At 43.7% G+C, this 143,508-nt stretch overlaps 1 protein-coding gene and 2 long non-coding RNA genes across 3 annotated transcripts; all 3 read left to right on the top strand.

Annotated features, from left to right (window-relative positions):
* Positions 1 to 63,706: 63,706 nt before the first annotated feature.
* LOC136372070 (uncharacterized) lies at positions 63,707 to 72,258 on the top strand. Its single transcript, XR_010745444.1, has 3 exons — positions 63,707 to 63,760; positions 64,658 to 64,711; positions 72,205 to 72,258. It is a non-coding gene; the product is annotated as an uncharacterized lncRNA (long non-coding RNA).
* Positions 72,259 to 80,712: 8,454 nt separating this feature from the next.
* LOC136372078 (uncharacterized) lies at positions 80,713 to 82,223 on the top strand. The gene is made up of 3 exons (XR_010745445.1): positions 80,713 to 80,769; positions 81,129 to 81,182; positions 82,169 to 82,223. It is a non-coding gene; the product is annotated as an uncharacterized lncRNA (long non-coding RNA).
* Positions 82,224 to 83,400: 1,177 nt separating this feature from the next.
* On the top strand, positions 83,401 to 138,162 carry COL22A1 (collagen type XXII alpha 1 chain). Its single transcript, XM_066317439.1, has 36 exons — positions 83,401 to 83,450; positions 83,854 to 83,889; positions 86,116 to 86,178; positions 87,256 to 87,309; positions 88,529 to 88,570; positions 90,451 to 90,483; positions 93,928 to 93,981; positions 94,461 to 94,514; positions 95,559 to 95,612; positions 97,657 to 97,710; positions 99,233 to 99,286; positions 100,947 to 101,051; positions 101,502 to 101,546; positions 103,723 to 103,800; positions 106,583 to 106,618; positions 107,526 to 107,596; positions 115,051 to 115,132; positions 116,293 to 116,337; positions 116,772 to 116,819; positions 118,686 to 118,799; positions 118,992 to 119,045; positions 121,169 to 121,222; positions 122,050 to 122,103; positions 123,604 to 123,657; positions 124,990 to 125,043; positions 126,148 to 126,201; positions 127,234 to 127,287; positions 127,884 to 127,928; positions 128,853 to 128,906; positions 129,914 to 129,967; positions 131,729 to 131,782; positions 134,227 to 134,298; positions 135,914 to 135,949; positions 136,872 to 136,916; positions 137,201 to 137,380; positions 138,136 to 138,162. The coding sequence occupies exons 4-36, from the start codon at positions 87,286 to 87,288 to the stop codon at positions 138,160 to 138,162; spliced, it is 1,938 nt and encodes a 645-aa protein (XP_066173536.1). The 5' UTR covers positions 83,401 to 83,450; positions 83,854 to 83,889; positions 86,116 to 86,178; positions 87,256 to 87,285.
* Positions 138,163 to 143,508: the final 5,346 nt, after the last annotated feature.

Here is a 143,508-nt window from a genome sequence, read left to right as displayed (position 1 = left end):
GCAAATTTTAAAGTATGTGAGAAGGTCACTATATATTGAAAATCAGCAATAGTTAAAAGAGTTTTCTGCCTTTTTACTAAATTTTTCCTTGTGACTCACCTGACCTTGTAGTTGAGTTAATTGACTCTTAGACTAACCTGCAGCACTGGGGGATTCTTTTGTTTTGGAATTTTATAAAGGCCTTTTCTGCAATCTGTCCTGTTGTCAGAATTATAGACCAAGGAGCTGGCAGAATGCTCCCTGTAGGTACCAGGCATCCAGCAAAGTTCCACAATATCGATCATCAGTTCAATTCAGCCTTGTGTGAAAGAAGAACATAAAACATTCTGGGGACAGCAACTCCTGCTCTTGGATCCCCAAGTAAAGCTGAACTTCTAGAAGGAGGTAATTTTTAAGTGAGGAAATGAGTTAAAACTGCTAAATAAAGTTTTTGTTATTTATGTAGCAATGCAGCTCTGTGAAAGATACAGGGACCAATGACTTCAGAAACAGCTTTTATCACATCTTCAAAGCAATGAGAATGTCTTCAAATTTGCTTTTGGTATGAAACCTTTCTCTGTTGGGAACTTGCAGCTGGTTCCTCAGCAGCTCTAAAAATCAGTTGAGGATGGCAGGTAATGGGTCTTTATGGCTTTCTGTCAGTTTAAATCTACCTGATGGGCTGTTTGTCAGCCTTGTGTGATGAGGTGTGGCCAGACTCACTGGGATGTTTAAGTACCTAACTCCCAGTTATTTCTGTGGGTATTAAACATCTGAAAACCCTTTTTGAAATTTAGCTTGCATAATGATATTCCTGTTCCCAGCTCAGAGCTGTCCAGAACCATAAAGTCATTAAGTCTGGAAAAGCCTGATAAGATCACTGAGTCCAACTGCTATGCTCCACTTCAAGGTTCACCACTAAACCATGTCCCCAAGTGCCACATCCACACTTTTTAACGAACATTTCCAGAGATGGTGAATCCACCACTTCCTTGGGTGGGTTGTTCCAATGCTTGACCACCTTTACAGTAAAGAATTTTTTTCTAATATCTAGTTTAAGGCACCCCTCCTTCCAGGTTCTGCTTCTGTTTACTTCCAGGTGCTCCTTCTGGCCCTTCTTGTAGATTTGCTAACTTGGAGGCAACTGGGGCCTCCCTGGTTAAAATAACTAGTACCAAGAAGTGATACAACCTTGTCTGCTCTCCTAAAGGAAGGATTGGAGCTAGTGGGAGCCTGGTTCAGTTTTCTTTTGTGTCAGAAGAATTCAGAGTCTCTTGTGTCCTCAGAGGGAAAACCAACTTTTAATGGTGCATACCCTGCAGGGGCACTTTATACAGCAAAAGCCACATTAATGGATGAAACCAGAGTGTTCTGAATTTATAACTTGGCTGAAAAGATAGGAGATTCAAAGCACAGATTAAAATATGATTGAATATTTTGGCATTAGGAAAGACTGTATCTCAACCTTTGCTGCAACTGCAAAACAGTATTCTGGAAATTTTGAGGACTTTTTGCTTTTAACACAATTAAAGACTTCTAGTTTTATGTGCCTTAGACTGTGCCAGTTTCTGCATAGTGATGGATGATGTTAACTATTCATTAGGACAATGTTTCACAGTTTGTTCTTCATTAATTGCTGCCATTATGTTTTGTTTTGTATCGAGTGCTTATGCCTGACTGCTCAGATGTCCTGAAGCAAAGACATGATATTTATGAAGGGTTTATTTGGGAATGATCATAGGAGCAGATTGGCTCAGGCATGAAGAACAATGTTAACTGTGACTCTTCAGGTGGGAAAAGAGATGGCTTAGAGGCATTACAAGCAAAGGCTGGAAAATCATGGATGACATAAAAGTTAAAAAAAGAATAGGTTTATTGTGATTTTTTGATAAGAACTGATAAGACCTCCTAAACAAAGAGGAGGCTCATTATGAAATGGGCAGCAGTGGGTGATTCTTTGTCAAGGGATGCTGTGAATGTCATGAATTTATCTGAGTTCAAGGGAAGGATGCAGAAGTCTATATGAGATAAATCCATAAAAAGCTATTGTTATAGAAATTGCATTTACCACTGAATTTAACTCCTGATTTCCAAAGATCCAGAGGTACAAGAGAGATGTTTTTTCTGTTCATTCTCATTCTTAGGCATCCAGTAATGGCTAGTAACAAAAAAAAAAAAAAAAATAGTGACACTGGATTAGTTATCCCTTCTGTCCCACCCTGCATCCCCATGTTATGACAGGTTTTTATGATGGAGTAGAGAAAAAACATTGTTGGATTTAATTACTTCATGTGTTCGGTTACGTGCAGGGGTCGTGGTGTCATGCTAAACCTGTTATGTTTGCAATGTTTGATTTGAGAAATTTCTGTTATCCAAGGTTGCCAGCTGAGAAACGTCTTCAAGGAAAGGCATGAGCTGTAGTGCCTGTTTTGGGGCAGATATTATAATATTTCTTGCTATAATTTGGTACATTTAGAGGGGTTGGGGTGTTCCTGGTAATTCTCAGAAGTCACAGCTCTGCATCTGGAGCAGAATAGAATTATTTACAGGTTTCATGAACAGAAGCATGAAGTAAAAAACAACCTTTTTAACACTGATGCCCACTCAACTACAGGTTTCCATTATATATTACCCAATTTGAGAGCTTCGCTATTAGAATTATGAAAGGACTCCATAAAGAAGAACTTGGGGAGCAAAATCTCATGCTCATCTCTCTTCAGGCTTCCAAATAAAGCAGATTTTTTAGGAACTATAATGATACTTTTAAAAAGCATTTCTGGGACAAGGAGAGAGTCTTAGAAGTTCTGCTCTTTGCTGCTAAGCCTGATACATTGCTTTCTTTCCCCTCCCCATGCCAGGGATGTATTTCCACAAGGCCTGCCTGATGAATATGCCTTTGTAACTACCTTCAAATTCCGGAAGGCTTCCAGGAAGGAAGACTGGTATATCTGGCAGATTATTGACAAGTACGGCATACCACAGGTAAGAGGCTCTTTTGCAGCCAGCAGGAACAGACTTTTTTTTTTTTTTTTTGACCATGAGCCAGTTTTCTTGCTTTAATCTCCCACTCCTTTTCCTTGTGAACAGCTAAAAATCCCATTACTTTTTCAGTGGATTTTGCCTCAAATATTTCACCTTTAATTCAAACCTTGAATAAATGTTTGTATATACATTGGTTGTTATTAGGATGCAGATAAAATTGTTGAAAAGGGGGGGCAAAAAAATACCATCCTTGCTCTTGAAACTACTGTTGAGTTTTCAGTTGTTTTGTTTAGATAGTTCTGGTTAGGGAAAATTTTTTGCCTTTTTGGAAAAAGGTTGTCACATAGATGTACTACAGAGCAGTGAGTTATGTCAGATTTTGCACAGCCTTCTAGGTAACTTGTAAATGTATTATGGGTTCCTGCTCTGGATGTGTGTGCTCCATAACCCTGAGTCCTGGCTGTTGCACAATTTGCTCTAATAAAATTTTTTTTCAAGTACTGTCAGGTTCTCAGAAAAAATACTATAAGCTTGTACTGAAGGGCTGTCTGTCCCTGCACAGCATGTTCTTAGAAGGTTGGTAGAGTTTAGGTTTTTGAGGGTGCTTGAGGAGTGAGTGGTTTGGATGTGCTGTACATTTTTGTGCTCAGCACCAAATATAGTGGTGATGGCATTACCCAGGACTTTAAAGTGGGCTGTCAGCATGGGCTCACAGAGCTGTGTAATTCAGTATTGCTGCTTTGGGACCGGTATTTGAAAGGACTTTGGGAACTCCCAGTGAAGAATAGGTGCCGCTTGATGAATTAGATAACTGGGTTTGAGACAGTGGTAAAATGTTTATATGAAAGTTATTATCGGCTGTAACTTTGTTAAATGAAAATGGGATTTACTGTGTCACAGGCATTCCTAGTTGCTGGAGAGTGAGAATATGTCTATCACTCAGTATTTCTTGCAGGAAGGTGAAAACTTGAACTACTTAGGTGTGAAGAGAGAAAAACACTCACTATTTCCAGTAATAATTTCAAAAGTGCCTTAAAGTTATGATGCCAGAAGTGCCTTAGAGCCCCATGAGCCTCGTTTCACGCGAAGTTGGTCATGGTTTGGCCACATCCTTGCAGACCTGCACAGCTCACAGATGCAGGCACTCCTGAGCCAACTCTGCTTCGAGCTGGCATTCCCAGCCAGCACAGTGCTCAGCTACACAGAGAAGTTGGGTCAGATGTGGAGTCAGCCTGCTCTGGGCTCCTCACATCACTCACAGCTCGGTGCCAAGGTGGCCCAAACTCCTCCCTGCTCCACAGCTTGTGGACCTGGTTCTGCCTGCCCCATTCCCTGCTTCCTGCTGGTACTGCCTGGCTTTGGTAAAAGATACGATTTGTAAATTAACTCAAAGTTGCATGTCCTCAAAAACCTATTTTTGCCTGCTGTGTAGCTTGCAGTACAGAGGATGGGGTGTAGCTTTCTGCTCAAAGCACCTGAAATAAAGTGTGGGCAGTGCTACAACTCAGCAGACTGGTTTCATATGAGACACTGAGGAATTTTTTCATATTCCATGGGACAATTGAGGACATGTGATAGGAGTAAAGAACTTGCTGGGAAGCAGTGGAGGAGTACATGGGGTAGAGGGATCCAAATCAGGTTCATTTTTGGGGAGGTGCCTCTGGGGAGGTGTCCATGACCTGTGCTACCACCCAGCCATGGTAGCAAGGTGGCCTGAGCTGAAACCATGCAAGGATAGTACTCACAGGAGGGAGGCTTTAGCTGTCTGCACCAAAGCCTGTGGAGCTCCATCTTATTTGCCAGCACAAGTGTCGGCTCCCTTTCCATATCTCTCATAAAATTCTGTCCTCTGCTCTTTGCTTGGGCTTCTCATCACAGCCCGTGCCATCTCTGGCTTTGGGGTGATGGTGGAATGCAGTCAGGAGGAAGGAGAATGTAGGAACTGACGTGGCCAGAACATGGATTCTTAGGCTCCAGGCAGTGGCTTGAAGCCTGTGGGAAAGCCAAGGACCAAACTCTCTCAGTCTGGCCTGGGAAATCGTGAGGAAGAACCCAAACCAATCCCTGTAAACAATCCCTGTAGATCGCCTCCTCCTGACACCTGGTGGTTTTCCAACTTGTTTACTGGTAGAGATGTTTACAAAAAGGTGGTGCCCTAAAGGACCAGTCCTATTCATTGTACTGAAACACTGTATAAAAAGAATCTGTCTTTCAACAAACTTTCCTATAAGCCCTCAGAAGAAGTTAGAGTTCTATGTGTCATTACATGAGCCCTCCTGAATCATAATGAGAGGAGAAGGCTTTGCTCCTCAGCAAAACCCCTTCTGTGTGTAGCAATATATCTGTATAACAGGCCATTCTGATGCACCAGCCAAACTGGTTGTGAGTAATATTATCAAACTACTTGCAGTTTTGTTGTTAGAGCTCTCAGGAATTCATCAAGGTTATTGAGAAAACAATAGGATCAAAAATAAGAAAAGAGCTTGAGATAATATCTGCAAAAAATGTAAACTCTAGACAGGGGAAGCACAGTGTGAGGATGGATTTGATGTCCTGAAGGATGCGTGCCTGCCTCACGAAGAAGCTGATTAGCCAACCCAGAGATGCATGCCCACATGGACAGTAGAGCTAGAATCTCTATCTGCTATGCAATGTCAGCAGTAGAAGGCTTCTGTTGGAACCCTGTTGGCTCTGTTACTCAGTGGCCGTCTCCCCGTGTCTGTGTGCTGGCAGGTGTCCATCCGGCTGGACGGGGAGAACAGAGCCCTGGAGTACAACGCGGTGGGGCTGGCCCGCGACGCCGTCAGGGCCGTGTTCCGGAACGCGCGCGTCAGCGACCTGTTCGACCGCAGCTGGCACAAGATCGCCCTCAGCATCCAGGCCAAGGCTGTCTCCCTCTACATAGACTGCAAGCTGGTGCAGGTGCTGCCCATTGAGGACAGGGAAAACATTGACATTCAGGGAAAGACTGTGATTGGCAAACGCTTGTATGACAGCGTCCCCATCGATGTGAGTACTGCGCTTGCTGATTAGAGCTGGGTGAAGGCTCAGCTTTGGGTTTGCAGCCTGTGAATGAGGGGGGGTTTGGGGGTTGTGTTGTAATTGACCCTTTTCCTGAGGCAGCATTGCTGAAATGTTACCAAAGACAGATTGGTACCTGATGATGTACAGGACTTGCTGTATTTTTATGTGAGACTGAATCTCCATAACAGGGTGTGGAGGCCCCCAAAGACTATGCAGAGGGAGCAACGCTCCCGGCTCTCCCATGGAGGGTGTCTAGCCCTTGAATTTCCCTAACCTAGTTGTCTAACCCCTTGTTATTTGAAGTTGGCAGTTAAAGTTACTTCCTGATTGGTTCTTTTTGATCCCTTCTCTGATTGGCTCAGTTCTGTATCCTGATTGGTTCTTTTTGATCCCTTCTCTGATTGGCTCAGTTCTGTATCCTGATTGGTTCTTTTTGGATCCCTTCTCCGATTGGCTAACTTTTCAATCCGCGCCACTATTGGTTGCTTTAGTAAACCCCACCCCCTGAGTTAAGAATAAAAATCCGGCTCCCGAGGCCTTTGGGGTCATTCCTCGGAGAGTCGTCGGAGAATAAAGAAGGCTCCTGAAGAAGACCCCCGGCTCCTGTGATTTCTCCTGCGCCAGCTGCGTAAGCCCATGCCTGGAAGGAAGCTGCTTTGGCAGCCACAGCCTGGTGAGAGCTGACAGGCTTGATCGCTTCTGCGATCTCACAGCAGAGCTGATCACTCTAGAGGAGTGCCTGTGCCGCCTGGGTTGAGGCCGTCTCTCATTGGGCGACTCACTTGGGAAGGTCGCGGCACCCAGAAGACCCCTGCCGGGGAACTGGGCAGTCGGCGACAACAGGGATTAAAATTTTTTTCATCATTCTGTCTAGTCACAGAATGTGCTACAGTTAGAAGCAAAGACAAAATCTACCCAAATATTATCAAACTAGGTACTGAACTACACAGAAAGGTCTTTCTCCGTCTGATCTTGGACTTAAGAATGTTTCCACGTGTGATAGAAAGAGATGAGGGGAAAAAAGGAAGCTTGTTAACTCAAGAGAGTTTTTATATATTCTCCATTCCTCAGATATTAAATGACCCGTAGTACAAATGAACCAAAGTCAGGACACACAGGCTGATTGTCCAGCAGAAGTGATACCCTGGTATAATTTATGTGTGATAGTTTGGTATTTCAGACTTGTATAATCATTCTAGCTGTGAAAAACGGATGAGATGTGCATATCAAATGTGTTCAGAACATTTCTCACACAAGAATGAATGGTCAGAAGATGCAAGGCACAACAGGAGAAAAACAGACCTTGTGTCTAGATGAAATTCTAGAAAAGATGGACGTGGCCAGGATATGTCTCCTCAGACAGAAATTTGGCCAGAACATGAGGATTAGCATGAAAACCTGCACCAGAATTTGAATAGGTATAGGGTCTTATTATCTCAGCTCTTGTAGCATGCTGAGATATTGGTCTATTATTGATAGGGAGAGCTGGAGATTGACTACAGAACCCATAGAACTGCTCTGAAATTAGCACCATCTGTTTTTTGTTTGTGTTTACCTGCTTGTGTCCAAGCAAAAGGACACAGAGTCTTTAATAATTCACTGTCTCTGAGGCTGTTGCCTCCCTTTGTCTCCCAGTTTGATCTTCAGCGGATGGTGATTTACTGCGACTCCCGGCACGCCGAGCTGGAGACCTGCTGCGACATTCCCTCTGGACCAGTAAGCTCCTCTTTGTCATTTATTCATTTTCACATGAACACTCTTCACTGAAATCTATTACATAAATCAGGGAATATGTGGCAGTACGGGATTATAATTTTGTTTAATAAGAGTGATTGAAACCTAACTGTGTAATTGGCAGTGTAGCAGCACCGGAGGAGGACCACTGCAGAGGGATGAGTATGAGGAATTTGAAGTTTCCAAGTTCCTCTTTCCTTGTCAAACTGTCAAGAGAAACAAAACCCTGAAGTGATGATAGAACAACAGAAATGCAGCATGAAATATTCAACATGTTTCCCACTGGTTTTATTTGGAAACAGCTAAAAACAGTGCCAGTTGCAGCTTATTTTCCTGTGCCCAACTCTCAGTAGAAACTTCCACCCTCCTTTCACTCTTCTCCCCTCAGTCTTGGTTATAGAAGTTCATTGTTCATTTGGCCACATTTTTTTCCCCTATTGCTTGGATGAATGGCTTTTGTGGGATTTCATTCCTCATGAGGATGCATTTGGCTGTGTGCTACACAGTAGTGCCTGTGGGATTTGTCTAAAGTGGGTGGAAGGTGAAACGTTCCAGAATCAAAGGCTTTGTCCTGACTTTGGGTGTTTGGGTGCAGTGCCAGGTCACGGTCCTGACGGAAGCACCTCCCTTGGAAGTGAGGCCCACTGTTGGCAGTGAGCAAGTTGGACATCTCAAGATTTTCAACTGCTCCTGTCCTCCTGGACAAAAGGTGAGCGTTGAGATGAGTGTTTTTCATTTGGGATGTCTATAGAGGTAAAGAAAGTTTCCCCAGGTGTTTTCTTTTTACTTAATTCAGTGATTGTGGTCATGCTGGTAGTCCTGGTAAAAACATTGAAAACAAAGTAATTATTCTTATCCAGCTCACTTATGAATATCCTTCTTCACATAAAACAAAACAGATTCTGAAGGTAAATGTGGCCACATTGAAAAAAAATCTCATGGCTTTTAAAAGCAATGTGCTTGCTTTTTCTGTCTCTGACTGGGACCTCTGAGAAACCAGCTTCGTTATCATTGTTCCTGAGGAAATGTCAGCTTTTTTATCTTCTCTGCTTAAACCTGAAAACATTTTTGTTGTCCTCAGTAGTTGTAGGATTGGGCCCCTAGCTTGAATATAAAATGAGAGAATAAATTTGATTAATCATGTCTTTTTTGTCTTAGGGGGAGAGGGGTCCGCTTGGCTTTGAAGGTCCCAAAGGTCAAAAGGTCAGTAATATGTGCTAGTTCATTTGTTTAATAGAAACAGCAACGTGAAACTATTTCAGAGTAAATTGAGGATTTGAAGATTTTGAGAAATGAGAGACAATTTAATATATGATTAAGTTCAGAGAGTTTTGGATGAGTCTGGGACTGTAGAAGTGTTTTTTGTGATCTTTTATCTTTATTTTACATTTGCATTTAGGCCTCTCTCTTGCTGCTTTATGTCATTCTTAGAGTAAATGTTTTACCAAATCCTTTCCTACTGCTTCTAAACTGGCCTTTTTGCAAGTTACTGTTATTCACTAGGTCATGCACAGCTTCCATGGTTGGTCACCTGGAAAACGAGGTGCTGCTGCCATACTGCGCCTTGCTCAGCAGTAATATATGTGCAAAGTTTAGGTAGCAGCCTTCCAGTCATACTCCAGAAAGTTTCTTGAGACTAGGGGTAAAGCACCAGTCACAATCTGTTATCCTTAGCAAGATTGTCTGAGTCATGATGTTAAATATAGGCCACTTCTCTCAGTACTCTTCTTCCTAGATAAAAGAGTAGGAGAGTGGTTGTGATATCTCCTTCAAGTTTCACAGTGCAGCCTTTATATTACCCTGCGTGTTCTGCAAGCCTCTTTGATACACAGGTGTGTGCATTCAGCATAAACACATTTTCCTTCTGTACCTGGTTACAGATAGAGCCATGGGGCAATAGACTCAAAGGGAGCACTTTGCAGGAAGAAAACAGAGAGTCACAACATTGCTGGAGAGGTGAAAGTTGGTGGTGTTGGTAGTTCCCAGTTTTGCTATCTGCGAAAAAATCTTTGGGAAAAAAGTTATATTCAAAGCTCTTCCCATCTGAATCACTTGTGCAAACTGAGTCACTGAATTTGTACCTGTTTGGTGAATAACTGACCTGCATCCCACCAAAAGTCACTCAGTTATTATGACAGACTGTGGGAGGGGATAGGAGAAATCTCTGGGTCTTGGAAAGTCAAACATCTTCAGAGATATGTTGTGTTTTGGCAAAGCCTGGTCTGCTGTCTGCAGGGAGTTTTGGAGATAAGACTATGCCTTTTGGAGGCTGGGATGGATGAACATGGGCTCATTTACTGCTGAAATGTGCCTGTGCAGAAAAAAGGTTCATTATGCTTCCAAGTATATATAAATGGGAGCTTTCTATTTTAATCCATGACAGCTTAAGTAGTGATGGGCTATTTTAAGGAATGGCAAAGCCATGACTGTTGTGAGGAGGTTGCAGGAAAGACAATGATGATAATGATAAAAAGGCTCTCCAGCAAGATCCCATTGTCTTCACCTGCTTTGCCAAGGTCTGTGTTCTGGTGAGGGTATCTCAGTGTGTCACATGGGCCAGCACTGGGGTGCAGGACATTGGTGGAATACAGAGGAGTGTGTCAAGCACATCAGCAGGTTTTCTGGAGCAGGCCCGAAAACAACTGCTCCATTCCTGCAGATTTGAGTGGCTTTTTCCTAGCTGCAGTGGTTTGAGACTTGTACACAGACAGGACTGTGTCATGGTCTCAAGGATCTGGTGGGGATGATGCCACTTTAACATGGGCTCTGACAACAATTTAGTATAAATGTGATGATTTTAGACAAATTATTTAGCTTCTCTATCTGCTAAATAATGTGAGTAGCAGATTTTTCTCCTGGCTTGCAAAGATGTTGTGATTCAATAACAAATACCACTCTGGATAGCAGTTCTGACATCACGATTGCCAAGGACCAGTTTGCCACAGTCCTTGCTCTACATTCAGGAATGAATTCTAGCTCTTCTCTCTTGCTGCATTGCTGCACTACTCAAGCTAAAATCCTGGCCTTGGAAAGGAATTCAATGTTTATTTGTGGCTTCCCCAACATTACCACCTGGTATTTATTAAAGAAAGATGAAGATGTTGGGATTCTGATCTTCCCTATGCTTTCAAAGGCGGGGAGAAACAGGTGAGCTTGCCTCTTTATCAAAAAAATGGAAAAAAATTCTGGGAGATAAACACCTCTGCCTCAATCACCCAGGCTGCCAAAGTGAGGGTAATGCATGGAGACACAGTTGATGTGTTTTGGAATGAGATACAGTAAAGGATCGTATTGGGAGACAGCTAGGCAGGAAATAGCTGTGGCAGAACTGGCTAATATGTCTGAAGCTGGGTCCTATTGACAAATTTTAGATGCTAATGACAACCCAGTCTGATTTATTTTCCTTCCACAGTCCCTCTGCAGGCTGTGTTGTTTGCAGGCAGCCAGGACGGCTGGTTGGGGCACTGGGCTGATGATCAACAGGCTCCTTCTCTCTTCCAGCACTGCTATTGATCCAAGTGCGGAGAAAATTCTTTCTCTGTGAGATATGTTTTTGTCCACAAAAAAATGACAGTTCTTACCTGTCATTGTGAGGTTTGTGAAGTCCAGTGTATTAGGCAAGCTCTAGCAGGATGTATTTTTTCCTCCAGATTAGAAAGGCTTTGTACTTCCAGTGACTTAAAAGAGATGGTCACAATTTTTATGAATTTTACCACAGGCTTCTTAATTGACCACAACATGATTTTTGCATATATGATACTTGCGCTGTGAGTTTTCTTTCAGCAAAAAACAAAGCAGAATAAGAATAAAGAAAGAAACTTTCATATTTCCTGTGCTTTCAAAATCATTTCATCATCTGGGGGAAAGAAAGCATGATCCTGGCAAATGTTTTCAGTTCTTGATGCTGCTAAACACATTTTTTGAGGGGGTAGAGATCAGGATAAATTGCACAGATACACAAAATTAAACGCTGCTGTAGTCCATGTGAGGAGGTTTGGGAAGAGCAGGGATCATCAGACTTACAGCTGCCGTGGTACTGGAGGGTCCTGCTCCAGGTCTGAGACTTTTTCAGGTTGATGTTAAGTCTTTACTGAAGTCCACAGTGCCTGATTTCCCACTAGCAAAATACAATGGAGGCACAAATAGGTGAGCACATTGTATTTGTAAGTGAGAGAGTGGGTGCTCAGCACAGCAGTTTCTGGTTTGTACATTTTGGGTGAGAATCAGGAAGGAGCTAGGCAGAGGTGTGTGGGTAGAGCTCTCTGCTCCCCAGCAGCTCCCAGTGCTAGGGAAATTGAAGGAACTGGTGGCAAGACAGCACAAAACCTTAAACTAGTCCAGGAAGTGGATATATCCTCAGTCGGTCCTTCCTCCTGTAGTTTTGAGACTGCAGAGCAGTGTGTGAAAATGATTTACAGGTATTTTTTCTGCACTTGGTAGATTTGGCACCACTTCTAGTTCTGTATCTGATAAATATTTATGAAATCTTGGATCTTTTGGTTCTTTATCCCTTTTACCCCTGTCCTTTTTAGGAGAAAAATGAAGAAAAAGTTTTGCTATGTTTTTCATCAACCATTTTTCTCTTTTCTTCCCTATGTATGTTCTGCTCCAGTTATAACTTTTCCAACCATCACAAATTATATCTTTCCAATTTTCTATTTTCTATATTACTTGCCCTCTCTCCCATTGGAACAAGCAGGAAGAATGTCTGTGTGTGCTGCACACTTGTGGGAGGGAAGAGGAAGGTTGGCTGATACTGAAAATTTAGTCTGACTGAAAACAAGGGGTTTGGATTCCAAAAACAAATAAACAAAACCCCTCTAAAATGTAACAATATTTTCAGATTATTTTTTGCACATTTTAGGCATGTACCCTCTAAGTCTTCTGCAAAGTACCTTTCCAAGTATTTCTTCTCTTAATAAAAAATAAAGGTTTTTGACGTACTTCACAAGAGAAAACTCTCTGCCTTGCCAGTGGACTCCAAAAGCTTCTACCTGTATTTTCATATGAAGAATAGAATGGAAAATCAATCTGAAAACTTGGATGTTCAAGACATGGAATTAGGTACACCCAGTCCTTAGGGCAGGAGCTGAAATCTTGGCTGTAGAGACTGGTGGAATGAAAAGTGTCCATAATTTTAGCCAAACCCTTGTTGCATCACTTTCCTTCTATGTCTAAGGAAGGAATGAATTAACTATGTGATATTAACACATTTTCTATTTCAAAGGGAGAAAGAGGCGTCCCAGGGCTTCCTGGACTCCGAGGAGAGAAAGGAGAATCAGTAAGTAAAAAAATACCCAATGATTTTGCTAAAGGAGGTGAAAATGTAAGCAGTTGTTTTCTCCTTTATGGTGAGAACCTGCTCACAGCGTTGTGTGCCCTGGTCAAAGCTGTTCCCTCTGCTGGCCCTGAATCCCAGGAGGAACCTGATTTTCCTGGCACTCATTGGCCTCTCTTGGAGCGGGGCAAATGGAGGTTTCATCCCTGGCTACAGCTGGTAACTGACTTAATACTGACCTTCTAATTAAATATGTTACTTGGATGCACTTGATTACCACAGCTGCAGGTCAGCTGGGGGACAATATGAGGCAACAACACCACGAAGATGCAAATGTCTCTTGATTTTTACATTCAGGTGACCAAGACACAGCCTTCCCCAGCTGTAGTTAATGCAAGTGCCAGGCCGAGTTTTTTATGCAAGAAAATCTTTAACCCTATGTAAAATTCATTCCAGTAAGCGTTGTTGGCAAGTTTGCTTTTGGAAATGTAATATCATGCTCTTCCATGAATAAAAAATAAGATGTTTTTCTGGCTGCAGTAGGAGAATTTGGGATAAGTTTTTAGTCTTAATTTGTCACTGAATTATTATCAAGGAATTATGCCCAAAGAAAATTGTTTTCCCCATAGTAGTTGTGAAGTGACTTGTATGTCTATATATAAAGAGAGATAGATTTTGGATGCATAACAAGGAAAACATGAAATATGCATTTGTAGTGTTGTTTGATATTTTTGTTTTCAAATGTACATTTCCCCCCCCCCTTTCTTTTTTTTTTTTTTTTTTTTCCATTTCTAGGGCAAAGCTTATGGCATAGGAGAAAAAGGAGAAAAGGTAAGATCTAATCCTTAACTGGTCCAACAAATGAGTTGTTTGCTGTTCTCTTTTGTAGTTCAGAGGTTGCTTCTGGAGTGCATAGGATACAAAAGATGTGACACTGTTGGATCTTTGTGGGGAACCTTTATGCCTCCTTGTGCAGACAAGCTTTTGAGTTTTCATTGCTTTTTCCCCTTCATATTCTGTGAGTTCTTTTGTGCATTGGCCATAGAAAATCTTATCAAATTGAAATCATAATCTTTGCTTTGTATAAGCAGCAGTGAGTTTGTGGAGGATAATGCACTAAAGATATTGGCTGGAAGGATGAAAAACATGAGGGAAAGCATAATTTTGAGTTTATTGAATTTTTCATCAGGATTAAATTTGGCTTATGAGAAGTCTGTCATAGTCTTTCTTCCAATTGGATTTTTTCATTAATAAATTGAATGAAAAATGCTGGAATATTTTTTTTTTTACTTCAAATCTTAGGCAGGGCAGAGTAATAAAAGGTTAAAACTGAGGATATGGAATAACCACTGAAAATCTGTGTTTTATCTGTCTTGGAAAACTCCTTCATTGGTGATCAACAGTGGGAAACAAGTAGCAGGACTGGATTAATTTGCATTTAAAAAGATGGTAATTTTGAGGCAATTCTGGCTACAAAATTTCTGTTCTGCACAAAAAAAAATGAGTCTTGATCCCTAGACTTCAGCAGAGAATTAGCTCTTTCTGTCTGTAGCTCCATATCACACCTGGTTGAAGGTGTTTTCCTTATGATCAAAATGAAATTTCAAGTTGCAAAGAACAATGGAAAAAGATTGATAGGCTAGCAGATGAACGTATTTAGGAAGAAGCCATGGTTCATATTGAAAATGAGATTAAGAATCAGTTGAGAAGTTTTTCAGGGATTCTGTGGCTACTCAATTGCTCAGAGAATTTCAAACAATATTGGATTGTGATTGGAAAGGAAGAATGCTACACTAGAGAGAACATGGCATTTATGCCCATTGCAGCTTCTCATTTGCTCTTTCTGTGGTTATGATATATTGATTGTATATAATGGTAATTCGTCATGTGAAATTACAATGGAAATGCCAGTTGCTCATGGCAGGAAATACTATTGAGCCAGGCTAGAGACATGGGGGCCATAAAGAACACATTTCTGCATTCATTTTCCTGCAGTCCTCCCACTGACAGACACTATTTAGCCTTTGAGATTCTGGATCCAGCCTTTGGAAACCAGCTCATGTTTGGCAGGGGGTGAGAGCCAGCAGTGTGGTGGGAAACAAGATGTTTACAGTATTGGTTGTCCTGTAGTTGAAGCAAGTTCTTGTTTTCTTATGTTTTGAACTCTGCAGAAAAATGTTGGAAAATATCATTCCCTCTGTATTATTTTCATGCCCAGACAAACAGGTTTGCAGGTCTGGAGGGGGAAGAGTAGAGAGATATCACAGGATGTTCAGAACTTTTTCAGCTGGAGTAGCCAAACAGCATTGAGTGCCCATACAGACGTGTAGGCTTGGAGGATGCTGAGTTATGGTTAGTTCGTGGTGTGTATTTGTCACCTCTGCCACCTGAGGCAGCTTGTTCTCATCTGTGGAGGGAGAGTTTATGGGACCCAGAGTGTTTGTGCCTCATGTGCACCCAATGGCTCAGTGTCAGTGCTGTTGCTGATGCAAAGATTTATCAGCTGTGTGTTGCTGGCTTGATTAAAAAGAGAGCCTCGGGTTCTAGAATCATAAAATCATAGACTATCTCTAGTTGGAAGGAATCCATATGGATCATCTAATTCAACTCCCTGCTCCTTCCAGGACTACTTAAACTAACCTGGTGACTAAGAGCACAATCCAAATGTTTCTTGAGCTCTGACAGGCTTGGTGCCATGACCATGTCCCTGCACAGTCTGTTCCACTGCCCAATATGTAGCCAGAACCACAGGGAGCAGGACTGCAAGTTCCTGCAATGTCAGTTGCCATCAAAGTAGAATAACCTATGAAATTTAAACCTTCCCAGAGAGGAGAACACCTGGAAAGAGAGGATTCACTCCTTTGTTTGCCTGCTGTACTGCAATGACTGCATGAGCAGGAATTCTTGTTTCTCCCTTTGGCTGTGACAGCTTTCTTTCCTTGATTTTTATGGGTGTGAGCCACTGCTGGAAAGCTGGATCCGAGAAGCTGGACTTTACTAACAGCTGCAGTCTGTGTAGCTGTTGTCATGCATGTGCTGTGAGATCCCTTAAAAGGATTAGGCTCACATCCTAAATGTTGACAGAACAAAGTGGTCTCACCTTTGAAAAGACTGAGATGACTAGATTAAAATCCCCCCCTTATTATACTCCTGCTCTCCAGCTCTGCCAGTGCCAAACACCTGTCAGACCACGCTGTTGCCAAGTACTGTTTGTAGGGCATTTATGTGAGGTCTGAGACACTTGTCAGAGGGAAAATCCTGTGCTTTTCCAGAAGGATAGGAGAGGTTCTGGCCTTGCTTCTCCAGGTCATCACCTTGGTTATATCACCAAGTTAAAGCCAAAAGGATGCTTGTATTAGCATATATAACATGTCAAGCACATCATTAGTGGTAAACCCCAAGATAATAACAGCTGTGGATAAAAATCTAATTCCTGTTGACATGAGGACTTGTGTGACTTTTAAACCCAGGAAACTCACTGTGATGGTTCAAGCAGCAGCCTGGAATGTTCTGCCAGGCTTAAGTAGCTCAGAGTGATGGAGGATGCTTTTTATGTACAGAAACATGCAAATCCAACCAAGTTATTGTGCACAGATATAAAAGAAGGAAAATACCATAATGATGCGTCTACAGGTGCCATTGTAAACCACTGTCAAGTGGATTTCCTGGAGAGATGGGATTCACCTATTGCTGCTCTGTATTGGAGCTTAAATTTCTGTTGTTGACTGTCATCTTTCAGCCACTGGAGTTGTTAATCCCTTTCACATTAGATGTAGTCTGTCCTATTTCTGCTTTTAAATCTGTCTCCCTTTACTATGTGTTCATTCACTTTAACAAGTGCTTGTTGTTGAACTGATTATTATATGTGGGTAAATATCCAATTCTGTAACATCATCACCATGAAAAGGAATCCTTTTGCTTTATTCTGGAGGTTATTCAAGTGGCTATCTGCTAAACCAGATTTCCTCATCCTGGAAGGGTTGTAACTCACATCTTCAAATCTCAATAGATGCAAGAGGAGCAGGGGCAGAAGAGCAGTGAGGGCAGCAGGAGCAGCTGGAGAGCATTTCTGAGGATGATTCAAGCAAAACAAGGTTTCATTAACTCGATCAAAGTCAGAGAATTCATGTCTGACAAGGGAGGTTCTGTAGAGCATGAGGTCTGCATTCCTGGGGCACAGCCATCCACATCACAAACCAGCCCTTCTAATGCCTCTGTGCAAAATTTAACTGGGAGGCTTTCAGAAACTTACGCCTTTGTCTTGCAAAGTACTGAGTACTATGCAATGGTGCTGAGACACCCTTCCAGCATCCCAAAAGCCAGGAGCAGGGAGAAGGCTCTGTAGGCAGGAAAATGCTTGGAAATGTGATGACTTTAGGGGGAATAAGATGCAAATCTGTCAAACTTTGAGTGACATGGAGATTTTAGTGAGAATTTTTTTCACTCTTTCTTCTGTTGTAAAACTGAAGGGGAAGCAACCCAAGCTACCTGATAGAAAGTTTAAAATCTACAAAATGAAGTTGCTTTTCATCCAGCAGGTATTAAAACACCTCTTTGTAGACTGTTCTGGAGGTTAAAATTTTGTGTGTTTGAAAGAGTGCATATGAGTTTATTAGAGAGCGACATCTGTAAACCTCTAGTGAGCACAAAGACATTCTCTGCTTCAGGATGTCAGTGGACCTTTGCAAACTGTAATTGATGACAGAAGGACAGAAGGTTTGACAGTCTCCCATGAGGAAAACTGAGGGAGATAGGCCAGGAGCTCACTGTACCTATGTCTTGACTGCTGGTAGCTGTTCTTAGACTTTTGTACAACTCTTGAATATTCCTAACACCTTCATTGCCCAGAAAGGGATAGAAATTTCAATAGTTTGTTCAGAGTTTAGGCCATCACTATTCACACCTGTTGAGGAAGAGTAGGAAGCATGAAAAATTGTCATGAAACAAGTGGATCAAGTGCTTACTACCATGATTTTTCCACAGGAAACCAAATAGTCAGAGGAAAAAACTCTGACCATGAGCACCCATCTTTTCCAGAGGTGGTGAATGAAGTTTTCAGTATGTTTTGCACTGGGACTTCCCTCACTAATGAGTTTCCAAGAGTATCCAAGCTTTCCTTTTGTGTTTTATCTGTTTCCTTTCATGCTAATAACCACACAGGCAGCAATGAATATGAGAAACTACTGTAGTAGATTAAGTCTGTATTCTCCTAGCATTTTTTTTTTTCATGGTAATGACTCTGATGAAAATGCAGAAGGATTATTATAGTATTTCTAAGGAGAATAACATCTCGGATGACCTTAAGCAAAGCAGCTAGTCTTTGTTCCCCTAAAGTTAAGCTGAAGAGCTCTTTTCCTCCTGGTCTATATATCTTGCCTGTTAGATCCTTCAAACAAAAGCTGTGCTTCCACTTCCCTTCTCTTCCAATTTGTGGTTATTGGCATGTTTAGGGCTTCTGGAAAAGCTGTGGAAATCTGCTGTGTTAGGTACAGTGTCTCCACACAGAGCCCTGTGCTCTGTTGCCTCGAGGCAGCTGAATAAACCAAAGGCCTGACCTGAAAGCCCTGTTGCTTTTTTGCCCCTGTGCTGTCAGCAGGACTTACTAAATTAGCACGAGCACTGTGCCTTTAGATCAGGGCTGGCCAGCATCCAGCAACTTGGGACACAAGAAAATGAGTGCAGTTCTGCCTGCAAAGAGTGCTGCAGGCATATCAGGAGTCTGGTGCTGCAGGCTGGTTCGATGGAGAAAGAGAGCTTTCATCTGTGTATTTTTAAGGGACCAGGAGGATGGTGTTTGTGATTTTTGTAAGGCTCAGGCTGGTAATGATATTTTAGACCCAAGGGCCAGAGGTGAATGCTTGAAAACAGTTTCAGTAGGAAGGAGAGGGAGCAACCAGCTTGAACTTCTAATAGCAGGATCTGTTCTCTGAGCTCTTCAGTGACGTGGGGCCTAAGCTTACGTGAGCCAAGAAATAGTCCTTATTCCTGCAGCTTCCAAATAAAATGAATTATCACCTCAAGAGATATGTGTGTCCTTTTCATTGCTGAAATGGTGAGCCCAGTGCAGGAAAGATGCTCCAGTGAGGTTACACACCTTGCCTGGGCTGCTGTGGTGTTCGGGTAGTGTCACCAAGTCCCCAAACTCACAAATGCCACCCAGTTTACCCAGTAGTGGTGATCTGAAGGGTTTCTCCAGAGCGACTAAGGCAGAAGCAGGCTGCAGGAGCCTTGGTGCATCAGCATCCCTGCTGGCTCCTTCAGTGAGTACATCTTGACAGTAACAAAATGGGAAAACATCTCCAAGTTTAGAGATAATATTGAGTTGAAATTTGAAGACAAAACAGAAACCCAATGCCCTGTCACTGATATTCCTTGGAGACAGTGGCTATGGAAACCCTTGCCTCCCCAGTGTTGTGTTCTCATGTTTTTAGTGCTCAGGTCTTCTTATTTTATTGCAGAATAAAAGATAATGTGAGTAAAAGTGACCTGGTAATGCAAAGTGAAAGCACAATCTGCAGGGCTTTTTTCATATGTGTATTTTGGGTTTGTTTTTCATTTGGAACTGTTTTTTGGCTCTGGAACTATTCTTAGCTACTGAATGCTGGTTAAGAGCACTTAACCTCTCAGTCCAGCACTTAAACATTTGTATAATAATAACTAATCTACCTCATAAGGCTGTTGTGCAGTACACTGGAATTGTTCATACCTGTGATTTTGTCTCAGAACACTCATATTAAAAGGTGAGTTCTAGTAATGTCACTATTTGCCTTGCTCAGTATGTTCTGAATCCTTCTGTGTGTGTGACCAATTTTGGTCTGCATGCTGAGTATTTTTGTGTCCCCTTAAATGTAGTTAAAGCACATTCTGCAGGGCTAAATAACCATGGTTTGATGGAGTTCTTTTTCTTAACCATAATTAGAGGGTTTTAGATAAATTCTGTGGGTTTCTGTGACCCAGAATAACAGCTGCAGATTGCAATAAACAACTTGAAGTCAGCTCACATATTTGTTGTGATTGTGGCAGTTTAATTCTCAGCAGTGTAAGAGTGCTAGTAACTTGGTTCCTGTTTTTAATTTTTTTCCCCTTACATAAACTTAGAAAACATGTATTTCTTTTCAGTATTGTCCCTTGGCTGGCAGGTACATTGCTGGTATGCAATGACATCTACTGGCAGCAAGAAGTTTGCAAAGTCTCCAGCACTTGTTTCTTAGGAGGAATTTCTCTGCCAAGATCCACTGGCAGTGAGGAAAGGAAGCATGTGAGAGAGATTTGCCAGCTCCATGTTTCTTCTGAAAATAAATTGGGAGGGGGGGCAGGAAAAAAACCCCCAGATTGTCTTGATTGTGCAATTGATAAATCTTGTTTGAGTGCAGAATGCTCTTGAGAGTGATATTGTAGTGGATAGGTATGGATTATCTGCCTTTTAGGTGGGAAATAAAACAGCTTTCCCAGCAGTCTGGAGCACACCCTCTGAATTGCAGCTTGTAGCCTAAGGAATCACAGAGCTGAAGCATTACACAAAGCTGCTATCACTGGTCCATCAAAGGTATCCTAAGCATTTCCTGGCCTTCTCCCTGCTGGTCAATCTCTCTAGTTAGGCAGATGGGTTTTCCCCTTGCCACTGATCAAAGCTGTTGCTGGGCTGTTCTTGCCTTTGTGATGGCTGAGAAGGTGCAGGTGCCTTGTTCATGGCTTCCCTGAAGGGGCAGGTAAGGGCAGCTGAGACAGGGCAGCACTTTATTTTATGCTGTTCTTATTTTGCCCAAGTGCAGTGCCTTTAATTTCCTTTTTTGGGTCTCTCGCCCTTTTTCTTAAGCACTGCCTTGAGATTTTGTGTTTCCCAAAGCCCACAAGGCCTTCTGTGTCTGGCATTGGCAGGAAGATTGTGTTTTGGGTCTCAGACCCTGCTGAGTAATAAATGTACACATAGTACTAAGTGCCAGATGAGGAAAATGTGAGTTTTTTTCATGACAAAAGTTTGTTTTCCTGCTGAAACAGAGTGTGGACCCTTAGTGGTTGTTATGTCAAGGGTATCTGAGACATTTGGTATTGGGAGTAAGTTTGGGTCTCTGGAGACCTTTTCCTTGTCACTGGCGCCAAAGAAGATCTTGACCAGAGCTTTTCCCCTTCCTGTACCTCAGTGTCCAAGTAAAATGGGAAGAAGGATCGTGACCTTTGTCGTGACCTCTGAGATGAAAAAGACCTAAGGAGCAGCACGACTTCATAAAGAAATAGCATAAAATCATAGAATAGTTTGGATTGGAAGAGACTTTAAAGATCATCTAGTTCCAGCCCCTGTGTCTGGCTGGATCAAAGAGATTTATAGCTTTGGCAAAGACTTGACTGAGCAGCCTCAGGTGTGTTTGGCAATGAACAGCACTGCATCACTGCAAGTTATAAGTAGGTGGTGATAAGACTTCAGGCAGATGTTCTCTTCAGTTTGGGTGTGACATTTAAGGAGAAGTGCGGAGAGATGTTGCTCTTGCAAAGAGCAATGGGAAGAATGATCCATGATTTGACAAATTAACCCATTAGGGAGAGATTTAAAGGAAGGAACTCTTTGAGGAAGAGAGGAATCAGGGACAAGATGATGCAGTTAATCCTGAGGAAAAGCTTTGTACACATTTCAGAGAGGTATCAGAAGATAGACTGAGAGGTGAATGTGGAATATCAGCAGTAGAAGATCGTTAAGAGCAGATCAACACCAGAGTTTGGAGTGCTCTGAATACATTATTCCTCTGCCCTAACAAGCTCTTCTTGGAGCTACTGAAATTGTTGAGGGGTATATGGAGATCTGAAGCATCAGAAACTTCCCAGAAGCAGATCAAATTGAATTTATAGATTATTTTTGCAAGAAAAAGTATCAACCAGTATGTATCAAATCAAGACCAGAACCATTTTCTTTTTATAGATGGAAGGACTTAAATTCATCAATGCCATGATACATGACTGGAATATTTTTCTTTTTCAATGATCACTTCCCTCTGGTACTTGGCAAGCTGTTTGTCTGGTCCTGAGTAATGTCAGGTGCTGGCAAGGAGCTTCAACTTGTACTCCAAGGCAAAGAAATTTCTGGAGCAGAGTTATGTTTTTCATATTTTAAGGTTTCTAAGAAATGTGTCTTTAATTGAAGACCCTCTTGCCCCAATCATGTAAACAAAAATCTATTGATCCTACTTCTGCAAACCCAACTCATTGTAGTCCACTGTATTTGTCAGGTTATTCCTCAGTGAAGTGGGGTTATAGTACTGATAGTTTCCAATTATATTTTACCTCCTATTCATTATGTTCAATCATAAATAGCTCTGTAAACTCTTGACCGTTTCTTAATTTGAATGTTTCAGCAATTGATTAAGCAACTCTAGCTGTTGAACAGGAGTATTTCAAACAGCAGAGCTCCCTCTTGTACTCCCCTGTGCTCTGCTGCATGGTGATTTCTTAGTTACATTCTCTCCACTTGGCTCAGGCTGGGTTGGAGATGAAGGAGAAGTTCAGGAGTTGTCAGGGGTGTCTGACCACCCCAGTCTCCCAGCAATCACCTGCTTAGGGAGTGTAAGTGTGGTGGGGAGGCAGATAATATGAAGCTGATGCACCGTATTCTGGATACCACTGACAACTTTGAAGTCTTTAGGATGTTTCTGTGTTATTCTGAACTCTGCACTGACCTTGATTGCTGTAGAGCTGTGCCATATGAGTGAGCTCTGATGCATCTTTTCTCTAGCAGTACCAAGCATATAGGTGACCCATGTGTCAATTTAGCTACAACCCAGATGTTGCTTTATCTATTTTTATGAAAATTTGAAGCATCAGGTTTCTTGAAAGAAAGAGATCTGTTGGAATCTCTGAAAAATGGGGCATCTGCTCTCTTCAGAAGAACTGTGATCATAAAATGGAGGGTCAGAAGGACCATTCTTGGTCTTGTGGAGGGATCCATGACATCCATTATAGGATTCAAGGGTTTAGAGAGCTTTTGAAAATTATTATCTCCTGGGAAAGTACCTTTTGTGGACAATTGAATTCTATGTAATGGATTAAATAAAATCTTGCACACATTTGAAATACAAACCCCACCAATACTTGTCATTTAAACAGTTGTTTGCACTGGGCTGGATTTCCTGATAGTCCTGAAGAGCCTATGACTTCTACTGACCCTATGTATCATGTCCACATTAACATTCTGTTTATTAAATCAGAATATAATACAGAGACCCAGAAGAGAAGTTTTTCTTCATTTCTTTCTTCTTTACTGCAGCAAGGTTCAAGTTGAGACAAATGTCTTATTTTATGTTGAAGCAAAAGATTAGGCCAGCTTTGGTGTCAAATTTGCCAAGATATTGATAGGACTTTAGCATCATTAAGCTAATAGAATCCTGCATCTGGGCACTGGAGAATGGCAGTCATTTGTGCTGCCTGTCTGGTCAGCAGCTTTTGAAAATGGAGCTAGGTGACATATATCCACTGCAGCTCTGCCACTTGGTTGATCTGCGGATCATCTCTGGCTTTTAATGAAACCCTGGTCTTTGCCCTGCCTCTCTAAGAAAAGAACCCACAAAAACACCCCATCTCAAAATTTACAGTGTATTTCAATAAAATATTTATTATGTCATTGGTTGGTTCCCTTGAATGGAGAAACCCTGAAAAGAAAGATACTGCATTATTCCAGACCATGAGGTCTCTTGGAAATGTTCTAAGACATTTGAACCTGAAGACCCCGCTCAACCTCTTCTGTCCTCCCACTTCATGTTACTCATCAAACACTGGTAACAACTCAGTGTGTAACCACAAATCAGCAGTAGGACAGCTACCCATTATCTTCTTATTTCTTCTTCATGAACATCAGACTGCTCAGTTAGATGCAGGCCAAAGAGCCAGGAGAAATAACACATTTATGGTTAAGGAACTGACCTGGGTCACAGGAAATCTGGAGCAAGGTTCTATCTTTGTCCCAGACTCTGAGATTTTTTGTCTGCTTTGTTGTACCTCTGACTGATCACCCTCATGAGGTGACAGCAATATTACAGTAGCTTAACCTCCTTCTCATTTCACAGGGATGCTGTGAAGTTAATTAACAAAGGAGAGAAGGGGGTGTTAATGGTGAAATGCCACCACTCCACAGTTCAATTTTACTTCTGTTTCTGTTTCATCTTGCCTAATTGTTCTGTTTCTTTTCAAATTTTGCCTCCTACTTTGGCTCTAGACCCCCCAGTTTGTGCAGCTGCCAACATGCTGAGTGTGTGATTCATGGGGTTCTGCTGGGCAAATTTTTTGCACATCTCCCAGTGACGCCTCCATTGACATTTTGTGACAGGGTTAGAAATTTTAATTTCATACCAGGATTATAAAAGTGGCACTTTTTTGTGAGATGCAGACCAGTTTGGAAGATAAAATAGATATGTATGGAATTGACCTTTGAATGATCTGTCTTCTGTTGTCTACTCTGTATGCTAAAGGAAGAGACCAGTGATTTATTTGAATTTGAGAGGCAAATGAGAATCTAACCATGTGTTTTGGACTGACTTTTTCCCCCTCCCTCCCTAACCGGTGTTTTTTTTTTTTTTTTTTTTTTTTTTTTTTTTTTTTTTTTTTTTTTTTTTTTTTTTTTTTTTAGTTTGCTCTATTTTCATTAACATAGGCCACAACCCAGAGTTTCAGATAATATATGTGATTATAGGCCACAGCTGTTCTCAAGTTAGACGAAATATTTGTAAACTTGGCAGCTGCTTGAGGAGTTGCAAATGGAGGAAAAAAAACCATTTAAATTTGAGTGGATTGCTTTAAAACATTACTGAGGAATTTTTCCTTTATGTGCTTCTGATGTCTCTCTAGGATCAGGTCATACTGAATATGTCTATCTCTACATCTCTCCTTATACCTGCAGATTCCTTCCTTCTCTATTTTAGATCTCTTCAGAAAAAATTGTTATGAGGTTGAAAATGGCAAAATCTGTGCACTAGTTTTTCCCACTCTGATGGAGTATATCATCTAGCAATTAAGGTTATTTTTTCTGTAATTTCATCATTATCTCTACTCGGACATAGCAGGATCTGCAAGGGATGTTGTACTGGTTTTGACTGGGGTGGAGTTAATTTTCTTCCCAGTGGCTGGCATGGGGCTGTGTTTTGGATTTGTGTTGATAATACAGAGATGTTTCTGTTATTGCTGAGCAGGGCCTGCACAGAGACAAGGCCTTTTCTGCTTTTTGTATGGCCATGCTGGGGAGGAAGTTTGGGATCAGGGGGAGTTGGAAGGAGACACAGGCAGGACAGGTGACCCAAACTGACCAAAGGAATATTCCGGACCATGGGACATCATGCTCAGTATATAAAGTGAGGAGAGAAAGGGGGAGACATTTGCAGTGATGGTGTTTTTCTTCCCAAGTAACCATTACCTGCCATGGAGCCCTGCTACCCTGGAGATGTCTGAACACCTGCCTGCCCATGGGAAGCAGAGGATTTTCCCCTTGCTTTGATTTGCTTGTGTGCCTGGCTTCTGCTTTCCCTATTAAACTGTCTTTATCTCAACCCATGAGTTTTCCAGCTTTTACTCTTCTCATTCTCTCCCCAGTCCCACTGGTGGGGGAGTGAGTGAGTGGCTGCGTTGGCCTTGGCTGCTGGCTGGGGTTACACCATGGCAAGTGTGGATATAATTTGGTCACAGACCATAAACATATGGTATTCCATGAACTGTGGGGTAGTGGGGCTCCCTGTAACCCAAGTGAGGTGAATTTTTGAATAAGCTACAACAAATTAACGTACATGTGCATATGGTGTGTATGGAGGGATCACTAACCTAGGGTTGGAATGGTCTGGTAAATCCACGGGATGGTGGTGTACCGGGAAAACATCCTTCTTCAAATATAGAAATGGAATAATTCTGCTGATGTACACAGACCAACAAAGGCACCTCTCTGGGTGTGTCTGCCCTTACCCAGATCACCTGTGGGACTTTCTTGGCTGAAGCTGAGAGGAGTATTTTAATTCTTCATCACTCCAATATTCTTGTCTGTAGCAGCTGAAATTTGCCTGTGCTTTGAGATTCCTCATGATGTGGCATTTCCTTTGGTCTGCTGAGTCTGGACAACCCATGTACCCATGTGAGCCCTGCTCTGAGAGCCCCTGGAAGAACAGAAGTAGTGGTTATCCCTTGCTTTGTATCCATTGTGTGGCTCTGAATGCTTCCATTTAAAAGCAAATACAAAGAAATTCAAAATTCTATCCTTTTTACTGAATTCTGGTTAAACTTTTTGTTTTCAGTATCACTCAGAAAACCTTCCTAATTTTCTTGCAGAATTGTTATCAATTCTTTCAGGAATGAAGGATGGAGTTTTCAGAGTGACTTCTCTAGTGCTGTATCCTCAGAGCTTGCAGTATTTCATTTTTAAGAGCTTCCTAAAGCCAGTTTATTTCTTACTGCAAATGCCATATTTGTTACTGCAAAATGCCTCATAGGTACCTGCACCTTCAAGTTTTTCTCCACAAAATTGACCAAAAAAAGCAAAAGTTCACTTTATCTTAAGTGTAAAACTACTCCAGAAAATATAGGCTAAGACTAAGGGAAGGTGCCTTATAAGCCATAGATGGTTCCTTTCTTTATCAATAGCCTCTTCTTCTTTTTCTGGTGCTTCTCATTTCCCAGGTCCTTGTTATCTTCTTGTTCAGGTCCTGATGCTTCTCCAGAAAAGGACAGCCTTTGAATTTCAGATATTCATAAAAGAGATGGGTGACAAAAGGATTGCATGGTGTAAACAGTTATGTGTCTTTACATGTCACTACCTGATTCCCATTGTATTGAAGCTGGGAGTGCAGCTAATCTGTGGGAATACAGGTTTATTTTAATCCCTCTCAGTGGCACAACCAGGTTTGGCCTTTGTGCAAAGAATGTGATGGACTTTTGTTCCCCAGGGCTCCATGCCAGCTGCCAGAGCCTACCTGTTTTCCCAGTGTCTTTCACCCCAGAGCATTTGCAAACCATGTCTGCCTGGCAGTTATTCCACTGCCCTGTGCTCTCTGCCTCTGCTATTTCTTGTTCATGTTTACACAATGCTTGCAATTTTAAATGGTCAAGCAAGTGGAACAGACTGCCCAGGGAAGTTAAGGAATCACCATCCCTGGAAGTGTTGGAAGAACATGCACATGTGGCACATGGTTTAGTGATGGACTTGGCCATGCTGGGTAAATGGTTGGACTCGACCTGGGAGATCTTTTCTGCCCTTAATGATTCTACTGGAAGTCAACAGAGGTGCAGAAGTAGGAGCTTTTCCCGCTCTGTAGCCTTTCCAGTGGTGGTTCCCCAGGGAATGTTAAACCTGTCTCTAGAGCCTAGGTTCTATGCAGTTTTCTCCTTGGAGAAAAACTGAAAAGGCTGGTGCATACTTTCCTGTCCTGCATGAACGTTTCTATGAGGACTGTGCTTCAAACTTACTGACTGCTCCTAGGATTAATTTGTTCAGCTTTGCCAAGCAGTTGCTATTTCATGGCAGGAAAAAAAAAAAAGAGGGCAAGAGAGGAAGCAAATTAACTGGACCTTATGCAAACTCCTTTTGCTTTGCATGGGAAAGACACAAATTGTTCTCCTACCTGTGACACACTTTACTGTGGAACAGCAGTTCTTTCAAGTTATATTGACCTCTTAGAGAAAATGATTTCCTCAAAAATCATGTTTGCTATTTTATGGTTTTTTATGTCATTAGATGCCGTTTGAATATAGCAGAGCTGATTTTTACCACTAGCTGCATTGCAAATTCTGGAGTGCTTCATGAAGGTTCAGTTAGCAAGAAATGTGATTATAAAAGTTAAGACTTTAATTTGCATATACAGGACAGATACTTTTCAGACACTATCTTTTGTTTACCTTTAAGTGTCAAATACACTCATAAATAAATAAGGCTGGATTTTGACACTGTCTATTGTCAAAATATGGAACCTTGCCCTAGGAATACATTCATCTAAGTCTGCTAGACTAAGACTTACAGAAAAAAAAAGTCACAAATAATATTTCATACAGTAGAATTTGGCCTGAATTTACCTATATATTTAGGTGGTCTTTATGTATATACAGACAATTTGGAAATACATGCATCAATTTTTTAGCCAATTTAATGCTCTTGCAAAAGGATTTTTCTGTGCTAGTGAGTTTTAACAAAAGCAAATGGGGAAAACGTTTCCAGTCTTTTGTCCAAATGAAAGTAGCTAGAAGGAAAAAGAGTCTCTCTAAAATTTGAATTTTTCCAAAATTTTCCGTGTCAATTTCCATGCCTTTTATTCAAATAAAAAAAAAATCATGCCATTGAGAACTTAGCATTATAGTAAGTTTGCTATGCCAAACTTCAAATTCTTATGCCTTGGAATATGGCAGCAGGAGAATTTCTGAGGGAAGAGTTGCTGTGCTTCAAATATTTTTTTAACAAGGGTAGGTCTCTAATCTTTTTCTTAGAAAACTGCTGGTTCTGGATGGTAATTACAAAAAGGAAGGGAAGGAGAGCACTGGAATGGAAAACTGAAAGTGAACCTGTTCAAACATGGGCAAGTTACAGGTGACTGAGCACAGCACTGTCACAGTGAGGGTGAAAGGCTGGACTCAGTTCTCAAGAGATGACAACTGCATTGTCTAAAGTACACAGATATACCACAGAATGATATGGCATTTGATAGGAGGTATTTTTTCCATTGGTGTTGTAGGGTGAAGAAGGCTTTCCTGGCTTTCCTGGACTGAAAGGGGACAAAGGAGAAAAAGTAAGTCCAAGTCTTTATTAGTTATACTCTGAAAAGTTTAGAAGTTTATAAAGCTGTTGTGGAAGTCTAATGGAAACTGACCTTCCTCTAAGTTTTTTGTTTTACCTCTGTATTATATTTTGTTTCATTTTGTGTTAGGAAGGTGCTCAGAAAAGGAGATTGTGATGTTGTAATGTTTTTCATTAAAGTGTAGCCTAAAGTATTTAAACCTATTGATGATGCTCAGCCACATTTGACAAATGTGTGGAGAGCTCAAAGGTATGAGCTTTGACTAAACTTTGTAAAAACTCCAAAATACATAAATGTAATACAACAAGAACTCAGTGCTAATACACACAGAAACACCAGAGTCTCTTCAATATGAGACACAGAAGGCCAAAGGTTACTGTGCCTTTACTTAAACTGAACATAAATAACTTTTGGACTGTGGTGGCCTTTAGCTGCTTACTGTATCATCATCCTAAAAAACCCTCAAAAATTAAATCCAGTACTGAGCTATTTCTGTTGACTAGTATTTACTTTGGACACATCTGTTGGAAATCCCTTAATCAAATCCTCATTTGCAGGAGGAATTTTAGGAGTTTAAACTTTTCCCACCTCTTACAAAATTGCTAATGTTCTAGATCACAAGGCAAGATGGCCCCCCAAGTAACACACAACAGACCAGCCTTGTACAATCACAGTGGCAGCTTGCAGTGCCCGTGTCTGTTTCTCACTTGAGACTTTTTTTTATAACACACCTGAGACAAAACTGCTGCAGTGCCTAGAAGTGAAAACACTAAGCTAGTTCCTCACTGTGCGTTGACTTGCCTGTTGTTTGTTCCACTCTCCATTTGCTTTTTAAATTGCCAGCTGCAGGCAGCAAACTTGCTTTTTCTCCACTTTTGCTGCTGTTCTGTTAGTTGGGGAGCTATCAATCTCAGCATATTTAGTTCCATTCATCCTGGTGCATGGAAAGATTTTAAATGGCAAAATTTTGAATTTAAGTGGTGTTTGGTTTTCTGTTTCTTTGTTTCCTACACCTTTGCATATTCACAGCTCTGGGACTCACTTCTCAGTGGCCAGGGTCATTCTTGAAGACTTGAGTACATCAAGGCTTCTTTTCTATTTGCCTTTTAGGCTTACTGCTTATGTATATTTTAGCTTTGCCTAGAGGCTTCTGAGCTTTGGGATGAATGCTGTATAATCAAGGAGGAAAAAAAAATTAAAAATGCAATTTTTGAGACAATAGAATTATGAGGACAGAAGCTAAGATAAGGTGATACGATAATATTAAGATGACTCAGTTGTTATGTGCCTAATTAGCTCCAGAGCTTTTATATTAATTTATTCTTAAATGAGTGAAGTGGACAAGAGTACCTAGTTCCTCATTAGCAGCTCACCAATCATCCCTAGTGTGTTCATGTTAGCAGCAGCTCCTCCAGAAACTGTAAATAATAAATGTTTGTGTTGAAATGTTTCTCCTCATTTCTTATTCTTCTCTAGATGCGTTACTCGTGTCTTTGCACTCACAGCGGGTGTTAATGCTGTGCTGATGATAACTCTGTTGTTGTTACAGGGTTCCCTGGGCTCACCTGGCCCCCCTGGGAGAGATGGAGCAAAAGGAGAAGCCGTAAGCCTTTTTGTTCCTCCCCTGTAATCCTGCTTTTCAGTGCGAGGCAGGCAGTGGGAATCAATCTGCCTTGAGTGTAACACATCTGGGGGATTTGTGTGGCCATTTTAGGAGCAGCAGAAACAAATGGCAGGAGGTTGATAGCCCCAAAACTCTCTCTCACATGTCTGCAGCCAAGGCAGGTGTCCCATGGATTAAGCATCACTGGAGCCTCCAGGGCAGCTCTGTTATCATTCATTCAGGAGGGAAGGGGAGCAGCCTGTGGTTTGGGACCTGCTAATAAATTAGCTGCAGCTGCAGAGCCTGGCCACTTGTTTTATGGCTGGCAAGGAGTCCTTGGCTAGTAGAGATGGCAGAGGTGCAAGGGACCATCTTATGTTTCCACAGCAGATGTGAGCTGGAGAAATTGGAGTCTTGGTCACAGAAAAAAAGACCTCAACTCCTCTTGTGCACTTATAAGAACTAAGAGAAGAGGAGGAGGGCACGGTTAGTTCAAGGAAGGATGCAGGGTACCAAATACTGCCTCTAAGAGGACTACAGCTGAAACATGAAACCACAAATATGTTTTCCAGCATCTCATAGAAGTGTGTTTTAGAGCCTTATATCCTTTCTCCTGCCTGATCACCATGCCTTAGAAATATCTTCAACCTGATGTTGAACCTTCACTATGTCATTCATTGTCCCTTTGTGGCAGTCAGTTGGTGGCAACTGAAGGAGCTTAGGAAAAGATTCTCTGGAAGGCAGGTACACACAAAAGGAGTGATACACACCAAAAAAGCTCTTTTCCTTACATCCCATTTCTTCTTTGCTCCACTATAGTCCTACTTTGGAAAAACTGTGACAATTTTTCAATATTGCTTCCAGAATTAATGCAGCTTTATCACATCACACATGGCATGGGATTAGACAGTGTCGTACTTGCAAAATTCCCTCTAAGATATGTTTATGCACTGCAAGGTGACAATTCAAGAACAAGTGCATCATGCTGGCTCCAAGGAATCCATCTTTGCACAGCGTAGTCAGTGCAAGCTGTTCACAACTTAAGGAACTCATTCTTTACTACTTGGTTGTGTTTTGTGAGTAGATGAAGAGCTGCTTCAGTTTTCATTTTCTTTCTTTCTGCTTTCATTTTTGTGAGGAAGATACATTGTAAACTTTCAAATCCCTTTATAATGGCACTCAGGACTGTCAGTATTTCTAACTGACTAGTTTGAGCTAGCCTAACCTTTATATAGAAAATTTTTTTGTTCAGCAGCGATATTTCTGTTATTTGCAGGGTGAACCAGGACGGCCAGGAGCATTTGGGCTGCCTGGGCCAGCAGGTCCGAAGGTAAGCTTTCTATTTCTTCTTTACATGGGCAGGGAAACTTTTTTCACTGACTTTTTATGTTTACATGGCTTGAATTACTCCTTGTTGATGACTTTTGATATTCTCACTGGTGAATGAAGAAACACAAAATGCTCATTTTCATCAGGGGTCTGCTAAGGGATCAGCAATTATGCAAAGTGTGTAAAAAGAAGAAATAACTTTTGTTCAGTCAACAGCATAGCTGAAGAAGGTGAAGAAAACATGTTTTGGGCCACATAAGCCTTGTGTCACATTTCCAGTAGCTTTTCCAACTCTCACTAAGATGCAGATGAGAATTATAATCCCTACTCTACGACCAGGAAAAAAGATCATGAAGAGATCCTATCCTAAATGTTTCTGCCTACTTTGGGAGCTTCAGTTTTGCATGAGTGAGCAATGCCTGAGTGATACAGAACTTGAGCCAGTGCTTATATCACGGGTTTGCTTTAAACAAATGCTTCTGAATGCAGATCTGGTGAGACTTAGCTGAGCATCAGAAATGTGAATTCTTTAACCTCCTTTCAAAGTCTCAGCTCTCCTTGCCTTGTTCCCTGGTTACTGAGGGGATAAATACCCCTCAGGTGATTTCAGTCTTGTTGTTATAACACAAGAAGTAGATGGTGCATTGTGACAAGTGTGTTTTTAGAGGTATCATGCACAGCAAGTTCAGCTCATCTTGTGAAAGGTGCGGCAAGGGCAACAATTTGATTGCCTGATTTAACTTCACTCAGTTCTGTTCCTGTACAAGCCAAGGCCTTTGAATATCTCATCTTTCTGGAAGAGCCATTTCTAGTCACCTAAATCTCACACTGAGTTCACTGATGCCATGAAAGTACCTCATCACCTTTCTAGGTGTAGCATTGACTGTCCCTTGGCTCTGTCTGAGAGGATTTGATGAAGCTCTGTGTCCCTCAGCTATGCAGAGCCCTGTTTCCAAAATGTCCTTGGGTCTTTGCATAGAGGGAAATTCACCCTTTCCTAAAGCCCCATCAGGAGGGCATTAGAACTCATGATGATTAGTAGAGATAATTGGCAGCCATCCCAGGGTTCTCTGTGGAAACCATATTGGCTTCAGCAGGGGATAAATGACACATGCAAAGCAGGGCTGGGCTGAGCTGAGTGGAGGCACAATGAATATTTTGCCCTTCAGTGAGATTTGGATCTTGGGAGAAATTAACTGAATTCATCGCTCACAAATGGTTTTTAGCAGCATCTCTCCTATCCAGTAAATAAATACATATTTTCTCTCTGTCCTGCATGTCTGATGTGGTGGAATTATAAACTATCAGGCTGTATGAGGCTCTTTGTGGTATGAACCTCCTCACACTTGCTTTGCAAAGCTTTTACGAACCAAGTTAAACTGGTGCACCTACATCTTCTTCAAGGTGGACTTGATCCTGCTCCAGATTTCCCATCAGGTTCTTCAGGAACATGCAGTTCAGCCAATTAATGGGGCAATGCTAAATAGAAGGAGTTCAGATCTATGGGCTGGGCAGGACAGATGCTGATGGAGCTGAACCTAAAGACATCTGACTGGACAGTGCCAGGTGCTCCCTGGGAAGATATGAGCTTGGCCAACCCCAGCCTCTCACAGGTTAAAATATAAAATTATTGTGTGTTTTCACAGTGACTTTCATTTACCTCAGTGGATGCATTGGCTGTGTGCAATGTCCTTGAGCTGGAATCTGGCCTGAGCTATTTTAAGAAATAACCCTCACTTGCTGACAGGGCTGTAAAATCTAAAACCGGAATCCACACTCCTTTACTCCTCGGTGTGAAGCCTGAGCACCTTGCCAATGGGGAACAAGGTGTATAAGGATGGGTGGAGTTGGCAAGTAGAGAGGTCACATCTCCAATTACTGGTCTAATGATGATTTAGGGACTTTTTGCCAGATCACTTATTTTTGTCAGCAGCAGCAGCTCTGAGCTCTATCCCAGGCTCCATGGAGAGCAACTTTGCAGTTTCTCTGGTTGGTTGGGTTGTGATCCTTCCTGTCTCAAACTGTCTTCATTAGCACTGAACCAGGCAAGCCCAGTGTGTGCTCAGCAATGAAACCTGTGCCCCAGGAAATTCAGCCCCTTTTTTATCTACTTAGCTGAGGAGCCTTTTGCTTCAGTGGGAATTGCCAGCAGTTTCTTTTACGAAGTTGTCTTGTACTTTTTACAGACCTCATTAATTGTGTGAAGCTTCCAGTAGCACAGATAAGAGTCCTCCAGACTTCTGGTAATGGAATTTTAGTCCAAAGAGTGATGGAAATGGCTGCTGAGCCCTTTAGGATTCATGTACAGGTTACAGGAATGAAATACCCTTGGTATGTCATCCCTGGTTTTACTGGTTTTGCTTCTCAGTGATGTCTCCAGGGGAGATTGTTCCTAGCTCAGTGTCTTCAGCATAAAATTGTAGGGTTTGGAGTGGTTTTTTTTCTTTTTCATCAAAATTGGGGGGTAAACTTCTTTGTTCCCCAAAAAGGACGTGTGATCTTGCTGGCTACAAGCTGGGCACAAAGAGCTATTAAAGTCAGCCTTGTGCTGAGGTGTTGGAGCTTCTGGTTAGAGATGTCATGGTAGTCTGAGATGGCAAGAAATATTCCCTGGGCAGCAGGGAAAACTCCCAAATAATTGTGTGAGACCTGGCAGGTTACTTTAAATGGAAGAAGTGGGTCCAGAGAAAAAGGGCCATATCTTAGATTGTTCATCATACAGTGTTACAGCAGAGAAATAAAGTTTGGATTTTTGAGATCCAAACTTTAGTCTGCAATATCCTGCAGCAAATATTCAACCTTTTCCTTCATTTCATCCCCCCCCTCCCCATATCTCTAATAAAAGGATAAAAAGGTTTTATGTGGTTGTCATTGCTGTGGCACAGACATAGCTATAGCATTCCCATCTGAACTGACAGTTATCTGCACTTAATAGAAAAAGCAGAGCGAAAGGGGGGAAAAAAACTCCAATCCTTTGAAATAAAAAGTATTAGGTAAGAGTTTCATTTTGACAAATTTCCTTCTTGCTTGCTCGAGCTGTCGAAGGTCTCACGCTTCTCTGGTTTACCAGACATGATCTCAGCACAGGCCTTGAGTGGGTTCAGCACATCTCACCCAGACAAACCCAGTTTCTCTGTAACTTCTGCTGAGTGCTACAACCACGTTTTATGTAACAGGACTGAGATGGACTTCTGTAATTTGGACAGCTTGGAGCAGAGCTCTGTTTCTCTTGGGGTTTTGCCTAGACTTTGGTAGCTGTATTTTTCTGCAGGGTGAAGGAGAGATTTAGGTGCATGCCTGCTGCTCTCCCTCTGCTATTAGAGGACTTGCAATGCTTTCTGACCTTGCAGAGGTTCTCACATGTCTGATTCCAGAGCCACCTTTGCTTGTGCTTGAACCCTTCTCTTGTTAACCTGCACTAGGGAAAAAACCCCCCTCAGTTCTGCTCTTAATTAATTACAAACATATTAATTGCAAACAAATTTTATTATCTTATAAATATGAAACATCACACATTAATACAAAATTTAGTAATTATTTTAAAATTATTTAATAACAATATCTCTATCTGTTTTGAAGCCTTATCCATTACAACCACCCAATTAATGCTAGACAGGAGTTAGACAGATGAAAGTGGTGGGAAAGGTGAAGTGATATTAAGTAAGAAAATCAGTCAAACTGGTAATAAAAGATGCCAAACCCATTCTCTAGATCAACTTGCCAGGCCTGGGCTGTCTACATGGGACAGCTCTGATGGCTGAGCCTGTTCAGCTGATCCAGGATCCAGATAATTTTCAGGCATTGTAAAACACATAAAGGCACACTGTGAGTACTCTCCATTACAGTGTTCCTTCTCCAGGGTGAGTCAGTGCACAACCAGCTGAAAGACTGATGAAATTTACCTGATCCTCTTGCATTTTTTCTTATCAGTAAAAATAAATATTGAAAAATTTATTTTGATCTGTTTCTTTTCATTTACTCTTCAAAACATGTAACATTTTGAAGACTGTGGTCACTTTGCAGCAATGTATACCTTTGCTTTGTTCCATTAACGCTGTGTTCAGGAGCTCAAACAGGTGTTGTGTGAAACAACTGACATTGCCAAACCTTCTGATATGACCTGTAGAGAAACCTGTATGGGAAAGTTTGCCTTTGTAGGTTAAGTCTGAAATCAGAAGGATAAAATTTGCTAATGTCTGAGGGGACAGAAGAAAATATCGGAGTGTCAGCTGGGGTAAGTAAGGAGTAATTAAGTAAGTAATTGGAGAGTAAGACATTACTCCTGTATTAACCCTGAGAGAGTCAAGAAGCCTCAGTGTGAGCCTGGAAGAGCAACTTGCATTTCTGACTAACTAATTTATTCTTGGTCTTTTATCTGAAAGAGTTTCTGGTGGTTTACTGTATGTCAATTCCTTGCCAGGGATCCGAGGGGAAACAGGGTCCTCCAGGCATTAAAGGCTATGTCGGTGCACCGGTAAGTCATGGCTCTTGTTCAATTTCTAATGCTCCACAAACTTTCTTACTTTTTCAGTGTCTTCTGCCCAGATATATTTTTTTATTATTATTAAGCAGTCTCTCTGACCACTCATATCTCTCTGACCACTTATCTGCACTATGTCCAAGTGGTGAAATTTTCTTGACTTCACTGAGTTTCTTTCTTCTGTCTTCTTTAAATGAGGACAGACCTGTAGCCAGTAGAGAGGTGTCAGCAGAAATTACTTGATCACTGAGATAACAGCTGGTGATTTTGTGATGTTCTCCCTGTAATGCAATTGCTTTGGTCTGTGATGATGCACCATTTATATGGCGCTTAAAAAACTTCATCAGAACACCAAGAAAAAATACCACCTCTCAGCAAGTTTCCAGTCATATTTTCAAAGCTCTCGGGGAATAACTTTTGGGCTCAGGGGACAAACCTGCATTGAATGAACAGACAGCAAGACCAAAATTAGATTCTATCCAGTTAGCACCTCTGTCTTGTGGTCCCAGCTTGGTAAGCAGCCTTTAAGCTGATGTTGGAAAGGCTGACTGGATTTTCTGAGATTTGATGGCCCAGATGGGAATCACCTCCCACAGGCTGGAGGATGAAAGGATTGAGCTGCCCTGGCAAGAAGTACTTGGAATGCTGGTAGATGAAAAGTTGGACATGAGCTGACAGCAGCCACTCACAGCCCAAAAGCACCATGAGCAGCAGGTGAGGGAAATGATTCTGTTCCTCTGCTCTGCTCTGCTCTGGTGAGACCCCACCTGCAATGCTGCATCCACCACTGGGGTCCCAGTACGGGAAAGATTCATGGACCTCTGAGAGCGGGTCCAGAATAGGGTCATGGAAGTGGTAGGAAGGCTGTAGCACCTCTCCTGTGAGATAAGGCTGACAGCTGAGGTTGCTCAGTCTGGAGAAGGCTCTGAGGAGACCTTAATGTGGCCTTTCAATATTTAAAAGATGCCAAACTTTTTAATAAGACCTGTTGTGATAGGACAAGGGATAATGGTTTTAAAGTAAAGGGGGTTAGATTTAGATTGGATATAAGGCAGCGAGTTTTACTGTGAGAATGGTGAGAATCTGGAACAGGTGAGGGTGGATACCCCATTCTTGGAAACATTCAAGGCCAGCTTGGACTGGGCTCTGAGCAACTTGCTCTAGTATAAAATAGCCCTGCCCATTAAGATGATTATGTAAATCATGCTGAGGGCCAAATATACTAAGACATGGAACTCTCATTAGCTTGGAGCTGAGATTCCACTATAGTGTGAAGTAAACTGAAGTTTAAATTATTGCAACAAGAAGCACTATAAGCTTTGGCAGTTTCAGAGAAGTCACTGCCGACTGAGCGTATTTGTCTCTCTAGCTATTAGTTGATTGTTCAGTTTCTACAATACAGGTAAAATACAAGGTGTTTGCTGAGCCAAGGGAAGGTGAAATCCCCTTTTGCCCCTTGGGTCCATTGTCTGTGCTACTGCCACATCCAACTGAGCTCCAGCAATCTTTCTGGTGTATCTGGGAGGAGATGAATTATGCAGTCCTGAGGAACAATAGCATTGCATTCACAGCACAAAAATGTGCTGGCCCCCAGGACAGAGTGCATCTAACCTTTGCCAGTTCTCAAAGCTACCTGCTGTCTGTCTGTCTGCCACATCCAAACCCACCAGGAACGGGAATTCTTGCTTGTTTATGCGATAGGTTTTCTCATCAGTATTGTCCTTTACCAAAGTTCTCACTGTTTACAAGAAACTTGAAAAATGCAGAGCACTGGTTGTTTCCCAGACCATCTGCAGCTGTGGTGTGTTCCCTGTCCCTCCACTCTGCTGTTGGCAGGAGGGTCGTGTATCTGCAGGCAATATAATATTACAGATGTTCTTGGGCTCAAAAGCCATCCCTGCTCTGTGAGTCTGCTTAGATCATGCCTGCGGCCAACTTTGAGGACTGGCAACACAGAAAATGTCCTTGAGGTTCACTTGAATAGATTGTGCAGATGTGCACACTGCTTTGGTGACTAATTAGAGGAGGTAACTATGCCTCTACTTGGATTTATCTTTGTAATCTTTGTTTCTTTTTATTTTTAGGGTCTACAAGGAGAAAGAGGAGAAAAGGGAACACGAGGAGACAAGGTATTCCTGCTGCATGCTAGGAAAGGCCAGGCTTTTCCTTTGTCCATTAGGTGAGGTGGACTACCAGGCCGGCAGCTCTGGAGAGGGGTGGAGTCTTCTCACTGTTCTGCACTTCCAAGTGCTCTCCACCTCCCATGCGTGTGCAGGAGGGCTTTTGTGATCTTTGCTGTCTACTAAGCTCACAGTTAGGGACTTCTTGTGTGTGTGTGTGTGTGTGTGTGTGTGTGTGTGTGCGTGTGTGCATGTAGCCAGGGATAAAGGAGATAGAGGAGGAGAAGAGTGGAGGTTGCCAGTGTGGAGAGCTGAAGGGGTGTCCACATTGTGTGCACAACCTGAGAGCTGAGAATGGTCACTGACTGCCACTGCCCGGTCTGCATCCAGCATTTTCCCATCTCATTCCAGTTTTTCACGTCATCCAACTTCATATGTTTCTTTTTTCTCCCATCCCCATAAACTCACTAGTAGTAAGTACCAAGTAATTTGTACTATGTCAAAGGCTTCAACCAAATGGAGTTACTTCCCAGTTCCATGTTCTCTCCTGACTGTGAGAGCTGTTTCACAGGGTACAGGTCACTCAGGGATTTGAACCATGTTTGTGGCTCAAGGAAAAGACCAAATGCTTATTATACCTGGAATGGATATTTAAAAGGAGAGCTGGGCAGGCACAAAGCCTCAGTTATTTCAGTTTGCTCATTGTATTCAGAGAGACCTCAGATGTGCACCCACTTCTGCTGTAGACCTCCTTGGCAGTGCTCAGGGCCCCCCAAAAATGTTCTGTCTTGCTTATGACTAAAACCAGTCCTGACACAGGTTTTATCTCATGGAGGGTCTGGCAGCTTTGCCTCTATGTAAAGGAGGGAGTCATCCTCTTGCTGGCATAGCTCTGTTCCCATTTCTCAGTGTCCATCCTCTTCTGGAGAGAAAAGCAAGAGATTAACACCAAACTTTTGCCTACTGGGAAAAATTATCAGTAGACCCTTAGTGTGAGATACTGTGTTTCTTTTTATCAACATCCTTTTCTGCTGTTTATGATAAAGTAGCCATGATCATATTTTGTATTACCTATCCTCATTATTGCAGCTAGAGCAAATGGCTGGATTGTACTTTATCTCTGTCATGCTTTTCCTTCAGCCCTTTGCAGAACTGGATAGGTGTCCTGTGTCTAGCCAGTGCCTCTGCTACTTTTCCAGAGCCAACATTGTCTAATCTGCTGGAATATTTGGCTCCTGGAAGAAAATCCATCTTTCTGACATCACTGTGATAGGAGAGGAAGCTGGAGCTGTGTGTGGGCAGGCAACTGACTAAGCAGAGGAAGATTAAAGTGGGGAAGAAATGAATTAGGTTTTGTTTCATTAGAAGGATCTGCACAATTAGAGATGCCCCCTCATCCTTTTTTTTTTTTTTTTTTTTTCCCTGAAGCAGCCAAATCTCTGCTACAACAATTTACAACAATTGTGCTTCGATTTTTTTCCAGGTTTTAATAATGGTCTCAGTGCACCCACTGCCAGTGCTTTAACTTTTACCAGTCAGTACTACTGTGAAAACAGTGGGCGTAAATTTGGTGGGCCAAATATTTTCTTGTCTGCTCTTCAGTCTGTAACCTGAATACCGACACCTACGCAAACTCTGTTTCTTTGTGCCTGAAGAGAAAAGGGGTTGTAATATCAGATGGGAGCACTAGTTCATGCACTGAGCATTGTTTTATCAAGTTTTCCCCCTTACTACCGAAAAAGCCCTGAGTATCCCATCCATCTTGCTGAATTTTTCACATATCCTAGCACCTTGGATGTAAATGTTGAGGTTTTATAGTGAGGTTCCCAAATCCAGTAGTATGGGTTACACCTGCTCTTAAGAAAAGCACTGCACCATATGAGGGATATCCCATTCCCTTTTGCATGCAATGAGCTCATTGTAGACCCCAGGACACACTCCAGAAATGATGATGCACTGCCCTGCTAACGGGAACCATATCTGTATGTGATACTTGACATTCTAATTTAGGCATGTCCAGCAGTTCAGTGTGACAAAGGGTTTTGTTTTTGTTGCATAATCCTGTGTCCATTCTGTGAAACATTGTCTGTTTTACTGAGAAGGGATTGTGCAAGAAGGTATCAGGACTGGTCTGCTGCTGCCACATCCTGCAGTGGGTTTTTTTTCCTCCTCCAGTCTTTCCAGGGCCCTACAGACTCCTGGGTAATCATTTTTCAAACTAATCATTAAATTTGCTAAATGGTAGAGGTCAGAGAGCAGCACTGAAATTTTGGCAGAATTGTCATTTCCCCTAGTTGCTTGTGGATCTTCACTATTTTGTTCCACCAGTAAAAAGAAAAAAAAAAAAAGCAGTAGAACACAGGAGAAAGAAATGGAATCTTAAAATGAAAATTTGAGAATGAAGCTTTAATGTGTTTGTTCTCTCAGTTGGGAGAAAAGTACCTTTCACTGAGTAGCCTTATTTAAAGAATGGAAAAATAATAGAAAACATTTATAATGACAAATTTTTCTGAAAGAACAGCAGAAAACACAATCGTTTGGAGTGTTTTCAAACAGCTTTTTTTGTATTTGCTTGTATGAATAATACATTTGCCTTTCCCAGCCTCCATTGGTAGCAGTAAGAACATCGTCACTTTTCTGTTTTGGCAGCTAAATCAGTGTGTGTGAAGTACTCATTGCTGCAGTGTATTGATGTTAAAAACTCTCCTGGGAACACACTGCACATTTTGTCAGCAATATACCAGGCTGTTGCTTGGTGAAAGTCTTAAATTCATGATATTTGTAGTTCAGGCAGTGCAAAGGAAAGCATTAATGTGGAAACTATCACCTCCAAAGCAAGCAGATCTGGGTGTCTCACACTGGTTTTCAGCTGTTTTCTGGAGGATATGGGTCTCTAATTTCATTCCTTGAATACATAATTCAAAATAACATTTATGTTAGAAGATTGATTTACTTTCTAAGCAGGAAAAATAAATATTGATTAGCAAATCTATTTCTGACTTGGCAAATCAATGTCGTTTATGAAAGAAGCTAATTAAATCCAGTGCCATAAGTGTGGGTTTGCAGGTAATAACAGTGGTCTAACATAGTTTAAGACACATAAAAATACTAAAAAACCACCATAAAGCTATTAGTTTTCTGTCACTACTTGTACTTCTAGAATTTGTTTTTACATGCACATTCATGTTAACATTGGCACTGTAGGTGTGTTTGATAGTTTATATTCAGGTGTGTGTGAAGGATCCAAACAAAATCTGTGTTTCATTTTTCAGAGGTTTAAGGACTTTAGAGAATGCAAGAAAGTCCCTGTTTCTAGGAGTTTTTAAACTAAAGAGATGGAATGGTGAAAGGCCACAACCAGTAGGAGAAAAGTGAAGTTCAGCGGAAGTATGTAATTGATCCAGTTATCTCTATCAAGAACCTTGATTATAAAATATGAAATATGTTGAACTTGGATATGGAAGAACAGTAGAGATCAGGGTCAGATTTCAAAATTATCCTGTAAACACAATCCCCCAAATTGAGAAGGGGGAGCTGCAGCATATTTCACACACATAGGACAACAAATTGCATTTATGGATTGGGAACAACTGATCAAGGAGCTGTCTTGTGGGAGGGGGGTTGGTGTAAAGTAAACATTATCCTGGGATTTAAACAGAAGAATAGTCTACAAAACATGAAAGCATATTCCTGCTCAAAGTTAGCCTCAGATGTACTGAGTTTCGTGCACCTAGCCACAATGAAGATGTGGAAAAATTGAGACACTGCACACAGGGGAGCAATAAAAATGATCAGTAGACTGACAAACATGCCCATGAAGAAAAGTTGACAGTATTATGGTTGTTTAGTCTAGAGAAGTTTGAAAGGGGAGTTTTGTAAATCTGCAATTACATTACAGGTCATTGTAACAATAAAGGAAACACTTCTCTCTGTGGGGGATTAGAGAAAGACTTACTGATCTGGAATTGCAGCAAAAAAAAAATCAGGTTTAGGTGCAGGGGGAAAACCCATATCTTCAAGTAATAAAAATAAAGTAGTGAAATCCATTGCATATGGATTTTGTGGACTGTCCAGCTCTGGAGACATATAGGAACAAATTAGTTGTTCCCTCAGGTTACAGAAAGGAAAGGTGAAAAATGAGATTTTTCTTTACTGGGTGAAACCGATCTATTGCTGGATTGCTTTAATATTTTTGTGAGGCCTGTTCTGGGCTGATGTTCTCCTGGAGCACATTGTCTAGTTTACACCAACCCACCTCACCAGGCAGAGGAAGGATGCCAATGTGGAAAGGTAGCACACGCTTCTGGTTGCAGCAACTTCCATGGTACAGACATAGGAACTTCAGCTATTTTCTCTATGGGACTGGCTAGAATTTCTCTCCTTATTCATTATTCTTGGAGCAGATAATATGGACATCACCTTCAGGGCAGTGACCTAAACAGCATAGATTTAAATTATAGTGGTTCTTTCTCTTCTTTTTCCAGGGAGACAGAGGCCTGGATGGATTCCCTGGAAAACCAGGTTTGGAGGGGAAACAGGTATGTGGCAAATACTCAATAACTGGAAGTGTTTCTTTGGAAAGAGTGGAAGTTGACCCTAAAAGTGAGATTTATCCTGGGCGATTGCTGAATCTTGACAGTACCCAATCATGTCCCTATTCTGAGGATCTTTGTTGGCACAGCTTTCCTTTTTTTGTTTGTTTGCTTTCAGAATTAAACTAGAATGCAATTTAGACTCACAGTAAATGCCAGTCCTTTAAACGTGACAGCTCAAATGTTTGTCTTAATTATCATTACATGCATAAGAAAGGACTCAGAAAAAGTTCAGTTGTTTAAGCCCACAACAGGAAAGGAAGAGAACTGGATTTAATATATCTGGTTTGTTTTCAATAAAAAAGGCTTGAAATTATTTACATTTTTAAAACAAAAAGTAAACAGAAAGTGGCCTAGAAGATCAGTACATTTCTGCTGATCAGACACACACTGCTTTGTCTAAAACCGCTATCTGTAGATTCCACAAGACTGTTTTCATTGCCCAGGGAATGATACCTAATGAGAAGCATCCTTTTCTTCCAAGGACCTTCTGGTCTAAATAGCAGAGGAAAGAATAAGAAGCAGAGGCCAGAAGTATTTTGCCAAAAGCCATGCAGCTAATCATTGCCACGCCTTGAGCTGATGCCTCCAGGGTGCATCATCTGCATCCTACTCTGTTCCTCAGCCACAGTTTACCTTGTACCAAGAAGTGTGTGTCTAGTTAGTGTTTATCACTATCCTTGCAAGATGGAAATGTTTTCCGGTGTTACAGATGGATAAAGAACTGATTTACACTTGCAGCAAATGTAGATGAAATAGGAAATTGCAAAGGGATGTGAACATGGATCCTGTTTATTTACTGCTTCAAAGGAACAGCTTCTCCAAGTGAAACCCTGTTACAGACACTGAGTTTTCTGAAGCATTTCTTCCTTTTTCATGTCTAGACAGTTAGAAGGGGGTAAATCTTCATGCCTGGATTTTATACTAGATTTTGTGTTTGACGCTGATATACTCACTGAGCTACAATTCTTCCGAATCAGCTGAAATTGAATTGGTGGTATTGTGGTTGCTGTGGCATCTCCATTGTTATTCTCTTTCCTCTCTGTGCAGCAGAGTCAAAGCAGCCTCATGTTCTATTAGTTCCTCCCCAGTGCTATAGGACATCATTGTCTATGCTGTAATATCTGCAGCCTTACGTTTCTCCTGCACTTTAGAAACAAACAGTTTTTTCTCAATTTTATCTCTTTATAGGGCCCTCCTGGTAGCCCCGGCCTTCCTGGTGTTAGTGGGACCAAAGGAGAAAAGGTAAGTTGGGATGGGATGCACAGAGTAGATTTGGAAACACATTTGTTAATTCTTGCTTGGGCCATCAGTGCTGGAAATATCAAGGCTGTTGGACTAATATATATCTCGTTTGTATATAACAAAATTTATATGTATTTAAATATTTCATTTTCCTGTCATGGCTTCAGTCTGAAATGGGTGTGAGTGAGTGTTAAAATGTGTCTAGTTATGGCTCCTCTGCTCTTAATTTAATGCTCATAGTGAGAGTAGAAGGAAATAGAATGCAGTTTGGGTCAGAAAATCTTCCTCATCTAAGAAATGTGGGTAGAAATGTCAATATGTTTGTGTAGAAGCTGTTTTTCTGACCCAGGGGATGTAGAATTGACTCAGAAAGTGACAACAAAATGCCTCTGAGCCTCCTACCTGCAAAATAATTATTCACTCCTCTCAGCAGCAATTTTGACCTTGTTATTTTTGAGAGTTGTTACAGTATCCAGGACAGCCATATGTTTCCCTCTGTTAGAGGTGATGCTGTGGTTTTGGTATTTCCGACCGGCTCTTCAGCAGAAGTGGAAAGGCATGGCCAGTTCTGCATTTCATTGTCTTTTTCTCCTCTGTATTAAGTCAGTGACCCTTAATCAAGAATGCAGAGATTGAAAACAATTTCCACTATTCCCTTCCTGCAGTAGTGATCAGTCTTAAATTAACACAGAACCAGCTGCAAATGGTACTTCCAGAAAATGTTTGTCTCCTTGGCCTGGTATTTTCAGAGTGGCTGGTGTGGGTCTCTTACCTATTTATCGCATAATGTGGGCTCATTTTAAAATAGGCCTGTTTGGATAAGGCCCTGGGACAGCTGATCTAGTGGGGTGGCATGTCTCCTCAAGGCACAGGATTGGAACCAGGTATGTAGGCCAGGCTGGATTGGTGGGCCAAGGCAAATGGTATCAGGTTAAAAAAGGCAAAGCTCCATTTTTAACATTGTCCAAAACAATCCCCCGCAGTGCTCCAGGCTGGGGCAGAGTAGCAGGAGAGCTGCCCAGTGGGAAAGGCCCTGGGGGTGCTGGCTGACAGTGGCCAAAGGAGAGCTGACAAGTGCCCAGGTGGGCAAGGAGGCTGGTGGCATACTGTCCTTTTGTGTCAACAACAGTGTGGCCAGAAGGATGACGGCTGTGATTGTCCCTCTGTGCTGGGCATTAAGGTGTCCAAACCTCAAGTGCTGTGTGCAGATGTGGGCCTAAGTAAAGATTAAATTAGGGAAAGACAACTGTGTGCAAATTAGGGTACCAACGAGACCATCCACCAAAGTCAACAACAGGAATTTTATTTATCAAAAAATGGGAAGTATAGAGATAGAAAGGAAGAAAAAAGAGAAGGGCGAAAAGGGAAATGTGGGCAGAGGAGTTCAGAGAGAGATGAAGTAGAAGAGAGAAGAAAACACTTGGTTCCAGTGGTGTTCCCTTGGCAAGCGGTTCCCTCAGGGAGAACAGTAATCTCTGGGGATTGTCCCGCTGCTGTCACCGGGCTCACTCCTCCGGCTGCCCCCGGAGGCAGCTGAAGGAGAAGAGCCGGCACAGAGCCCGCCGGGCCGTCTTGAGGACGGAGCGCCGTGGCCGTGGGGCCGGGGGCTGCGGGAGGGCGGCGCTGCCAGCGGGGCAAGCAGGAACGCTGCGTGCCGGGCGCTGGGCGGGCTCCGGGCAAGCCCCTGCGGGCGGCTCAGCCACGCAAGGCTGTACCTGGGGAGCGACGGCCTGGGCACGGCCAGCCCCCATGCCTGCTGCGTCGGCCTCGTCCGCAGGCTTGGCAGGGAAGGCACAAACCACAGACATCTTTGTGTCTTCCGGCAGTGCCGTGCGCAGGGGCTCGCTGTGCCGCTCATCCCGGGGATGGCTGTCCAGGGGAGAAGCTGCTGGCTCTGCTCCCTCGTCTTGCAGTGAGAGGGACAACGTGCTGTCTGGCTCGCTGTCCTCCTCTCCTGCAGTGTCTCTGTCAGGGAGCTCTTCTTTCCTCCCACTTTGCCAGGAGCCGGTCTATCCGAGTGTCCCCGGACGGCGCATCCTCGTTGCTAAAGAGAGACCACAGCTCTTCAAAGAGGTCAGGAGCTACGAGCTGTGAGTGGTTTTCGTCTCTCCTGCGCAGCCTTTGGTCCAGCTGCAAAGGGTGTGCGGCACTGAGGGGCTTTCTCGACCCAGGGAGGAGAGGATGTCTTCCTCCAACTTCTCCAGCTCCTCTGCTGGATATGCAGAGGATGCTTTGAAGCCTCCTCGGGCCCAGTGCACAGCAGCTTGCCACGTGCGGTTTGCTCGGCAGCTGGCGGGTTCCCCTCTCCTCACAGGGGCTTCCAGATGAGGGAGAAGCTGAGAAGCCCGAGTATCCCTCAGGCTCGGACATGGGGAAAAGCTCGTTGTGCCCCTTGTCCCAGGACTCTTTGTCCAGGGCAGAAGTTGCTGCCTCTGCCTCTGCCTCTTCCCTCTTCGAGAGGGGCAAGCGATGCGCTCTGTGGCTCGCTGTCCCCTCTCTTGCAGACTCTGTTTCTGGGAGCTCTTCCTCCTCCCACTTTGCCTCTGGCTCTTTTGGCAAAGTCTCCAAGTGCTGTGAGTTGTCAGAGACAGACTGCTGCTCTGGGCAACTGGGCACGAGACAGGAGCACAGAGGCGTTTCCAGTGTCTGCCGTGGAATCTTGGGTCGAGCCCGGAGCCCTGTGCATCACCCGAGGCTCTGCCTCTTGGCAGACGCTTGACCACTCCTGCTTGCCGCTGGACTTTGGTGGGGCTTTTCTTGACGCAGGAACGGGGCAAGGCCTCTAAATGGGTCTCTGTATGATTTGCCACCGTGCTCTGCCTGCATCTCAGTGAGCCCCAGCGTCTCACTGTGCCCCAGGTGTTTCCAGGCCGGCTGTGGCCCTGTGCAGAGCGGCATGCCACCTGCACGTGGCAGGGGTGGCAGGCCATGGCTCTGCCTTGCCGCCGAGCCTCGCCAGAGCCCCTCGGCTGAGCTGTCCGGGGAAGGGGTTGCCGGGGCCCCGTCAGCAGCCGTAGTGCCCCATGGAGAAGGTGGCACCGGGTCTCGGTAGCCCCTGGCCACGGGGCCCGCGGACCATGCTCTGCCTCTGGGAGGAGACCCAGAGGCTGCTGGGGCTGGCGGCAGAGGGGGCAACTTGACCCTTGCCGAGGCCGTTCTCGGCACTTCAGGGCTGAGCCGGCACGGAGGTGTCACTGTCAATGGAGGGCCGTGGAGAGGCGGCAGGTCTGACACGGACCAATCTCGTGCCGTGTCACTGTGCCGCTGTGGGGGCTGTGAGTGCCCACCCTCCCGGCTGTCCTCCTCCGTTCTCAGTTCTTTCAATATCCACGAGATGGCCTCTCTTGGGATAGGTTGGTCCTCGTCGAGGGGCGTGATGGTCACCCATGTGGCCAAGTCCGCTGCTGCCTGCGGCGGCACCTGCAGGGAGCAGGAGGAGGCGTGGGATGGAGGCGGCTGTGCGGACACGCCGTCCCCCCTCACGGTGGCGAGCCCAGCTGTGGCCCCGAGGCAGGCGCTGACCACGGCAGCCAGGCTGGGCTGGGTTCCCGGCTGCGCTCGCTGTCTCTGGGCCATCCTTCGGCTCCGACCGTCTGGCACCGGCTCCTCCCCAGAGCAAGGCCTGGTGCCAGGCCTGGCCCAAGGTCTCTGTGCCCACAGCCCCTCCCTCCCCCAGCAGGGCCCACTGCAGCCTCTCCCTCCATCCCGTCGACTCACCTTTTGCCGCCTGGACAGCAGCGGCTGCCCCTCACGGGACCTGCAGCGGGCTTTCGCCTTCTGCTTCTTTGACATCTTGGCGGTGCTCCGAGGAACACTGGCCAAGGGCACCCGGGAAGAGCTGCTTACTCCTGAGGAGCTGCTGCCTCGCGAGAGAGCTGCTGCCTCCTCAGAGAACCGCTCTCCTGGGAGTGGCAACGCCAGGGGTTTGGCCCCACAAGAGCCCTCTGTGTCACCGCAGGGACCCGTGTCACAATGGGCTCTGGGCACGATGCAACCGTGGGTCACAAAGGCCAGGTGGGCACGGCCGCCCATTGTCATGGAGGGACATGGAGACCCCCTGGGTGACAAAGGCCTTTGTTAGACCTTTGCCCCTGGACTTCGCCTATGCTTGTTCCTCTGGCAATAATCTGCTTTTTCCTACCTTGTGTGTTCCTCCCCGAAACATGCCCAAAGAAGCCCTGTGCCCTGCCAAACTGCTTTTCCCACACAGCTCACCTACCATGTGTCCCTCCCCTTGGCGCCCAACTTAATGTAGAAAGAGAATCAGGAAGGCAAAAGCCCTGTTAGCACTTCATCTGGCCACTACTGTAAAAGACAATAAAAAACCTTTTTTAAAGAAGAACAATAAAGGAGGGCCAGGAAAAATCTCTATTTGCTGCACCAGGGAATATGGCCACAAAGGATGAGGAAAAGACTGAGGTACTGAATGCCTTCTTTGCCTCACCCTTTAATAGGCAGACTACTTATGCAGATAACAAGCAATCCCCTGAGCTGCAGACAGGGACAAGGGGCAGACCAGACCCCCTGTAATCCTGGAGGAAGTTGTTAGTGATCTGCAGAGCTACTGAGACACCACCAAGTCTATGGGGCTGGCTGGGAATCCCCCAAGGGTGCTCAGGGAGCTGCCAGAAGAGCTGGCTAAGCCACTGTCTGTCCCTCATTGTCAGTCCTGGACAGCCGAGGAGGTCCCAGATGACTGGAGGTACCAATGTGACACCCACGCCCAAGAAGAGCTGTAGGGTGGATGTGGGGAAGTGCAGGCCTGTTGGCCTGACCCTGGGGCCCGTCAAGGCTCTGGAGCACATCATCATGACGGGGATCACAGGGCCCAGAGAGGACAACCAAGGGATCAGGCCCAGCCATTGTGGGTTTAGGAAAGGCAGGTCCTGCCTGATCAACCTGATGCCCTTTGACGAGTGGGTGTTCCACCTCGGGGCTGAGGGAGAAGGCGTGGATGGTGTCTCCCTGGACTTGAGCAAAGCCTTGGACTCCGTCTCCCACAGCAGAGTCTTGGAAAGGCTGTCAGCGTAGGTCATGGGCAGGTGCACTCCTTCCTGGGACAAGAATTGTCAGGATGGCTGGGCCCAGAGAGTGGCTGTGAATGGTGCTGCGTCGAGTTGGTGTCCAGTCCCTAGCTGTGTCGCCCGGGCCCAGTCCTGTTCGGTGTCAGTCCTGCTGATGTGGCCAAGGGCATCGAGGGTACCCTCAGCAGTAAATTTTTGACAACACCAATGCGGGTGGGAGTGCTGATGTGCTGAAGGGTAGGAAGGCTCTGTTGGGGGGTTCCAGACGTGCTGGATCAATGGTGTGATACTGAGTTTCCAAGAAAAGCCAGGCCTGGGTCCTGCCCTCGTCCAAAGAAGCCCCTGCCGCCGTGCCTCAGGCTGGGGCAGAGTGGCGGGAAAGCTGCCCAGCAGGAAAGGCCTGGGGGTGCTGGCTGACAGAGGTCAGACTTGAGCTGGCAAGTGCCTAGGTGGGCAAGGAGGCCGGTGGCATCCTGGCCGTCTGTGTCAGCAGTGGTGTGGCCAGCAGGACCAGGGCTGTGATCCTCCCTCTGTGCTGGGCCCTGGCGAGTGCTGTGTGCAGATGTGTGCCCCTTGTAAGATGCAATTAGGGAAAGACACCTCTGTGCAAATTAAGCTGCCAATGAGACCATCCACCGAAGTCAACAACAGGGATTTTATTTCACAGGAGATGGGAGGAAGAGAGATAGAAAGGAATAGAAAAGAGGAAGGTAAGAAGGGAAGTGAGGGCAGAGGGGGCGGGAAGGAGATGAGGCTTTGGAAGACAGAACAAGAGGCTTGGTTCCAGCCGTGTTCCGTCAGTCCGTCCTCATGATGCGCTTAATTGTGCGGAGGGTCTCCATGTTTCTTGTAAAGGTGAGAGCCCCAGGTCCTTCGTTGAGGGTTAACGCCTTTCTACAGCCCTTGTTCTGGTATCCAAGGAGGCGTTTCCTAGTTTCCATGTGAAAGGAGGATAGTCGTCCTTTCCTTCGCTTGCCACTTGCCGGTGCTGAGGCCCAAGGAGTATTTCCCAGATCCTAAGGGGACGAGGGTACAGTGGGGATGCAGACCCGGCCTAAAGTCATCTTCTGTGGGATTCTGCAGTGCAGCGCTGTCATCCTTCCTCAGCCGGCTCTCCCTGACCACGCTGCCCTGCTGTCTTCTTGGCAGTGCCAGGCTGGGGCCGGCAGCAGGACCTACCTTTGGCAAGCGGTTCCCTCAGGGAGAACAGTCATCTCTGGGGGATTGTCCCGCTGCTGTCACCGGGCTCACTCCTCCGGCTGCCCCCGGAGGCAGCTGAAGGAGAAGAGCCGGCGCAGAGCCCGCCGGGCCGTCTTGAGGACGGAGCGCCGTGGCCGTGGGGCCGGGGGCTTCGGGTGAGGGCGGCGCTGCCAGCGGGGCAAGCAGGAACGCTGCGTGCCGGGCGCTGGGCAGGCTCCGGGCAAGCCCCTGCAGGCGGCTCAGCCACGCAAGGCTGTACCTGGGGAGCGACGGCCTGGGCACGGCCAGCCCCCATGCCTGCTGCATCGGCCTCGTCCGCAGGCTTGGCAGGGAAGGCACAAACCACAGACATCTTTGTGTCTTCCGGCAGTGCCGTGCGCAGGGGCTCGCTGTGCCGCTCATCCCGGGGATGGCTGTCCAGGGGAGAAGCTGCTGGCTCTGCTCCCTCGTCTTGCAGTGAGAGGGGCAACGTGCTGTCTGGCTCGCTGTCCTCCTCTCCTGCAGTGTCTCTGTCAGGGAGCTCTTCTTCCTCCCACTTTGCCAGGAGCCGGTCTATCCGAGTGTCCCCGGACGGCGCATCCTCGTTGCTAAAGAGAGACCACAGCTCTTCAAAGAGGTCAGGAGCTACGAGCTGTGAGTGGTTTTCCGTCTCTCCTGCGCAGCCTTTGGTCCAGCTGCAAAGGGTGTGCGGCACCGAGGGGCTTTCTCGACCCAGGGAGGAGAGGATGTCTTCCTCCAACTTCTCCAGCTCCTCTGCCTGGATATGCAGAGGATGCTTTGAAGCATCCTCGGGCCCAGTGCACAGCAGCTTGCCATGTGCGGTTTGCTCGGGCAGCTGGCGGGTTCCCCTCTCCTCACAGGGGCTTCCAGATGAGGGAGAAGCTGAGAAGCCTGAGTATCCCTCAGGCTCGGACATGGGGAAAAGCTCGTTGTGCCCCTGTCCCAGGACTCTTTGTCCAGGGTAGAAGTTGCTGCCTCTGCCTCTGCCTCTTCCTCTTCGAGAGGGGCAAGCGATGCGCTCTGTGGCTCGCGTCCCCCTCTCTTGCAGACTCTGTTTTCTGGGAGCTCTTCCTCCTCCCACTTTGCCTCTGGCTCTTTTGGCAAAGTCTCCCAGTGCTGCGAGTTGTCAGAGACAGACTGCTGCTCTGGCAACTGGGCACGAGACAGGAGCACAGAGGCGTTTCCAGTGTCTGCCGTGGAATCTTGGGTCGAGCCCGAAGCCCTGTGCATCACCCGAGGCTCTGCCTCTTGGCGGACGCTTGACCACTCCTGCTTGCCGCTGGACTTGGTGGGGCTTTCTTGACGCAGGAACGGGGCAAGGCCTCTAAATGGGTCTCTGTATGATTTGCCACCGTGCTCTGCCTGCATCTCAGTGAGCCCCAGCGTCTCACTGTGCCCCAGGTGTTTCCAGGCCGGCTGTGGCCCTGTGCAGAGCGGCATGCTACCTGCACGTGGCAGGGGTGGCAGGCCATGGCTCTGCCTTGCCGCCGAGCCTCGCCAGAGCCCCTCGGCTGAGCTGTCCGGGGAAGGGGTTGCCGGGGCCCCGTCAGCAGCCGTAGTGCCCCATGGAGAAGGTGGCACCGGGTCTCGGTAGCCCCTGGCCACGGGGCCGCGGACCATGCTCTGCTCTGGGAGGAGACCCAGAGGCTGCTGGGGCTGGTGGCAGATGGGGCAACTTGACCCTTGCCGAGGCCGTTCTCGGCACTTCAGGGCTGAGCCGGCACGGAGGTGTCACTGTCAATGGAGGGCCGTGGAGAGGCGGCAGGTCTGACACGGACAATCTTCGTGGCCGTGTCACTGTGCCGCTGTGGGGCTGTGAGAGCCCACCCTCCCGGCTGTCCTCCTCCGTTCTCAGTTCTTTCAATATCCACGAGACGGCCTCTCTCGGGATAGGTTGGTCCTCGTCGAGGGGCGTGATGGTCACCCATGTGGCCAAGTCCGCTGCTGCCTGCGGCGGCGTCTGCAGGGAGCAGGATGAGGCGTGGGATGGAGGCGGCTGTGCGGACACGCCGTCCCCCCTCACGGGTGGCAAGCCCAGCTGTGGCCCGAGGCAGGCGCTGACCACGGCAGCCAGGCTGGGCTGGGTTCCCGGCTGCGCTCGCTGTCTCTGGGCCATCCCTTCGGCCCGGCCGTTCCTGGCACCGGCTCCTCCCCAGAGCAAGGCCTGGTGCCAGGCCTGGCCCAAGGTCTCTGTGCCCCCAGCCCTCCCTCCCCCAGCAGGGCCCACTGCAGCCTCTCCCTCCATCCCCGTCGCTCACCTTTTGCCGCCTGGACAGCAGCGGCTGCCCTCACGGGACCTGCAGCGGGCTTTCGCCTTCTGCTTCTTTGACATCTTGGCGGTTGCTCCGAGGAGCACTGGCCAAGGGCACCCGGAAGAGCTGCTTCCTCCTGAGGAGCTGCTGCCTCGCGAGAGAGCTGCTGCCTCCTCAGAGAACTGCTTCTCTGGGAGTGGCAACGCAGGGGTTTGGCCCCACAAGAGCCCTCTGTGTCACCGCAGGGACCCGTTGTCACAATGGGCTCTGGGCACGATGCAACGTGGGTCACAAAGGCCAGGTGGGCACGGCCGCCCATTGGTCATGGAGGGACATGGAGACCCCCTGGGTGACAAGGCCTTTGTTAGACCTTTGCCCCTGGACTTAGCCTATGCTTGTTCCTCTGGCAATAATCTGCTTTTTCCCACCTTGTGTGTTCCTCCCCGAAACATGCCCAAAGAAGCCCTGTGCCCTGCCAAACTGCTTTTCCCACACAGCTCACCTACCATGTGTCCCTCCCCTTGGCGCCCCAACTAATATAGAAAGAGAATCAGCAAGGCAAAAGCCCTGTTAGCACTTCATCTGGCCACTACTGTAAAAGACAATAAAAAACCTTTTTAAAGAAGAACAATAAAGGAGGGCCAGGAAAAAATCTCTATTTGCTGCACCAGGGAATATGGCCACAAAGGATGAGGAAAAGACTGAGGTAATGAATGCCTTCTTTGCCTCACCCTTAATAGGCAGACTACTTATGCAGATAACAAGCAATCCCCTGAGCTGCAGACAGGGACAAGGGGCAGACCAGACCCCCTGTAATCCTGGAGGAAGTTGTTAGTGATCTGCAGAGCTACTGAGACACCACCAAGTCTATGGGGCTGGCTGGGAATCCCCAAGGGTGCTCAGGGAGCTGCCAGAAGAGCTGGCTAAGCCCCTGTTTGTCCCTCATTGTCAGTCCTGGACAGTCGAGGAGGTCCAGATGACTGGAGGTACCAATGTGACACCCACGCCCAAGAAGAGCTGTAAGGGTGGATGTGGGGAAGTGCAGGCCTGTTGGCCTGACCCTGGGGCCCGTCAAGGCTCTGGAGCACATCATCATGACGGGGATCACAGGGCCCAGGAGGGACAACCAAGGGATCAGGCCCAGCCATTGTGGGTTTAGGAAAGGCAGGTCCTGCCTGATCAACCTGAGCCCTTTGACGAGTGGGTGTTCCACCTCGGGGCCTGAGGGAGAAGGCGTGGATGGTGTCTCCCTGGACTTGAGCAAAGCCTTGGACTCCGTCTCCCACAGCAGAGTCTTGGAAAGGCTGTCAGCGTAGGTCATGGGCAGGTGCACTCCTTCCTGGGACAAGAATTGTCAGGATGGCTGGGCCCAGAGAGTGGCTGTGAATGGTGCTGCGTCGAGTTGGTTGTCCAGTCCCTAGCTGTGTCGCCCGGGCCCAGTCCTGTTCGGTTGTCAGTCCTGCTGATGTGGCCAAGGGCATCGAGGGTACCCTCAGCAGTAAATTTTTGACAACACCAATGCGGGTGGGAGTGCTGATGTGCTGAAGGGTAGGAAGGCTCTGTTGGGGGGTTCCAGATGTGCTGGATCAATGGTGTGATACTGAGTTTCCAAGAAAAGCCAGGCCTGGGTCCTGCCCTCGTCCAAAGAAGCCCCTGCCGCCGTGCCTCAGGCTGGGGCAGAGTGGCGGGAAAGCTGCCCAGCAGGAAAGGCCTGGGGGGTGCTGGCTGACAGAGGTCAGACTTGAGCTGGCAAGTGCCCAGGTGGGCAAGGAGGCCGGTGGCATCCTGGCCGTCTGTGTCAGCAGTGGTGTGGCCAGCAGGACCAGGGCTGTGATCATCCCTCTGTGCTGGGCCCTGGCGAGTGCTGTGTGCAGATGTGTGCCCCTTGTAAGATGCAATTAGGGAAAGACACCTCTGTGCAAATTAAGCTGCCAATGAGACCATCCACCGAAGTCAACAACAGGGATTTTATTTCACAAGAAATGGGAGGAAGAGAGATAGAAAGGAATAGAAAAGAGGAAGGTAAGAAGGGAAGTGAGGGCAGAGGGGGCGGGAAGGAGATGAGGCTTTGGAAGACAGAACAAGAGGCTTGGTTCCAGCCGTGTTCCGTCCGTCCGTCCTCATGATGCGCTTAATTGTGCGGAGGGTCTCCATGTTTCTTGTAAAGGTGAGAGCCCCAGGTCCTTCGTTGAGGGTTAACGCCTTTCTACAGCCCTTGTTTCTGGTATCCAAGGAGGCGTTTTCCTAGTTTCCATGTGAAAGGAGGATAGTCGTCCTTTCCTTCGCTTGCCACTTGCCGTGCTGAGGCCCAAGGAGTATTTCCCAGATCCTAAGGGGACGAGGGTACAGTGGGAATGCAGACCCGGCCTAAAGTCATCTTCTGTGGGATTCTGCAGTGCAGCGCTGTCATCCTTCCTCAGCCGGCTCTCCCTGACCACGCTGCCCTGCTGTCTTCTCGGCAGTGCCAGGCTGGGGCCGGCAGCAGGACCTACCTTTGGCAAGCGGTTCCGTCAGGGAGAACAGTCATCTCTGGGGGATTGTCCCGCTGCTGTCACCGGGCACACTCCTCCGGCTGCCCCCGGAGGCAGCTGAAGGAGAAGAGCCGGCGCAGAGCCCGCCGGGCCGTCTTGAGGACGGAGCGCCGTGGCCGTGGGGCCGGGGGCTGCGGTGAGGGCGGCGCTGCCAGCGGGGCAAGCAGGAACGCTGCGTGCCGGGCGCTGGGCGGGCTCCGGGCAAGCCCCTGCGGGCGGCTCAGCCACGCAAGGCTGTACCTGGGGAGCGACGGCCTGGGCACGGCCAGCCCCCATGCCTGCCTGCGTCGGCCTCGTCCGCAGGCTTGGCAGGGAAGGCACAAACCACAGACATCTTTGTGTCTTCCGGCAGTGCCGTGCGCAGGAGCTCGCTGTGCCGCTCATCCCGGGGATGGCTGTCCAGAGGAGAAGCTGCTGGCTCTGCTCCCTCGTCTTGCAGTGAGAGGGACAACGTGCCGTCTGGCTCGCTGTCCTCCTCTCCTGCAGTGTCTCTGTCAGGGAGCTCTTCTTCCTCCCACTTTGCCAGGAGCCGGTCTATCGAGTGTCCCCGGACGGCGCATCCTCGTTGCTAAAGAGAGACCACAGCTCTTCAAAGAGGTTAGGAGCTACGAGCTGTGAGTGGTTTTCGTCTCTCCTGCGCAGCCTTTGGTCCAGCTGCAAAGGGTGTGCGGCACTGAGGGGCTTTCTCGACCCAGGGAGGAGAGGATGTCTTCCTCCAACTTCTCCAGCTCCTCTGCCTGGATATGCAGAGGATGCTTTGAAGCCTCCTCGGGCCCAGTGCACAGCAGCTTGCCACGTGCGGTTGCTCGGGCAGCTGGCGGGTTCCCCTCTCCTCACAGGGGCTTCCAGATGAGGGAGAAGCTGAGAAGCCTGAGTATCCCTCAGGCTCGGACATGGGGAAAAGCTCGTTGTGCCCCTTGTCCCAGGACTCTTTGTCAGGGCAGAAGTTGCTGCCTCTGCCTCTGCTCTTCCTCTTCGAGAGGGGCAAGCGATGCGCTCTGTGGCTCGCTGTCCCCCTCTCTTGCAGACTCTGTTTCTGGGAGCTCTTCCTCCTCCCACTTTGCCTCTGGCTCTTTTGGCAAAGTCTCCAAGTGCTGCGAGTTGTCAGAGACAGACTGCTGCTCTGGCAACTGGGCACGAGACAGGAGCACAGAGGCGTTTCCAGTGTCTGCCGTGGAATCTTGGGTCGAGCCCGGAGCCCTGTGCATCACCCGAGGCTCTGCTCTTGGCAGACGCTTGACCACTCCTGCTTGCCGCTGGACTTGGTGGGGCTTTCTTGACGCAGGAACGGGGCAAGGCCTCTAAATGGGTCTCTGTATGATTGCCACCGTGCTCTGCCTGCATCTCAGTGAGCCCCAGCGTCTCACTGTGCCCCAGGTGTTTCCAGGCCGGCTGTGGCACTGTGCAGAGCGGCATGCCACCTGCACGTGGCAGGGGTGGCAGGCCATGGCTCTGCCTTGCCGCCGAGCCTCGCCAGAGCCCCTCGGCTGAGCTGTCCGGGGAAGGGGTTGCCGGGGCCCCGTCAGCAGCCGTAGTGCCCCATGGAGAAGGTGGCACCGGCTCTCGGTAGCCCCTGGCCACGGGGCCCGCGGACCATGCTCTGCCTCTGGGAGGAGACCCAGAGGCTGCTGGGGCTGGTGGCAGATGGGGCAACTTGACCCTTGCCGAGGCCGTTCTCGGCACTTCAGGGCTGAGCCGGCACGGAGGTGTCACTGTCAATGGAGGGCCGTGGAGAGGCGGCAGGTCTGACACGGACAATCTTCGTGGCCGTGTCACTGTGCCGCTGTGGGGCTGTGAGTGCCCATCCTCCCGGCTGTCCTCCTCCGTTCTCAGTTCTTTCAATATCCACGAGATGGCCTCTCTCGGGATAGGTTGGTCCTCGTCGAGGGGCGTGATGGTCACCCATGTGGCCAAGTCCGCTGCTGCCTGCGGCGGCGTCTGCAGGGAGCAGGAGGAGGCGTGGGATGGAGGCGGCTGTGCGGGCACGCCGTCCCCCCTCACGGTGGCGAGCCCAGCTGTGGCCCCGAGGCAGGCGCTGACCACGGCAGCCAGGCTGGGCTGGGTTCCCGGCTGCGCTCGCTGTCTCTGGGCCATCCCTTCGGCCCGGCGTCCTGGCACCGGCTCCTCCCCAGAGCAAGGCCTGGTGCCAGGCCTGGCCCAAGGTCTCTGTGCCCCAGCCCTCCCTCCCCCAGCAGGGCCCACTGCAGCCTCTCCCTCCATCCCCGTCGCTCACCTTTTGCCGCCTGGACAGCAGCGGCTGCCCCTCACGGGACCTGCAGCGGGCTTTCGCCTTCTGCCTTTTAGACATCTTGGCGGTGCTCCGAGGAACACTGGCCAAGGGCACCCGGGAAGAGCTGCTTCCTCCTGAGGAGCTGCTGCCTCGCGAGAGAGCTGCTGCCTCCTCAGAGAACTGCTCTCCTGGGAGTGGCAACGCCAGGGGTTTGGCCCCACAAGAGCCCTCTGTGTCACCGCAGGGACCCGTGTCACAATGGGCTCTGGGCACGATGCAACCGTGGGTCACAAGGCCAGGTGGGCACGGCCGCCCATTGTCATGGAGGGACATGGAGACCCCTGGGTGACAAAGGCCTTTGTTAGGCCTTTGCTAGTGGACTTTTCCTGTGCCTGTTCTTTTTATAATAACCTACATTTCTCCTCATCTCACTTTTGTTCGTTTTCTAAATATCCCAAAACAATCCTTGTAGCCTGCCTATCTTTTTTCTTAGCCAGCCCGTCTTATGTCCCACCCCTTTGCCCCACTTCATGGAGAAAGAGAATCAGGAAGGGAAAAACTCTGTTAGCACTTCATCTGGCCAGTATTGTAAAAGGTGATAAAAAGTGTTTGTTTAGAAATATTAACAACATTGGAGTGGCAAGGAAAATCTCTGTTCTTTATTTGATTCCTTGTGCAAATATGGTCACGAAGCATGGAGGAAACATCTAAGCTGATTAATGCCTTCCTTGCCTCAACCTTCAGTAGTCCAGATCAAGTACACAGAGTTCTGAGCAGCCCCCTGAGCTCCCAGATAGGGACAGGGAGCAGACTGGAGTCCCTGTAATCCAGGAGGAAATAATTAGTGACCTGCAGAACTACTAAGACACTCTGAAGTTGATGGGGCTGGCTGGGAGTCCTCTAAGAATACTCAAGGAGCTGCTGGAAGAGCTGGATAAACCTCTGTTTGTTCTTTCTTGTCAGTCCTGGACAGTTGGGGAGGTCCTAGATGACTAGATGTGACAATATGATACCTACAGCCAAAAAGGGCTGCAGGGAGGATGTGTTGAACTGCAGCCTGACTTCAGGGCCCAGCAAGGTTCTGGGGCAGATTGTCGTGAGGGGAATCACATGGCCCAGAGAGGACAGTTGAGGGATCAGGCCCAACCATTGTGGGTTTTAGGAAAGGCAGGTCCTGCCTGAGCAACCTGATGTCCAGTGAGGGGCAAGTGACTCACCTCAGGAGTGAGCAAAAAGCTGTGCATAGAGTGTCCCTGGACTCAATTAAGCCTTTTACTCCATCTCCCACAGCATAGTCCTGGAAAAGCCATCAGCCCAGGGCTTGGGCAGGGGCACTCTTTTTTGGGTTAACAACTGTTAGGATGGTGTGATGGTTTCACTTTCCCCGAATTTTGTTTGCCGTCTGGGAGACAGGATTTTGGGAGAAAAAGGCAAAACAGGCCCAAATGTTAGTTAAATACATACACTAAGAGAAGCAAAGGAAAAGAAAAAAAAAAAAAAACCAAATGAATTTTAAACCAACCCTTTCTCTCACTGCAAACTGTTAATTTTCTACAAACAATATAGAGGCAAAACTCAGAATTCCAGGTCGTTACCACTTATAAAATAGTCATTAATTCAGTCTTGGAGATAGAGAAATCTATCCTGTTGTTTTGGTAACTTTCCCCAAGAGAAACAGGCTGCTTGTGGCTTCTAACTCACACAAAATCAGCCTGCCCAGGAAATTCTGCAATTGCGGAACCTCCCATATTCATGTAGCCTTTCCCATGAAAACACATATGTGGCACTTTTAAAGATAAAAACTTTGAAGGCAAGGAATTCTTCATCCCAGAGAATAGACATGTCTTGTCACTTCTTCACTGGCAGAGGGCTTCTCATCTCTCTCTGTTCAAACCTCTCATGGGATCACCCAAATCACAACTTCTAATTCAATATTCACTGAGGAAATCACAGATACCTTTGCTCAAAGAATCCACAGATCACCTCTCCAATTCACATTGTCCATAACTTAAAGGATTGTTTTAGCATATTCATATTACAGTCTGTTGCCATAACTCATAGGAGATTTTCAGCCTAGAACGAAGGCAACTTGGCATCTCTTGCATCTAAGAGGTCAGTCTTTCTTGACTGACTTTGAGATCTCCATATTGTCCCTTAACATGCCTCAATTCGGCCTTTTCTCTCATCTCTGAGAAGAGTTAGAGCTTAAGAAAGTCTCAGTTTGTGTCAGGGAAGAGTTAAAGCTTGCCCAGGCCTGTGGTGGTCATGTGACCTCTGCTGTGGCAGCCCAAAGATTTCACGGCCCTGCCGGTGGGGGGAGGCGGATGGATGGCTTCTCTTCCACCCCTTGATCTGATGGTGTCAGCCACTCGAAGCTGCTCTCTGGGGCCCAGGTAGGGGGCGGGGGATCCCACTTTTCCCCGGGCCAGGAGTGCCAGCAGCCAGGGCATGGCCCTGCCCCGATCCCTGCCACAGCCTCGGACACACGGCCAGCCCTGCAGAACTGCAGCCCTGCCGCCGGCACCGGGAAAAGGGCCCTGACTCCTCTGTGCGCAGCGGCTCCCGGGGCTGGCCCGGCCCTCCTCGGCTGCACACAATGTTACCTGGGCGCCAGGGGGGAGGAAGAGGAGGGCTTGAACCCAGTCTCAGCTGAGTATGGGTAATACTAAGAATTGCATTCTGTTTTCTGAGTGGTCAGAAATACATGTCAATCCAAAAACTGGTCCCTGATGGGTCCTTCATGAAAAGAAAGGGATTGAGTTGCCAGAGCATTGCCAGAGAAGGGCAGTGCAATTGATGAATGGTTTAAAGAGCAAATCCTATGAAGAGTTGCTGTGGGAGCTGGGTGTATTTTGGGGAAAAGGAAGCTCTGGGGGATCCTTATTGCTCTTTACAACTCCCTGGCAAGTGGTTCTTGCCAGGATAGGACTGGTCACTGTTCCCAGGCAACCAGTGACAGGACAAGAGGAAATGGCCTCAGGCTGTGCCAGGGAACATTCAGGCTGGAAAGCAGGGAGAAGTTGTTCAGTTAAAGGTTCGGTTCAGTGAAAGTTGTCAGGCATTGGAAGATTCTGACCAGGGAGGTGGTGAAGTGTTCAGAGAACAACGTGGCTCTGGTCTTGTTATCGTGGTAGTGCTCAGTCAAAGGTTAGACTCAATGGCCTTGGAAGTATTATCAACCTTAATGTTTCAGTGATTCTATAGTTAGGATCCTTTCCAACTCAAACCATTCTATGATGCTCTGAATAAACAACAAAGAGTAATTGAACTTAAGAGAAAAAATTATGAAAGATATGCTGGGTTGTTCAGAGACCTACATAGGTAATGAATAATAAATAGAGTGTGGAAGGAAGCTATCTGATAAATTTAACACCAGTCTGTGCCTAAACTAAAAGAAACCTTCTGTATGCACAGTCTTAAAGCATAATAAATGGTGGACATTGCTGGAGAAAAATGAACTGGAACAAATTGATAGCCTAGGTGGCAATAAATCATGGAAAGAGGGTGTAGCATCTCAGTGTCCTGCGACCACTATGGCATGATTTGCTCTATAAAATGACTTGGGGAAAATGGTAATTTCTTACTTTTTTTGCAGTTATTTTGGTTACTAGCAAACAAAGGCATTTTGACCTCCTAAATATCTGTCCTTTGGGAATCTGTTAGGCATCTAAGCATCAAACTGTTTGTTTGTGTGGTAAGTGTGCAGAGCAAATACAAGATTTTTGAAGCACAAAGTTAATGCTATTGCATATCCAATGCATTATTCATTTTATGTCACTGAATTCCATTAAAATATATGTAAAACATCACAGTAACACAGACCACAACCAGTTTCTTCATGTATTCATCTGCAAAGCAGAGAAAATAGAATTGAGATTGTGTGTCCAGATATATTAATTATAAAATGGTATTGAAAAAAGAATGTACAACAACAGTTGGAAACCATGCTCAGGATGTTGCTTTTTTCTGCTGTTGTGTATTGTGCCATGTTGTGTTCTATGTATGTTTTTTCATTTCTTTCCTGTTTCCTTGCAGGGTGAACCAGGACTTCCAGGATTGCCTGGCACTTCAGTAAGAATTTTTTTTTTTAAGCTTTTCCAAACATTGTAGCATTATTGCATGAGAAGAGAAAGTGGAAATGCAGGATGGAGGATCTCACTGAGAGATGTTATTAAATACTTTTGTGTTGGTGGTTGTTTTTTAAGTTTTAAAAAGTGAAGACTTTTGAAGAAGGCATGTGGCAGGTTCCAATGAGGAGATGCTCTGCCACAATTTTGGGAGATTGTGAAGTGTGAAGGCCAGGACTTGAGGCAATGAAAGCATTGCCTCAAATGCATTAGACAGAGCAATACTGTGACAGGACTGTGTGGTTTCTGACAGTTGTTGATTCCAAATGCCCTTTGGTACACTGAGCCTGTGAAAGTTATAAAAGCAAATGAAATTTCAGTATTGAATAGTTGAGTCTTTGACATGTTCTGAGTGTAAGAGCTGAGGCAGGAGAAGAAAAAAGCAGTTTCTCATTAGGAGAATGATCTTTCCTTGACTTATATCTAGAAAAGTCCTGGTGGAATATAAGACAACTGGGACTTGAAGTGCTGAAATCAGGAAAGCACTCATGAAAAAAATAAACAGAAAACAGAGTGGGGTTTATCTTTCCTGTGTCAGTAGATTAACGTCCTTTGTTAATCCCTCTGCCTTCAGCAGTACCTTCACTGATGCCAGAGACATCTCTGGCAGGCATGCAAGGATGTCCAGAGACTAGTATTGTCTGTGTGAAGAGGTCATCTCTGAGTGAATGGAGAAAGATTTACCACTAAGTATGCAGAGGAGATGTCTAGGGCTGAGTACATAAGGGCTGGTAACAAAACAGTTAAGGAGTATCCTTCAACTTTCAAAAAAAAAAAATAAAATTAAAACATAGCACTGTTCAACTAAAGACAAGAATGGGAGACTTCTGGTAATCACGGGAAAATCAGCAGGCAATTCCCTGACTCAGGATGTGGTAGAAATGCCATGTAATATTAATGATGGGACAGCAATTACCAAGAAATTTTGAAAGATATGTATAACACCTGAAAATGAGTTTAACTGATGGGGCATATCCCAAGCTAGTCTGCTTGTTATGTGATTCCTTCTGCATTCAATAGATCTTTGTGATTTAGAATAAAACAAGATCTGAGGAATTTAGTGATTTGTTTATGTAATGAGACAATTAAGTTCTTACTGTTTATACAGCCACCCAAATCACTTCAGAGGTAAGAGAAAACCTTGTGCCAGTCTGAGCTCTTTAAACAGAAAGCATCTCCCAGCCTGCAACAGGCTTAGAAGAGCTGTAGGAGTTATCATGCAACTTGAAGGAGCAGCAAGGGGAGAAAAATACCCTGTGGGGGCCCATCACACCTCTGGCACCTTCTGCCTTGCATTCATTCTTTCCATCCTTTACGACTCTGCATTTTTTTATTGCAGGTGCATACTGAAGGCCTAAAAGGAGAGGAAGTAAGAGAGACTCAATATCTATTCTTTTACTGCAAGATATTTTAATGTAATTCTGTTGCCTGTTAGGTTAGATTTTGCTTTAAAATAGTACCTTAAAGGGAAGGTGGGGGTGGAAGCATTATCAGGACATGGAGAAATAAATTTTCCTATTTACACTGGAGAAAATAACCAAGAAAAGAAAAAGGGCAATGTCATTTTCAGATGTAGTGACTCTTACATCAATGAGAAGTATGAACTGTAGAGTCACCTATGCAATTTTTTTATGGACAGGGATGTTTTGACACTAATGTTAAACTGTATTTGAGTTTTATGCCTAGTTTTTTCTGAACTTGGGCATTCAAATGGGGGGACATATCCATTGTGTCAGTCTGTTAGTCCCATGTATAAAATATGTATATTTAAATTTTGGTTTTTTGTTGGTAGATCTGTAATTTGCATTTAGCTGTTACTTAATACATCATGTAAATGATACTTTAAAGCCCTTCAGAGCTCTGTAGGCTTGGGGAAATGCTGCTGGAAGCTGCTTATGCAAAAACTGCTCTTCTCCATCACCAAAACTCAAGCCAGAGTGTTTTAGTGGAATATCCATGAAATCCCAGCATCTACTACCTTTGAAAAACAGAGAACCAGATATGGATAAGTGCTTGTTGAGTGTGGGTGGATGAGTCTGTCTGCAGTCTAGTGAGTGCTGATAATTCAAGTTGCCAGAGATTAAGGAGAAAAACAGCTGGTCTCTGCACTGGTTCTTCAGGACTTGTGGGGAAAGTGGTGGTATAGGTCCTATAAAGACAGACAACATGTCTAATGTGCCCATGCATATTTTCATTAAGATATTTTAACACTTATTAAAGAAAAAAATTCCTGTAGGGAAAACCTGGGCCACGAGGACCACAAGGCCAACCTGGACTTCCTGGACCTCCAGTAAGTTGTTTCTCTCACTGCTTGCAATTTCAACAGCTGAAACTCAGGCTGAGTGAGGCATAAAAATCTTATCATTATTCAGGCTCTAAAATATTTAAATAGTGCCCACAGCCTCTAGTTTTCTTCATTGCTGAGAGGAGGTGTCGTGCTGTGGATGGCCTGTCTGAACACAGGGAAGTGACCACCAGGACATGGGCAGAGTTTGCCTTAAGGCTGTTGTCGTGCAGAACCTGATCGTTTTTCTATTTCTAATGTCCTGAAGAGCTGTATGGGCATTCAGCACATCTCAGAGAGGCACTGACTGATGACTTGTGAGCTGTCATGTCATGAAGGTCAGGGAATAGTTGCTGTCAGAGGGGTTGGCATTATGCCACAAGGTCATGGCTGAAATATTTTCTGCATGAAAACTAAGAATTGAGTATGTGTGTTTATATTTCAACACAATTTTTGCAACAGTTTGTACATGCCAACCTTCTGACTTAAACTGTTGCCTATTCTAGTTGTATTTTATGACCCAGCTCTGCAGGATGTCTCAGTTCAGACTGTCACTGCTGCCTCATTTGCAAACACTCTGTGTTTCCTCTCTTTTGAATTGCTTGTTATGTTTCACTGTTGATTGGCTTTTGTAAAATTGATGGCATTGTGAAGATGTGTTACTTAGGTTAATCTGGCTTGATTTATGTAATTTAAATATAGTTGTGTGCTCTGTATTTAATCAGGGCATTGTCATTTTGTCTTTGTTACTCATTCTCTTCTGCTCACAGGACAACATAATTATCAGGTAAGAGTTGTCTAGGTAGCCATGCAGTAATGGTAGCACAAAACAGCTAGGAAATAATATATAATTCACTAGTTTTTCTTAGTCTGTTAACTTTCTAAATCTTTTGACTTTTAAAGGGAGAGCCTGGTCTGGAAGGCAAGCCTGGAGTCCCTGGTTTGCCAGGCCAAAGGGTGAGTTGCTTTTTTTATTTAATCTGAGGTCTCAGGAGGCTTGGAACAGATATATTCAATAAAGTTTGTTACTTTCACCCACCTTACATATACTTGTACTTATATAAGAATCCTGAGGCTCAGATCCTTTCCTATATTCCTGGTTTATGGTCCAGGAACTCTCATTACCTCTTGGAGTTGACAGCTTGAATGCAGTGCAGGTTCTTTCTTGCCATGTGCTCTCCTGTACTTAGATCTGCTCCTTACTGTTAAGGGGTTGCTTGATATGACTCTGAGTGTGCAGAACCACTAGTGAGTCAGTCTGAAATTTTGTTTTCCTCCAAGTCAAATGATGTAAAGGTTCTTGCAATACTGTAGCATCGTGCAGGATGGAGAAATGCTGCTACCTCCTCAAAGGGTCTCCTCTTGGAGCAGGCACAGGAACAGCCATTTCAGGTTCATGCACACACACTCCTCAGCAGAGGTAGACAGGAAGGGCCTCCTGTATGATATTTTCCAGCAAGGCTTATCTCAGCATGCCAAAAGAATCATGGGCAGAAGACCCAGACCATGTACTGCTCAGGGGTTAAGTATGGGGTCAGTGGCCAATGATCTGAGGGCACAGGGGTGGTACAAAGGGCAAGGCAACCTATAAAGGGATGTGAGGGATGAACAATTGGGGAGGGCAGGGTTAAGTGACCAATGTGGAAAGCAATCCAAGATAGATTGGCAGTAGTTTTGCAAGGCACCATGAAGGAAGTCTTCTCTTTTAGCCTAGGCAGGGAATCATAATGGTAAATCTTCCCAGGGCAAAGCCTGTAAGTTTCCCTGAGGGAATTTTTAGGATTTCCACACAATACTTATTATTTCTGTTCTGTTTGTGTGTACTCAAAAGAGGGTCCCCAAAAATGGTGGTTGTACCATTCTCTGCCAGGAGCTTAGTTTTCCTATGTATGAAGTCTTGGATTTTTTCTGACATGGAATTTTGTCTTCATTTATTTAAGAACTGCTAGAAGGTAAATTTCATAGTCATTACACTCATATTCTGAACCTGCTTTTCCTTGCTTGAGCCTGTTCATATGAAGAACATCTCACTGGACAACACAGAATCACAATATCCTGGGTTGGAAGGCACCAATCCGGACATCAAGTCCAAGTCCTGGCCCTGCATAAAGCAGCCCAAAGAATCCCTCCATGTTCCTGAGGTATTGTTCAAATGCTTCTTGAGCTCTGCTAGGCTTGGTGCTGCCATCACTGCCCTGGGCAGCCACACTCCGTGTGAAAAACCTTTTCCTGATATCCAGAAACCTCCCCCAGTTCAGCTACATGCTGTTTCCTCCAGTCCATTCACAGGACACCACAGAGAAGAGATCTATACCTGTCCCTCCTCTTCCCTCACAAGGAAGCTGCAACTGCAATGAGGTCTCTCCTCAGTCTTCTCCAGGCTAAACAGAGTTTCCTCAGCCACTGCTCATAAGGCCATTCCTGTTGCCCTCCCCTGGACACTCTAATACCTTGATATGTTTCTTATATTGTGGCACCCAAAACCGCCAGGACTCCAGATGAAGCCTCCCCAGTGCAGAGCAGAGAGGACAGTCCCCTCCGTTGCCCAGCTGGTGGTGATGTCCCTGATGCCCCCAGGACAGGGTTGGCCCTTCTGGCTGCCAGGGCACTGCTGCCTCATGTTCAATTTCCACTGACCAGGATCCCCAGGACCCATCCCACAGCTGCTTTCCAGCCTCTCATTGCCCAGTCTGTCTGTACATCCAGGGCTGCCCAGCCCAGGTGCAGGATCCAGCTCTATGGATTCACACCAATCACCGTACAATTGGTGATTGCCTTGTCCTGTTGTCAAGGTCTCTCTTCAGGGCTCTTTGCCCTTGAGGGAGTTGACAAATAAGAGTGGAAGTGAGATACCAGCTTGGCATTTTTGGAAGCAGTCACTTGGGTCTCCGTACTGCTGTTTAATGGGTCACTTTTTGAAGTTGTCACAGAGACTTGATGATAGCTCACTCCTTAAAGGAGATCATGGGGTTTGCCTGCAGTGCTTTGGGTCAGCACCAGCACTGTTAACAGCCTGTGTGAGGACCTGTGAGCATAGGAGGGTGATGAGCAAACAACGGTACAGGGAAAAGATATTTACCTTGCTAAAAGGTTTTCTGCAGACTGTCCGTTGGATTGTGTGCTGTTAAATTTAGGTGTAAGTGTGAATTTTAGGAAGCTTCTCCTTGGGAAGATAGTGCATGCTGCCTTTCGTCAATGCCTGAGCAGAAAAAGGCATTTACTTGCTTTCTTCTAATTTCCCAGATATTAGAAAATACCACTTTAGCAAATAGCTCTGCAGTGCTTCGCTCAAAAGTTGGTAAGTTAGGAATTACCCTGGTTTTAAATCCTGCTGTGAAACGTTGTTTCTTGAATAAGATTAATAGAGCATATTAGCTGGATAAAGGACAGTGATCCATCAGGATTTGCAACAGGACAGAAAATGCTCCTGTTAATGATAATTTGATTATAGATTATTTGATCTGTTCTGTCTTTAAATTTTTCCCCAGACTCTGTTGTGTCCAGCTAGTTAGACTTGTCCTAAGGGTCTTTATTAGTCACCAAACATCTTAGATGAATAGATATATTTTTTAATTAAAGGTCATTATTCAGTGACTGAATTCATGAGATGAATCTAAGTACTGGGCTTGGTGGATCTGCACAGATCTTATCTGGGGGCAGGAGGTAAGAATTCCAACCTGAACCAAGTAACTGGATTGTGCTCATTTTATTAGTCAAAAACACCTGGCACCTTATGTCTGCATTTTGACAATGATGCCCTCCCATCAGGAGCACACTGTGTGAAGAAAAATGCTTTGCTGTTCTCATGTGACCTTTAAGACCTCTGAGTGACAGACCATACTGTCTTGATTTTATTTAAACTGCCTGAAAAAGAAGGAGAACTCTGAGAGTCTGCTTACACTTTTAGGGTGGTTTTGTGGTTTTCTTCCCCCTTCCCCTCCTTCTTTTTCTTCTGTAAAACTGAAGATAATTGAAGTGCTTTGGTTCTGCGCTTAAGTATTTGATACCTGATCTACTGAAATATTTGTTAGAAATAAACCAAATTTTTTTCTTGATAGACACAGAAGGTGCAGACATATGACATGCTCCTGGAAAACATGCAGTTCTGTGGCCAGTACAGACTAAAAATAAGGTTCTTCTGAAGTGGACTCAATAACTTGCATTTCAAGTTAAATGGTACAAGTTCATTCAAGTGATTGAAATTTCAGAAAGAAACCAAGAGAAAACATTTATCCTGCAGCAGTCATGAGGTAGAAGCTATCTAGACCATTTTGAGTTTTATATGCTGTACTGCAGCTTAGTTTTATAAAATTACAATGATAAAATCTGTCCAAGTTCAAGATACAATCAGTACTAAACAAAAATAGTGCAGGAGTCTCATGGGATAGTAAGAATAATCTTATGAAAGAAAATTAATGGAAAATATATTTATAATATGGTAACATTTAATGAACGCCATATCCTGTGTAAGAATCAATGTACGTAAGTCAGGCATATAGTAATAATAATAATAATAGTAATAATAATAATAATTTAAAACTGGGAACTCCTGGGTCAGGGTACACCTCTCCCAGAGGAGATCACGTCAATCACTTGTCAGTGGCAGGAAAGGTTGTCCTCTCAGCGTCCTGGGAGAGATAAAGTTAACAGATCTCTGGGGGGCTGCTGAGCTCTTCCTGTGTTTGATGGTGGAAGAAATACAAGTATTTGACTTTCCATTCTTGACCCATGTTCCCTGAGTGGATTGTTGTATATGATTTTTCTGTTCAGGCCAGTCATAACTTGAATTTGGAAGTCAACCTATTTCAACTTTACTTCTCGTTGTATGAACTTCCCTGGATTTGAGCTACCTTGGGCTCCCAGGATCCAAGGGAGGGAGAGAACTGACTAGTAACTCCAGGGTGAATGGGTAAATAATCCAGGAGAGAAAGGAGAATAAGTTTGCCTAGAAAATTAAGTAGGCTTTTTTGGGAGGAGCCAGTCTCAAGGTGCGGTCTCAGTGTCTAGAAGTCATTGTAACCCTTTACTTTGCCACAATTGCCGCAATAACCACCCATGATCTGGCCAACCTTGGTGGTATTTTCATCCTCAAGCTACAGAGATGTTCTCACTTCAAAATTTACTGGTGTTATCTAATGCATACGGAGACTGCAAAAGGCTGCTGCCTTCAGGAAGCTCAAACATTGATTAACATTGCTGGATTTCTTCTGGTTTCTCTAGTAATGCAGAAGTAAAAAGACTGGCTGAAGTGGGTAATCCTAGTATTCCAGCTAGGTTACAGGGGAAGCAATTGGCATTTATGCTAGCAGTCATATTCATTCACAGCTAAAGAGGTTTCTGTGTACTTTGTACCAAATTCATCTCCGTTCCTGTGCCAAACCTCAGAGAAAAACATGCTAGGAGACTATATGGGTATTCTGGCTATTGGACAGCAAGATGGGAAAGTCTTGAGCTGTGGTACCTTCAGAATTTTCCCACCAACAGAGTGGAAACCACACTTTTCCTTGGTTTCCTGTCTTCTGTATAGTAGATATCTTTCTGATGGCATGGTTGTGTTCACATTGTGGGTGTTTAACTGTTCAGATGACTTTGCCTGTCCTGGCAAAGTTCAGCCATGCAGAAATCAAACTGTAAGCAAGTTAACAGAAGAAAGGGAAAGGGATTGATGCCATGGACTAAATCCAGAGTGAAACTGTAATTGTCAGTGAGGTAAATATATGAATTCCAATAAAAGATATATCTTTAACTGTGATTTTGTTCAAATGCTGATAAAGGCAAATAGGATATATTTCATATTGTCAAAGGATGCACAATCTTACAGACTTACCTGTTCTTACTGTAGGATAGCAGAGCATAATTTTGGGGTTTCTCTGTCATATTATTAGGCAGTGTGACATTTCACTGAGTTTTGTTCTCACAGGTGTAATTTCTCCCAGCAGTATTTCTGTCCTTTACGGACTATAAGGCTTTGGAGTGAATCTGTTGTAGCTGGATTTTGGCAAACCTCCAAGTGGCCCTCAAGTCCCCCTTCACAATAGGAACATCTCTCAGTCACTCTGTCTGTATAATTATATATTGCTTGAGGGATTTCTTAATTTTTTTGAAAAGCACTGAAGTTTCTCAGCATTGTACCCAAGGAAAGAATAAAAGCTCCTCTGGCATCTCTCATTGCTGCCGCAGATCAGTGTTCTTGGGCATCAGTCTGGAGACAGAGCAGATGGTTGGTGGGACATAAAGGAATCAATAACACTGTGTTGTTTTCATGGACACAATTAAGATGCTTCCTATATTCCTGGTGCCAAATCCACCTCTGTTCCTGGGACCAAGCCTCAGAGAAACACACAGCAACATCTCTCTTATGAGGAAAACTGAGAGAAGCTGGCCCTGTTCAGCCTGCAGGAGTGATGGACTGGGAAGGGACCTTGCCAATGTCTGTCAGTATCTGCAGGAAGGCTCAGAGCACGAACCAGGCTCTGCTTGGTGTGCCCAGCAAGGGGACAAGAGGAATGGGCAGAAACCAGTGCACAGGACATCCCATCTGACTGTGAGGAAGAACTTTACTGTGAAGTGACTGAGCGATGGAGTCTCCCTCACTGGAGATATTCTGGAATTGTCAGGAAACAATCCTGTGCCTGTGCTCTGGGATGGTCCTGCCTGAGTGGGGAGGTTTGGACCAGATGACCCCACTGTGGTGCCTGCCAGCCTGAACCATTCTGTGGCTCTGTGATTCTCTGTTCTGGCCTCAGTTTGGTAACTCTGGAAGTTGCTACCTTGGCGTGTAGTTCCCACATGGACAGGAAGCTGGAGGGTGGCTCATCTCCCATGTCCTGGCCTCACACAGCACATCCTGTATGCTTTTTTCATAAGGTTACTTATTTATTAAATGAGTGTTTTAGCAGCATCCTTTGCATAGTCACTTGACAGTGGGGCAAAATGATCGTCTTTAACTAGAAACATATGTTAAATCACGTGGTACAATGAGCTCTTGTTGGCTTTGACAAGAAAAGAAATTATGGACGTGGTAAAAAGTAGAAGAAACATTTATGAAAATAGAGGTGGGCTGGAGTATATGATTCAAATTTTTATTAATATCCACTCCTGGAAATGATTTCAAATTCCTTTTGATACCTCAGGACCTATAATTACTCCTTTAATATTCTTTAATTCTTCTGTATATGGCCACTGATTTTCATTGTTTTGGGGTGGAGGGTTGTTGGGAATTGTTTTATGAGAAAAATAATTAAAATAACTGATTCTGACACACCAGTTAATAGATCTCAGTCACAGCTGAGGAAAATAATGATGAAAGCTTTTTTTTGCTTTTGGTGGTTTAGATTTTTCATTCATTTAAGTCAGCAGAAAGGTGTTGTTCATAGATGCTGTTTCTGCACATCTTTCAATGAAGGAAAATAAAGGGAAAATTTTATATATGACCCTTCACATTATCAGGGGCATGAAACTTTGTTAATTATATTTTCATTCTAAAAAGGAAAATCAGTCTGGGTGAGAAGTAGAATGAGGGAGGAAAAAGTCTATCTCTCAGGTATTTACAATACTCCTCTTGTACCCTCCTACTATATTACTAAGAGCCTCAGAAATATTAATGATTCAGTGTCTGTTACATATGAGGGAAGAAGAGATCCTTTTTATAAAATATGTCACTTACCTAAAGTAACACAGCATGTCACCTGTTGGGTTAAGAAACAAATCCAACCTCTGCCTTAACTCTACTTACTCCATCCTTTCTTTCTATTTTTCTCATGTAGAATTTTTTCCTTTTGAATTATTTGAGGTCAAACCCATGGGGACACAAAGCTCCAGCATTCATACTGGTGACCTTGATTCAGGGTTGCACTCCTGCTCTTGGCTGTCTTTGCTTTGCACTGGTGGAGTTCTCTGGTTCCTTTGAAGGGATATTTTTTACTTGCAGAGTAGTCAGTGAGTTCTGCTGCTTGGTGCTAATGCCACCTTTACGTAGAAAAAGCTTCATGAATTCCTGTTTCCCAGCTTAGAGATTGTGGATCTTTTCTCTTCAACCATGCACCAGACTTCTTAATTATTTTATTTCTTAATGCACAAAGCAGTGCAAGGGGCCAGAGGGACATCGCTTTACCTCTCAGCCCATGTTTATCCCTTGGCTGCATCTCAGCACCATGAGTTCCTTACCCCTCTGTAGGGGAAAGCCAGGTGAGATTGCAGAGTGTAGGACATGCCATGATGTGCATGGGAACAGCTCTCACCTGTATGACTATTGTCACAATTTGGGAGATACAGGATTGTCAAGACAGCTGAGGTTCATTTCCAAATGGTGTCTGTTGTCTTCATTTCTAGCTTTTGTGTTTTGTATACCCACATTATATTGATTTACTAGTTGGGAGTGAAAAACTTTGGAAAATCAATAGCAGTCTTTGGTTTGCTCTCTAATATGTGCTCCTCTGTTGAACATGCAGGGTAAAAAGGGAGAACCAGGATTCCCAGGAATCAATGGTCTCATTGGCCCTCAGGTAAGTGATGATTTCTTCGTTCTCCTATAATATGTGTAAAACCAGATTTGTGGCAACAGGGGACATGGAACCACACAATGCAGCATGTGTGATCTTTGTACTATATTTGAAGTTCATACTTCTCCTTTAAGACCCAGATAATTTATCTTGTTCCCGAGGGAGATCACTGATTTGTGTTTTGTGAGGAAGGGGGATGTCTTAAGTTATGACCCCTTAACATCTTCTTTTAAAACTTTTGAGCCCCAAATTTACCATAACATCATAAGGGCAAAACCAGTTTGGTTTATGTTAAGAATCATCAGAGAGCATTTAGCTTAACCCTGGATCAGGCCCCTTTGGCCCTGTGTTGTAATAACCCTGACACCTTAGACTTAGTTTTCCTGCTAACTTGCAGACAAAATTCAGCCCATCTGAATCACTTTGTAGGGTCACTCCTGCAATAAGAAAATATCCATGGAATATCCTAAAGCAGGGAGGTGCAACCTCACATTGAGTTGACCGCTCAGAATTAAACTGAGCATTTCATTTGTTCCCCTTTCAATAGTAAATTATCAAACTGGACTTTGGCTTTAGGATTGTGTTTCAATAATTGCTAAAGTTTTGAGAAGAGTGATGATCTTTCATTGCTACAGCTGTTGGTGATGTATTGCAACAAGCAGCAACACTGCTACACAGCAGATACTGATTGCTTATTTATTTGCTCTGGCAATTTATGCCCTTGTAACCAGGAGAAATGATCTAGAAGTGGTTTGTGTGACAGGAGTTTTGTAAAGAGCTGTTACATGTCTGTGGAAAATGTCAGAGAGGTAATCCAAGGCCTTGAGGCCCCCATGCAGGTGAAGTCCCTGGTGTCCCAGCAGGGAACCTTGCCCTGCAAAACACCACTTGATACTGCTTTATATATTTTAAGACTTTTTTCCTTCAGTACAGTGTATAATTTGCAAGTATTTCAACAGTGGCATGCAAGAGAGTGTTTCTAAAGGATTTAAAAGATTTTAGAACCATAGAATATTCTGAGTTTGAAGGAACTCATAAGGATCATCAAGCCCAACTCCTGGCCCCTGCACAGGAAACCCCGAGAATCCCTTCTTGTGCCTGAGAGTGTACAAGGATGCTTTTTGAATTCTTGGATCATTGAGTCCAACACTCTGCTTTTGTTGTGTCATTTTTCTTAGGTTGGTTAGTTGGTTTGTTTTTATTTTTTTTCCTTTTCCTTCATTTTGGAGGAAATTTTTACCCATCTATTATTTTTAAGATACCTGAAAGTATCCATCCAACAATTTCCCACTTACTTAGCTCAAATTCCCTGCAAATTAAACATATATATGCATGTGTTAGCAATTTTATAAATGTATCTGCGAAAATTGCTGACATAGGATTAAGTAATTTTCTTTTTTGCATGAGCTAAATAATGTTAGCAAATTTTATGTTCATTAAAACTGCACAAAATGCTTCACCCATCAAGGGACACTTAAATTGACTCTTCCTCCAAGCTAACTGCATGAAAGGTAAAATATTGTTCCTATTCCTGCAGTGGCACTCTGTTCTGGACATATTACTGCAGATTTCCATATTTCTCTTTAAAGAAAATGCTTACGTTCACTTTGTGACAAACTACTTTTCAGCTCAACAGCACTTTTTGTGGCATTAGATTTTTAAAGCATTTTATCAGCGTTTTCTTTTCTTTTTATATTTTTTTTCTTAATTAGGCTATGCCCCAAAAATGGCCAGGAAGAAAAGTGGTTTTCTTATACTGTAGTTACATGGATATTAATTCAGGTTATGTATGGAAGCCTATGTCAGCTGTTCCTGTGCTGTCCCCATGGTGTTGAGGGACAACTGATTTGAGTTGGTTGCACATAAACTAGATTGGGACATGAAAATAGTCCGCTTTTCCTCTGCAATTTTAAATTTATGTCACCTTTTGTTTTCTGACCTGATTCCCCACATTGATACCTTTAGGGACAAGAGGAAAGGGTTGATATAGGAGCTTTAGAAGGCTCATTGTTGCTGAAAGACACAGGAAAGATGTTCTGAAGTTATTATTGGGCTTTGTCAAGAAAACTCATTGCTGTCATGCTCAGTCCAACTGAGAAGCCACAGAAGATCAGGCAGTTGTGCAAGGGAACTGACTTAAAGGCTACTCTTCTAGGTCCCTTCCAACTCAGGGCTTTCTGTGATTCTATGGTCCAGTGATGAACTGCAGCTGAGATAAGTCAGTCCAAAGACCATTCAAGAGATAATTTAAATGTCAGACCCTGAAGCAATACCTAGGAGACAACTTCCCTGCTGGACTGGGGATATTTTGTGATAATAGGTTAGCCTCTCTTTGCACACACCAGCTCAAACTAAATTATAATATAAAACCGTTTTAAAATATTTATTTTTCATTCCAAATCAGCTGTAGTGGTGAACCTGTCCATCTCTTTATTTGTTTGTGTTGTCTGATAAGCACCTTTAAAAATGAGCATTTATTTTTGAGTCGTCTTTACAAATGGTACCTCTTGCAACATCATTAAGCCATGAAATAGAAACTCTGGATATTTTTTCCCCTCTCAACTTGAGCAATTTTCTGGCAGTAAGGACATAGACACCTGAACTTATAATGTGTTTATTATTATTAATTTGTACTATTTTAGTGTCCAGGAGCCTTAATCATAGTCCCAGCTTTTATAGTAGTAAGAAGTTAAAATGCAGACTGAAAATGAGCATTTCTGTAAGAACTTCCAGCTGAAATAGTTGGCTCAGGCACTCTGAGCTGTATCACTGAGTTACCAGGGCTGGGGTTTGGCTCCAAATGGAAACACTTTTTGGGTTAACAATGGGGATGCAGATGTTTCTCCTGTTGATGAAAATCCAATTAATGTCATCAGTGGATCCTGAAGCAGGCACCTACAAATGGGCCACTGAGCCACTGTTGAGGCTCCTCGAGCTGAGTGGGTACCTGCTGGCCACCTGTGAGACAGCAAAACACATCAAAGTCTTAGAGATTTTAAAGAAAAATGCCATACCTCTGCCTTGCAATACCCTCTGGGCTGTTACTGAGGCTTGCCTTGTGCTAGATAACCTGGTGTTGTAAGTAAGACCTGAGAAGAAGACCAGTACAAGCTGTACCTGTTATGGTCCTGGCTGGCAGTGATTTAATTAGTATAGTCTTGTCTGTAGGGTGTGAGCTCAAGCCCAGCTTAAGTAATTCAGGAAATAAATCATCTCCTCTGAAACACACAGTGTCCTTAATGTCCTTTTTATAATGCAAGTTAATACTGGAAAATGTGAGAAAAGGATGTGGGCCCCAGCTGCAAAGCTCAGATTGAATTCAAACTTTGCTGGTGCTGCTTGGAATTGGAAGATACTGCTCAGAGTGATATTTAATAAGATATATACCTTAAAAAAATTAAAAAGCCTTTACCTGTGAACATTACTAATAGTGCTGAAACAAAGACATTAAGGGTGTTTTTTTAGTTGTTTTTTCTCATTTGCTGCACTGACTTAGTAAACCAACTCCAAGCAAACACATGAGGGAAATAAATCTTCCTCTGTAGACAAAAGAGGTCATGTCCATAGCTTGCACTAATTGATTAAATTAAACAAACACTGCCTTCACTGGAAGCAAGAGACTCTCCTGGAGAGACTTCTATGTGGAAAGTCACTTTATTCTGTACTTTTAAATAGCTGTAGAGACAGTTCAGAGAATTTTTGTTGACAGAACTTTTATTTTATATGTAATGCTGGTACTCCAGTTCCAGTGCAGCCTGCTGAAGTGACTGGAGACTGGATCCGTGTATGAATTATGGCACTGTCACTGATGCTGACTTTAGGACATGTATTGTAGACAAATGCTCAGAGCTGTTGGCTTTTCAGGCTTTTGATTTTTAGTATCATCAGCAAACGATTTTTTTTTCTATATTCTCTTTCCTTTGTGTTGATTTGTAAGGCAGGATTTAAGCAGAGAGAGAAACACGGTGCTCTAATGCAGCATTACAGAAAATATCTTAGTAATAATTTCGATTTTAGATTAGATAGAAGGAAAAATTTCCTCACTGAAAGGGTGGTCAAGCACTGGTTCAGGCTGCCCAGGGAAGTAGTAGAATCACTGTCCCTGGAGCTATTTAAAAGAAGTGGCACTAAAAGATGTGGTTTGGCAGTGGCTGTGGCAGCCCTGGGTTGATGGTTGGACTCGAGGATCTTAGAGGTCTTTTCCAACCATAATTATTTTCTGCTTGTATAATTCCAATTCACAGCAGAGGTAGCTGGAGTGAGAAATGAAAAGCAGATTTGAGGAGCTGATTCTGCAATCCGCTCAGATGCCATGGAGGAGAAGTGGAGTGCTGGAATAGCAGAGTACATAGTGAGACTTAGGCTGCTCCTCAAAACTGGCTGCAACAGCTCCATTTCTGATGGGAAAGGAGTGTAAATAAAAGAAAGACAGCACAAAGCCAACAGGAAAAGTCTGTGGGGACTTTCTAAAGGATGAAATTGTGAGGAATGTCTTCGAAGTGGAGACAAGGAGAGTATAAGGGAAAAGGCTGTCAGTCCCTCAGTTACTCATTTTGCTCTCATTTTGGCAGCAGACAAAATGCTCCTGCATGTCCCTTCTTGTTTGTAAACCTGGCACACTGCATTAGCAGCCCAGCCCAGAATCTGTTTTATATGGGTTAAGGGCTTATCTAAACTTTGTCATAGTGTAAGAGAATCCAGACAACAGCATGGAATCCTACACAGAAAATAGATCCATGTAGGCTTTGCCTTCACGTGTTTGGGAAAGCCATCAGACTTCAGTTATCATTGTGGAATGTCGTTTGTTCTCCTCCCTTTAAGACTTAGTCATCCCTTCTTTCATGGAAAAGAGATTTAGACCAAACAGCCTACTGGTAGAGTCACAGACAAAGCTTTCTGTTCCTTCTCAGAGCCTCCTTAGGGACTGCACAACCTAAATCTTAATATCTTTGCCTTTCCCAGCCCATCTTCCAGCAAGGTACGTGCTGGAAGAGGAGAGCACTGGAGAGTGGATTCTGGAGGACAGACACAGCTGTGTCTCCATTGTGAATAGTGTCAAATTTCTTTCCTGAGCACTGTCACTGCATTATCTTGTCTAAGGAATGGGGCTGGATGAAACACAAGCATGAAAAAATCCACCCTCCACAATGTTTCTGAAGATATTCCATCCCAAAACACACATGCCTCTACACAATATTTAGATTTTAGGTTTTAATGAATATTTGAAATAATTTTTTTTTCACAACAACAGTTGGAAATTATTCTGGTCTAGACATTTTAATAAAAAATTCCATGTTTTGCATTTGTTTTCCAAAGTGAGTTTGTGTAGATTTGTTTTAAAATCAAGTTTTCATGTATCAGTTTTTGCTTCAGCATGTACAGAGCACATGTCAGAGTGTTTACCAGCTGGGAAAAAAATAGACCCTGTGATTATTTTCTTCTAGTTCAGGGTTTCAACAGGACAGCACTGGGGTCTGGATTTGGGATACATACCCTCATCTCTATAATTCATCAAATAATCTTTGAAAAGGTGGTAGTGTAAGTCAGGTGCTTTAATCTGGATTCACTTTAAATGGAAGCGAAGAACACAGATGGTGTGAGATTTTTGGGGGTCAACATTAAACACAGTCCTGCTGCTGTAGTTTTATGGTGTATTTTTTAAAACATAAATAGATTCTATCAGTTTGGTGAATTGTAATATTTAAAAAGAATATTACTTGCTCTGAATTATACTCAGAAGTCAGGAAAAGGGCTACAATATGAGATGTTGATAAACAGATGAAACAGAAATTCTGTGCACAGTGGCAAAAGAGAGTGCTCTTTGAAGGATATTTATGATGTATTTCTGCCATTTTATTTCACTTTGTCCCATCACTTGCTGCAGCCAAGGCTGTAGAAAGCAGGAAACCCAGACAGTCAATGTACTGCTGTGTGCAGTCAGCTGGAGCAGGCTGCCAGCACCTTGTGCATCTCCAAGGGGTACTGCTGGCCATCCCATAAAACTGTTCTTTCTATGTCCACCTCAGAGAAGATTTTATCAGAAGATCTTCCCATTAGTGGGTGTAGCATTTGTTGGTACAACACATGGTGAGGCTATCTGTAAACCAATTTGGGCATGATATCCTAGGTAATTATCTCTTGGAGGACAATGAAATTGAATTATTAGTGGCAATTTAGGAAAACGATGAGTGGGATTCAATTTCAGGACTTAGGGTTGAACAAGGTTATTGTGATCTAGCATATGGAGAGTTTAAGACAGTAATTAGAATTTGACTTGGATAGTGAGAGTACCAAGGGTTACTGGGAGAAGGAGTTGGGATGAGTAGGATGTAGCTGTTCACATTTTAGGGATTACACTGGTTGCTGGCAGATGCTGGAGTAAGATTTTGCTTTTAGATCTGATTGACCCTTGCCAATTCACTGTGTGGGGTGACACACCATGCCTGGGATTTCTTGGGCTGAGGCTGGGTCCTGACTGGGGTTTTTCACTTCCTGATAGAAGTTCCCTGGTGTAGGGCTAGGATGTGTGTTTCCTTGTAGGAGACAGCTCACTTACTCACAGAGAACAAAATTAAATTACTAGGAAGGAACTGATGGAATTATCAAGGAAAGCCTAAAAAGGTAAATTTACAGACAGTCCAATCTGAATCTGTTTCTCATTTTTCTAGTTTTCCCATCTTTTCCAGTACTCCCCCCATTCTTCATGGATGTCCCTTTTTGGAGCCCATACTTTCTGTAGGGCTTCTTACCGATGCCTTGTACAGTTGGAGTAGGGCCAAACATAATTTCCATGTCCTTGGTGTCTGTTTGCTCCATCCAGCTGTGTCTGCACACAGTTGTGTCTGTGTGTAATATTGTCTCTTGTGTTGGACTTATTTGGACTGTTGAGTCTTTTCCTGTGAAGCCTTTTTAAGTGAAGGATGGTCTTGACCCAAGTGTCTCCTGATGGGTGTAGAATCTTTAACTGCAGGATCCAGCTGCAGGACTCCCCAGGAATTAAGTCATCATCATCAGTGCATCTGAAGGCACATGTTTTTGGGGATGTTTTGCTGAGTTCACATTTGAGGCACTTTACAAGTGAGAGTGTTGTTAACAGGGTAACTCCATGTCTGTTCTGAGTTGCAGTGAGAAAAGTGCAGCTACAAGATCCTTTTCTGGTCTCTTTGCCCCATCTATTGGTGAGAGACTGTCGTAGCTCCTGGCTGAAGTTTGTGGATGTATTTTATAAGATCACTTATTTGCCGTCTCTGCCAAACCATGCCTCAAATAGATCCTTCTTGTCACTTTTTTACACCATTTTCTTCTCATCAGCTATATTTTTCATTAAAGATAAATGCTAATATTGATCTATGATTTTTAATACTTCACTATTTAATGATGACAGGGAAAATGCTGTCTGACCATTTTCTGTCTTGTATCAGTTGCTCAGTTTCAAACCTTTACAGAGGTTTTGGGTAGGGTGTTTTTTTGTTTTATTAAATACAGTCACACTAGAACTCCCCTTATGCTGAAAGCTGAAAACTAATGACATTGTCATATTAGAAAGACAGAAAGAGGTAGCCAGGGTAAAATTGCAGCTCAGTCATATATCCATTTCTCCCACTGTTTGCTCAGGTCCTGATCCAAAAAAATACATGAACATGTTTCATTCTGAGCAGTGAAGAAATCCTGTCTTGTCTACAGGGGAAGCTGGCAGTAACAAACACCTTTGTATCTCAAACAACATACTAAAATTTGTCAAGGCTGGAAACAAGTCTCTCATAGGAAGCCAAATTTAACAATTTGCTTGATGCTTAAAAAATAAATCCCTCTTTAAATCAAGTGGCTGTTAAGAGAATGTTTCTCCTAAGAGTAACAGCTGTTGCAGGAATGTGTTCATCAAACTATGAGTTTGTGAGAATCTTTTACTACCTACCAGGTTGTTGTTGAGCAACAAACGTGACACATTTTGTTTTAAAACACTTGAGCCTGTGCAGCATTTCTCCATACTCTTGAGTTTGTATTTTTAACCCCATCCTCTGAAAAAAAGCAGGCTCAACCACAAGCCTGTTCCATTCATTAATTGCTTTCAGCAAATTTTTTTTGCAGAGGTAAATGATTTACTTTGAAACAACATGAATCAATGTTAACTTTGACTGGACACTCCAAGGAGTCCCACTGGTCAAGCTTTGTGTTGTAGGTTGCCACTGGTGGCCTTCAATGCCTTCTCTTGTACTGAGTGAAGGATGGAGCTCCCCTTGTAGCAATGGTAGCAATGGCTTAAGCAGAACATAATTAATGTTCTACCAGTGTTCATGGCCCCTTGGTTTGGCATCTTGCATTTTTTGGGAAGAATTTGAGTAAATAAAGCTCAGTGCTTTTGCCTGTTTCCTACAGGGCCCCCATTACACAGGGGAGAACCTGATGTTTTCAGCTACTGCCAGATAATTTGATAAACTGGCTTTGTTTTCTCTCTTGCAGGGACCTCCAGGGCCCCCAGGCATTGCTGGGCCCCCAGGACCACCTGGGCCACCGGTAAGAAAGCTTAGGGGGATTTGTTTGATACCAAGGAGAAGAAAAAGCAGCTGGAGAAAATTTTAGGTCATGCCTTTCAGAGAGAACAGAGATAAGGCCTCTGGAAAAGTGTGTTTTCTCTTATATTTTCTCTACTGTAAAGCTGCAGCTGGTCCTGGAGCACAGCTTCTCCCTGTTGAACCTCAGAACCACACCGGTGCTTCCTGGGGATAATTTAATGTCTCCAGGGCTCCCTACGGCAGTGACCTGACTGCAGTGGAAGGGAGAACTGCACTTCAATTGAAAGCAGCAATCTCCAGTGAGATTCCTGTAAAGAACAGAAATACTGATTTATTTTTTCTCCTGATTTCATTTCTCAGGGACTGCCAGGAGAGATTGGAGTTTCTGGTAAAACTGGACCACCTGGACCAGCTGTAAGTGTTGAGGAACTGTTTCACTCCCCTCAAAGCTCTTCATTACTTCAGAGAGTTTAATTCTTAAGTCTGCTTTATTTCCCACATCTTGTCTGCAAACAAGGTTTTGACATGGGCTCCAATGCTATCACTTTTAATCTGAGAAATTAATCTCAGATACCTTCTGTAAATAAGAATTTTACAAGGTGCAGCCCCTCTATTCCTACAAAATTGGATCATGTTATTTTCTTTACATGATACCTTTCAAAATTACTTTTGCATTTGACACAATATTGTTTTTCTAAACCTGGAATTTTGTGATTCAGGCCAAATAATTAATGATTAAAATCTCAAATTTTGCAGAGTTTAGCAATTTCTCAATTGGTCTCAAGTCATAAAAGCTGAATTATTAAATACTATATTAGTATGTAAAATAATATTAGTACAGAATTGCTACCTACAGCCTGTAGTGTGTGTGGATTGACTGACACTTGGAAAAGGGAAGAAAACGTTTTCTCACCATTTTAGATGCTTTACAGGAAGTAGTTTTAATTCTTATCTTGCTGAACCACTCTGTCAATATGTGCTATATAATTTAATTTTAGGTGTCTATATACTGTATAAGAAATTACTAAGATTAAAAAGGATAAATAAATGTAAAAGAACTTACAGAGTATAAGTTAAAATGCAAATAAGATACATAAAAAGATTTAAAGATCCTCAGTACATAAAAGCTCTATACTAGAGTTTCTCTGTAACAATGCTGACATCCAGTGGTTATTCACTAAAACTGGGATACTGGAAGAAAGGATAGAGCAAATATGTACAGTGTGAGAATTTTTGAGATGCAGTAGGAAAAAAAATCAAACCAAAATACATGAGGGGGGCTCTTCTTTTCTAAAACTTAGGTCGGTGGCAGAAGGGATGAACTGAGCATGCTTATGCTGAGTTTACTGGTAACAGTTTTAAGAACTGGCACTTACAGCTTTTGTTTTCCCCTTGTTTAGGGACTGCCTGGCAAAGATGGACTCAATGGGCTTCCAGGGCTTCCAGGTCAAAAGGCAAGTGACACTACAGACACTGGGATTTAGCTGTTTACTTGGGCAGAATCATTGGGGTGAGCAAGCAAGGGAAGCAGAAACAACACAACTGAGCATTGCAAACGGTCAGGAAATCCAGTGACTCTGGCAAGTCAAGGCATATATCCAAGGCATAAGAAAGAAGAACAAAGAAATGTAGCAGGCTCCAAAGATGTTCCCTTCTTTCCTCCCTGAGGGCTGGAAAGAAGACTTGCCATCTCCCTGATCCTTCTCTACGTCTGTGTGGCAGAAAGTTGGTTCTTTATTATTTCCTACTTCTTATGCCCCATTTGAAAGCTTCTCCATATTATGGCTTGGGGAGTTGTCCCCTCCATTGTCTCTGCATTAGGAGAAGGGAGATAGTAAATGTCGAGATAGGAGACACTTGAGTTCTCATCCCCCTACAAATGAGGCTCAAAGAAATGTACCATGTTTGACTACAAAGGCCAAATTAGGTTTTGGGGATGATGATTATATTAAAGAAAACAGCTCTTAACCATCTGTTGCCTTAGATTGCATTGGCAGAAGTTTTCATGCTTCTGATACTTGTTCCCAGGTCTAGCAGAGTCCCCAACTTCCATTTATTGATGAATAAAGATGAGGAATTTGCAGCCCATAACATCTGTCTGATTTGAAATTTTGGATTTTATCCACACTTCTGTGTAGTACTTACTGCACTTCACAGCTCTGTAGCCACATTTCAACCACTGCAGCCTCTGCTGTCCATGCTGACACCACCCACATTGGAAGATCAGTTTTAAAGTATTTAAATAATGGATCCAGTGACCAAGGCCCTAGTCCCAAAATTTTATGTTTTTTTAAACACTTTCTAACTTTCTAACCACACACAGTTTGAATAAACTGAGTGGAGGGTGGTTTGTTTGTTTGTTTGTTTTTCCCAGATAATTCACTATGGACATATTTAATGTAACAGTGATTGTGTTATTGCTGCAATTCTACAGTAGGGTTCTGCAGATGTGATTGCAAATGGCACTAGGATGGAAAAACATTCCAGGAAGCATATTCTCATATGGCTCCATTTACCCCTTCAAGCTGATCCTGAGGAGCTGAATTAAAATATTCCTCACCATTGACTGCAAATGTGCTGCACAAACACCAGAGGAGTTTGTGTATTGACCTCTTGTGTTTCCTGCAGGGAGAACGAGGGGAAAAGGGTGAGGAAGGCTTTCCTGGAAAAGTTGGCCCTAAGGTAAGAGACTGTATTTCACAGTGTGCTGTATCCACTGAGTCAACCAAGGTGTGATTACAACCAAGGTGTAATACTGAAGTCAGTAGAATGAGATTCCTCTGAAGTTAGAGACATAAGGGGATGATAAGCAAATGGGGTTCACTGACTTTCATGGTGTTCCAAAATACCAACGCTTGTTTGATGCTCCTCTTTCAAGCCTGAGTGTGCAGGAAGGTCTCACCTAGACCTTGTGTTGGCTCCCTGTAGTCTGCGTTCTCTAGCCATCAAAAAGGCAATTTCAGAGCCTTCTGGGATGTAGGTAGAACAACATGGACCAGAAGAGATCACATTTTGCTAATGAGAAAGTGTTCTTACCAAAGGGTCAAGTCCTTACAATGTTACAGATTTGCTTTTGTGTTTCCAGGGTGAACCAGGGAGCCGTGGCCAACCTGGTGAGCAGGTGAGCAGGAAAATCAGCCTTAACAGCAAACTCTACCTGTCAAAATAATAGCAAGTGACCACATGAGATAACAAAGCCATTTGCCAATGACAAGATCTGTGCATGTCATTTGCATCTGTGATTGAAGGTGCAACAGTTGTATGGATGAGACTTCTGGTTGATCTTAGAGGTCTTTTCTAACCTTAATGATTCTCTGGTTGGCGGAATAAGGCTACAAGTCTGAGGCACAAATTGAGGTTTATCGAGATAAGGCACTCATTAGGTTAATAACAATTACCCCACCCTGTGAGTCTGGACTGTAGTGGTGCTATTCCAAAAGTCCTTATAATATGCCTGATAGGTATCACTCAGTTTCCAGGAAAGTATCCTTATCTGATGTCCCAGGAAAGGCGAAGTCACCACAACATGGCTAAATCATTCTTCAGGAGTTTTCATCAGGCTCCAAGGGAGGAGTGGTTTCTGTACCCTTCCTTGATGTCATTTTACTGTAGCAGGGCAAGCAAACTACCAGGCTTGAAGTTTCTAGACAGGCTTGGTCCAAGTGAAGCAAAGGGCCAGGCCCCAACCAGAACACTGTCCCTTGGTCTGAATCATCTCCTCACACAGGGCTGTTTGGATTTTTAACACCATCTTCCAAGACACTTGCCCCTCTCTCCACTATGTGAAGTTCTCCACATGCTTCATAAATGTTCTCTTTCCTGTCGCAAGTTGAATAGTGCTTTCCCTGAGAGGATTTTATACATCTTCTGAATTTTGACAGTAAGTTGCTAATAGCAGGTATATGAATGCTGTTTCTTCATTCGGTTATACACCATCCTCCGGAGACCATTCTACACTACATTTCTGTGGTTACAGATGAGAACATCATGTTGGCCTATGTCAGATATTTTACTAAAATCAAGATACATCAGAAAAATGCTTTCTTCTTGTCTGCTTAATTTTGATGTCTAGGGAGGGAACTGGATGGTTTAATATGATTAGTTTTTAACAAATCCACTTTGGCTGTTTTGTATTATCTTTCTGTCCTTGAACTCATACAAACTCACTGATATTTTGCTTCAAGACCTTTTCAGAAGCCAAATTTACACCATATTTTTATTTTCCCTTTAAATTCTCCTCTGTTAGATGCTCTGATTGAATCTCTGGAATCACTAGAATCTCACTGTTATTTCCATTTGTGGAAGTGCCCAAGGCCAGATTGGTGTGTCCTTGAGCAACCTGGTTGAGGGGAAGGTGTCCCTGCTCATGATAGGGGGCTGGAAGTAGAAGATCTTTGGGGTCCCTTCCAACCCAAACTCTTCTATGATTCCATGACAGCCAGGATCCCACAATGGCTCTGAGAAAGCACCACTCCATCTGTCACCAAATGCCACTTTCTGTAAAATTCTCCCAACATCACCTGAATGTTCTTAGCCATCCTCAGTTATCACAGCATCTTGTTCCTCACCTGATTTTGTCTACAAACCCTTTGCACCTCTACCATGATAATCTTTTGTTCTCCCTGTACTTAAGATAATCTCTTTAGAGCAGGGTTTACCTTTTCTTAGTTCAGTATTGGCACAAGACTTAGTGAATTTGAGTCCTCTCCATGACTGATCTCCTTCATGATATTGCACTATAAATTCAGATAGAGAAGAATTATAAATAGGAAACCACATGGTTATTTTCAGATTACTAACTGGGTCAACTGGGAACTAAATTTGAGAAAACTTGATATATTTAGGAGAAACCATATGACACAGAGATCATAGTTACTCCAGTAAGAAGTACTGTAAAGCAGAAATTTAAAGATAATGTTCAAACAGAAACAAATCCAAATGTGCAGTAGGGCACTCAGATAATTCTAGATCTGTTTATCTGGTGACATCTGTACCATTCAGATTAATACACTGCAGTTTTTGCACTTCCAGACTACACCAGATCAATAAAGATGAAAAAAAAGTCAGATTTTATTTCTTTTTCTGCTTTCATTTGCTTTCTTGGTCCTGCCTATAGAGCAGCATGAGGGAAATTCATCCTAAATTCTGTGGTATCAGTTAACAGCCTAAAACCAGGGAAGTCTTAATTGCTTTTACAAGTAATGGTTTAAAAAACCTTAAGAAATTACTTGATAATCAAACTGATCTCATTCTTTCTCAGCAAACTACATCTACGTTCAGTCTCATGAGAAACTCAGGCAGGGTCTATCTTAGCATTCAGATTTCACACACTTTGTTTTATTTTCAGGGTGAAGCAGGTTTTCCTGGTCCTCGGGGCTTACCTGGACTGAGGGGAGAAAAAGGAGACCGGGTGAGTGACTTTGAGCCACAAATTGATCCTCTTTTCACCTTTTAGCATCAGGAGGACTTACCTTAAGTGTGCCTAGATGATGTTGTCCCTTAGTGTGATGGCTGTGATGAGCAGCTGATTGGCAACCAGCAAGGTTACCAAGTACCCAAAAAGGTATTCCCTGCTTAGCAACTGTTCCAAATTGACACAGAGGTGCTAATGAACAGTGTCTGTCCTAAATGTGAAGAGCTGTGCCGTGTTGCTTGTGAGGCAGCAGAAAATGTTAGGGCTCTAGATGTTAGACTCTCTTTAGAACTCCCTTTCAGAATTACTTGCCTGATTTAAGGACATTTAAAAAATCTTGAGAACAACAAAAAATTACCTAATCGGCCTTGTCACTGAGCTCTGGAAAAGGCTGCAGGTGGCTGAATTATTTTCTGTTGGCTTAAATTCTACACAAGTCCTGGTGTCTACTGCTTCCTCTGGGGAGTTGCAGAACTCTGGAGACATCTTCATACCAGGAAATATTTGGGTCAGGGGCCTGACAGTGAATTTAGCCACATAAGTGAGGTCTGTAATCCTGATGACTGATGACATGCATGAATGTAATCAAGAAGGATCAAAAATCAATTGAGGCTTTTCCATGCAGTTTGTTCCATTATGTGCCTTGTAGAGCATAGGATACAGAATATATTCATGGCAGGGGTTTGAAACTAAATGGTCTTTAAGGTACCTTCCCACCCAAACACAAAATATTAATATGAATATTCACTCTGGGTCTTAACTGCTGTTTTGCTGCCTCTCTTTTCCAATTGGAAACAAACCTTCTGCTTTTTCGTAACTGCATCAGGCAGTAGGATCTTCTACAAACAAGTTATTTTAGGATTGGTGCTTTCCTTTCTGTGAAATCAAGAGATATTCATTGGTTTTGAAAATATAGTGAATTTTTGAAGTCATCTTCAAAATGTTACATTGTTAATTGCTTGCTCTACATCTTGGAAGGCAGGTAAGTTAACCGAGAGTGCAAAATATTTTAGTGAGTCTGATGCATTCAAATCAAAATGTGCATATTTCTTGCTTTCCTTTCCCTGCTTTTAGGGAGAAAAAGGAAGAGATGGTCTCCCAGCAATGAAAGGTGAAAGAGGAGAAAAAGTAAGTCATGAAATGACCATGATCTTTCTTAGACATGGGAGGAAAACAAAGGGACAGAGAGAAGTGATACAGGAGGCTACCTGAGGATGACTAGAAAATTTGGAACACTTTTAGCTGAACTTTACAGAGAAGCAGCAGAAATAGCTCTGTGTGGGATGGAGACAATTATTTATTGAGCAATGAAATCTGATGAAATTAAGGACAATTCCATTAATTCAAGGAAAATTTTCTGTTTCTTCTTTTTTTTAAATTTATTTTATTTTGTTGAAATTTTCTCATTTTTTCAGTTTTTAATTGGCTGATACAAATGAGCCTGGAACTAAAATCTAAAACATTTTCTGTGCTTGTCTGTAGGGGATAGAACAGTAACGTAAGGAACAGTCTAGGCTTCTGCCATCACATCATCATTAATTTCAGTGAAAGTGAGAGGTAGACAAAGCTAATGTCCACCAAAATTTGCATTCAACCCTTGTGAATATGAAGGTGAAGAAGAATCACTGACCTTGAAGTTGCTTGCGGGTGTGTAGTGGGAAAAACTGCCCCCATTACAGAGGCAGTACCATTCAGGATATGGGTTTTTCCATCAGTCCTCAGTGACTTTCGCCACCTGTGGAAGTGGGAATTCTTTCATGGGCGGTTCTGCTGACATCAGTGAAGCACCTGAACCTCCTGTACCTGAGGGGTTAACAAATGTTGTTGGTAGTTCTTGGCTTCCAAGTGTCAGGGGACAGATTTATTTAGAGCACAGCCCACAGGAAGATCAATGCCAGAGCTCAGGAGATTCTGCAGCAGCAGTTTAGTTTTAAGTCAAAATTAGGGGAGAGCTGGATTTAGCAATGAAATATTTGATGAAAACAGATTTTTATTTTTTTTAATCAATGAAAGAAGTTCAGCGAAAATATGTTTTTCAATCAAGACTTTTGGTCAACTTTAATTTAAAAAGCAAATAAACTCCATATCCTAAACTGGATGGGGCAACTTTAGAAATTCATCAACCTGTGAAGTCAGATCAATGGTAAAATCATAGGGGGATGAAGACAACAGAATGAGAATCCTGCATGCAACAAAGCAAGTACTGCAAAAATTCTGTCCAGAAGTGTCACTGAGCTGGGGAGTTGGGTTACATCTCAGCTGGTAGTGCTGCATCTTCTAAATTATAATGTTGAGTTTTATTTGGGAAACTTTTTATGTACTTGGTTACATTTTTTCCTCTCTCCAGGGTGACACAGGTTCCCCTGGACCCCCAGGCTTACCTGGAACAGTAAGTAAGATTGTATTTGGTGCTGTAACAATATTCAAAGCATCACTACACTTCCTCTGCATAAATTCCTTAGAAAGAATTTTCAAGTTTCTTACTTCTCTGCAGAAACTTTGGGACCTATTTACTCTGAGATTATCCCTTTATGTTTTGAAGAAGCAGTATCAAGGTGTATTTGGTAGTTTTATTTTCTTGGTAAGGTTGTACCTTCCTCTGCCTCTTTGCAAAAACAGACCAAGAATACATAGATTTATTGCTCTCAAAATGAAGATGCAAAGTTACTTTGGGGAGCCTGAGTGAAATTACCATGAAGTTCACTGGTGATTAGATCAGCACCCACTGAAAGTAAATACACAGACCTCTGAGTTTCCTCTAAGAAAACCTGAGTTCCTCTAAGAAAACCTTGAGCAACTTGGAATAAGCACCATCATTGCAACTGGAGAACTTATGCCAGTCATAGATCCTCCAAGACATGGCACACATCCTCTCATCAACTCTGCTCACCACAGCTGGATACAGCTGCCTCATTCACAGATTATGGAGAAAATTTGAATCAAGATTTATTGGTGAAAATCAAGTGCCTAAAGACCTTGATGCAGCAATGGCGAAGGTGTTGTAATTTATTTCCCGCCATTAATTGGGCCTCAGTCTATGCCGGAACCCCTCATGGTGCTTTGTGCAGAAAGACTCCACTTGTATCAGACAAAAATGACTCAGTCACAACACCGAAGATGAATCTGAGTTAGTAAAGGCAGAGAAAGCAGCTTACAAACAAAGTACAACATGGCTGGACATGGAGAAGATGTGTGCCACTGCTCAAGCCTCCTTTGTTTGTGGGGACAAATAATTTCTATTTGTCATGGTTTAGGAGTGGTATTCACCAATTTAGTATCCCTGAGGGCCCCAAGACCCCAAAACCATCCTCTGGTCACTCACTTCCCCTCCTTCCCTCTTCCACTCACGTGTGCCAGAGAGGAGACCTGGAGGCACAAAAGGCAAAGATTGTGGGCTGGGATTGTGGATTGTGGACTGGAAGAACAAGTTATGGAAACATCAATAAAATAAGAAAGCAAACAATAACAGCAACCATATTAATAATAAAAGTGGACAAAAGAGGGAGTGTGGAACTGCAGCCATGCCACCCAAAATGCTCCCTCCAGTCAGGACCAGCAATATCCCACTGCTGCATTTGCCTCACTCTCCAACTGAAAGGAACGTCCTTCCCTTCTCCAAAGTGAGAGAAAGAGCCCCTTTCTTCTACCCCTGGAAGTGGCATAAGATGTCATTGAATAACACAATGTCCTGGCAATGCTCCCTCCCACTGATCTAGGCTGGAACCAGGACACTGTTTCAGCTCTAAAAAGGAGGTAATACTTTTGACATGTCTTCATGTCATCAAAGTCTATTTTTTCCTTCAAAGTTTTATCAACTTTGAGAAAAGATAATGTCACTTTTTACAAAACTGTAATTTCTTTTGGTGGCTACTCCTTCAGAATGACTGTGTATTCCCATTGAGATGTCATGTAAATGGTACAAAACAGAGGGAGAACACCCCAAGCTCAATCATGGTATCAGGAAATTTAATAATACAGAAAATGGAAAAGTGAGCTGGAGATTGCTAGCAGTAAAAAAAATTGTTTTTTCATCATGGTAGTATACACAGGATAGTCATGAGTTTATGTTCATATATCAAATATTCGGGGAGAGATGAGATATTTTTGGGCTACTTTCCAAACACCCAGATGTTACAATGGGTTGCTCTTTTATAAACCTACTTAAGGATGTATGGAATGTGCAATCTGTAAGGACAGGAATATATATCAGCTATTGTATTTTAAGGAAAATAGGCTATCCTGTTTTTAACACTCTGGTTTCTGTTTCAGACAGCCTTCTTCACCCCCCATCCCAGGATTCCTGTAAGTAAAATCTCTAATAAATATGGCCTCTGGCTTATCCCCTTTTGTATCTGATAGACACACAGCCCTTAGTATTTTTTGTGTTATTTAAATGCTTTCAGTAAAGAACCCAGATTGAGTCTGGTTCTGGGCATCCTCATCACTGTAACCAGCTATGATGAGAAGTCCAAAGCTGTGCTGGTAAGATCAGCAGTCAAGCCAGCTGTGGCTGGGACAGAGCTACGTGCTATTCCAGCCTCTTAAACCAAGTTTAAAATGAAGATTTAGTTCCCATTTGCAGCACCTAGTGGAAATTAAATGGCATAACATCATCTGTGAATAAGTTTGTTATGGATCAGAAACTTTCAAGGATGGTAGAGGTAGGCTGTAGGAGTGCCATTAGAAAAAAACATGTATGCCAGGCTCTTCAGAGGCTGGGGAAGGAAATAGGGATATGAAGTAGTACTAGAAAAAGAGACAAGATTTCTTTGGCTTGCTTTTTCCCTTTGCTCAAGGGTTATGCTTATATATAGACACTCTAAGGAAACATCAGAGCAATGACATCTTATGTGGTCTTTGTAGGGCTATGGTTACAGAAGGAGTTTTTTCTTTTGCTTTGAGTACATTGCTTTTGTAAATGAGCTGCAAGACAGTAAGAAACAAAAGGCCTGAAGTGTGTCAGCTGTTCCATTTGCTGGGATTGGCCCATTTGCAAAACGACTGTGGTGACACCTGCCACAGCACAGCTCTGCACATAGCACTGTGAGGGAGGAGAAGGGAAGGTAAGAATAGTTACCTTAGATGTGCAGGTGTACAAGTTAAAGTGTTAGAAGGGGGTGATGAGACTTAGGGGAGTGTCACAGGTAATGCTACAAAGGTGGCAGGACCAGCAGGGTGCTGACAGTTGTCATGTGCTCTCCAAAAACCAATCCTTGCCATTGCTTCCCATTGAGTGTGTGTTGTACTGTACTGGGGAGCTATTTCATATATATTTAGGCTAGTCAGTTTGGATCATGAAATATTCTTGGAGATGGAGGGAGGGGACCACAGTGGTGGTTGGGTATGAAGGCTGGAAAGAGGCAAAAGCAATAAAAAAAAGAGGTGACTCCTTACTTTGCCTTCTGTGTCTCACTGTGACCGGGCACAGCAAACCCCCAGCTGCTCTTTCTTTCCTTTAAGTCGCACAGGAATTACTGAGGCATAACTGAGACTATGGGGGGACACTGCTGAGAGCAGGTCAGGAAAGCTCTAGGTCCTCTTCTGGGCCAGGCTGGTGGCAGCTGTCAGCTGTCACTGTCTTTTCTGTGCACTGAGGGGTAGGTAAGAAGTGGGTGGCAGTGGATTAAGAGCAGCTGCCAGTGGGCAGCACTAGCAGGCAGTGTTAACAGCCTTGGAGAGAGTTATGGATTCGGCAAACTTGAAAGGACTCACAGGCAGATTTGATGGTGGGTTGTGTTAACAAAAGCCAGTTGTGTCCTGGGCTGCAGCAATGGCCAGCAGATTGAGGGAGGTGATTCTATCCCGCTGCTCTGGTGAGACCTCTCCTGGAGTGCTGCATCCAGCTCTGGAGCCCCTGAAACAAGGACATCGTGGATCTCTTAGAGCAAATACAGAGGAGGCCACAAAGATGATCAGAGGCTTTAAACTGTCAGAGGGCAGGTTCAGATTAGGAATTTGGAAATAGTTCTTTACTGTGAGAGGGCTGAGACACTAGCACAGGTTGTCCAGAGGAGCTGTGGGTGTCCCATGCCTGGAAATGTTCCAGACCAGATTAGATGGGGCTTTGAGAAACCTGGTCTAGTGGGTGACATCCTTTCCAATGGCAGAGGGGTTGGAATGAAATTATTTTAAGGTCCCATCCTCCCCAAACCACTGTATGAATCTACAAAGAAATTCTTCCTTTGCCCATGTCTATGGCTGTTAGATTTTGCACTGCCTGTGCAAGTCAAGTATCAAGGAAAAAATGGAAGAAAGGAAAACCTTAAAAACTTTCCCCCTTTACCTGTTGTGTTACTTCTTCCCTTTGCAGTTTTGTTTTCCCTGGTAATGTACATCCACTCAGTAGCACCATCCCTGCCTACAAGATGTACTGACCTATGTCTGTGCTTTGTTGTTCTGCTCTCTCAAAAGAGTTTCAGAATTTGAAATGTCATTACACAAAACAACTTCCAGGCACAAACATACGGGTTTGCAGCTTTAGACCCTTTGCTTGAGCTGCTTTGGGTGATCCTGATGTCTTTCTGAAGGACACTAGATGGCATCAGGGACTGCCTGGTTAAAAGTCAATCAAATGGGATGCTACTTGTAGAGTAAAATTCCTTCCATTATTTATCACAGATGATAATATTTATTCATAATGCATAATAAAAGCAAGCATAAGTAATATTTATGCAGCTACACTTATTTTGTCTGTTAGAGAATCATTTGAAAATGGACTGTGAATTCCCAGGTGTTGCAGAAACGATTGGCAAATAGCAGACGTAAATAAAATTCAAGCTTATTTGTCTAGCTCTGCATTTTGGCTGATCACTATTCCTTGCTTGTGTGTGTAGCTTAAATCACTGATGTTCTTACTCTTCCTTGATTGCATAATTGAAACACTTGGTATGTTAAATAATGAATAAGTAATGATTGCTGTTGCCTGAATGCATTTGTTCGTAACAATAAAGAAATGTGAGTATTCGTGTAGTGCCTGGTTTATATTCCAGCTAGTTCCATAATTGTGTGCTTTCCTTTTCAATTTATAAAAAGCAGAAATATGGATTTATTGATTATTGCTCTAGACCACAGGACAAAGCTGATGAACTTCTGTCTGAATGCATATTCAATTTACTGTTAGGAGGAAGAACAGGAATAAATTAATCTTATTAGGTAGTGATGGTGGTGCATGAAAAATGTACTGACATTGCAGGAGAAAGAGGAAGCTGCATGAATGTATGGAGATGTTAATAAAACTAGAGATCAGGAATAGCTGTGCAGTGCACACCTCTGGAAATGCTCCAGATGATCACTGAACACTTCTCTTTTTTAGGTGGAATAGGGAACTTTCTTTATCTGGGATCACTGTAGGATGACATTAGGGCTGTGTTCCTACAGAGAGGTAGTGCAATGGCACTGGTGCTTTTACTATTGGTCACATCATGTAGCCTTTTAAAACGTTAGAGATTGATTTTTTGATTTTGGGTATATTCTTAGCGCCTCTTCTGCATGAGGGCAAAATGTTCTCTTCTTAAGCTGAATGTTTTTTCAGTTTGTGTTAGAACAGACCAAGAAATCTAGACAGTGTTTTCCATGTCTTAGTGTAGCATTTAGTTTTGACTCATTGACTTCAAAGTCCTTTGAAGAAGCTACTTTATGTCAGAAATGGATAACAGATTGAAAGAGCCCACTTAGTAAACAGGACTAGTGTGAATTCCAGCCCTGGAATTAGCTTTTATTTCTCTCTTTGTCTTTGTTTTATATCAGGGTGAACCTGGACCAAAAGGGGACAAAGGAGATCGAGGAATGAGTGGAGAACCTGTAAGTACAGCCAAGTGTTTCTTTAAGGCTTTGAACTTTAGCAAGGAGAGGACATGAGAGTGGTCAGTTTTGGAGGGAGAGGGTGGGACATGCTCCTTCTGTAGTTGAGATGCTTCTCGCGTCAGAAATAGCCACAGTGGTGCTTATCTTTGTACTGCCTGTAGAGGAAGCTGCGTGACTACTGGAGTTTAAGCACCTAATCTGTAGTTCTGACCTTTAGTAGCTAAAAAGAGGACTATAGGATTTGCTAGACAGAGCTTGGCTGGCAGTAATTTATGTGCAGGATTTATTACGGGATTTTGAAGTGACGTGTCCCAGCTAAACTGTGCATTTGGGTGCTGCATTTGTAATTCTGGACTCTCTTGTTCTGGATGGAGCTCCCAGAAGAGACAGAGCCCTGTGTAGTGACAGCCTCTGTAAAAATCACACTTCCTTCTCTCAGTGGAAGGAGTTCCTTTATCTGTCCCTCTGTTTTGCAGGGATTACCTGGGGTCCCAGGTGAGCAAGGTATGCCAGGACCTGCAGGAGTACAGGTAAGAGGGACTTTAAAGAAAATCTTTGACATGACTAGAGTGGAGTGCCCTCAGGGTCTGTATCACTGTAAACAATGCCTCCTGTATGCACCAGCAGCCCATTTCTTTTTTTCTCACTGTCATAAGTTCAGGGAGTTCTGTAGAGGTATTTACTTCTGTCAGACTGCAGGACAACAGGTGGAAAGTCAGGTCAGAAATACAGTGTCTTTGTTGCATGGTCAGTATTGTCTGAAAGACTTCTTCCAGCCTCATGGCCCTTCAAGAGGGCACCTTGTACTGCTGCTACCAAACCACAGGTCACTGCAGTACATTTTCAAAACATTTCAGAGCTGTCAGATTCAACCCCAGCTCATCTGACCTGGAGTGAGCAATGGCTCATGTGAAATGGCTCTATGATCTCAACAGTCTTCAGAAAATTTATGGGTCACACAAACACATTTCCAATCAACACTGAGGTGTTTCCATTCAACATGGATTGGTGTTAACTCTGCCATCATATGTGCTGTGCCCAACCTATACGATCAGCAATACTTGGGCATGAACACCTAAAACAGATTAACAGCAGTCTGAGCATTCAAAAACAAACCAAAAAAAAAAAAAAAAAAAAAAAAAAGCACAGTAATGCCATGCAACTTTTAACTAACGTCTACTATGGGGGCCAGTTCAGTGAGCAGATTTTGTCCTGCAGAAATTCCTATCCTGAGCATAGGAAGGAGTTTCACCCAAATGAATACCTGCAGGTTTCAGCATCACCCAAATGAATACCTGCAGGTTTCAGCATCCTGTGCTGAGAAACAGTGTCTGAGCTGATCAGTCATTAGTAACTCTTCTTAAGTCTCAGGGTTTTATTTTTATAGTTCTTTTCTTTTTATAGTTTGCTTGCTGCATAGAGAACTGGGAGCTATTTCCTCAGCCATTAACTCCTCTGTGAATTGGTTAACAAAAACCATTGCCTAGTACACATTCAGGTATCTTGAAGCTTTTTTGTCTGGCAGGGGGTCTCCTTCCATGTCTAATCAGCTGGTATCTCTCCTTCCTGCACAGGGTGCAAAGGGAGAGAAAGGAGCCCGAGGAGAGGTTGGAGCCCCTGGAGAGACTGTGAGTAACTGCTTCCCTTGTAGCATTTTCCCCTGACAGTAACACACCTGAAGGGACACTGACATCAACAGCTTGTGGATTTGCAGTCCCAGGCTGCTTGGGCACAGGGCACATCCTAATCCACAGCTGGAAGAGGCTGTTTGTGGGCAAACAGGACCATCTGCACCAAACAGATCAATGCCCCTTTCAGCGCTGTGCATCTTTTCCTGCTCAAATCTCTCGCTGCCTAACAAAACACCCTTTTCTGAGTGAGTGTGACTGCATTGCAATGTCAGCCCAGCTCAGGCAGCCAGCTGGAGCAGGGAGCTCACTGCTCAGCAGCAGCAGGAATTGGGTTTTGATCATGGCTGCTTTTAGGCTTCACTGTCAATTCTGCTATTTTTTTTAATACCGGCTCATCCAGAAGACTTGTCCCACACCCCTTTTTGAGGTATTTGTTGTGGAGAGTCATGCTCTTGTCTGTCTGTGTGCTTAGGAACAGTAAAGGATTCCTGTCCAGTTTTATTATTATGAGAGCATACGAGATCTTTGCAGCTGAATAAAAGGGCACAGGCTATCTTTGCAAGCAAAGAAGGAAGAAACACTGAAGAACTGTTTGAAATAATGATTGAGAGAGGGGATGACTGCAATTAGGAGAAGGAAGGAATAAGAAATCCAAATGAGTCATCCTGGAGCGCTGAAATTTCTTTTTCCACCTTTGTGTTCATGATTTTCCTTCTTGGGCTTGTGCTTAGACATTGTCCCTAAGGAGTACTTTGAACCTAAACCATGAACTGCTTGTTTTCAGGTGTCTTTCAGTCTTGGTTGAAGGACCCCTTAGTATTTTGGAGAGGAGAAAACAAAACAAAACAAAACAAAACAAACAAACAAACAAAAAAAAAAACCAAAAGCCATCCTGCTTCCATGAAAACCCATTCCTTGGTTTTATTTCTTTGTATAACCTGGTGGCTCAGAGGATGTTAATGACATGGAAATGCAGGTATTTGCAGGCACCTTCTCTTTTCTTGCCATCCTTTTACAGACTGCTGCTGCTCTGAGTGTTTCTATGGGCTCATAGACGAGTGATTGTAAATAACATAGAAATGAGGAAACCTTTAAACCTCTGCTATGAGCAAAGGCTGAGAGGATTTGGATTGTTCAGCCTGGAGAAGAGAAGGCTCCAGGGAGATCTTAGAGTCCCTTTTAGTGCCTAAAGAGGAAATACAACAGAGCTGGGAAGGGACTTTCTACAAGGACATGGAGTGATAGGACAGGGGGGAATGGCTTCAAACTGAGAGTAGGTTTAAAATAGTATTAGGAAGAAATTATTTCCTGTGAAGGGGGTGAAGCCCTGGCATGGGTTGCCCAGAACAAGCCGTTCTAGTGGAAGGTGTCCCTGTTTATGACAGAGGGTTGGTTTAGAAGCAGATGATGTTTAAGGTCCTTTCCAACCCAAATCTATGATTCTATGAAACCTCTAAATATAGCCTGATAACCCCAAACATACATCTCTATGGGGGCATAAATCCCCAAATATATGTCCTTTGATGTCTCCTAAAAATTTTGGGCTTTTTCATGCTACAAAGCTTTGACTTGCAAATGGATAAAGGCTTGCAGTTCAAAACTATACACTCTGGATGGTTTAGGCTATTTCACCTGTTTACTGTAAAAGAATGTTTTCAGGTTTTGTTCCCCACAGCAGAGAAAGGTGAATTTATCAACAAAGCTTATTTTGTTGACCTAAATTTATTTTATGATAAATCAACATTCTTTTCTCTGTTCTTCTGATGTTTCTGGCCCAGACTTTTCTTCCTCCATCTGAGCTAGATTTGGGATCTCTTTTGAGAGAAGGTAGCTTTAAGCTCCCAAAGAGAGCCTTCATCCTTTTGTATTGTTTCATTATTCTTTACACCTAGAAATTTCAAACAAACGTGCTGTTTTTTGCCTTCTTGATGTACAACACCTTGTCTGACATGAAATCTAATCTCACTTGGAACATCTTGTTCCTATGGTGACACAAGTTGTGATTTATATATGCACACACACTTCATTTTCCTTAAAACAGGGTTTGAGTGGACCAGCAGGGCCCCCAGGTCCAAGAGGCTTGCCAGGGAATGTGGTAAGTATGCACCAGTGTATTTGTTTTCCCATGTGTGCCCTTTTTTCTTTATTTAATGTGTTTAGTTTTCCCTTCCACGGGGATTAATATGAAGTTCAAAAGTCTGTTTCATTAAACTTGTTTCTTATGGCTGAATTGAAAGATCTGGAGGCACCTGGGAATGATTTATCCATGAACTATCTTCTCATATTCATTTTATCAAAGGGTGGAACAGAGCTGCTTCATTCCTCACCAAATTCTCAAAAGCAATTTTTGCTGCTAACTCTTAAAGAGAAAATGTTTTTTGTGTCTTTGGTTTTGTTTTTCTTTGGTTTTTATTCATTTGTCCTCTCCTTTTGTAAACAAGACTTCATGATATAAAAATAGCAATGGTAAACTCCAATTTTTATTATGAAAGCATGTAGGAATTTGAGCCTAAAGAACTTTAAAATCAATGCAGTGTCCCCCCTTACTTGGGGGTTTATCACCACTATTAATTTGTGCATGATGAAACTTTTCATATTTGCTAAAAAAATCTTTAGATTCACTCTACTCCCAGCTCCTGAAGACAGAATTTTCTTTCTAGTTCCTTTGGGTTTCACTGGGTTTAGACTGGAGTAGGTAAAAACTAGCATTTAGACCTCAAGATATGACATATTCATGTACAGGGGTTTAGAACACAGCATTGTAAGAAGCAGAACCAAAGTCTGTTACCTGGGCAATCCAAGAAAAACTAAATTGCCCTTCTACTAATTGTTAAGATACATTTGATTTAATTGTATTAATTTAGTGATTTAATTTCAAACTGAAAGGTGATATTGAAAATGAAGAACTTTTCAATTTCATATTCCATTAAGCAAACTTCTATACCACTAATGCCAATATATTACCTATAAAAGCCAATATAGTTGGAAATAATTTTTGCTGGTGCAGAAAGGAAAATAATTATTGCATCCATTCTGAGGTCAATCCAATCTTAATGGTGACAAGACATGATTTCACATTTTAAAATGGAGTACCATTTTAAAATATGTTTTGGTGGGTTAGGAAGTTACAGTATTTAATTTAGAGCTCTAAATCATCTATATTTTGACACAGAGTCCTTTGAGACCTGCCAAGATGTTAAAAGGATTGAAAACTGAAATAGAGGAAGAAATGAATACAGCTACATTTCCCAGTGTTGGGAGGCTTTTGGCTTCTCTGATAGAGATGTGGTGACTGGGGGGTTGTTGGTAGCATATTAGGAACTGCTGAGAATTTCACAAAATGAAAGAAATAGTTACTGGCAGAATGCACAAATCGGGTACTAGCTTAGTTTCTGCTTTTTCTGTTCAGAGATATTTTTATATTGAAAAAGAAATTCCTCTTTTAAGGACCTGTTACACAGCTTTTCTGTGATATTCTCTAGATTACAGGTTTTCTGTAGTGGGAAATGTAGAGCTGATACTGATCCTTGAGATAAACTGTACTGAACACACAGGTCTGCCCCTTTGTTTAAAATCCAATACTGCCTACAAAAAAACTTCTTACCCTTTCTCTCTAGGGTGTGCCTGGAGGCCCTGGACTCCCAGGAAAGGCAGGAGAAAAGGGGGAAAAGGTGAGTTGGTTCTTTGATGGATTTGTTTCTTATTTTCTTGAGCATTTTAAGTAATAGGGACACATGCAGTCTGACCTGGAAATTATTTCATAGGTTCGTGGATGGTTAAGACAACATGGGTTTATGAATTCGTCTTGTCTGAACTCTTTATTACACGTGCTGTAAGGTTTTCACCCACTTACAACATTCTAATTTACCTAATAAACCACTGAGAGATGACTGGATACAGTGAAGTCACTGGTACACAATTATGGTCTTCTGCTGTCTTCATAACCTCACAAGAGTGGGCATTTGGTGTTCTAAGAAACTCCTATTCATCACTGGACATCCAAAGCCGGAAGAAAAACTGGTTTTCTGTCCCATTTTATGAGCTGTGTGAAGTCAGGGGGTTGTGTTTGGTCATGCATCCCAGAGTGCTCAGCATGCTGAAATCCTGATCTTTTTTCTGGGATAGGAATGATTAATCAGAAGCATGAACCCCTATATCCATCTGTTTGGGGCTTAATAGGGAATGAATCCCAGCTCCTTCAGTAAAATCTTCTTCAAAATTACTGAACTCTCCCTCAGGGTCATGTGAGGACCAAGGGCTCTCTCTCATTGAGTGTTGCAGAAAGAGTGATGCACTTCACTCACAAGAAAGAAGAAACAGTATTTTTTATTGTACAAGACATGAAGTTAATAAAGTCCAATGGTAAATGCCACAGTGGTTTAAAAAGATCAAGGTACACTTGATTTTTTACTGCATTGAGGACAGGTTCGGACAAAACTGTCAGGGAGACCCTTCTACTGAGTCATTAGGCTCAGAATGAATCCCTTTGTATTCTAAACTCCTTCTCAGAGAGGAATTCAGGTGTGGCTGCATCCAGAGTTAGTCCCAAGCTTAATTAATAATTCGTGTAAAGCATTATACGTATGCAACCAATCCTTTATATCACATAGCTGGTGTTTCAAAGTTTCAAATGCACTTATTCCCATTTTGTTTGCTGAGGTTTGCTGTTTGATAAGGTGATAATTAGAGGGGTAAGCTTGAGAGGCATCCATGCTCAAGGAGAGACCCGGGCATGCAGGCCCTGGGCTGTCCACTGCTCTTGGGGTAAGATGGTTGGCTCATATTTTCATGCTGGCTACAAATGTTTCTCTCCAATTCGTGAAGGTGTTGACCAGCACTGTGGTTAGTTAGCACATTGCCCTTGACTGTAGGGTTGCTATCTGCCCCCCCTGAACCCACTATGAGTCAGATGCAGCCATCACAACCAGATGCATCCACTACTCTGCTGCTGCTGGATGTCACTTGGGCAGGGTTGTGGGCAGCAAAATCAGGTTGGGATTGGGGCACATTCCAACATTTCTCAGTGTAACAGAAGAAAAACCAATTTTGACGAGGTCAGGTTGGGATGTGCTCCATGAAGAGAGCACACTGCTACATAGAGATGGTTCCCACAACATTTTGAAGTCTTCTTTTACTTCTCTTAATGGAAATTACAAGTGCTTTGAGGTTACTGAAAGAAAAGAATTCCCATTAAAGAGGGTTTCCTATGATACCAAAAGAAATCCAGATGAGACAGCAAGGAAAAATTCATGTTTTTGAGTTCCAGTGAAAGACCTGAGATGGTAATTGTCTGTAGTATTCTAAAGAGTTCTGATGGCTTCTCTTCTACAGGGTGATCCTGGAAAAGAAGGAAAAGTGGGTTTACCTGGCCCACCTGGTGATCCAGGGCGTGCTGGAGAGCCAGGCTTGCCTGGGAAGGGTAAAGATGGAGAAAGGGTAAGTGCTGCTGGCAAGCTTTGTGCTTGTCTAGTTCAATATGAGGCAGGCAAGGATGACTTCTGCACAAGAGCATGGATTTACCTGAATCCATGGAAGGGTTGCCTGTGGAAAATGCTCCAGATCCCATCTGTGCATAAAAAACATCAGAAAGAACTGAAGATGTATTTCTGAAATTTACATTGAAAACAGAGACCTCAACAAGGAGTACCATGGCTCTTGTGACTACCACAAAAATTATTATCTTAACACTAGTTCCCTAAAAGCTTTTAATTCTTGCCCATTTAGCAGATTGTTTTATTTGGTTACATGTTGTCAGTAAAATATTGCCAGGACTGCGTGAGCTCAGGAGAGCACTGATGGGAGAATTGCTGCCTTTACTATAGCAAAGTCCAGGCTCTTGTTTGGCTGGATGATGACTGTTTTATTGGTTTGTTTTTGTCACTTTAGGGGGAAAGAGGACCACCAGGCTTGCCAGGACCCTTTGGACATAAGGTGAGCATGGACTTCATTGTGTATTGCTCATCTTAATCACTTGAACTGGAGAAAAGAACATGGTGCGCACATGGTCTGTTTTCCACTGGAAAACAAAGATTGTGAAGCTCTGACTCAAAAATGCACTTCTACACATCTAGGAGGTTCCTTTCTTTATAACTCCAGCATCTCTGTGGATGTAAATACTCAAGTATTAATTAGCTGTGTTCACTTTCCACATTTAAAATACCTTCCAGATGGAGTTCTCAGGGCACACTTTTTAAGGGAAACTGGGACTGGGACTCTTTAATCCACACAGCCAGGGAGACACTGCATGGCTCAGGGGTGATCTGCCCTCAAAGAACTTTTCCCTAGCACTCAGTCTCTTCCCCTCTCTGCAAGGAGAGTGTGAATTATTTCCAATAGAACCAGGTAGTCCTGGTAGTCCTGTACTGAGGCAAAGACTAGCTAGTTGAGGAGGCTGATGACACTAACTTCTGCTGAAAGTAATGTTTATTCCTTTATAAGCACACAGAAAAGAGAGAAAGGAATAAAACAGCAAAAATATTTGTTTCTGGGATTGTGCTTGAACATTTAATCAGACATTTCAGACATTTCAAAAACTCTTCAAAATGACCATGTTCTGACCTGGACTGGAAGAAGAATCAGATGTTGAAACAGATTCTGTAAATGATAAAAGCAGGATTATAGCAATATGAGACCAAATCCATCTACATCAAATATTTTTGAAATAATCAAACTGCTATGATTTTCTTTTAGTTTGGATGCATTTTGTACAAATGCATTGTAGTCTTTTCTATGTATCTTTGACAGTTCAGAACACAGACCTACACCCACACAGACACACACTAATAGACTGAGAATTAATGTCAAAGTCAGAAAAAAACCAGTAAAAGAAATCTCATTAAGTATTCTATTCAATAGCAACAGAAGATGATAAAAGTCTTAATTTTGTGTGGGAAAATACTATTGAAGTTTTTGTATTAAAATTATCTTTTTGAATAAAATAACTGATAAAGGATGTGCGGAGTGTTTGAACTAATCAGAATGCATTTTTTCTCACTGGCCTTGCAGTATTATTCCTTTGTAGTAAAAGATTAGCTTAAGAAGAAAGCAAGAAAGGGGAAAAATAGGAGATACTGCAGATTTAAATTTGAGTGGGCAGAATCCACAGGTTACAATTTTTCTATCATGCTTCTATATAGCTAGAAATAATGTCATAATAAATAGCATAAATAAGATTCATTGTTATAAATCTACTGCAAATGTGAGACCAAATCTCACAACTGCAATGCAATCCATAAAAATCTTATTGATTTCTCCCTATAACTACAAAACAGATGTTAAATTAAAGTCTTAAAGCTGAGTTCTTTCTTAGCCCTCTGTCTGCAGTGTACATTGAACAATGTCAAGCTGTTTTCTGTGCTATTCAGATTTTACTTTGAAAATGCTATGTTTTAGAAGGGAAGGCTCTCCTTTTCTGGTACAGTGCTTGAGAGAGTGGTAGAAGTGTTGACTTATATTTTACCAAAATAATTTCATACGCTTCTGTGAGTAGGCCTGTGTTGGTAAAGGAAAGGAGAATAGTAAGATTAAATAAAACTTCCCTAATCTGGTCTTACTCAGATAAATGATCTATGTTGAGCAGTTTTTTGTGCCTTAGCCTTCTAGCATAGAAACACAGAGAGAGAAAACTGATTGATAGTCCTCAGTGCTTCCCCAAGCTAAGGAAAGTGCCTGCTACTGTTTCTGGAAGTGTTCTGGATGTGGCTCTTGGGGATACGGTTTGGAGTGATTGAGGTGATGCTGGGCTGGTGGTTGGACTAGCTGATCTTGAAGGTCTCTTCCAACCTTGGTGATTCTGTGAAATGCTGGAAATTTGATGTGCTGCAATAAAATAAATGAACACACTTGCAAAGATTGTGTTTCCACTCAGTTATGTGATGTGACAGGGCACACACAGTGAGCCCACCCTGTGGTGGAAAAAGGACATTTTATTGGCATGATGAGACAGTAACTGTGGCATATCCTCATGATGCCACAAGCAGAATCTGCCCCTCTGTGAGCAGGATCAGGACCAGATGTACTCATGTGACATTCTGGTGTACAACCTGTATGCATTTCAGGACATTTTCTCATCTGTGCACAAAGCTTCTGACTCTTTCCTTTATTTCAGGGTGAGAGGGGAGCTCCTGGCCTCCCTGGACAGCCAGGAGACAGAGGAGTGCCAGGAATTGGCTTGGCTGGACCCCCTGTAAGTAGCAGGTCCTACTGCAACCTGTGACAAAGGTGGAAAATCAGGCATTGCCACCTGGGGAATTCATTGCCTGTGCTCAGCTGTGCTGAGAGCCTGTGGGAGACATTTTGCCTTCTGAAGGTGCAGACTCCAGATGGCTGGAATCCAGAGGCTGCCATTTGTAGCTGACGTGTCACGTGTCTGTTATGAGGGCCAAAAGTGCTGTCAGATTGATTGGTGTCACTGGCTGTCACTCCTGAATTTTGTGCATCATCCTGGCACACTGGCTGTGGATGTGAGTGGAAATCTGTGCCAAGGCATCAGCTCTGGTCTCCTGGACACATATAACCTAGCTGTTGTATAACCTCTGTTGGAAGGGAATGACTGTGGCATACATCAGTGACATGGTGACACCCCAACAGCAAAATACAAAATCAAATTGCTTAAAATGCTGTGTTCCAAGAGGGCCATCCTCCCCATAACTTCACACAAATATTTGGTAGGTTTGACCTCATCCATCTCTGCCCTCCTGAGTGTCAGTTGGTCACATGGTGTATACAGGAGTCTGCTCAGAAAAACTGGATTTTCCTGCTGCTGGGCTTTGATCACTCCAGTACTTGTCATGTACAACTCCTCTCAAAATGAGGGGGATTTGGCAGAGCTCTGGCAGTAGTCCTGCTCAGAGACCTACAGCAGTGCGCTGAATTTGCTAGTGAAATGTGTTAGGAGGAAGCAAGTGCTATTTCTGGCTGTAAAATAGAGGACATCTGAGCACTTGCATTCTTTTGCAACACCTCATACATGCCATGATCATTCAATGTGTGATTATCAGTGGTCTGTTTGTCTAGATATAAATGTCCCAATTATACAGTACAGGAAGTTGCCTTGAAATGATAAGTCATATTGCTGGGTAATGAATTGAAAAATCTGGCATTCTGAGGTGTATGTCTACTTGATATTTGCTTTTACCATGCAGACAGGGTTGGTCCTGTTTCACACTGTGACTGTATCATGGCTTTTATGGTCCTCACAGGATTACCAATGACTACAGGTTTCCTGGGTCTCCTTTTTTATGATTTATCTAAGGAACAGTGGTGTTCTTGCACTTCTCAGTGTTCAGCCTTTAATTAAATTAAAATTAAATTAATATATTAGTATCTGGCTTGTGTGAAAATCACTAGCTTCTTTAATTGCAGATTTTTTAGATTCAGTCCAGGGCTAGATGAGTGCATGTCTGCATCCTGATGTACACAGGATGACAAAGTTGTTCTTCACTGGGGATTTAGCATTCTCATCTCCATAAACACAAATGACTAAGGACTTGACTCCAAATGCAGACATCTCTTGTCTCACACCAGAAGTTTGTTTTTTTCAGTGTCTTCATTATTTGCCCACTGTCAGGATGTGTAGCCACCTACACACCACACTGTTCTCAAAAGATATGTTTTATTTTTTAAATTTGCTTTACTAAATGCTTCTTTTAAAAATAAAATTAAAAAGCACAACAAAACAACAATCAAACAACTATTAGGATGGGTTTTTTCCACTGTAGATTCATCATAACCTCAGCTCCAGTACAAAGACTGTAATTGGAAAAAACCCCTCTGTATAACCTTGAATCTAGCAGACTGTCACAAAGACTGAATCTCACAGTAAAAACAAACAAACAAAAAAACCAAAACAAACAAACAAACAAAACCAAAAAAACCCCACCAAAAACCAGAATAAAATCAGTGGAGTTGTTTCAGTGCATATTACACACTGAATTAAAGACATCAGCCTCTCCTCTTCTTAGCAATGTAACAAAATTGTGTTTATAGTACTTCAGCTTCAGAGCTAAGAGTCAACAACTTTCTTGGAATCCTCACCCTGGTTCTTCCTGTACCCTTAACCTCTCTCAGGCTTTGCTCCCTGCACAAAAGGAATACATAGATGAGGATTTTTTTTTAACCTGATCTGCTGAAGTATTGAGTTACAATTTACATAACACTGAGCCATAAACTTGAGCATTAGCAGAGTGTTATTTCCAAAAGAGTAGGGGACAACTTGGACAGCTGGGGTGAAATCATATGTTTATACTGAAGTTGCCTAATGGATGGATGCACAGTATAAGAAAGGTTTCAATCTTGCTTTGCCTTGCCTTGTTGGTGTTAATTAAATTATGCATTTAGCCATTTCTTTAACATGCACTGAAGTGGTTTTTTTTTCATGGAGACATTGTGAGGATTAGTGAGTTACTGTGCCAGAAATAGAAAGCAAAAGGAGAGGTGTTACAGTGGTAGCCAATTTATTCAAGACTTGTTTTAGGTGTGTTTGGAATACCAGATCAATTCACCTGTGCTGAATATGGTACTGCATCACCTCTGTGGTGTTCCTATAGACATGGGTACCTCCCAGTGGCCCACTCTACTCAGCTGCACATTATAAATTGCATCCCCAAATAAACAGCATGCACAAGCCCACTGCCCTCCTTGCTTTGACCTAAATTAAAGAGCACAGAAGTCCCGTGGGATGTTTTTCCTTGCAGTAGGAGGTAGCTGAATGTAGTGTTTTTTCAGATCCTGGGGGACTTGTCCTGTCCCAGCCCAAGAGATGTGAGGGTGCTGTGGTTCTGTGTCCCCAGACCCAGCCGGGAGCATGGATTGCCCATGGGCACAGGCAGTGCACACACATCCCCACCCAGGAGTGCAGCACACAGTCCAGTGCAGAGAATGGTGCCTTAATGCAGGACGTGCCCTGCTCAGCCAGAGGGGGATGGGGATTTTAAGTGGTTTGATTGCTGTGTCTTTTGTCTTTGTAGGGCCCTGCAGGACCTCCAGGAGACAAAGGGTCACTGGTACAGTATGTCTTTCTAGCTATACCCAAATTCTTTGGGGAGGGGAAAACCACACTAATTATGTTTCTAGCAGTCATTTCATGAGGGTACATGTAATTGCTTTGGTTTTGCTCAAGGAATGGTCACGGGGTGGCTGACCCTCCAAAGGGAACTTCTCCTTTGTATTACCAGGTACTTGTCTGCTAAATTGAGTTGTGAGAAAGAGTCGATCAAGAGCCTTGGTCTGGTGGAAACTTTGTCTTACATGTCAATAGTCCTACAAGAGAAATAATGAGTGACTTGTTTCACCCTTCATTCAAAAAAATGTTTTAAAGCACATAATTCAAAGTGCATTTCTTATAGCCAAGGCCTCAAGGGTTTAAAATAAACCATTTAAAACATTTTTCGTACTTAAATCTTACAGATTTCACTATTCACCAAACACACTTTAGTCCCTCAACGTTCAGTTTTTCAAGGATGCAATCCATTGGTGTGGCACAAAAAACTGTATCATGGTCTCAGTAGACACTGGCCTGAATTTTCAGCACAACAGCCAGTGCTAGCAGTGTGATAGCCTGGAACTGAGGATATGGATCTTCTTTTCTCCTCTACTGTCCTGTGCTCAGTCATATTTTATCCCTGTTCAAAAACCTGCCTCCTCCAGAGAGTCATTATTACCTCTCCAGTCAATATATGGGAAGCTTGAGTTTAGCGATGCACATGAAATCCCTTGAGCACAGAAATGACTGATACCAGGGTAGTGCAATGTGAGCTGTAATTAATTTTTCTTAAATTCTCTGATAGTTGTGTATGTGCTGGTTAATTTCTCCACCAATAACTATTAGGTTAATGATTTCTTATCTTTGGCTAAGAAGCACTTCATAAATACTACTCACGTTACTGGGTTTGTCTGTTCTCCCCCTACCAGGGTCCCCGTGGTGTACCTGGTATCCCTGGACCACAGGGGCCTCCTGGCCAGGATGTAAGTAAAATAAAAGTGTAAGTGCACAAGAAATTTGTCAGTGCTTGTGTCTAATTTCCTTAAAAATTTGTGCAGATAATCAAATGCAGGATTACTAGGATTGTCCAAGGGACATGATTTGCAGAAGTGGAGCTCTTACAACTTAGGTTGCCAAAAGGGAAAGTAGTTGGAATAAGGTGGATTGCTTCAAGGAAAGTGGGAGACTTCACTACTGACCCATTTTAAAATGACACTGGAGGTGGGACTTGGCAGCATACACTAGCAAAAGATCCCACACTGGAAAAGGATCATGCTTAGACTGTCTAGGAACTTCTTAGAATCCACTGAGATAAGTACCCTTTTTGTTAAAACAGGGCCACAGCTGTTAAGAAGTTCTCTATGTGCTCATTTTGCTGCTGCTATTGTGCATGTTAGAGGACATTTTAACCTCTTGGTGCATTGTCCTCCCACTGTCTCAGTGGTGAGTCATGGAACTGAGGAATAGAGAGGAACATGGCAGACTCACAGCTGGAAAGCTGGCCCCTCTCTCTGCCTGGTTTTGCTTCAGTGCTGCATCAGAAATAGGAGAATTATTTTCCTCTATGATGTGGAAACCAGTCCTCTGAAGGAGGCTCTGAAGATTTTGAAAGGCTTGTTGGCTTTGAGGGAACGCTGTGGGGAGGGGGAAGTGACCTCCCATAACTCTCCTTCTCAGTGCAGCTTCATGATGCTGTTCTGTCTGAAATGGGAACCAGCTCTCACTAACTCCACAGCAAGCACTTGTCACCCCCAATTGTGGCTTTACTGACATCCATCAGGCGGCCTGAGGGGAATACTTTCCTGTGGAAAGAAGGTCTTGTTTTCTTCCCACTTACTTACTGCCCAGAGAGGCTGTGCATGCCTCATCCTTGGAAGGGGGCCAGGCTGGATGGGGCTCTGAGCAGCCTGGGATATTGGAAGATGTCCCTGCCCATAGCACAAGTTTGGAACTGGATGATTTTTATGGTCCTTTCCAACCCAAACCATTCAAATATTCTATGACTTTGTACTTTGTCACAAGACAAATTATTAAGCCAGGGTTTTCTTCCACAGCCCATGATAGTTGAAATGGTCACTTGTGTCCCTAAGCAACCATAGATTTGGGATTGATTGTGTCCTGCTGCCTGTCCCTAGATCTCATCACCTTGCCTCAGATGTTTGAAATTTTTAATTGAGATGTTTTGAACAGGAGATAGGATAGATGGGTTTATTAGAGCTCTGCTGTGTGAGGAGAGTGCCTGAGGCAGCTTTTTGGAGTCTCTTTCTGACTCTGCTCAGATCGACATTGGCTCTTGGAGGTGCAGCACTAAGGTCTTTACATTTTTCTTTTCCCTGTAGAAAATTAACCAAACACAACCATTCCTTGGGCTACTTATAAAACACATTCTCTGTTAAACTCACTGCTTTAATTGGATTCAATATGTCTTTCAGAAGCTTTCTGGATTGTCTGATCACTTGTTAAACCATTCTATCTGTGTTTCAGGAGGTATAATTTGAGGTACAGGGCACATTCCAACATTACTTGGTGTGTCAGCAGGGATAACCTGTTTTGACAAGATCATGCATTTACAGTTTCCTGATCTCTATCTTTATTTAACTAGAATAAGGAACTTTTTGTTCTGCTTCTGCACTCTTGTATGCCAGTGCAGTGTTCCTGTATCCTCTGAAACATGTCCATTTTTGTTCTCTGCTGTGTTCAAACACGATAGCATTGGATAGGAAAGCTCCAATTTGAATTGCTAATATGAATTTGCTGTGCAATTCTCAAGCCATGCAGTGTCAGCTGCCCGAATGACTTGCTTCAGTGTCTTGTACTTTGCTATGGCCTCTGCAAACGTATTCCATGTTTTTTTCTGAGACTGAAAAATTCTTTTAAATCACATTTACATACATTAAGTTACTCTCTGAATTATTTTTCCAGTTGTGAACTCATCAGAGGTTTGTGGAAGTGTCTGCTAGCAGTTGCATTCTCTGACATAGCGAATCAGACATACAACTGCATTTAGGGAGGTTGAAAGAGTCAATATTTGTTTTGCCATAGCTTTGGCTAGAATTCTCTCCCACTGGTCTATAAATTGGGTTTTTTACATGACTACATTCCAGGTTTTTTCTGGTCTCCAAAAAGCACGTGTCATATTTTTTTGGGATAGCCTGAAGTAACCTTTTGAAGTATCTGTTGGCTACTCCATGTAATTTCAAGAGTTCTCAGGACAGAGAACTCAGAACAGAAATTAAAATTTAGGTTTTGAAAATACTTGCACAGGTTTACAGTACAACTGTCCTGCTTTGGCCTTGTTCTGCTCCTCTTAGCAAAAACCTTGCTGTTTTTATTTTCTTCTAGAGTTCATTATGTCCATAAATCCCCATGAATTACCTTTTTCTGTGAAAAAGCTGGGACATGTTGTCTTCTTCCATATATGTAATTTTCTTGTATTTAAATTTGCATTTTTTCTGATTAACCAAAGCTCCATTTCTTAAAGCCTGCAAAGTGTGCTTTTTTAGGTCTTTTTCTCCCAATAATATGACTTATTTTTTCCATAACAGACCTACCACACATTCTGCCTACTTTAAGGACCTCAGTCACATTAGAAAATTACTTTCCCTTGCTTTTGGGGGGAAAAAAATCAAAATCACATTTTAATCTGACAGTATTCCTGTATCAAGCATTAAAATAGTGTAGCCTGAAGTACCTTCTGTTAGAGAAGTTGGCCAATCTCCTAGTCTGAGAATTATAAAAAAGTATTTCTACATTTTCAATGATGTTATATGCAGTGCTGTCTCCTCCTGCTGCTGCAGACCAGGTCTCTCCTGCCAGGTTAGATTAGATAAATGGAAAAAATTCCATAACTGTGCATGCAGTGAAGCTCTGGAGCAGAATACGCACAGAAGCTGTGGATGCCCCATCCCTAGAAGTGTTCAAGGCCAGGTTGGATGGAGCTCTGAGCAACCTGGGAGGGTGGAAGGGAAGCAACCTGGGAAGGTGTCTCTGCCCATGGCAGGGGATTGAATTTAGATGGTCTTGAAGGTCTCTTCCAAGCCAAACTATCCCATGATTCTATGAAAAGGTTTATTAGAAGATACAAAATGACAAGACAGGGTGGGCAGGTGCAGGGCTCAGCCAAACAAATACTCCAGCCAGCTCTGGTTTACACATGACCAGCCCTTTTACACCCCTTTTTGTCTGCTCCCATGTTTGTTTGTTACTCTCTCTTCTCTGCACAGCCCCCCAACATCTCCCCAGCTCTATCAGTCCCTCAGCCCCCCCAGTTCACAGTCCCCCAGTTTACAACCTTATCACTTGCAAGGCCCAGATTGATCTCCCAGGAAGTGCAGTCCATGGTTTTTGATAGCCCATCAGTTACTGCAGGTGACAAGGTCTGCTGCCTCTTGGGTCTGTGTCTTGGAAAATTTAGTTTCTGATTTTCTCCTTTTCCTTTAATTTCCCAGTTGGCAAGGTCCTGGCTGAGGTAACCTTGCTGCAATAAGCCTCCTCATATTTCCACATGCCTTGATCAATTAATGTGAATGTCCAGGTTTGCTTCCCATCACTGCCATCCTTTTTTGTTGGTCATGTTTGTCCTTGGCAATTTAATTTACGACTTTTTCCTTCTCTTCCTTTGTTGAATTCAAAAAGGTCCTTGACCAGCTACCCCTAAAGAAGCAGACACTCTCTGGCCAGCCACCCTGACACTTCACATTTTGGGGATCATCTGTTCTCCCCTGACTGTCTGCCGGGAGATAAAATGTTTCTGTTCAACGCACCTATTTAATGTCCTTAGATTAGGAAATGATCTGAATGAAACATTCTCTTATGCTCCTATTAGCAGTGAGGGCACCTATTTAATAGGATCTTTCTGTATTTTAATTATGATAATTTTAATTAACATAAACATTGAATTAATAACTTTTTAATTAGCCTAATTATTTATGGTAGCTAAGTTCCAGCATTACCGAGAAGGTGATCTTCTCCCTGCCTTTGCTTTCATAATTGCAAAACCTTTGTGGATGCATAAATTACTGCCAATGGATTTGAAAAGCAGACTTTACTGTTCTGATGTTGATTTTCCCATCCAGTTAGAAGGACAGTTCTGAGGAGCCTTTGTGTTTGCTTTAGGGTACTTACACCCCAAAACAGAGTACACTTATTAACCCCGCTATTGTCTCTTTGTTGCTGTGACTTATGACTGATTTAAGATACTGCATTTCAAGTTTAATTTTCTGTCTTGTAGTAGAACTACCCCACTATATTCCTGTGTGATTTATACGCTTCCCTTATATAGTTTGGTTTCCTTACAGACTTTCTTTGCGTGTTTTCACATGCACCACTTACCTGAGCATCACTTTTCCCATCATAGGATTTTGACTGTAAACTGCACCAGCAGTTAATTTCTTCTAAGTTACATAATCACAGAATATTTTGAGTTGGAAGGGACCCACAAGTCTCATGGAGTCCAAGTCTGCAGTGAATGGGCCATGGGGAGGATCAAACCCACAACCTTGGCATAATTAGCACCATTTCCCAACCAACTAAGCTAAATATTGTTTTGCAGCATGTTCAGCAGCACAATTTCCATCAGTTCCCATTTAAAGACCATTCCTGTGTGTCAGGTTTTGCAGACTAATGCATCACACCTCCCCATGGCTGACATTTTTTCCCTGTACTGGTGTGCTGTAGCATTCATTGGATATTCTGCTTTATGCCAGCCACTCTTGGCTGCCAGCTCCTGAAAGTGTTCAGACTTTATGAGTTTTCCAACACTGGTTGTTATTTGGGTCCATGCATTTTCCCACATCGTGTTAGCAGCATTTCTTTTCAGTGCCATGCAGTTTTTTGTCAGACTAATTTCTTTTTTTCTGGATTTTCTGGCTTTCCGTTTTCCAGTTCCCTCCCCTGTTAGCTTGTCAGATGCAATTTTAACTTCCATGTCTTCATTCTAGGATTTTCATTCTGCACTGAGCAATGTGAAGCTGCATCAGGGGAGGGTTAAGTTGGATATTAGGAAATGGTTCTTCATCCAGATAGGGGCCAGACACTGGAACAGGATCCCCAGGCAAGTGGTTGCAGAACCAAGACTGACAGATTTCAAGGAGTGTTTGGACAATCTCAGGCATAATATGTGATTCTTGGGATTGTCCTGTGCAAGACCAGGAGCTGGACTTGATTTTTTGTGGGTCTCTTACAACCCAGGATATTCTGCGATTCTGTGTTTGCAGCTCATCCATTTTTGTCAGCCTTTCCTAACTCCAGGCCTTTACAGACCAGCAATATTTCCTCTACTTGTGACTCCGCTTCCATTGGTCTGTTCTCTGATAATGCACCATGCTCAAGAACCATCATCTACATCTGGTTTGTTCAGTTTGGCTCACAAAAGCTTTTCTCAATGGGCATTGTCTGTTTGCAGTCTTGTACCTTTCGATTGTTTGACTTTTCCTGGGGATTCAGTGGGGTTTTTTTAGGTTTTTCAGCCTTGGCACAGAGCTTAATCTCTTTTCCTCTCTCATTTCCACCCTTTTTAGAGACATCACCAGCTCCATATCATACACCACACAAGAAAATGGCTTCATCCCTTTTTGTCTCAAGGCAATCTGCCACCCTGCGGACATGATAGCTCTGCTTAATCCTTTCCAAGGATTTCCATTTCATTCGCTCTCTTCTTATGTGTCTTTTCACATAACTAAGAAGTCTTTTCCTATATTCTTTTTTAAAAAGATCTTTAAATACTCAAATTACACTGCTAGTGCCATGTTCGTATTTCAGATTCCAAAGCAGAAGGCTGTCAGCAAGCCCCATGGCACATATTTATAGCTGTGCTACTAGTCAGCATGAAAGGCATTTCTGAACTGTCTTTTCTGTGTTGCTTTCTGATCCAGGATTATTCTCGTGGCTCAAATTTCTGCTTTGCATCACAGTTTTTAAAGCAAGTTCTGTGTGAGTCTTCCTGAACAAAGTAGGTCTGGGAATACAAGACCTGTGTAATTGTTATTTAGCCATTCCTCTTCCCATTTGCAGAAGTGGCTGAGAACCACAGTGGAGAGGATGCCAAAAGCATGACCTGACAGTTAGCATCTGTGAAAGGGAAGGGACTTTGGGAACAATGCACAGTTCTCTGGATTCACCTTGAAGTTCTGTGGAAGAAGAAAAGCTATAAATGACTAAAATGTTTACTTGTATTTACTGAATTCTCCAGAAGGACATCTGGGGAGAATTGTGAGCTAAACATCTTCTTCACTTTGTTGAGAGCACTTCTCTTTGTTCTCACCTGCAGAAGGTTTAGTTCCTCAGGAAACAAGAGTTCATCCTTGAACTTCAGTACTACTTCAGCTCCACTTCAGGTTCACTTCAATTTGTGTTTAAGTTTTGTCTCTTAAAAGGTCAAGATAATTGAAGTGTTTTTGCTCACCCAGAAACATTTAATATGGACATAAAAAAGATAATCAATATATTTTCCCATTTTTTCTCTCGAGCAAGACGTACAGGATGTAAGTACTGAGTGAGACTCAAGGATGAAGTTTGTTTGCCCTATATCTGCAATTGTGGGGTATCATGACACACAGTGCTCTTCAGCCATTAATTCCCATGTTCCCATTGTTGTTGTAAATAATTTGATGAACTGATTAGCAAAATGGGCTAACCTGAGACAAGATGGCAGAAAACACCCAGTACCCTTCCTGCATAGGCATTTGATCAAATTTTAAAGGAACTTTTCATATGGAATTATTGGATAGTCTCGAAGAGTAGCTCCTGCTGAGCCTAGACTGATTGAAAGCCACTGGTTGTACCTTGATCAGCATCTAGCTGCTGTTGATGCAGCCCAAAAACCCAATCAAGTCCTGGGCTGCATCACCACTAGTGTGGCCAGGAGGTCAAGGCAGGGGATTCTGCCCCCCTGCCCTGGTGAGACCCCACCTGCAGAGCTGTGTCCAGGTCTGGGGTCCCACAGCACAGGAAGGGTGTGGAACTGTTGGAGCAAATCCAGAGGAGGCCACGAAGGGAGCCTTGAAGAAAGATGGAGAAGGACTTTTGACAAGATGTGAGAACTGAATATACATAGCTAACCAAGACAGCCAAAATCCAGAGCTGTAGTGTAAAGAGTAGATTTATTCCATTACCATGCTGGCAGAATGGGGACACATGCACTGCTAAGCTTATTCCATCTTAGCTGGGGCAAAAAGTGCTCGGGATAACCTCAGAGCTTATCTCTCCTTCTCCCAGCAGGGAGGCCCCAGCCTGTGAGGAATACTTTTTAAGGTTTTTACAGCATTCTGTTATCTTCTACAAAACCTCCAATTCTCAGGATAGACAGAAAACAACCCAAAGAAAGCACAACATACTAAATTTTCCACACTGAATATTCTTAGCATCCTCCAGCTGCAAGGTCATCTTGAGTGAAAACAACTCTATTTTCCCCTCCTCATCAGATCTTCCACTTTCAGCCTTTTTCTCACTACACAGGGGGAGCAACAGTAAAAGGGATAATGGCTTCAAACTGGAAGAGAGTAGGTTTAAATTAGATGTATGGAAGAAGTTCTTTACTGTGAGATGAAACACTGGCACGGGTTTCCCAGAGAAGTTGTGGATGCCCCAACCCTGGAAGTGTTCAAGGCCAGGTTGGATGGAGCTCTGTGCAACCTGGTCTTGTGGAAGATGTCCCTGCCCAAGGCAGGGGGTTGAATTTAGATGGTCTTGAAGGTCCCTTCCAAGCCATACCATCCTATGATTCTGTGAACATCCTGGGTGGCAGATCTGGAACCATCCCAGAGAAAATCCTGTGTGAGACTTCTGCAGAATCAACAAAACTGAACACAGATAAGATGCTTGTACATGGTCAGCAGAAACTGTTCCTTTAGAAACAAAAATGATCAGGCAGGACAGCTTTTGTGTGTGGTAAAGTTTTTATGCTCTTCAAGGTTCTCAGTATGAATAGAACATGCACTTGCTTGAGTGACGACACAGGGTGATGGACCAGGTGGATACAGGAATTCAGCATAAAATGGTTTGGGGAAATGTCACCGAGTATCTTAAAAATACCACTGCATAGATCCTTACAATGCAGATTTTTGTTGCCTTCTGAGCAGTGGCCAACTGTTTGTTCAGAAGATTTTGTTTCCCAAGTGGGTATTACTTTATGCAAAGATTTTACAAAAATTTTTAAATGTGATTTTTGTTTTGTTTTTAGCAAACTTAATTCCTTGTTAATGGCATTTAAGAGATGCACACTGAAGGGTGGAGGTTGTTCTTTTTCCTAACCCTGCCTATCTGGACATAAAATTCTGAGAGTGCTGGTAACTTCTATGCCTTTATCTTATGAAAACTGATACCACTACATCTCAATGAAAAAAAAAAAAAACCTGAACAAATAAACAGATTTTTCTTTTTTACAGCTGCCTTCAGAGATTTAAAGCTTCATCCTTCACACTAGTAAAGTTCATAGTGTTTCCTATGACCAGAAGACAAGCTAAAGCAATTCCAGTCTCTGTGTGACTCCAATGAATTTAACAAGGGTTTGAGAGGATGTTCAAGTTGTAGGTATTTGAAAGAGTTTGCTTTTTGTCACATGCAAGGAGCAGTGCTGCTCAGCAGCAGAAAGCAGAATGTGTGCTGGTCCAGATCAGTCAGCAGAGTGCAAGAACAACCAGAGGATTATTGTTTAATAAGTTCACCTTTTTTTTTTTTTTTCTTTTTTATGATCTGTAGGGTGTACCTGGAAATCCAGGGGAAAGAGGACCTCCTGGAAAACCTGTATGTAACTTCATTTCGATATTACATCTTCCTTTTAACCCAGTTTCCAACTGTACACCTCACCTTAGAAGTACACTTGGGTCCTTTTCCATGCTTGTTTTTCCCAGCAGAACAGTAGGAAAAAGACTAAAACCCACTAAAGGTTTAGTGAAGGCATTAGAATGGTATGAAAATAACTGGATATTCTGCATGTAAATAAAATACAAAATTTTAAAGGCACTTCCTTAGCACCACTGTGCAGTACCCTTAGCAAGAATGCCTCTCAGGTGTGATGAAGAGCCTTGGTAAGGTAGGGTGGGAAGTACAGGTTTGGCCCAGTGAGTCCTAGACAGGACAAGGGAAACCAGTGAGATTCCATAAGCATGTTCAGGAAAAATTCTCATGTCTTGATACCTCTTAACATTGCCTGAAATAATGAATTTCTCATTCCACAGGGTTCCCCACCCCTGCTCACTCCAGAGGACATAAATCTCCTAGTAAAGGTAATCAGCCTTTAATGAGAGTGGGAGTTATCTCTCTGTTTGATTCAGACCTGACTCACATTCAGTGATGGGAAAGTGTCTGAAATGTAAAAGGTGTCTTTAAACACTCTTTCAAAGCTCAAGATTTGCAAGTCTCTTACTTGCGCTGGTATTGAGACACAAGCTCACGTTGGAGATGAAAATCCCTTCCCCAGCAGTGAAATGACCTACAAAGTTTTCTATAACATCTCTGAGACTTTCTCAGCTCTTTCTGAGGCTTTCATTCCCAAGGAGAAATAAACATTATCAAGTTGCATTATCTAAACCAGAAAATGGAAAATAGTTTAATAAAATGCTGGATTTTTTTTTTTTTTTGCATACACCTTCAACAGTGACTGAAGTAATTTTGGGTAACTGTGGGTGAAAATTTAGCTTGCATTGTGAATCTAAAAGGATGCAGGTGATTAACTCCAGAAGTACCTGTGCTTCAAAAGTGATAATTTGTCTACCTTTACTCTCCATGTAGACAATTGTCTGAGAAATTAGTCAGTCTTTGAAAGGCTCTGACTGAAAAATCTTTACAGGTTTACATGGGCTAAGTTGTGAGCTTTTTAAGCTGCCTTGAGACCTGGCAAGAAATCTTTTCTTATTGATTAAAAGAAACTAAAAAAATTGTCTTCTTTCACCAACCACATTAACCAAAGGACCCTTTTAAGATTATTGCTGTGAAATTACTCTTCACTGAAGAGCTGTCTTAGTTTTGTGGAGCCCAGTATTGTTCTGGAGGCTTCACTGTAAGGTATTGTTTGGGATTTTTGATCTGGACAATAGCAAGAGACTCATTCTTGGGTATAGGATGTCACTTTGATGTTTCATTTTTTTTCCTTAGTTTGTATTATGGTTAAACACATCTGTGCATTTTTTGTACTTGGTATTTTTTCACTCAGCTCTTAGTACAGAAAGCAGCACCTTGAAATTCCAGATGAAATTAGGGATCTGCTGTTAGGGGTGTTTCTCAAGCACTTACAGTGTAAATAGATAAGTGTGGATGTAGGCACTGAGATTCAGAAGGACAATTTATCCCACAGTTTTGCAACACATTGACAGAGTTGGGTGTTGTAGCTCCTGACTCAACCTGATGATCTGTTTTGCATTATGCTCTTAAGGACAGGATTCCCTCCCCTTTTACTGAAGGGAGTTTGCCTTTGAAATGGAAATGTCATATGTGGATTCAATTTCCTGAGGATAGTTGGAGTGTAAAGAATGCCGAGAGGATGCTTCAAAGAGGTTTGGAAGGAGGGAGGTAGTGATTCTCCCTGATAAAATTTGGCCAGGACACTGTGACATTCACTTGGTTTTCATAAACTCCACAAAATTGGATGAGTTGTCATTAGCTAAGCTGGCTGCTGAATAATTTCCCCTGCTGAAATCCTTTCTGACATTGTGTTGCACCTGATTTTTCCCTAGAAGCTTGCCCTCTAAGCAGTAGCACAGATCTTTCAGACTGGAGCAGACACAGGCTTCTTGTGGTCTTGTGGATTCAAACCAATGTTTTTCTTGATAGTCTTGATAGTCTCTCTAGTCTCCCTGACCTCCCCATCAGGAAGAGCTTTTCCTTGGTTTCCTGATACTGGATGACCAATTAGGACCAAGAACTGATAGGAAACATCCCATGGGAGCACGTGTGAGCTCAGCTGCTGACCCTCACTGATGCACACTGCCCTCATTGTGTTTCTTTGAGGCAAATTCACCCAAATCCTGAGGTAAAACAGCAAAGGTTTATGAAATTATACCAGCACCACAGTGCTGCATTCACAGTGTGTGTCCATAGGGTCTGCTAAGTGTCTGCATCTTATTGCTGATGTGTTTTTCCATGTTTTCTCCCAGGATGTGTGCAGTGAGTGCCCTCCTGGCCCACCAGGCCTGCCAGGCATCCCAGGTTTCAAAGGAGATCGAGGTCTCCGAGGACCACCAGGCAGAGATGGCCAGGATGGGAAAACAGTAAGAGACTTGAGGGAGTGACCATGCCTTGGATCTGCTGTGACCCTGTTTTTCTATTAATATATTGATGCTTTCTTATAACATGCTTTTTTTTTTTTTTTTTTTTTATCAAAAACCTGCTGAATCTTATTTAGTGGCCCACTGAGTCAATGAATTAAATTTGTGTTTACCTCTTCCTCTTGTGCATTTCAGGGCATTGCTGGTCCCAGAGGTCCTCCAGGCCCACCTGGGCTCGATGGCCCAAAGGTTGGTTGGTTTCCTTTAGCTGTCTAATGAAAACTTATTTGTGACTAATTAGTCACCCTAATTATTTTGGGAAGAGGTTACCCAAAGAAATTGTGAATGCCCTGTCTCTAGAAATGTTAAAGGCTAAGTTAGATTGGATTTTGAACAACTTGGTTTAGTAGAAGGTGTCCTTGACCATGGCATGAGAGATTATTTCACTTTAATAGTGTCTTCTACCATCCCTTTGTTCACACACAGCAGGCAGACACATCTAAAGAGCCTGATTCTTGATGTTGAATTTCATTACATTGATGGATAGACTTGAGAGTAAGTTTCAACTCAAATTACATGAGAAAGAAATTAAAACCTCAGCAGTTGCCACTGTGCCTGTTCCTCTCATTTTTGAATCTTCTGTGCTGGTACCACTTACATTAAGACTGCAATGGGCCTCTGGGCTACAAACACACCATCTGCCCCGGTGGTCTTACTGAAAAACTCCAAATATTTCCTGAAACATGTTACAGAGAAAACTTCTTTTAGCTATATGCTCCTGCTTCATGGTCTAGGACATACAACATAAAACTTCCCTTGTTTGAAGTATTCCAATAATGTCACATTTTAAACATTTCCCATAAAGAGGGCTGTCACCACTCTGCTCATGATGCCAGTGCCTGGCCATAATTAAAACCTCTAGAACTGCCTAATGTGAAATAAATCTAAAGAGATCAATGGAGGACAAGATAAGGTGGTTTAATGATAGGCCACAGTTTCCTCCAGACATCTTTTCACTACTGACTTACACTGTCTAAAATAGCTCCTGCTATTTTAACATCTTTGTATTTGCACTTGTTAGAGTGCAGGAAAAGCTGATAAAGTTTTGTGAATTAATTTCATATCTTGCAATTAAAAGTGTGGGGAGAGCAGCACAATTGCAAAAATAAACACAGAGTTGATCAAAATACGTTCTAGTCATTTAAAGTTCGTTCTAGGGTAGAATTAACGAGGGAATTAGTAACCCATAAAGCCAGTAACAGACATGCCAAAATGACATGACAGAAATGCCAAGCAATCTGAGACCATACCACATTCTGCTGCTTTCTTATATGTCATGAGAAAGCAGAGATTTAGGCAGCAAGAATGGACAGTTAGATGAAATAACAGAATGAATTTCAAACTGTACATGTGCATAAAGTCAAATCAAGTAATGGATGAGTAGTCTTAACTTGAATTTAATAAGAGTTCTCAAATGCAAAGGAAAAAAAAAGGTATTGTAAGACCCCTGGGAAGGAGCAAACACAGTCTTTGTGACTCTTTTCTACATAACTTAGGAGGATCCTTGCAGTGGAAGACTCAAATTGTTCTGCACTTTTGACTGTGTGGTGTATTGTCCTTACCAACACCTATTAGTTCCTGCTCTGACAGAAGAGCAGTAGAACTGCAGCTCTTTGCTCATGAGCAGCTTCATTCCTTCTGGTCATACGAGTTAGAGCTCTTTTAGTAATAAAAAGCAGCCCTCTTTCTCTTCGTTGTCTCCTAACTCTCATATAGTAAACCAGTGTATTATTTCCATGGCCAGCAATTCATTATTGCTCTGTGCATTGTTCACACCTTGTTCACCATTACCTCAGTAATTTTCACTGTCCTGTCTCATTGTAAGCACTGATAATGAGTTAGCTGTCTCTGTCCTGTGTGTCTAGAATAGAAACAGAGAGAGAAAGAGGGGAGTGCTTTCTGGGTATGAATTTTCTGGCTGCACCTTAGAAATGCTGATTTTATTGCTGTTGTCCCTGAAGTTTATTGGCACCTTTGTTGGGCCAGATGATTCTTTATAAAGATGTGATTTAGTGAAGTGCCTAAGAACCTGCCTGCTCTTTAAGGATATATAATTCCTCTTTATGCCCATGATAATGAAACATTAGAAACTCTCTATGCTGAGTCCACTCAAAGGCCATTTTCCACATATATTTCTGGCACCAGCACTGGCAGTGAAAGTCTAGAAAAGAATTCAAGAGGAGGGCAAGGAGGGCTCAGTCCTGATTCTTGAGTTTTATTCTTGAATGTCCAAGTGCTTTATGAGAGAAGTCAAAAAACTGTCAACAACACTGAATCTCACTGACTTTCAATGCCTCTTTTTTTATTACCAGGGTGCTAAAGGAGACCGTGGTATGACTGGGGAAGTAGGAGAAAAAGGTGAACAGGTAAAATCAGTGTGCTTTCCAGCAGTGCTGTCACTGTGATTGTTCCTTCATCAGTAACTCCTGTGTTGCCTGTACAGGAGCACCTTTCTCAGAGGCAGAACAGGAAGATGGGAGCTTTTCATCACTGACAAACCACAAATGGGCTCTGACAAAGAGTGGAATCATAGCAATCCTCTACAGACTTCTATCCTCATCTCCAATAAAACTTCCCAGTACCACCTGTTTCCTCACCTCTGGGCTGAATATATTAAATTCTCCACATTACCTAACCCCTACTCATTTCCTTGGATAATCCCTAGATGATTTCCAGGAGTTCAGGTGTCTTTGGGCTGAAAAAGCTAGTTTGTCTATTTGTCCTAGATGATGAATGTAAGGAGGACCTCTTTTAGGAGGGACTGAGATGCCACAGGAAAGATGAGAATGATTTATATTAAAATAAACTCTCATAGTTAATTTTGCCAAGGGCTGACTCACTGGTTTAAGGTGCAAATCAGCACCTCTTCAATGACATTTTTAGGACATTTTAAACAAGCTTGGTTTCGCAACTGACCTCCTGTCTTGGGTAACTCCACAGTATCTACTGTCATCTTCCATTAGCATAGACTAAAATACACATGGGAAGAAATACACCTGGAATTTACCAATGTTATTTCTGAAATGCACACTTTGAAAGCCAAGGTTTCACTTTAAAAAGCCATGCATCCCTTACAAACAGCTCTCTGTGAATTGACTCATTTTGGCGTTACCTCGCAATAATCACCAGTTAACTTTTATACAAGTAAATATGTGACTAATGCCTAAAGAAAGTCTCTGTTTTCATTTTGCAGGGCCACCCTGGAATGCCTGGCTTCTCAGGGGCTCCTGGAAACCCTGGTCCACCTGTAAGTTCCTCTGTTACAGAGATGGTCCTGTAGTTTCTTGCTAATAAAGGGTGTTGCAAGCTCCATGTGGTGGAAAGTACCAATCCCATCTGTGCATTGAATTTGCATTTTCCAGTGAGTTCCTAATGATCCCATGAGTGTGATAGAGTTCCTCTGTCATGGTAATTGCTATTTAATACATTGGCCCCTTTCCACTGATTGCTTCAACTGATTCTGTAAATTGTTGCTAAGCTTCAATTGCTCTCTTTATACAACACAAAGATGATGATGAAAACTCTTCCATAGGGACTATTTAGTACATGCATAGGTGCTTTCCTGTATGTGGAATAAGTTGTTAGTCTAGAACTAGCAGATCTAAGAGCATTTTAGTTCTCAATTTTACACAATGGTATGAGACTGGATTTTCTCCAATTTTGATGTTGTGTGAGTTACTTTTAAATTAAAAGGCTTCTTACATGTCCCTCTCCATCACAGTTCTTCTCATTCTTAGTTCTGTCCTCTCCATGAATAAAATTATGCTTCTTTGTATTTAAAAAGGGATGATAATGCAGAATTAGGGCTGAAATCACCTGGCTCTCCTGCTGGTGGTGTCTCTGCTTTGCTTTCTTCAAGTCTGGGAATTTTTTCCTGGGTCAAGGACTTTTCTCTCCAAACCACCTTTCATTGCCCAGAGTCATCACTGCTCATATTGCTGCTTACAATGCAGTTTGTCTCTGCTGTGCTGAGGGTGTGCCACCTTCATCTGTTCTGGGAATCAGCACAGCCTGAATTCACATTGCACTGACTAAATGAGAGGACATACCAGAAAAGGGGGATTAGAATAAAATTCCATATTCAGATGGTAGCAGTGCCTAAAGGATGTTGGATTCTTTGCTGCTGGGACAACACATGGACTTGCTTTGAGCTCCTATGATCGTTATTTTAGGAGAACTTAATAACAGACACATTTTCTGTGTCTCTATTAACCTAATACTGCTACAACTACAGAGCTGTACCAGTAGGATTAAAACACTTAAATTTGTCATATGAGACCTCCTGAACAGCCAAAGGAAAAGTGCAAAGTAGAACTGAGCCTGTCAAAACAGAGCAAAATGTGATGTCCCCTAGACAATTATGTTCTTCAGCTTTTGCGGACTTTTCCCTCTGTCTGCATTGACTTGTGACTCCAGGAGTTTCCCCGCCACAGAGTGTGCTTCATAATTTCTATTCTCCCATAATTGCTGTTCTTCAGTGCTATTTTTGTCATGATTGCCTTTTTCCTATTTTGTCCCCTGATTTCAGAAGGAAGAGCCAAGACCAAACTGAAATATCTGACTGTTTCTTGCTTTGGAGGCTGACTGAGTGCAAAGGCTGCTTTTTAGTGATGAATGAAGAAATGGAATGAATGTTGAGCTGAGTGATTAAAGAAAGCTCCAGAGTTGCCAGCTGTGATAGGGAATGTGTTGACAAACATACAAAATGTATTAATCATTCAAGTTGTTTCTGCTTTGTTTTGTTTAGGGATCAGATGGGGCACCAGGACCAATAGGACCAGCAGGAAACCCAGGAGACATGGTAAGCTCTAAGCTCTGTGCTTGACTCGTGGCTTCACCTAGGTTTGGCTCTCTGAAGTAAAGCTGAACTGGCATCCATGTAATGTCCTTTGAAAGCTCCCCAAAATATTCAGCCTGCAAGTAGAACCTCCACAAATAATCACAGATTACTGTTCTAGCACTTTTTCTACTCACCAAATGAAATTCCAAGTTAGCCGGAGGATAGTCCAGCCCATGGGACCTCTGTGGAGGTTTTTGTCCCTCTTGTCTGTCTGTCCTTGCCATTAACATCTCTTAGCCTCCAGAACAGGATTCCTAAATCTGTTAGGATGCTTCATGACCTCAGGCTAATATCTGAACCTTGTGTGAGGATTATCAAAGTATAACCAGCAACCTGTTGAAGGATGTCACAGCACAGACTGCTGAGATGCTGGAGCCTGCCACTATTTCCTGGCACCTCCAAAAATACCAGTACAGGTGTAAGCTTTGAGAAGCCCATGAAGAATTTTGACACTGCTGTTTCATTTGAAGGGTTTTCAGATGCTACTTTATGGTAATGTGTCAAAAAACCCTGGGAGAGACAGGTGATCTGATTGATGATAGCTTCAGTTTGAAAAGATAAAAATGAACCTTCCCTGAAGAATGCCCTCTATTGAGCTGAAAGAGTTTAAGACTGTGTAATTCCATGATGAATTTCTAGAGTGAGGTTTCCTAAGGGACAAGGTGTCTTCTGAAAAGCCATTTCACAACCTGAACTTCATGATAAGTAAACAGTGATGGTCCTTCTGATGGCTGATTGGAATCAGTGAGCATTCTCAGAGAGGCCAGAGACAAGATGGCCAGGCTGGCTGAAATTCCATTTCAAATGGATGATAAAGTTGTGGCACTGTGAAAGACCTGGGATGATATTATCCAGTCCTGTGGAGTAAGGGGATTTCTTGTGATGGTCAGACATAAGACACTTCTTATAGCTACTCACGTAAAAGGTATACAATATACATCTGCTTCCTGGCAGGACACCTCATCCAGAAAGTTAAGGATGAAATATTAAATATAATTAAACTTCAGGAAAAAAATTACCAGTGATTTCAGTGTTTTCTTTATTTCTAAGAACTAATAGATAATACTTGTTGTTGTTGTTATTGGTTGTTTTTTTTTTTTTTTTAATGTGAAAAGAGAGCTATCCATTCCAAACTAGAAGGAGTTCAAGGAAACTTCATAGACTGTGTGACATGGGCTACAAGACCACCTTCTTACAGTTGTCCCATGGCAGACTCTACATGTGATAGATCTCCATCTGACAGAAGCGTCTGAGGAGTTTGTCTGACCCTCAGTATTTGTTCTTTCTTTCCAGGGCAAGGATGGTCCCCCAGGTCCACAGGGCCCACCAGGGCTGCCTGGACTTCCAGTGAGTGTGATTAAGCTCCTTCCAATTCAATACATTAAATTATTCGTGCACACATAGGTACATAAACAAAGAGATGACATTCTGAGGTGCACTAAGAGCCATGCGTGGTCTGTAGCAGTGTCATGCTGGTGCAATGTCCTTGCTCCAGGACGGTGTGGATGCTGTGTTTGATCACTTTAAAGCAAAATGTTAATAACAATGTCAATCAAGACTGCTCCCTATGTGTCTTCCCATGGAAAGAAGTACGCTTATACAGAGCACAGAAAACAACTTATAACTCCAGTGTAAGGGCACAGGGATTCAGAAGCTGGGACATTGACTTTATCTGAATTCACAGATGACGCTGTTGTACACTACAATGACACAGACTCCAACTTCAGAAGGCTGAAAATGACTTTTATTTTTGGGATGTGTTTCTCTTTTATACTATTTTGCACAGACCAATTTGATTGGTGAAACAAAGACAAACTGCTTTAATCACATTTGTCAGACCAGAGGGAGATCAAGAAGTCCCTCCTAGGGGAAAGAATGTAAACATAGGTACAGTTACCAAAACACCTCTCTTGTATACAGAAAATTCCCTGGGAAAAGAATTTCAGAAAACCAAAACATGTCAGGCACGAACCAGGGCTACACACAGTCAAAATGCTTCCTTTGCACTGGCTCAGGTTCAAGTGCATCTTGAGCATAGACTCCTCTCTTCTGGAAAATGTAACAGTACAACATTTGGGGAGTTTTTAATCTGTCATAATGATAGAGCCAGAGATAAATTCTACTGTAAAGTAGCCTACCAGTACCTACCTGAATGAAGAAAATGGCATTATAATGATTTATAACAGGTGGGTTTAGAATCCTGATTTAAGATTGTTGGAGTGCTCGTCTTGCTGGAAAGGGAAATATTGTCATATTGGAAAGGGAAAGAGGTTATGCTGTTACAGGAGTGTGGCAGGGAGAGGTTTATGACTGAGCTATAGAAGTAGGGAGGGTTTTGGAGATTTAGGCAAACATAAGCACGTCATGATGAGCAGAGTTTTCACTCTGACAAAACCCCCATCAATCTTCCTTATTGATTCCCTTTACCCTGTTTTGCATTTCATTTAACAGGGCATTGCTGGCAATGATGGCAAAGATGGCAAACCAGGATCTCTGGGGGAGCCGGTAATGTAATTTAAAACTGTTTTGCTGAGGCAATCAGAAGCTTCATCCAATTGTTGTTTTTGGAGCTACCTATCTGGGGACTCCTTTGGGGGAACAAGGAGCCTGTTTGCACATCTGTTTTTAACACCAGAAGGATTGCATTGTCTTGAGCGATTTATAGGCATGACACATGAGCAATCTTGAAAAGAAACTGGGTTCTTTTACTTTTACAACTACCATAAATACACTAAAACTTAGTGACTCCACTTTTACAACTGTCTTAAACACTGCAGAGAAAGAAGGTTGTCTTGTAACATTAAACCTAGTGATCCATCCTTTTGATAGAAGTTTATGGGGCATAAAAAGTTTAGAGGAGGAGTCTTTAAAGAAGCTTTTTTCTGGATTGCTCTGAGACAGTTCTGTTGCCCAGAATTAGAGGGTTTATATTTGATTTTCTCTGTTTAGTCTGTACTTGCATTTGCTGAGGGAAAACAGCTGAGCCACAAAGTTGTCAGCTAAAAGGCAATGTTAGTAAATTTGGCAGTGAATGTTATTTCTTGCAACTGTGTGTGTTACATGAAGAATGTTCTTCAAGTATCAGGCATTGCCAGCCTCTTTCTGTGACTTGTCAAATGGGACTCAGTGGTTCTGGGCACAGCCAAGTTCCCAGGCATTGGGACAACTGCTAAGTATAGAGCAGTGCTTGTCACAACAGCTGGAGATAGTTTGTGTTTGCACCAAACCACCCCATTTCTGTGTGCAGATGCTGATTTCGCATGTGCTGATTAGATATTGGTGCAGCTCTGACACTGCCAACTTGCACCAGTCCAGAGCTGTAAAATGCCTCAGCACCTCAGAGTGCAGGTGACAGTGCAGGTATGTTTGGGAATGTCTGTCCCTGCTGCTCTCCTTGCAAACTCAGACTCTGCTGGACAAACCCTGGGCACTCAGTTTTCAGTGATGTTATGTCTGAGGGAGAGGAGTGGGAAGTTTTCAACAACAGTGAGAGGGACCTGGGGCTCTCTCTAACATGAGCATTATTGTTTCCCACAGGGAAAGCCTGGAGAACAAGGGCTCCCAGGCCGGGAGGGTGCCCGAGGATTGCCGGTGGGTGCTGCTCTGAAGGGTCCCACCCACTCAACCCCCTGTGCTGTAGTCAAGGAGCATTTCTTGGACAAATGAGGTTCTTTACTGATGCAAACATATGCATCAGTATATGCAAACATATAACCATCGTGGCATTGTGACTAAATGAAGTACATAAATAAGCAACAAAAGTAGAACACAGACATTTCTGAATCCTTCAAATGTGGAGAAGAGTAAAAATCTTATCTAGAAATTAAGGCATGTAACCTCATGACAGCCCCCTCACCAGAAGTCACAGCTGTAACCCTTGTGTTCTGTTACACATCCTCTGAAAGAGTGGGGGCAGTAAAGTTTAGGGTTAAATAATAGATTGGCTGGGCACACCAGGGATACACAGACCACAGCCTTGGTTTTACAGCTTAAGGAGCTATGGAAAGCTTTTCCTGTGATGTGGCCCTGCCGAATTACTCCCTGGGACACAGCTGCTGTTGCTGACCAGTCCCTAGTAACTTTTGGCAAAACTGGAAAAGTTATTAAATAAACATTCAAGCTATAGTTTTCTTAGTGCTTCCTGCATCAGGGTGATGGATAATTATTGATTTCATTCCCTTGTGTAGGGTTTCAAAGGACAGAGAGGAGATTCAGGTCCCCCAGGTCCCCGGGTAAGTAACAGGTACCTCATACACAATCCTTTGGAGAAAGAGTGGGAATTGAAGTTGCCCTTTCTCAGGCAGAAAGTAAAAATTATGACAATGTTTCATGTGGATTTTCAACTAAGATTCCATGGGCCACTTCTGTGGCACAAAAATTATAGCAGCTGTCTTCATTCTCTCTGCTGAACTTCTGATTCTGGGGAAGGTGAGGCAGCTGGTAAAATTTAATCCTTTGATGCTCCCTTTGAGATAGTCCTTTGTGAAGAAGTCTCCAGGATGCCTCCATACCACATCCTTCTGGTAAACAGGCTGACAAAGTGAGGAACCCTACTGCACTTGTTGGACAAGTACTAACTCTCTTCCACAAATACTGAAGAAGTGCAAAATAAGTTCAAGTATAAAACTTACAGAAAAGTGAACCGAAATGTCCCTTTGACTTAGTTACTTGTGGGTCATAAAAGCCAAACCCCAAGTCCTGCATGAAAAGTTTTTCTCCACTCTGCTTGGACCTCCTTGGTGTAAAAGGGGGACTACAAAACTGAATGTTCTTCCACCTAATTCTGCCTTTTTTACAGGGAAATAAAATTCTCTGCTTGCAGAAGCTTATGTGAAAAATCCAGTGCTGGAGATCCTCATCTCTTCCTCATTATGATAGCTTCTGTATCATGAATGTGTTGGTGCTTTTCAGTGCCTGCAGCAGCAAATTATTTGCTGGAAAGCAGAGCACTGCCTTGTGCATCACTTACAGGAGATGTTTCTGAGTTATTTTTATAAGCTGCATGTCATGTAAGATGAACGAGGCTCTTGCTGGCTTTAAAAAAGTGTTCACTGAGCTCAGTCACACATTGCAGAAACCCCACACCACTTACAGTGGTGATACTGGTCTGAATTTGACCTTGAGCTGATCTCTCTTCCCTTTTTGCTGAATTGCAGGGGGAGCCAGGTGTGATGGGTCCTGCTGGTCGTGAGGGCCCACCAGGAAAGGATGTAAGTGAACCATTTTGAGCAGAAATTAATCTCCTTCTCTCTGACAAATGAAAATTTTAATTCACAGTGACCCTGACCTGAAACAGCTGCAAGAACTTCAATAAAGGTTGAATTACTGCAGGGAATGATTTGTGCAAAGATCATTAGGGGGAAACAAAGAATTAGAGGGCCTTTGTCACTGCTCAGCTGCTGGCAATAAAATGTCAGATATATCTTTGGATAAGCAGGGACAGCAGCATTGTGTGAAGCCCAGGCTGTGCTTGGTAGCCATGGACCTGTCTTCTGGCACCCATCTCTGAGCAGTGCTTTGCTCTGCAGGTCCCACCAGCTGTATCAGACTGTGTGTGTCGCTCCACTGAAGTCTGTAAAATACCTATGGAATAAGTTGCTGCTGCTCAAAGGGAAGAAAGATGGTACAAACAGTTCCCCTGGCATGATTAGTGTCAAGTGTAGTGATATGACAAAGTCCTGGGAGGGTGCAGCTGATGTGGGATCCTGCAGCAGCTGCCAAGCACTGTTCTGAGCAGCTGATGTGCCTCTGCCATGGGACCTGGAGAAGTGGCTTCTCATTTGCATCCCCCTGTGTCACCGAAAACTGGTGTGCTGTAAATGGTATCCTCCAAAGCAAAATGTAAGGCAGACAAAAAGGAACCCCTCAGAGAAGATGGAAGCAGCTGTGAAGTTTCCCTGAAGAGAGAACAGACTTGTCAATTCTTGAGAAATATCAGAGAATCTCTGTCCCTAAAAAATACAGCTTTAAGATAATCTGATAATAACCTGGCAGAAATGGTTTCTGCCTGTAATCAGGCTGCATTTAGTGATAGGTGTTTAAAATTCAAAGGTTTGGTCTTCTTCATAAATAACTGAAAGGGAGCAGTGAGACTCCTTTAATCCTGTTTCCCCTAATATGTGAACAGTGTAATTTAGCAGGAATATTTTAAAACGTTTGTTCACTTGCCTCCATGTCAGATCTTTCTTACTCACCAGAATACTTTTCTTCCTCTCAGGGTGATCCTGGTCCCATAGGACCACAGGGTCCTCGAGGACTCCGAGGGCAGCCGGTGAGTTTTCTCCCCTGACAAGCCATTTCTAGAGGTACATAACAGTTCATAGACTGGTTTGGATGGCAAGGAACATTAAAGATAATGTAGTTCTAATCCTTTTCCATAGAAAAGAATGCCACCCACTAAACCAACTCTCTCAGACCCCCATCCAGCCCAGCCTTGAAAACTTCCAGGGATGGGACATTGTGTGTGGTGGGAATGTCCTGTAGTCCAGAACTTGAAAGAAGAGAGTTTAGAAAGATTCAGACCATATTTGATTAAAACACTTTGCCTTTCAGAAAGATAAATTAGAATGATATTGCTAGAAACTGATGAAGACTTATAATAGTGCAAGGGACTGATGGTTGCTGAAGAATGGGAAGAACAGTTCAATGGATTCTGTCAGGACTGCAGAGTCAGAAATACTCATATTTCTGTCCTGCCTCTGGGATCCTACTCACTTCTCACATGGTCTCACGTTTCAAGGGCAGACACTCACTGTGGGTGCCCAGGCTGAGTTTTGTGGAGTCCAAGTTGTGATACTTTTCACATGTACTGTTTTACTACAGCTTCAGTGGAGAAATAGAAATCTAGTTGACATTTCAAAAAGTCTCATTTATGATGGCTCAGAAATTACTTTTATTAATTTCTAATGGTTTAAAATTCTGTCTTTGAAATTAATCCTTATGAAATCTGAATCGAGATCTCCGTTGTTGAACCAAGGCACATTTTTAGTGTGTTGCAATGAGTGAGTTCCTTTCCTTCTTAGTACCTGGTAGTGAAACAGATTCTACAGTATGATCAGGGGGGTAAAAAATGCTGACTCAGGAATGCCAGGAGTTGGAGCAGGAGGTGCCTTCAAGCTGGGGGTGGGGTTGGGGTTTTTAGATTAGACTGCAGGAACATAAGGAGACCTCCTGTGTCTACCTCATAATTTATCCCATTACTTCTGTACTGCTGGCATCACTCACTAACGTGTCATGCCCCTGCACAACACTAGCAGTGTGTAAAAATATTTGAAGAGATGGAAAATATCAGAACTCCAGGCCATATTCTTCTTTGCAGAACAGATACTTGGGATTTTGGAGGGCCAAGTATTAGTTTCTCTAGTTCTTCCTCTTCTTTTTTTTTTTTTTTTATCTAAAAATGAGTGTGAGGCATAATTTTGAATATTGACAGGCTGGTCTTTATGATCAACCCCAGTGCAGGGAAAAACAGCTCTGCATGGTGAATTGAGATAAGAAGAGCATAAACTTTCATCTCACCAAACTTTGTAGATGATCATCTCAGCTGCTTTCTTAAGGAACAGTTAGAAACAAGTCCCTTTACAGGATGTTTTGGCTCGTTCTGAGTTGTCTGGTGTTGGGTAAATATCAAATGCTTCAAAACTTTAGAACAAGTTTTTTTCTCCATTCCTCTAAAAAGGGGATGATTAAAGAGTCTTGTCTGAACAGTGATGACTTGGACCAGCCACAGGAGGTGTCTCCATCCATCCAGAAGGATGCTGGTTATGAAAAGGACAAGGGTAAAGGAAAGGAGAAGAAATGCTGTTTTGGTCCTCCTCAGGCCTGTGGATTTAGGTCCACTCAATTTTTTCCTGAGGTCAGCCATGCAATCAGGGATGCAGAAGCTGTGAGGTCATTTGGAAATAAGATACTTCACAGTCTGTCAGGAGAGGAGACTGAACAATGCTAAAGAAATCCCTGCTGATGTAGGAGTAGCTGGATATTTCTAGTTGTAGCATGGATTACCTCACTAACCTTTTTTCTTTTGACACAGGGAAAGAATGGAGTGCCTGGAGCTGCAGGAGAACCTGGCCCAGCAGGTATCCCAGTAAGTACCACAAAGGGAAACTCATGCAGCCAAGTGAGGTGACTGATGAAGTGTAGGTGGAGTGGATTATGTGTAGCTGGTTACCATCCCTGAGGTTTCCATGTCTGAAGATCTGAAAATCACTGGCTGGCCACAACTTTGAAGAGGGTTTGGCTACGTTCCTGGAATTGAGATGCTAGCTGGGTCATCACTTTTCCCAGAGAAAGTTAAGTGTTCACAGAAAATGAAAATGATTGATTGCGTAGCATGGAAAAAAGATTGGCATACCTCATCTTCACCAGTAGATTTAATTTTGCCAAGCAGAGAGCGTGCAGCCAGCAGAGAGTTGTCACAAGGAAGGAGAGGGCCTCAGGGAGTTGGCAGGCTGCCATTGAGGAATAGTGGCGGCAGAAAAATCCTCGCAGGCACTTGATGGAAGAACAGACAGTGGGCAGTAAACCAGGATCAGGAAGCATAATGAAACTCCCCTGAGGCCATCCTGTGGGGAAGAACAGCTTGGAAATGAAGAGCTGTAAGAAGGACAGTGACGAGCTGGTGGTTAGGTTGTTTTTTTGTGTTTTTCCCTCTGTTGTATTGCTGTAAATCATCCACAATTCAACAAATCTATGCAAATATTCCATTGTGCCCAGTAGCATCTATCACCATGCAGGGCTTTCCTCTTTTTGCCCACAGAGACAGTACAGCTTGCTGGACTGTTGGATTAATAGGGAAACAAAGGCAGAGGAGGAGGAATGTGAAAAGCTGCTGCAGGACTTTCCTCTCTGTGACCCTTGCAAAGTCATATAGCCACCCCAGCCACACAGACGTGTGCCCTGATCAAGCATCTGCAGGGATGTCTCAGAGAAGCAAATACCACCTTTCTGTCTGGGGAAGTGGGACAGGGGGTGCAGTCTGAGAGCCTTTCTGCATCAAACAATAATTGCCACAGGCTTTTTGTCCTTGACATAAGCTCCTCTTACCTTCACGGGAGTGCTGCCATTGCCATTGCTTCTTGCCCCATGGATCCTTTCAATTGCAAACTTCTTTTCTTCTTTTTTGTTACACCCACCCCTGTTCCCAATTCCTATCACTGTTTGTTTTGGTTGTTTTTTTTTTTTACCTTTGGGGTCTTTATCAGGTCTCTGTGGCTTTGAGATGCCTTGTGAATGCCAAGTGGGGGATTATTATTTTAATCATCATAGTGTTATCACTGTACCTATCTGATGTGACCCAGGGACTCACCAGGCAGCTTCCTGCACAAACAGCACCACAGCTGCCTTTTCTCCAGAGGATTTAGAGTCCAAAAATAACATAGGAGATTGAAAAAGGATAAAGTCAGATGGATGAGGAAGGGGAAACAATGAGACAGTGTTGGTCAGCAGAACAGACAGTCATCTCATCATTATCTTTGTCTGTCATTAAAATGAATCCTCTCCTTTTCATGAAGGTTATTATGGGAAGTGTCTCCTTGTGCGGTACATAAATCCATTTATTTTGAAATGCACTAATTTCCTTCACAGTGTGGTGTGACAAGCCAATATTTTATATTTCTATTTTGAAAAAAAGGAAGGTGAGGAAGGTTATGGTGATAAGGGTAATGCTTTTTCCACCTTCACCATTGCTGACTTGTAATCACAAGGTAAAACCTGCCAGGAGCCTTCTCCCTTTGCATTTGCTGTTTGACAGTGCCCATCACAGTTCACACTTGCTCATGCTTAGGCCCACACACGGCAACACAGTCCAGCCCCTGAAGTCTCCAGGGCAAGTTGCACACCCCAAATCCATGTGCTTTGTGCCTGTCAGGCTCATTGGTGCTCATTTTGCATGAGTTTTGTTTTAAGAAGAAAAAGGGCTATGTTCTGAGGTGAAAAACCAGGGGACAAAGTTCTGAAAATAAAGGTTAAACTGAGAGTTAAAACCACATCAGAAGTGTGCATGAAACAGCTCTGTGTCGTGAACTGTCACTTCAACTGCCCTGATCTGCTAGGAAAAAGAGACAGTTTGACAGAATATCACAAGAGATAAGTGAAAGACAGACATTTTATAAATTTAATCTGGAAATAAAGGCAAAGGAGAAGCCCTGTAGCTGTCTGTTGGTTGTATTCTTGGGTTGGAGCACTATGACCACCTGCACTGTTTTCCTGTCATCACCTATCACAGCATTTCCACTCTCAACACCCCCTATAAACCATGTGACACCACATCAACCAGGGAACACACCTTCTGCCCCTGCCATAATTGTCCCTTCCTTTTCATCTTCTCCCAGGCACCCTCCATAGCTTATTAATAAGGCAACCACGGTGCGTGCAACCTGCTTTTCTAAAATACTTTGGTTTTCCTTGTCAGTTTTGGGAGTGCTGCAGCTAAAGTAACATTTCCCAGTTCCAGTATGTCTGTAAATGAATGCTCTGGTAAGGAGGTGTTGGGGAAAGGACTGCTAGTGTCTGTCTCGTTTCTGTCCTAAGGGTCCCAAAGGAAATAAAGGAGAAACGGGCAGCCCAGGACTCCCTGGCTTTATAGGACCCCGAGGACCACCTGTAAGTATGTCTGGGGATGGATTAGATCTTCTCTTTACCTGATTTTAAATGTTAGACAGGAAGATGAGACATGGTCATCTTTAGTTAGGTGAAAAAAAAAAAAAACAGAAGCAGAAGATCTGACAAATCCAGATAATAATACTGATATTTGATAATAATTCTGATATTTGCTATTCTGAGGGAAATTCCTTTGTTGCCAGCAACAGAGGTACATTGCAATTAAAGCATTCATGTATATCCCAAAGGGATCTGAAATAATAAATAATATCTAATATTATACTATACCCATTAGAATATCATAGTAGCAGAATCCGAAATCTTTAGACCTTTTAAGGTGAGTAAAAATCGATAAATTCCACTGGAAGGATGAGAAAAGTGAATGCTAGGTTTTTTGGTTGTTGTTGGGGTTTTGTTTGTTTGTTTGTTTTGTTGGTGGTGGTGGTGGGTTTTTGTTGTTGTTGTTGTTGTTTGATATATTTGTTGTGACAAAAAATGAGATTTAAAAGATTTTTGTGTGTCTCTAGCAGAGCTGAATCTTCCACGGGATGGTTCTTTTTCCCTTTCTGTATTTTTTAATATTTTATTTTATAATTTGAGAGGGAGCTTTTGGACGAAAAGAAGAGAAAGAAATATTTCTCCAGACAATTAATTTTAAGCAGCAAACATGCTGGCCATTTAACACTGAAATGATCCTTAGGAAAACTTGAGTGAGTTTACTGCAGCCTAATTTGGATCACACAGCTCTGATTAGTTCCATTTCTCATGTATATGTGTATGGATGCTAACACAGCTGAAGATGTTACATTTCCAGGAGAAAATGCCACCTGCATGCATATTATAGATATGATGATGTGTGTTGGCTGCAAACAGAAAGATTATTTTTTCTATACATGATATGAGAAAGTGGCCAGAATTTCAGCAACAAGTTTAATGTTAATTTTTCTTTATCTGCAGTGATTTTTTTTTCATTTAAATACTTAAATGGAAACTGTATTGTCTAATTATCATGTTATAAACACAGAGAAAAGGATTTAAATATATACATATAAATTCTACGAGGGTGCTTGTTCAAATTGAGATTATTTATTAAAATTCTGAAAGAACAGGTGAGCACTTAGAATTAAAATTCCTTTATCAACTGTCTCTGTATGTGTTTTTCCAGCTGATGTAATACAATATGGTACTTCTACCTACAAAATTTACTTCATTTGCATCTTCAGACTCTTATGGGTATAATGCTGGTGCTCCTAAAGTTAAACAACACAATATAAAGTGTTTGAAGCTTTGAGAATTGTTGGTAAGAAAAAGGAACAAAGTATATTGAAGGCAGGAACACAGTTTCAGTGAAACATCTGCCCTGAGCTGGTTTGTTAGAAATTACTTCATGTTATTTATGTTTACATGGGATACAAATTCACTAAAAATGCTTTCTAAGTAGGATGTGTCTATCCAGGAATGACCAATAGCAGTAGGATAAGGATAAATCATACAAATCTGCTACTGTGTAGAAGAAAACTTGTGTTGTTAACACAGAGCAAGACTTGTGGTTATTAGGTGGAGTCTCTCTTCCAGCTCCTCCAGTGCAATGCTAAACCTACTTTCTCTGTGTCTTTAGGGAGAACCAGGAGAGAAAGGTCCTCCTGGGAAAGAGGTAAGAGAAATTCCCAGTTGTTTCAATATAGGGCTGGTGTCACAGGACAAAAATCATCAAGGGTGTTGCCAGGGTTCCAACAAACTGGGGGTTTTATTTCTCATAGAATAATTTGGATTGGAAGGGATCTTAAATATCATCTATTTCCACCTACTCTGCCAGGGGCAGAGACACCTTCCACTAAACCAGGTTACTCAGAGCCCCATTCAACTTCACCTTGAACTGTTCCAGAGATGGGACATCCACAACTTCTCTAGACAACCTGTCCCAGTGCCTCACCACTCTCACAGTGAAAAATTTCTACCAAATATCACCCTCTCTGATTCTGAAGCCATTTACCTGTTGTTCTATCACTACAAAAAAGTAGTGATACCCTGACAAAAAAGTTCATCCTCATTTCTCTTATAAACCCCATTTTATTACTGGAAAGGACTCTAAGGTTCCCCCATAACCTTCTCTTCTTCAGGCTGAACAAACCCAGCCCTCTCAGCCTGAGTCCACAGCAGAGATGCTCCAGCCCTCTGAGCATCTTCATAGCCTCATCTGAACTTGGTCTAACAGGTTCATGTCCTTGCTTATATTCTGGCACCAGAACTGGACACAGCACTCTAGGTGGGGTCTCACCAAAGGGGAGTGGAGGGGAAGGATCACCCCCCTCAACCCCCCTCAACCTGCTCGTCATGCCTTTTTTTTTTTTTTTTTTTTTTTTTTTTTTTTTTTTTTTTTTTTTTTTTTTTTTTTCCTTTCTCTCACTTTAATTGTCAGTAATTGAGAGCAAAAGAGAAAGCTCTCAGGAAACAACTGTGGGGCTGTCATGGAAATAAATTTTCTTCGGGTCACAGGAATCATTACAAAGGCATATGTTTCACTATTTACTGTTATTAGGCATGGTTCTTCTATGTTTGCCTTCATTTTGTTTCAGGGCACACCAGGGAAACATGGTGCCATTGGCTCCAAAGGAGAGAGAGTAAGTTGGAGAACATTACTAGTTATTTCATTATGTTGAAATAAAGAGAGCTATTTTGAGTTAGGGGCTGGGGGCAGAGGTCATTTAAAACTGAAGCCAGTGCTTCCTAGTCTCCCAGGTCTCTTTTTAATCATTCTCTGTCACTAATAATTTGTAGATCATTTGTAGTGCACCAGATGTTGTACTCGGCAACTGTGCCAGCTCAGCTGTGAGTGTTTCTCTGTGTTTGGAAATCAGAAGTTTGCCTCTTATTTTGTGGTGGTCATGTCCTTCTTTTCACTTAGGGTGATCCTGGCATCAAAGGTGAAAAAGGCCCTCAAGGAGAAAAGGGTCCACCAGGTGATCCCGGGATACCTGGTCATAAGGGCCACCCAGGACTGATGGGTCCCCACGGACCTCCAGGAGACACTGGGCAAGTTGGACCTCCCGGTCCTCCAGGACAGCCAGGATTTCCAGGACCAAGGGTAAGGTTGCCAGAGAAAGGCTTTGTAGAGTTTTCCTGCCACAGGAATCAGAAAAGTGTCTCAGAGTACATTGAGGCTGACAGAAACTGGAGCAGGAGCGTGTCATGATAGCAGTGTCTTAAGCTCTTGATACCCATAAAAACAGGAGCTGTAGCACATCTCAGGGAGTTATAGCATCACAGAGTGGTTTGGGTTAGAAGAAACCTTAAAGACTATTTCGTTCCAACTCCCTGACATGGACAGGAACACTTTCCACTAGACCAGGCAGCTCCAAGCTCTGTCCAACCTGGCCTTGGACACTTCCATGGATGGAAGTTGGGGAAGGCTTTGTGGAGGTGTTGACTTGCACTTCAGGGGACCTGAGTAATCCACACCCATAGTCAGCATGGCTGGTACCTTTTACCCCTAAATGCCTCAATCAGGTCCTGTGATGGTGGCCATGGCAGGAGTATGAATGCCATGTACCCCATGTACTCCATGACAGGAGTCTAAAAAAGATTCTTTCTGTAAGGGCAATAATGTATATTGCTTCATGCAGAGGACTAACACCTTCCTCTGCTGCTGGTTGTTACGAGAGACAAAATGCTGAGCCCTGGAAAGGTCACCACTCTATTCCTGGAAATCCTGGAGTCAGCTCATCAGAATTCATGAAATACTATTTTTGTTTAATGTTCTCCCTCTTTTTTTCTTTTTCCTCCCCCCTGTTGGGAAACAATCTCACTACTGAGAATGCCTGAGGGTGGTTTATGTTGCAGAATGAGAAAAGCTACCAACAGCAGTGAAACCACTGTGCCCATTCTGGGGATGCATTAGAGATCATCTCAGAGGAGAATAAACAGAGAATACTCTCTGTTGTAAAAGCTGACAAAATTTTAGACAAAACGTTTTTTTGTGTGTGAAATCAAGTGATGATTATGGAAACTTAATTTAGCTAATAGGGTTAAAACTTGAAAAGATAATTTGTAAGCTTTTAAAATAAGCTCCACAATTATGTTTACTTAGTGGGATATACACTAAGAGCCATCAAAAATGCTTAGTACTTAATGACAAAATTGTTCCTTTTGTCACTAGCAATACATCTTTTTCTCATGGAAAATTTGTGCCAGGAAGGAGGCAGCAAATAGACTAACTCTGTATTTATCTGCAATGCTATTGATTAAAACTGAAATGGCACTTAGCTATTTAATAAAATACCATTTTTTAATTGAAGAATAACTTCTGACTCAGAAGAGCTCACTAGGCTTTCTTAAACATAAAGAACACAACTGCATCCTTGTATGTTAAAAAAAGTAAGTGTGAGGGAAAAGCTACACTTTTGCAAGCAGCTGAAACACGAAAGAATGCAGTCATTAGGTAGACCAGAACTATTTTCAAAATGGGCAGAAATGCAAAAAATAATTTTAGCCAGAAAAAATGAAAACTGTATTTCAGGTGGAACATCTCACTTTCTGATTTATAAAAAAACAAATTGATCTTGCAGCTTGAAAATGGTTTATTGTTTAAATGTAGCTACAATTGTCTTTTGTATGTTTGCGAAAGCAAGAGCCTGGCTACACTAAAACCTTTCTTTTATTATTTACTTGGAAAGCCACAATCTAAAAAACTCTTCCACCTATAAAAAATTCTTTCATAATTTTTTTAGTTACATGATCCAGAGTTCTTGGTCAAATGAATTTGAGTTTTTAAAGCTATTAATGCTGTACAACATCAACAGCACAAAGAACTAAGAGAAAGGATGAAAGATACTGTGCCTTGAGAGCTGGATAGGGGGCCAAGGCCAGGCAACTGCACCCCCTGTCTCCCTTCAACAGCCTGAAATCAGGCAAAACCTTGCACTGGTTTGGAAGAATAGGTATAATATACATAAACTGGCTTCTGTTTCCTGAGATAAGGCCTCTTGGCAGAGGATGCATCCAATAAGAGTGTTTTAGAAAGTCCCCATAGCCAACATTACAGCCTTCAGGGCATGTGTACATCACTCTGTAAGGAAACGTGCCATGATGAAGAAGAACGTGGGACATGCAGTGTGATGTGATAGGGCAATGATGTCTCCTGATTTTATTTCTTCAACTTGTATTATGAGTGCGTAGGAGGGAGATTTTCTTGAGGATGGAGATAGTAAGAGTACTGAAACATCTCCCCTATGACCAGGCTCCCTGCTTAAGCCACTGAGCACATGCTTTCCCAGAAGCCTGAGAGTGCCTGTAATTCCGTCTTTACAACAAAGTCCTAGAAAAGTCGACACCACAGGGCTTAGGCAAGCGCATTTATGGAGGGTTAATAACAATCAGGATGGCTTGGCGCAGAGAGTGGCTGTGAATGGTGATGCGCTGAGTTGACGTCCGGTCACTAGCGGTGTCCCCTGTGCCCAGTCCTGCTCAAAGTGCGTCCTGCTGATGTGGCCTGGGGCATTGCGGGTACATTCAGGAGTAAATTTGTGCTGACACTAAGTTGAGTGGGAGTGTCGATGTGTGGGAGGGTGGGAAGGCTCTGTGGGGGGGGCGGGAGCGGGGGGGGGCTGTGCAAGGGCTGGATGGTTGGCGTGAGGCCAGCAGGAGGAGGTTCAAGAAGAGCCAGGCCTGGGTCCTGCCCTCGTGTCCCAAGGAGCCCCTGAAGTGCTCCAGGCTGGGGGCAGAGTGGCAGCAAAGTTGCCCAGCAGGAATGGCCCTGGGGGTGCTGGCCGACAGTGGCTGACCATGAGCCGCTGTGTGCCAAGGTGGGCAAGGAGGCCGGTGGCCTCCTGGCCGCGTGTGCCTGCAATAGTGTCGGTGGCAGGACCAGGGCAGTGATTGTCCCTCTGTGCTGGGGAGGCCACACCTGGAGTGCTGCGTGCAGGTGTGTGCCCCTGTTGAAAAGGGATTCGTGAGAGGTGCCTGCGCAGAAATGAAGTGCCGAGGAGAGCGTCTAACGAAGTCAACAAGAGGGATTTTATTTCGCAATAAACGTGGGGTAGAGGAAAGGGGAGAGGGAGACAGAAAGCGGAGGAGAAAAGGGGGTGAGGGAGAGATCAAGCGGAAGACAATCCAACTCGCTTGGCTCGAGTGGAGTCATGTCCGTCCTTCCTCACGCTGCGTTTCTCTGCGCTGGGGGTCCCAGTGGTTTTTTGCAGGTGTTCTGGGATTAACACCCTTCTCCAGTCCGTGTCAGGGGTCTCCAGGGTGGTGTTTCGTATTTTCCATGAAAAGGAAGGATGGGCCTGCCTTCCTTTGCCTGCAGTGCTGAGGCTCAAGGAGAATTTCTCAGCTCCTAATGCAGCTTAGGGGATGCAGCCCACAATGCAGACCCGGCCTAAAGCCAGCTTCTGTCAGGTGCAGCGCTGTCATCCTGCCTGAGCTGGCCCTACTCGACCGGGCTGCCCTGCAGTCGGCTTGGGGGTGAGGGGCTGGGGCTGGCAGCAGGACCTCCCTTTGGCAAATGGTTCCCTCAGGGGGAGAACAGTCATCTAGGAGGATAGTCCTGCTGCTGTCACCGGGCTCACTCCTCCGGCTGCCCCCTGAGGCAGCTGAAGGAGAAAAGCCGCCTCAGAGCCCGCCGGGCCGTCTTGAGCAGGGAGCGCCACGGCCGTGGGGCCGGGGGCTGCGGGACAGTGGCCGTGCCAGCAGAAGAAGCACGGACCCCGTGTACTAGGGGCCGGGCAGGCTCCGGGCAAGGCCCTGCCAGTACCGCAGCCCTGCAGGGCTTTTCCTGGGTGGCCCGGGCACGGCCAGCATCCGCACGCGCTGCGTCGGCACTGTCCCTGGCATCGGCAGGCAAGGCACAAAGCGCAGACCTCTTTGAGTCTTGTGGCAGTGCCGTGGGGGGAGCCGCAGCGTGCCCCTCATGGCAGGGATGGCTGTCCAGGGGAGAAGCTGCTGGCTCTGCTTCCTTGTCTTGCAGTGGGAGGGAAAACTTGCTCTCTGGCCTGCTCCTGTCAGGGAGCTCTTCTCCCTCCCACTTTTCCAGGAGCCGGTCGATCTGAGTGTCCCTGGACGGCGCATCCTCGTTGTCAAAGAGAGAGCACAGCTCTTCAAAGAGGTCAGGAGCTACGAGCTGTGAGCAGTTTTCGGTCTCTCCTGCACAGCCTTTGGTCCAGCTGCAAAGGGTGTGCGGCACCGAGGGGCTTTCTTGACCCAGGGAGGAGAGGATGTCTTCCTCCAACTTCTCCAGCTCCTCTGCCTGCATATGCAGAAGATGCTTTGAAGCATCCTCAGGCCCAGTGCACGGCAGCTTGCCACGTGCGGTTTGCTCGGGCAGCTGACGAGTTCCCCTCTCCTCACAGGGGCCTTGAGGTGAGGGAGAAGCCGAGACGCCCGAGTATGCCTCAGGCTCCGACATGGGGAAAAGCTCGTTGTGCCCCTCGTCCCAGGAATCTTTGTCCAGGGCAGAAGTTGCTGCCTCTGCCTCTTCCTCTTGGAGAGGAGCAAGCGATGCACTCTGTGGCTCGCTGTCCCCCTCTCCTGCAGACTCTGTTTCTGGGAGCTCTTCCTTCTCCCACTTTTCCTCTGGCCCTTTTGGCAATGTCTCCAAGCGCTGTGAGTTGTCAGAGACAGACTGCTGCTCTGGCAACTGGGCAGGAGACAGGAGCTCAGAGGAGTTTCCAGTGTCTGCCGTGGAGTGTTGGGTGGAGCGGTGAGCCCTGTGCATCACCCAGGCCTCTGCATCTGCCTCTTGGCAGACGCTTGACCACTCCTGCTTGCCGCTGGACTTGGTGGGGCTTTCTTCACGCAGGAACGGGGCAAGGCCTCTAAACAGATCTCCACAGGCGTTGCCACCGTGCTCTCCCTGCATCTCAGTGAGCCCCTGCGTCTCACTGTGCCCCAGGTGTTTCCAGGCCGGCTGTGGCCCTGTGCAGAGCGGCATGCCACCTGCACGTGGCAGGGGTGGCAGGCCATGGCTCTGCCTTGCCGCCGAGCCTCGCCAGCGCCCCTCGGCTGAGCTGTCCGGGGAAGGGGTTGCCGGGGCCCCGTCAGCAGCCGTAGTGCCCCATGGAGAAGGTGGCACAGGGTCTCGGTAGCCCCTGGCCACGGGGACCGCGGACCATGCTCTGCCTCTGGGAGGAGACCCAGAGGCTGCTGGGGCTGGCGGCAGAGGGGGCAACTTGACCCTTGCCGAGGCCGTTCTCGGCACTTCAGGGCTGAGCCGGCACGGAGGTGTCACTTTCAACGGAGGGCCGTGGAGAGGCGGCAGGTCTGACACGGACAATCTTCGTGGCCGTGTCACTGTGCCGCTGTGGGGCTGTGAGTGCCCACCCTCCCGGCTGTCCTCCTCCGTTCTCAGTTCTTTCAGTATCCACGAGATGGCTTCTCTCGGGATGGGTTGGTCCTCGTCGAGGGGCGTGATGGTCACCCATGTGGCCAAGTCCGCTGCTGCCTGCGGCGGCGTCTGCAGGGAGCAGGAGGAGGCGTGGGATGGAGGCGGCTGTGCGGGCACGCCGTCCCCCCTGACGGTGGCGAGCCCAGCTGTGGCCCCGAGGCAGGCGCTGACCACGGCAGCCAGGCTGGGCTGGGTTCCCGGCTGCGCTCGCTGTCTCTGGGCCATCCCTTCGGCCCGGCCATCCCGGCACCGGCTCCTCCCCAGAGCAAGGCCTGGTGCCAGGCCTGGCCCAAGGTCTCTGTGCCGCCAGCCCTCCCTCCCCCAGCAGGGCCCACTGCAGCCTCTCCCTCCATCCCCGTTGCTCACCTTTTGCCGCCTGGACAGCAGCGGCTGCCCCTCACGGGACCTGCAGCGGGCTTTCGCCTTCTGTCTCTTTGACATCTTGGCGGTGCTCCGAGGAACACTGGCCAAGGGCACCCGGGAAGAGCTGCTTCCTCCTGAGGAGCTGCTGCCTCGCGAGAGAGCTGCTGCCTCCTCAGAGAACTGCTCTCCTGGGAGTGGCAACGCCAGGGGTTTGGCCCCACAAGAGCCCTCTGTGTCACCGCAGGGACCCGTGTCACAATGGGCTCTGGGCACGATGCAACCGTGGGTCACAAAGGCCAGGTGGGCACGGCCGCCCATTGTCATGGAGGGACATGGAGACCCCCTGGGTGACAAAGGCCTTTGTTAGGCCTTTGCCCCTGGACTTTGCCTATGCTTGTTCCTCTGCCAATAATCTGCTTTTTCCCACCTTGTGTGTTCCTCCTCTAAACATGGCCAAGGAAGGCCGGTGCCCT

The sequence above is a fragment of the Sylvia atricapilla genome, chromosome 1 (genome assembly GCF_009819655.1).
Source record: "Sylvia atricapilla isolate bSylAtr1 chromosome 1, bSylAtr1.pri, whole genome shotgun sequence".
Taxonomy (NCBI): Eukaryota; Metazoa; Chordata; class Aves; order Passeriformes; family Sylviidae; genus Sylvia; species Sylvia atricapilla.
This window is presented reverse-complemented; position numbering and strand designations above follow the sequence as displayed.

Bases quoted from the DNA above. Each gene is read 5' to 3' on its own strand.
- COL22A1 (XM_066317439.1), top strand. From the start codon at position 87,286: ATGAAAGGTGAAAGAGGAGAAAAA. The intron at 101,052-101,501 runs GTAAGTGCTGCT...TTGTCACTTTAG, and splicing joins AGGGTAAAGATGGAGAAAGG to GGGGAAAGAGGACCACCAGG. The intron at 127,929-128,852 runs GTAAGTAACAGG...GCTGAATTGCAG, and splicing joins CAGGTCCCCCAGGTCCCCGG to GGGGAGCCAGGTGTGATGGG.